Raw genomic sequence first — 144179 nt, 5'->3', positions numbered from 1 at the left:
TTTAAAATTTGTGGTCATGAGTTATCGAAAATTTTGATGAATTGCTTATGTTTGAAATCAAGTAAGATTCAGCGAGTGCACGATATGTGTCCTTACAATTCCAACAACAAAACAAAGGGAAAAAAATAAATCTCATCCTAAAAAAATCCAAGGGAATATCCTGGAGGTGTCCAAGCCTGGCGGCGCCGTCGGGCTACTTCCCTGCAGGTCAAGATGCCATGCTCCTGGGGAATCCGGTAGATAAAATCTCTCAAGTAGGCATTCAGGTCGCATATTGGGTAGCCCAGATAGTAATCATACATGGTAGAATGGAGTGAGCAAAGTCCTCAAGTCAACAAATTGGGCAAATTTGATATGATAGTTTATATTACTGAAATGTTGATAGATAAAGTTGCCATAAACTTCCAGAATACAAAGGACTTGGCTTTTTTCAATTAGTAATACATGGAAAACAAGAGCATAAAAGTTGCTGACAACTCATCTCAACCCTTAGATCTCACCATCCCAAAGTTCTATGAGGGATTTATAGGGCCCATCAACTGAAACAAACGCCATTCCTGAACATCCTCTGCACTGTGGAACCTGGCTGATCTTTAACCTCTCTTCTTCAGTCAACTCCCAATCCAGTATGTCCAGGTTCTCCTTCAACCTCTTCTCATCAAAGCTCTTGACCAGCACACAGTCTCCTTGCTCAAATACCCACCTTAGGCAGATCTATGGAAATGGTAATGAATGTCATGAGTGCAGGTACAGTGGTGAAAATTAACAATGTTACAGCAAAATAGGTTGGTTATGCTTCCGAACTTACCTGAGCCAGAGTCTTCCCTTTAGCTTCAGCAATCTCTTTCAGAACATCACACTCCATAACCCGAGCTGTGCCCCACAGAGTTCCTTTTGCTCCTAAAGGTGAGTAAGCACACATTTGAATTCCCTTGGCTGCACAAAATTGTCTCAACTTCTTTTGCTGCCATAAAGGATTCACCTCAACCTAAACCAAAAGAATTTATCCAAATCCTCATAATCCATTTGTATTAAGTTGGAAAATGAGAGTCACCCCAGCCTCACTCACTTGATTGACGGCAGGAGGAATTCTCGCAGTAGAGAGTAATGTCTCCAGCTTCTTGCAGGAGAAATTGCTGACTCCAATGGACTTTGTCAGCCCATGTCTCTTGCACTCCTCCATCTCTTCCCACACTGATTTCATATCGAATGGCATAAGGTCCTCCTTTGGTGGTGGAAACTCGTACTTTCCTGGCTTCGTGCTCATGGGCCAATGTATGAGATAAAGATCAAGGTACTCCAATTGAAGATTCCTGAACAGCGAGCAATTCATTTCTGTAAGCCTTGTTCCATCAAAATTTGTTGAGTATATTTTGAGTTTACAAGTTCTAGAAGATCTAAACTGCTTACTGCAGGAATACTAGTTCGATTATAAATCAGGTTACTCTATTCTATGTCTCTTGTAACTTGAGTGTCCTAGAGATCGGGTATATTGGGGGCTACAGAAATAGATCAATAGTTCGAACCACATAAATATTATGCACTCCTGTTATTCTCTCTATCGCAACAAAATTGGGTAGGTTATAGACCATGGCTCCAGATTAAGTAGACTCAATGGAAGGATTAAGTATATTTCCGAGGCAAGCTATCCATCAAAGGGAAAACTAATTAGAATTAAAGGAAGCACAAGAGATGGTGCATGCATGGCGTTGTGGTATTTTACCGAAGAGTTTTACGGAGTGCTGGGAGGACATGCCCACGGTGAGCATCACTGCACCATAGCTTGGAGGTAATGAAGAGCTCATCTCGGGATCTGATGAGGCCGGAGCTGAGTGCCTCAGCTATAGCCTCGCCCAGAGGCTGCTCAGATTGGTAAAGAGCGGCCGAGTCGAAGTGTCGATAGCCAAGCTCGATCGCCCGTAGAACGGCTGATCGCGTGGCATCAGATGGAGAAAAGGGGTAGACTGCAGTGCCCATGCCAATCAGAGGCATGGCTTTTGAGCCTGAGCTCAGGGCCACCTCTGGGATACCTCTCACGGCCATGCTTTCCATGGTGTTGTGATTGTTTTCTTAGCAGAGAATGTAATCTCCAAGCTTATATAGAGCGAGCTGCCGACATGGCCTCCATGCAAGCAAATGTGTGTCACATGCAAGCTGTTCATGATCTGACCCTCGGACTGAAGGTTACTTTGAACATAAAATTTGTCAGAGATATACGCGGGGATTGTTTGTGGCCCTCTTTTATTTGAGGCAAGCTATTTCATTTGTAGAGATTATTTTTGTGGTAGGTGCTTTAGTAGTTAATTTCTCTTTATGGAGGTAGGGAAAGGAGACCGCCCCATAAGGATTTTGTTCTTGTGATGGTTTTATATTCTCCTCTCTTTTGCCATGCAACTCACATGCCTTGCAGCTTTTTTATTTTTTTAAACGAAACAAACACCTAAATTACAGTTTTCTGATTTAATTAAGGAGTTAGAAAATAAGCTGTGCACCTAAATTACAGTTTTCTGAGTTTGTAGAAAATAAGGATTTTGTTTAAAACGTTCCCTCGAAAGACATGCCTATAGGCTAACTTATTCAAATGCTTTCTCCAAAGGTGGTTCACGTGCCTGCCGACCTTTTTTATTGGGGCATGACTCCCATGCCAATCTTGCAAGAACAGCCAACGCGCAAACACAGCTAGATAAGAGATTCTACAAACTCGAGTGGGGCGCCGGGCGGAGACAAAATAATAGTCTGGGAATAAGGACTTGACTAAAAAAACTGTAAATGTATTTTTCAAATAAGTGATTAGATGTGCTGAATTATTAAAATCCCGAGAAGAAAATAAAGTACAGTGGGTATTCTCCACCAGCGATCATCAAGCTTCCTTCTCTCTCTTGTTTTCCTTCAAAAACACAGCACCCCGTCACCGTGCCCGCCGAAAATCGAGGCCACAGTGCTCACCGGAGCCAATAAGAATTCGAATTCTTCTTCCCTGGCTTCTTTTTTCTTTATTGATTCATTGCTGGTCAGATTCTACCAAGGAATCGATTGAAAATCACTATAAAACCTCTCCCCTGCTCCTCTTCTTTCTCTTTTTCCGGCAATGCCCATCATCGGCGTTCATCGCCGAAGCCATCGGTCTCTTCCCTCCACTAGTCCCTAGCTAAAGCTGGACCCCCAACCACCAGCAAGCGGGCTGGGATCCGAGTACACTGAGCTAAGAAAATTTTTTTCTTGGCTCTATTTTTGGGTTGAATTTGGCTGGCTAGTTGTCGACTGCCACCTCGCCAGACCACCATATTAGCCACCAGCAACCCCCCCTTCCTTCCCTCGTTTACCAATAAGCAAAAAGAAAGAAAAGGAGGAGGAGAGAGAGAGCCATCCCTCTCTTCCTCTCTCTTGCTTTCTCCCTCTAGAAGACTTAGGAAACCCAGTATCGGGTCCTGCCGACTTGATTTATAAACCCGAGTTGACCCATGAAAAGAGGTTTGGAATTGTCTTGGTGCCCAAGCCGCCTACTGGACCAATCATCCCGGTCCTATTGAATGTCCATGAAATCCCCATTGATGAATCTTGTTGATTGATCTTAGTCTGATTGAGTTCGATCCATTGAGCAAATCGTCTAGACCTAACTTACCCGAAACCATCATATGCCCGATCAAGTCTTTTCGTATTATTTTATTACAATAATCAATTAGAGATTAATTTTATTGTTAATATTTTAAATAGGTCTAGCAGAGTCGTCGAGCAAAGTCTAACAATGTAAAACAAAAGAGGTAAGTATATCTTATAGTCCTTATTTCTTAAATGATTATATTTTTCGTGCATAAAATTTGCTTGTAGAAATATCTTGCTTTTCTTAAAATTATGGATCAGTATATATGTTATAAAAATCATGCTTTATTATGAAAAATAGTTTCGTAAATATTTTTATGAAAATAGCTTTGTTTGTGAGATATGAATCTAGTCATGCCATTTAGTATTTTTTATTTATTTATATGTATGATTTAAGAAAAAGATATAAGTTTTCTGAAGGCTCTCAAATTGCTATGACTGCCCCTAGAAATGGGAGCCAATCGACATTCTAGAGCTAGCATCCAATAAAAGCGGCCCTCTGTCAATAGGTTAAAACTGGTAACAAATACGAACTATAATATCTTATCGATTATAAAGATAGGCCTATCACGGGTTATAGTAACCATGGCACGAATATCTATAAGTAATATTTTAATCCATGATAAGATTAAATAACGTGAAGAATGATTTATGAATTTATTTGCAATATAAACTTAGAACTATGTTTATGAAAGATGGATGATTTATTCATGCATGATTTACTTCATTACTTGTTTTAATATACTGTATTATGAAATGGTTATTTTGGAATATCAGATATTTTTCTTAAATGATGCATTAATATGAAAAAACTTATACTTGATCCAGTAAGATAGTGAAATGTCTACTTACTGAGTTATGTAGCTCATATACCTCTATTTTTATTTTTCTCTCTATAAATGAATAGGGTCGACAGAAATGAAGGATGGTACATGCTTGAAGTTCGCACTAGCAAGCTCGACGATTTTGTAGAAGAATTTTAGTATTTTAAATTGATTATGAATTTGTAGTCAATGATTTTCTAAATATTGAGGATTATGAATTTTGTATTTATGTTTGGATTTAGAGGCTCTGAACCAGTATTGGTTGCATTTAATAGATAATGAAATTGAATTCCTATTTATTCTATTATATTTGAGATGGATTTGAAAGCTAAATGTAATATTGGCTTCATGTTATCGTGGGTTATACTCCTTGGTAGCACGGCCATATCATACTTTGGATCTGGAGTGTGACAAAGAGATTTTGACCCAACCCAAGTCATTGCTCCCCTTAAATCTAGAACCGTTAAAGCAACTATTATATACAATTTATATGTGGCATGGTTCGTTCATTTATATCTAGTGAACATGCTCATGCCGTTAGGTCACCTGACTTCGGTTATTCAAGCCTTGATAGGCACAAAGACCAAAATAATAATTAAAAAAAATAAAAAGGCATGCAAATATATAATTTTTAAATTATTTAATGGTATGCACCATGTGAAACGCATTTATAATCAAAGTGCTTTTTTTTCAATTATGTCCGCCGCGAGAATCCCATATTCTCAAGTCCGGCATGATAATAATTCTCTATACAATCGTCCCTTAAAAGATATCACGGATCACAATCGTAAGTACTCCAACCGAAGTTTTATACGACGATAAGAAAAGCATAGCTATGTAACACAAAATTAATGAAATAACTATGTATTTATGTATGTATTCATTCATTCATTCAAGACTAATATAGAGCACTTGAACGGGGCTTATATAAGCCTGAGGACCTCCATCCAATTCATGAGACTTTAAGGCCTGCTTAGACCATGAGATTGAGAGCTAGGTCTTTTCATCATAACTATGTATGTATATATGTATGTATTGCACAAGATTAATAGCACAACCATGCATGCATGCATGCATGTATGTATGTATGTATGTATGTATTCAAGACTAATATAGAGCACTTGAACATAGCTTGAGCCTGAGGACCTCCATCCAATTCATGGGACTTTAATGCCTACTTAGACCATGAGCTTGGGAACTAGATATTTTTATCATAACTATGTATGTATGCATGTATTTGGATCGCGGGGTAGGGAAGAAGAATCAACGAAGAATTTAGGAAAGAGCAGCGAAGGAACGTGACGAGCAAATTCTCGTCTCGAGATGTTAGAAGGTGCAAAATCAATAGGTGTCGGAGCTACTACAATTACTTCAGCTGGAGCTGCTGTCGTTATTGGAAACGTTCTCAGTTCTTCGATTCATTTCGTGGCACGAAATCCAGCTTTGATCATTCGCTTTTCTCGGGTTCCTAGCCCAAAGGTTCTAGGGTTCGAGAGAGAATTCCTACTTTTGCATAGTTTGTTTTTTAAATTCCTTTAGGTAACCAGTTCTCTGTCTTCTGTTACTGCACAAGAATGGGTACCCTAGGGGGTTCGCGGGGTGTCCCCCTGACACCTCACAGTGAGGGTTGTAACTTAGCAGTGTCTGTGAGCAGAAAAACCAGGCTTGGTTTCCAAAAAGATTGGCTGATCGCTCACATTCCTGCTGTTTTTATTTGCGGTATGGCTTCCCATGCCAATCTGGCTTCTGGCTCCCATGGCAGACAAATAATTACTGTACACATTGGTTGGTGTTCCATGGAAAGCATAAAGTTACTTTCCAAGAAACAAGTCCGCAAGCTTATAGCTCGGTGGCTTGAGACGAGTTATCTTTCAAGTACTTCGGCTTCCATTCAAGTCCATAGTGCACTAGATGACTTCAGCCTCTTTTATCTATATAAAAAGTTAAAAACAATAACTATCGAAGAAACAAGCACCTGTGTATATGTAAAAATTTTAAAATTATATGATCATATGCTCTTTTTTTCTTTTATCCCTTTCTTGCTGATTTAAGTCTTGGAATTGGATAGGATCTGTACAGTAAATTCCAGATTTTGAGGTCTATTATAGCTGCAAGTATACATGTATAAGTCTTTATTGTCATATTTTCTAAAGAAAGACGAAGATATCTGAATTGCAATTGTTAAGGTTCATACATTTAGAGACGTTTGGTGACAAAAGTCTCGAATTTTGAATCTCTAGTTGCTAGATAATAAGATTTGACTACTAAAATAACTTCTGATTCTTTTTTCTCAGCTTTTAAAGTAAAAGACAATTCCTAGCCAATCCATTGCCACCCTTAAACCTGCTTCAGTCCAGAGATTGCCTAAAAGAAGATTAGGAGGAGGACAATGACTAGTTGGTTCAAGATTTGCAGCTGGGTACCGGTCGGGTATCCAAGTCCAAAAAGTCGGAAAAGAATAATTCAAGATATGTGAATTTATGAACAAAAATATTCTGCCTGGAGTCTGCACCATATGTGACGTAACGTAATATAAGTTTTTGTTTCTCTGTACAGTATGTTATGTCTCCTACGTCAATATACTTGCAGGTCACGAGGTAAATGTCCAGTTCAGAGCTGATAACCTTATCCTCGAACAATTATTCTTGAAAAGAGGGCATGGGTCAAGAACTGTATTTTACAGTCGTCGAAATTGAACATAAATTAAATTTTTGAATCCAAGGTTGAAAATGTTCGATCTGATGTGGTTCGAACCGATTCGAACATGGCCCACGCTAGGACATCGACAAACATTGTTTTTACTTATGTGCTCTGATTTAGATTCTGTGTTTAAGAACAAGATCTTTACATTAGGATTTGAATAAAATTGTTATGGTTCGGGATAAATTCTTTTTCTTATCTTATCATAACGGAATAGGAGACAATGCCCATATTGATAGGCGAGGCGTTGTTGAACTTTGAACATTTATTTCAGTTTCTTTCTTATGAATGGACTGATAATTAAATAGAACAGGTAAACATGCAGGTTGCCATCCCTTCATCCATTAAACCTCACCATCCCATAGCTCTGCAGGGGACTTATATGGTCCATCGATTGACACAAACTCCAGGCCTGGAAATCCTTTTTGCTGTGGAATTTGGCTAATCTTGTGCCTCTCTTCTTCATTGAACTCCCAATCCAGTGTCTAGGTTCTCTTTCATCCTCTTCTCATCAAAGCTCTTCACCAGCACGCAGTCATCAAATCTCACATCGGTTATTTCATTTGGATTGATCATGAGCTGATTGTGGTATTTGTAATTGAATTTGAATAAATTTGGACTCTTAACTTAGCACAAAAACACATGCAGACACATGTTGAAGGGCAGATATATGGACCATATAAAACTCTTTTGAGAGTTGATTCTGTCCCTTTCAGCATACCCAAGTGGACCTTTAGGATACCATGTCCTATTGGTGTGCAAGTGGTCCGTCCTCTCTAACTTTGCTGAGAAAGCTCTAGGATATATCATTCTCTCTTTTACTTCAGCAAGGATGCATTAAAATCCATCCAATGCATCTAAAGTCCACATCAATGATACCCGGGCCATTGACGGGTCCGCACATGAAATGGGCCGCAAGCCCATGTGAGCAAGGGCTCACACGGCCCGTGCGTGGGAGAGGGAGAAGTCGGACTCCGAAGTCCGACCAGGAGTCCTCCTCTTCCCCGATCCCGTCGGAGGAGGAGACGGAAGGAGTCCTAATCTTTCCACGATTGAGCAGAGATCCTCTATTAAAGATAGCCCCCACCCTCATCGAGTGCCACCGCTCCTCTTTCCTCCTCTTTTCTCCCTTCAATGTCCCAGCATCCCATCACTGTGCTCGCCGGAAAACGGGGCATCGTCGGAGTCGAGGTAATGCTCTGGAATCCTTCTCCTTTCCTTCATATTCTTCCCATGACTAGGAATTACGGCCGCAGGCCGAGAAATTGGCCGGAAATTGCCCGGAAAAAAGGATCCCATGTTTTGCTCTGTTCCGCCTTCTTCTCCTTTTTCCGACCACCGCCTCCACCGGCATTCGTCGCCGAGGGCTCCGGCCCTTCCTTGTATCGTCCCCAAGCCGGATCCAGGCCCCCAGCCGCCGGAGAGGGAGCTGGGAATCCGAGGACAACCAAGCCAAAACTCCCCTGCTCGGCTCTGTTTTGAGTTGAATCCGGCAGGCCGGCCATCGCCGTCGGCTGCCCTCTGCTTCCCGCCGCCACCGCCGCCTCACCGGACCACCTAGCCAACCACCAGCCACCCCCTTTCTCTTTGGTTTAGCCAAGAAAGAAAAAAAAAGAAAAAAAGCAGAAAGAAGAAAAGAAGAAAAGAAGAAGAAGAGGAGAGAGAGCGAACCATCCCTCTCTTTCTCTCTCGCTTTATTTCTCTCTCCTCTCTCTACTTTTTCTCAACTCTGTCTTTCTAGAATATCCAAGAAATCTAATATTAGGTCATGTTGATCTTATCTACGAATCCGAGTTGACTCTTGCAAAGGATCTAATTTCACTTTGGTGCCCAGACTGTCTATTAGACCGACCATCACAACCCTGTTGAATGTCCCTAAAATACATATTAATGAACCATATTGAATTAACCTCGGCTCCGATTGAGTCCATACTTTATAATTTATTGATCAAATCGCTCAGGCTTGACCCATCCGGAACCGCTGAACGCTGACACTTGACCAACCGTATCTTTTTTTATTATTTTAATTCAAATAGAAATTAATCTCATTTTAATGTTTTTAATAGAGTTAATTGAATGGCCTAGTGAAGTTTGACGGTCTAAGATAAAAGAGATAAGTAAGCGTTGTACTCCTTACTAGTTTTCGAACTTGTAAGTATATTTTGAACTCTTTATTATTTTTCAAATGATCATGTTTTCCATGCATAATATTTGCTTGTAGAAATGTCATGATTTTCTTAAAATATGGATCAGCTCATGTGTTATAAAAATCATGATTATTATGAAAAATAATTTCATGAATAATTTGATGAAAATAACTTTGTTATAAAATATGAATCTAATCATGTCATTTAACATTTTTCATCTATTTCTATGTATATTTTACAAAAAAGATATAAGCTTTCAAAACACTCTCAGATAGCTATGTATAATCTCTTGCATTAAAAAAATCGATCCTCGGAGCTAGATCCATACGAACACTGGCCCTGCCAATGGGTATAAAGTTGACATACGAACATAAATCTATGTCAATTACGAATACTGGCCCTGTCACGGGTATAAAGTGACCATAGAATGAATATCTATGAGCAATATTTTGAACTATGATATGGCTAAATGGCAAAAGAACGATTTATATATTTATTTGCAAAATGAACTTGGAGCTATGTTTATAAAATATGAATGATTTACGTATGCATGAATGGCTTTATGACATGTTTTTAATACACCATATTATGAAATGCTTATTGTGGAATATCTGATATTTTTCTTAAATGATGAATTAACATGAAAAAACTTATGTTTGATCCGGAAAGGTAGTGAAAGTTTACTTATTGAGGTATGTCACTCATATACCTCTATTTTTATTTTTCTCTCTCCAGACGAATAGAATCGATAGAAACAAAGGATGGTCACGGCTTGTAATTCGCGCTAGCAAGCTTGGTGATCTATATAACAGAGCAGAACCTTAGTTCTTCAGTTGATTATGAAATTGTAGTGAGTGATTTTTTGAGTAGTAAGGATTATGAGTTTGATATTTATATTTAGATTTAAACGTTCTGAGTTAATATTAGTTTTTATCTAATGAATAATGAAATTGGATTCTTAATGATTTTATTATATTTGAGATGGATCTGAAAGTTAAATATAATGTTGGCTTCGTGTTATCGTGAGCTGTGCCCCTCGGTAGCATAGCTATGTCATGCTCCGGATCTAGGGCGCGACAAATTATGCTCCGAATCTGGCTCGTGACATCACTAGTCTACTTTTGGATTGTTCTTGCTTTCCTTGTTATTCTACTTGAGCATTAGTTCCTTCTCTATGCTCATCATTGGCTATTTGATGCAAGGATCATAAAATACTACACCAGTTTTTCATCAAAATTATTAATCTTCTGAGGATCTTTTCTATGCAAAAGGTCAGGTTCAGTGCTATGAATCTCATTTCTAAAGAGTGATGATTAGCATGAAGCTGGCTTCACTTGGTTTCTCCATCCTTCTACTCTTAAATATATGCATCTCATTTCTAAAGAGTGATGATTATCATGAAGCTGGCTTCACTTAATTTCTCCATCCTTCTGCACTTCTAGCTAAAAAAGGGGTAGAAATCCACTCTTTTGGTTTAAGAAAACCAAATAAGAAACAAAGAGATCCCTCCGCCCCTGCTGTGAAGGAAAGACCTTATCATTAAATCATGTATAGAAAATGTGAGCTCAAAAAACTTCAAAAGTCCACAAAAAACAAGTGCAAGAAGCTTGAGCAAGCTAACAGCTATCCATCTGGTCAAGGAGAACGGTTCAATGCAGCAAAAGTCAGGCAATCTTCAGGTGAACAAATCAGCCAAGCTAATTTGGGATGATTTTTACCTTCTTCCTACTGATACAAGATTAAACCTTTATACCAAGGCAAAAAGAAGGCCTTGTTGGATTTTGAACATTTAGTTCAGTTTCTTTCTTATGCATGGGATGATAATTAAATAGAACAGGTAAACATGCAGATTGCCATCCTTTCATCCATTAAACTTCACCATCCCATAGCTCTGCAGGGGATTTATATGGTCCATCGATTGATACAAACTCCAGGCCTGGAAATCCTTTTTGCTGTGGAATTTGGCTAATCTTGTGCCTCTCTTCTTCATTCAACTCCCAATCCAGTATGTCTAGGTTCTCTTTCATCCTCTTCTCATCAAAGCTCTTCACCAGCACGCAATCACCTTGCTCATACACCCACCTTAGGCAGACCTATGCGGATGCATGGTACTAGATGTCACTCTATCTAGCATAAAATTGTAATTACTGGATCATACAACTCCTACAGAATTCTTAAACTTGCTTAAAGGAACATTTTAGACTTCCATGGGAATCACTCCACTTCTTCAAATTTCCAATAAATTCAACAACTTACCTGGGCCAGAGTCTTTCCCTTAGCTGCAGCTATCTCTTTCAGAACATCGCATTCCATGACGCAATCAGTGCCCCATAGAGTCCCTCTTGCTCCTAAAGGCGAGTACGCGCAAATTTGAATTCCCCTGGCAGCACAAAACTCCCTCAGCTTCTTTTGCTGCCAAAGAGGATTCACTTCGACCTTACCAACGAGGTTGGCTCCCATGGTCAGAGTCCACTCGATTTCGGAGTTTAGACACAAATGCTAAGGAAAGCCAAATTCACCTGATTAACAGCAGGAGGAATCCTCGCGGTGGCAAGCAATGCTTCCAGCTTCTTGCAAGAGAAGTTGCTGACACCGATGAACTTTGTTAGCCCGAGCTTCCGACACTCCTCCATGGCCTCCCACACTGAATTCATGTCGAATGGCAGAAGCTCCTCCTTTGGAAATGGCAGCTCGTACCTTCCTGGCTTTGTGCTTGCGGGCCAATGTATGAGATAGAGATCGAGGTACTCCAACTGAAGGTGCCTGAAACAATTAGAGAATCATCCGTCAAGCCTTGCCCTGTCAAATCAGAGATCGAGTAGATTTTTACGACAAGAAAAGCATCCATGCTGATATCGAAGTAGAAAGGAAGCAGACAGAAATGGTTTTCATGTCAACATGGTATTACCGAAGAGTTGCATGCAAAGCAGGGAGGACGCGGTCATGGTGAGCGTCACTGCACCATAGCTTGGATGTGATGAAGAGCTCATCCCGGGATTTGATCACCCCGGAGCGAAGGGCCTCAGCTATGGCCTCACCAAGAGCCTGCTCGGATTGGTAGAGGGCGGCAGTATCGAAGTGTCGGTAACCAAGCTCGATCGCCCGCAACATGGCTGATCGCATGGTATCGGATGGGGCGAAGGGGTAGACTGCAGTGCCCATGCCAATGAGGGGCATGGCTTTTGAGCCTGAGCCCAGTGACGCTTCTGGGATATTGGACATATTTGGGATCGACTGGTAAGGCAGAGATCACATCCTCAAAGAGTATAAAGGGTGGGAGGAGCTTTAGATTTTCGGAATCTAACCAAAAAGATCGCACTCCTCAGTCTCACATCAAAAGCTCCTGGCCATACGCTTATGGATAGACATGGGCTGGAAAATTCAATGATACGATGGGAGTTTCTGTTGTTCCACATTCTTAGCTCACTGCTCAGCATGCCAAAGCATGCGTGTCAATCCTCTACAAGCTAAATCCTATCAAATTCCTACAATTCGGATACGAGATGGATTTTTAATGGTTATGCAACTTAGAGGTTTCATCCAATCCACATGGGAAGTTAATTTCCTCTGATTTACAGATATCCAAGCGTTGTTTTACATAGTTCAAGATATTGTTCACTATTGGCTCTGGAGCAACATTGCTGAAATACTAAGTGGGGGGTTCAAGCCATTGGCACTCTCATTAATGCATGATATTCTATTCTTACTCAGAAGAAAAAAAAAAAAAAATATATATATATATATATATATATATATATATATATATATATATATATATATATATTATCTGCATGTTTTTAAAAACAAATAGGGGATTGTTGATATATTTTATAAAAATAAAAAAAGTTGGCTGATTTTAGTTTTAAAAATGAATTTAAAAAACTTCAACCATTAAAGTAGAAATATTTCAATTTTATATCTCATCCAACGGATGGTTCAAATTTAATTTTAAAATTTCAGTCATTAAACTAGAATGCTTTTGGCTTTATATTTTTTAAATCCTAGGCCAGTTGCAAATTTGAAAATTAAAAAGAAGACATTTACATACTAAAAGTTGTTTAATTGAGATGCTCTCATTGGCTACGTCAGACAATTTCGTATATAGTACGTATCATCTTAAGAGAGCAACCTGATCCGTGTCTCAAGTCTACTACCTTTTTTAGGTAAAATTATTTTGAGACAATTTCTGTAAAATTTCAGATAATAAATCTCCATTTTTCTCCAATAGGTTTTTCGCTCAATTCACATGGCAAGGGTGATTTTACATGAGAAGATAATTTCATCTGACTTACAGATGGCCGAGTGTTGTCTTATAGCCAATCTTTAGAAATTTCGTACAACTTGGGTGGTCGACGGCTGCAATAATGTTGATATATCATTCTTCCAAATTTGCTAATGAAAGTCTGTTGATGTCTAGCACGTGCCCAAGTTGTGGAAATTTTTCTACAACCTTTTCTAGACGCAAAATTCCTACAACTTAAGTTGTAGAGAATTTGTTGCCATACACCTAGGGCATTTGGGTATTCTTCCATGTTATTAAGAAACTTACAGGATATTCTTGTGTTATGTTTCACAAAGGATACATGTAACACATCTAAACCTCTCATCAATAAATCATTTTTCCTTTGCTTATCTATTTGCTCTGCACCCCAACTAGATAAGAAGCTTCAAGAGTGATGAATTTTGCCCATTTCTTTCTGATGTTGTATTTGAGTCAGTTACTTCTTTTGTTATCTTCTTTAGATCTATTGTGAAAAGGATTTCAAAGTATATCCTAGTTGATAGCTAAATTTATGTATCAAGGATCCAGTCCATATAAAATGGCCCATTCCCACAAATTTCTCATTTATAAATTATTAAACAATAGAAGTTCTCCAATATGTGAACAAGATTCTATCTCATTAATTGCAGATAGGTTTTCCACAAGGTCAAAAATGTTATCCACACATAGGCAATGCTTTGTCCTCTCACCACCATTGTTTGATCTACTTATTTTTCTTTCAATCATTATCCTTATGGTAACTTTTCTGTCACATAGGAATGTGAGGGCCGTGCGGGCGTGTGTTTAGTCCTATATTAGTTATTCGCTAGGTAGGTCTTGGGTACTTATATATGATCAAAGAATCCAAATAATACCTTCCGGCTAGCCATTTTGGGTGAGGTCCTGGATTGTTACAAATTGTATCAGAGTGGGCCCGGCTCATAACTTATGTAAACTATAGGACACTGCAGCATGGATCTATTAGGGCTGACAAAGGGCTGATCGTGGTGCTTGTAATTAGATTTGAATGGATTTGAACCCTTAGCTTAATGAGGACGTCGAGGCTTAAGGACCTGTGCGGGCGAGTGTTTAGTCCCACATCGGTTATTCAGTAAATCTTGGATATTTATATAGAATCAAGGAACCCAAATAATACCTTCCGGCTTCCGGCTAGCCATTTTGAGTGAGGTCCTAAGTTGTTACGAGGAATAAGTTTTTCTTTCATTCATTCTCTCTTTCTTTCTTCCTTCCTTCCTTTTTCATTTTGAGCAATATAACATATTTTTCTTAAGCCCATAATAAATCTTGTAGGCGATATTAAGTAATCAATGGAGTCAAATATCTCCTTTGGATTCTCAAATAAGTGAGCAGTTTGAATCCTGAATTTATACAAAACATAATAATATGTCCTTTTTTCAGTGGTCCAACTCAGAGAAGTCACAGTCCATCATTGATGCAAAGTATTTCCCACCTCTCCATCCCAGAAATCAGCATGAGACTTACAGAAACCATTTGGATCAACTAATGCATGAACAAGAATAAGCCTTTCTTGTGACATAAGGCTCAATTTCTCCTTGTCCTCTACAGACAAACACCAATCAAAGATTTCCATGTTTTCTTTCAACCTTCCTTTGTTAAAATTCTTCGGCAAAATGCTAACCCCTTGCTCGAAAGCCCACCTTAAACAGACCTGTCCATGCAAGAAATGTATCCCGAGTACTGTTTAATGATGTGTTACAAAGAACTGAAACATCCTTAAAGCACTAATCCTATGGTTTTTGAGAAGAAAGCACTGATCCATTGTTACCACCTATTGTAGAATTAACAAATCAGGAAGTAGAATCTTGAATCAAATGAAGAACTACGTAACAGTTAACAGTATATAATTTTCAAAATATAAAGTGTGAAATAATCAAACGCAACTAAATTCCCGACAGACAAACAAGAAATGCGAAGCTTTGAATGGATACATGTAGTTACCTGAGCTCTGCTTTTTCGCATAGAATGAGCAATTCTTTTAATCTCTTCTGCTTCAAGCACTTTCTCAGCACCCCAAAAGACTCCAAACCCGCCTAGGGGAGAATAAGCACTTATGTGGAATTGTGGATACCTTTTTCTTAGCAAAATTCTTGTAATTTCAGCTGCCAAAGAGGATGCATTTCCACCTAATACAAAGAGATAGGACAAGAAAATAATCATACCCACATTTGATTTTTTTTCTACAAGAGGCCATTTTTGGTGGTATATTTAGATATTAGTCATGAAGCATTAGCCAATATATTAATTTATATTTCTGATGGCACTCACCTCCTATTACGAAAAACAAAATAAGCTTATACCTTCTTTTGAAAGAAAAGGAACATTATTTTCTTTCCCTTTCTTGTTTTCCTAGGAGTGCTCATGTTGTCATTCTTTAGTTATCAAAACCTGGGTTACCTGGGTATTGCTCAAAAAATGAAAAATGAAATTATAATTACAATTGTTAAGAGATATATTTAACTCTTATCGCATGCATTACGCCAAGCAATGCTTTCTACATTTACCAACCAATTGTCACTTGTTAAGATTAAAAAATTGATCCAGTTTCAAATTTCAACTTCACTCCCTAGTTTGCATGCTACTTTGCGATTACCTCGTAATTATAGCAGGAGCAGAAAAGAACACTAAGTTCGAAAATAATTTTGACATTGTGAGAGCTCGGTCCATTGACTGGCCCACACATGATTTGGAAGCCAGGCTGATTTCTCATGTGAGTTGCACGTGAGGGAAAGGGGGAGGAGAACTCCGGCTAGGAGTCTCCTTCCTCATCCGAACGCAATCCTTCTGATCGCAGATGCCTATCGTGCCGGAAAAATTGGCGATTCGAGGCTAATCGAATAGGAACTCTTGCCTACTTCAAATCACTCATCCTTCTCTTTAAGATCCATCGAAGAATAGGCTAGAAATCTTCTGATTCAAGCTTTTCTTTACCGAGCTTATTCCTTTGATTTTCACTGAAAATAGTCGCCAGGAAGCCTCGTTGGACTGAGGTACGAGCCCTCCATCTTCTCCTCTTCCTTCCTTTGTATTTTGGGCTTTCAATCCCATAGATTTGAGTCGACAATCGCCTAAGTCATTTCGAAACAAGGCACCTCTATTTCAGTCTTCTTCCATCGAACTCAGCTGACTGGTCGCCGCCGCCGACTGACCTCTACTACTTGCCACCTTGTTAGACCACTATGATCACAACCACCAGTTGTCCCATCTCTCTTCTATTTTACAAAGAAAAAAGAAAGAAAACAAAAGAGAGAAGAAAATAAGAAGAAAGAAGAAAAGAAGAAGAGGAGGAGAGAGAGAGCCATATCTCTCTTTCTCTCTCTTATTTCCTCTCTTCTCTCTCTAATTTCTCTCTCTAGATAATCTATGGAACCTAGAATCAGATCCTGTCGACCTAATAAATGAACCTGAGTTGACCCTTTGTAAAGGGCCCTATCTGCCCTAGTGCCCGAGTCGCCTACTAGACCAATCATCTGATCTTATCAAGTGTCCATGGAACCCACTGATGATAAATTATGTTAAACGACCTTGGTCCAGATTGAGTCTATGTCATATGATTTATTGATCAAATCGTTCAAGCCTGACCTACCCGGAATTGTCGAACACTATCATCCGGCGAATCATCCCTATTTATTTATTCGATTAAAATCATCAAATAAAAATTAATTTCGCTTTTAATGTTTTTAATAAGGTTCGTTGAATTGCCCGATGAAGTTTGACTGTCTAAGACAAAAGAAGTAGACCTTGCACTCCTTATTATTTTTCAAATGATCGTGTTTTCCGTGCTATAATTTGCTTGTAAAAATATCATATTTTTCTTAGAATTATAGATCAACATATATGTTATGAAAATCATGCTCTATTATGAAAAATAGTTTTATAAAAGTTTTAATAAAAATAGCTTTGTTATAAAATATAAATCTGATCATGTTATTTAGTATTTTTCATCTTTTTATATGTACATTTTACGAAAAAGATATAAACTTTCCAATGGCTCTTAGATAGGTATGTATGATCCCTAGAATTGAAAAAATCGACACTCGGAGCTAGCATCCATACAAACACTAGCCCGCCAATGGATATAAAGTTAATATATGAAACATGAATCTATGTCGATTACGAATAAGGGCTCTATCACGGGTATAAAGTGACTATAGTATGAATATCTGTGAGCAATGTTTGAACTACGAAATGGCTAAATAGCAGAAGAATGATTTATGTATTTATTAGCAAAATAAACTTGGAGCTATGTTTATGAATAATGAATGATTTATGCATGCATGATGACTGATTTTATTATAACGTATTATGAAATGCTTATTTTAAAATATCTGTTATTTTCTTTAAATGATGCATTGACATGAAAAAAATTACGCTTGATTCGATAAAATAGTGAAAGCTTTACTTATTGAGTTGTGTCGCTCATATACCTCTATTTTTTTCTCTCTAGAGACGAATAGGATCGATAGGAATAAAGAATGGTTCATGCTTGGAGTTCGTGCTAGCATGCTTCACGATCTATATAGCAAAGTAGAACTTTATTCCTTCAATTGATTATGAATTTGTAGTTAGTGATTTTCTGAATAATAAGGATTATAAGTTTATTATTTATGTTTGGATTTAGATGCTCTTAACCAATATTAGTTTTATTTACTGGATATTGAAATTAGACTTTTAATTCTTACATTTTGTTTGTGATGGATTTGAAAGGTAAATGTAATGTTGACTTCGTGTTATTGTGAGTTGTACCCTTCGGTAGCACAGCCATATCATGCTCCGGATCTGAGACGTGATAGACACATAGGTCAAAAATACTAATGGCCATACCTACTTATTAATTTATGATTGTATTAGACCTTTATAATTCCAATTCGAGGATTTGAGTATCAAATTTGATGTTAGAGCATAACTAAATATTATACATTGAGTCAAGAAAACTTAATTATGTCATGACATGGTAGGTTAAAAATAATTTTAGATGTATCCTGAGTGACTTTTAAAAATGTACTGAAAAACAATTACATCTGATTAATGAAAAGCACTGCAATGTTTCGTAATTTTTCTTTCATCATAGACACATTGCAGTTATTAAATATTTTCATCAACTTATACCACATTTTTAATAATATCGAAATCTGTTAGTATATTTTTTGAAACTGTAAATCATTTGGTAAAGACTTAACTGCTAATCTATAGCTTGACTAGTACACAAACATCCATCATCGGACCAGGGTTACCAACTTACCATCATGCTGCTTGGTATTTAGGTGTCCCCATCTTAATTATGTGCAATTAAGAAAAGTATTAGTTGGGCGATCAAAGGTGCACTGGGATTTTTTAAGAATAAAGGAATGACTGTTTTAAGGGATTCACGTGCTCGCATTATAAATCAAATTCCAAATACAATGGAAGACAGTAGACCACTAAAGTCCACCACTGCCGCAAGATCCGCCGCACAATATTCTAAGGTGGATACTTGGTCAATATTAGCATTATAAAAGAAATATGCCATTACCCTATATACGGGCTCTAGAATTGGAATCCCTTGTTGAAGACCAAGGAGATGATGAAACCTGCTAATTTGTTAATCCTATGGATCTCTACGTTTATATATAAATGAAAGCGAAAAATATCAAATTACCAGACAGACTGTTTTTTTTTTAATGGGGGAAAGGATAGATTTAGCATTTTATGCTCATGAATGAAATACTTCAATTTAGAGGGCATAAACAGTGAAAAACAACCTCTAGGCACAAACCAAATGCGGATTTCCCCGCCCTGGAGTCAACACTTCATCTTTAAGACCCACGAAATTCTTCAAACTTACCACAGATGTCAATCAGATCTTAGAGCAGTGAGAAACAAACTTTTACTGGCATAATGCATCCTTCGGAGATCAGAAGTATTCAATTCCATTTGATCTCATTTTCATCATTTTGGCAATCCTGTTTTTACTTAAAGCAGAAAAAAATATATCCTTATTTAACTCAGACTGGTGTCTAAATTGACAGACCCATCTATAAGATTCTCATCGAATAGCTTTGAAATGTAACTAGTAGCTAGTATATCAAACAGAACAAACCATGCAAATATAAGTTCATCACTATGTATAGAAAACCACGACTTCTATGGGGAAATGTGCAGGTACTTGTATGGATATAAACTTTCTAGCAAGATACTAGAGAGATAAGGAAGCAGGACAAAGAACTGACCAAAGGGCTATCCCACCAAAAAAAATGATTCATAGCCTCAAGTACCTATCCCTAGAAATAATGATCCTACTTAAACTGTTGCTGCTGCTGCTGCTTCCAATCTGCATGTAAATTCAGCCTTTCACACATCAAATATGCCTTTCTTTCTCAATAAGCAAAGCTTACACGACCAAAAAGAGGCATATGTATCTCATCTCAATCTGGAATTGGCTACTCGCACTTGATGGACCGGTATATGTGACGGACAAACAGCAAGGCAGCACGGAAGCCCACCATCCCAAGCATTAAGAAGAAACCATAGCAGATGCACGCCATATACCCAAAGAAGAAAGAAGTTTGCAGGAAACCTGACATATCTGAGCGAGCATGGTAGTAGTACAAGCAGTATCCGTAAATAAATAACCCAGTTGATCCTCCACAAAGGAATGACCTGCATCAGAACATGCAGAAACACATCATCATTATCGACGGAGCATCATGTACAAAAGTAAGTATAGCAGGTATATTTCTTCATATTTGAAAAAGAGATGTTTTTGTACCCCAAAACAAACAAAAAAAAGGTGTTTTAGGATAAGTCATTCAGAAAAAGATCAGCCCTATGGTAAAAGCCGGTATTTAATTCCAAAATAAATTATTAGTGTCTACTTAGTGCCACCTGCTTTAGCTTGACACCCTTCTGAATCATGTTTTTGATCAAAATTTTATGATATAAAGTAGATCGTGGATATGGAACAAGCTCAGTCCATCTGTAAATAACATGCAGCACTGAATCTAAAATCCTATGTTCACACATACATGAGGGGGACAAATGGATAAAATTAAAAACAATGAAATTAGCAAAGTATTTAAGACTTTTTCTGCCAGGATGTAACTGTTGGTCTAATCACTAGGTTACGTGCTTTCTTTGGACAAACAAGCAAGCACTTAAAAAACATGAGCCTCAAGTTATACGTCTTGACAAAAGAGGACACTGATATAAAAGACCAGTTGCTAACCCAGACAACTGTCTGTGGGCTGCATCTTAAGAAATGCAATCAAATGCTTCTGGTGAAAGACCACTTGCAGATGTTTGCAGAGATGTTATGATTCAAATATTAATCATAAAAATGTATTATATGCATATGAAACACCAAAATTACAATGAAAAAAATATAGCATGCTAACGCAAAAACCCATATCAAATAGAACTTTACTAATTAAGAATTACAATCACTTCAGATGGCTGAAGCAAAAAGAATTACAATCACTTCAGATGCAACATTAAGAACTGAACTGGGTACTAAGCATAAACTGGCAAAGCTAATGAATATCATCAAGCAACAACAAAATTTTCAGAGTGAAAAATCTAATGTCTGTAAAGCTTAGGAAGTCCCATAATGGGTTAAGCAAGCAAAATATCAATATAATTTACATATTTTTAGGAAGAAATGTACGCCCTTTTGTGTACGAAGTTTTAGCAGGCAAAACAAAATAAATGAGAAAGGTCTAATTGTATATAGTCAGATGCAACCCAATAAAAAAAAAATTAAAGGAATTACAACCATAAATGATATGACATCAAATAGACAAGTCAATGAATGCTGTATGCCTGCAATAACAAAGATATAGGATAAGAGTGATAAAGGATAAAAGCCGACAATTAGGACCCGTTGCTAATATCAAACTGTTCCATTAACAACAGAATGAGAGGAATAACTGACATGAAGCCAAGCATCTGAAGCCATTGGAATACATGAATGCCACGTTTCTCGCCTTGCTTTCAACATGAGTATCCACAATTCCACATTTATCTCCAGCAAGTCAATATTGAATTATCTATAGAAGTAAAATAAATCTTTTTTTTTTAGGGTTATATATGAACAAAAGTAAGACCAAGTGGTGGCATTTCTAAACTTAACAGAGAAAGTAAACCCTTTTGAAAGTTGGGCAGTACAATACACATGCATAGGCATACAGCCCATGAGTTATAGTTTGGGGCATTTGAATTTGCATATTCCAACTGATATGACAAACAATAGTTAAACTGGCGATACCAATTCTAATACCCTATCTTAAGTCAGCACTCAGAAGCAACGTTCACCGTCTCGATACCGGACCCCGTACCGGCGTCACACTGACAAAGTGTCGATACGGTACGAAATTTTTTTGGCGAGTATAGATACACTACCCATACCAGATACCGGTACCGAGATGGTACGGTACAGTATGCTCCGTACTGGCCGGTTCAGGCAGGTACGACATACCATCCTCAGAAGTCGGAACTTACATCTATTGCTGTGCATGAAATAAAATTTCAATGTTCCATGGCCAGCAGTGAAAACTATGTGCAACAAACAAGAATGTAAAGCCTGCATATGGTTTGAACACTTTCTTGGGTGGTGGTTCCATAACCTGATGAGCCCAAATGAACACTAATATTGCACCTTACTGTTTGAATATAGGATGAAGCAGAATAACAAATTCATAATAGACTAAATAATGCTGTAAATGTTGAGCTTTTATTCCTCAAAAAAAGAATGAAAACGAAAGAGAATTTAAAACACCATGAAAGCATCATAGAGCAAAACATACACGAGTGTGATGCTTACATTCATGAAAAAGAAAGAATAAGAGTGAAAGTTAGACATAAGGATGAGAATAAAATCTATAAATTAGCCAAAATAAGGGAGAGGAAATCTTGAGATATTGACCAACTTACATGGGTTAGAGTGAAGAAAATAGATTTTTGTGAAAGATGGGTAAAAATAAAGAAAGGTGTAAATGTTATTTTCAGAAATTGTTTACTACTGAGGACCCTACTTGTGAAACTCGTAAAGAAGAGGCAGAAATAATTGAGAAATTTGACAGGAACCAGCAGCATATGGGATCCATAAAGCTGGCACCAAAAGCTCAATGATTATGGTTATGGTTATATGCTTTAACAATCACTGCACTATCAAACAAGTAGTAAATGAGGATTTCTATTAAGACAAGTTAGTATACTAAATGTCGTCAGAAAAGTAGCATAAAGGTAGCATAGCAGTTGTGGATATGCATTCAACAGCAAACTGAGGGATAGAAATCATACACTAGCCTACAGTAAATTACATATACCACAAAACTTTCCAAAAGGCAGCTAAAATATATTAGAATTAAAAACAAAGTCAAGTTCCAAATTAATTTTTGACTGTGTAAAAAATAAACATAACTGCAGTTTTACATAACTAATTAGAATGCAAGGAAGATCAGCAGAAATAAAAAAACACATCATCTGCAGCAGGCATGAGAGGATCCTCAATTGCAAAACCCTTGCTAATCCCCTCCAAAACTCACAGAGAAAAAAGCCCGGGGGAAAGCAAAGAGGCAGGTTATAGGTGATTTTGTTAAGAAAGCAGGGATGAAACATTAGGCTTACCTCCACCACCATTCATGATCTTCAGCAGCCAACTGAAAGTAGGTCAATGCTATGGTAATGAAAGCAGTGACAATGAGGAGAATGAGGAAAACTATAAAGAGAATGCTATATATGGTGTAAATCCTGTGGCCCCACACACTGGCAAATATGTAGTAAAGTTCGATGTAGATGGCACTGAAAGGCAGAAACCCAGCCATTGCCATCTGTGGGATAGTTCCTCGATACCATGGCAAGGGTGGAATCTCTCTAGGATACTTGGTGGTACGACAAGGAGCTTGGAACTCTGTCCTGCTGTTTTTACCAGCAATTCCACCCAAAACAAGCAAAGGAGCAGTCACCAGTGTCCATATGAGAGCAATAACAACAATAGTGCCGAATGGTAATGCTGCAGTAGCACTATAAACAATGGCAACAGTATTCAGGAAGCAAAACATCAGGAAGAGAGGCCCACAGAACAGGCATCCTGTCAAAAGCAAATTCCTCACCTGCCAAACGAAAAATAAAAAAAAATTTAAAAAACATGGAGTAGCTTAAATATCATAAATGCACCTATTTATACAGGTTTTGTGTTTGTGAATGGATCTGCATGCATGTAACAATGTCATATTTTTATACATAAGCACATGTATGAAATTCTGCAAATGTACATGAAGAAAAAGATTTATATTAGGGAAAAAGAGATATAGGCACACCCAGTTTGTCCCTTCAAGCTGACAATAGAAAGAGGTAGCAGTGTAACCAGCAACGCCTGAAGTAAGTGCGTAGATGACCACCAGAGCGGTAAAAAGAGCTCCACGATTGTAGGGGTAGAATACCCCAACCAGTGCAAGAATAAAAATAAAAACCGTGCTGCAATGAAGATCAAGAAAGTAGGTGTAAGATGAATAAAAGTACGCATTTTATGACCTTAGTAAGGTTTCAACATCTTAAAATGCTGGTTAACCCACAAGACTTAATATTAGTACTCAAAAATATAGAAGCCAAAAAAGCAAAAGGTTTATAATCACAATTATGCTTATCGAGCAATCAAAATTTGAACTTACAGAGCAAATAACTGAGTGCCAGCACCAAGACAAGCAGCAAAAAGTGAATTGTTCTTTGGAAACCTAAAGACATCCCCATGGATATATTTCCACCCAGTCTCTTCTTGGTCATCAGCTGACTCCTCGTCATGAGCATACCTTCAAAACAGAATACAAAGAAAGCATAACTTGTCAGTCCAGGAAGTGTAAACATAGTCTTTGTGTACATCAAACATAATAACAGATCAAAGTCAATCTACCAATACAGAAAAGCCCCTATACTAAATGTTATACCACGTGCTGTACCATTTTTTCCTGCATGCTCAAGTGTTCTAACATACTAACTTAGAAGTAGCTCTTGAGAATCCAAACCCAAGTGCCTTACCCATACCCATATTTAAGTGTCATGGAACAGACCAGGTAAATTCCGTTAGCAGCATGCCTTAAGTGTCAGAATAAAATTGTTCAAATATTGTTCTCTGCTTTGACAAATCAACTGAAAATCTGTATCTCAAAGTCAAGAAATTTTTGAGAAATATGAGAGTTTCAGTATACCAATTTGTCTGCTGACGTATGCAAGTATCTGCCCTATCCACTGCTTAAAATAAGGTCACTGGCCTACGTTCCTGCCAATCCCTCACCACCCATATTCACATGTGCCATATCTAATCCAGGATATTACAATATACAGACTACCAGATCCAGATAAATCCATGAATTAGTACATGCAAATAGAAATCGGCATATCTAAATCTCTGTATCTATAGTAGTTGAACTACACAGCTGACAAAAGCGGCTGCGGAAGTTTTGGGTGCGATTTGTAGGCAAATTATGGGTCACACTTCTAGTTTCAAAAAAAAATTCAAGTAGATGAGAATGAAGCTGACACAAGTTGTTTCACTCCATAATGATCATAATGATCAATAATAAAGATATGTGGGAAATATCAGAATTAGACGATCGGCATAGAAAGAATATTTGACTGTCCATAAAACATCGGAGGGTTGAAATTTATAGCTTTATGAATGTCACGCCGACACCATGCTTAAAAAGTTGTTTTATCTTGGGAATTTGATGAACCAGAAGGTTCATGATCCTCATCATCTGCTACTCGGTGTCTATTAATCGAACATGCCCATACATTCAAGCTCGAACATACATTTAATAATTTACTATTTCCATTGCACACTATCCTAATAGTGAGGCTTGAAAAGGTAGCAGTTATTGCACTCTAAAGAGTAGTATATGCAGTGGTAAGTCTGCCACTAATTAATTGGAAAAATAGCAATTTACTATACATAGTTACACACTTTACATTGTAAAATATGATTTGGACTTGCCAATTGTCTATACACATTTTATTCAATAACCTTAACACGTGATTGCTACAATTTTCCTATAGGCAATTAAATCTGGTGTATAATAAAATATAGTTTAGCATATCCTATTTTCTCTTTTGACTTAGATGTTTACATATCACTTCATGACCATATTTATCAAGCAAAATTGGTGTCCTTCCCAGCAATATGAGACTTAATCGTCAGTAAAAATTATGAAACATGTTTTTGACCAAATTCACTGCATTAACCCCCTCTGCAAAGGCAGATAAAAATGCAACCGAATGAGCAAGGATTTAAAAGACTTCTTACTTGACGAAATCATTCTTCAAAACTCGCATGAGAATTGTGGCAAGAAAGCCGGTCAAGAGAAGAACTGTGACGCATGAATTTATTATTGAGAACCAATGTATCTCCAAGTGGTGTGGCTGCGAAGAGGACTGCGAGTACTTATCCATTCTCTTGCTGAAGGGTGTGGTTGTCTCTTTCCACTTCACAGAATATAGAAACTCTACATCAATGTCCCTGTCCTCCGTAACATCCACCAGTGCATTGGGATCCGTATGGACATTAATCTCGATCACACGGTCATTGTTGTAGAGAATGTCAAAGTGGATATGCTTGTAAAGGAAGTACTTGTACTCACTTGGGTCCTTTCCTTCCTTGTCAACCTTCCCAATGAATCCCCAAATAGGGAGGTCATCATAATACATCTGAAAATAGTAATCCTTCATGACTGCATTCCTGAACTTGGCTGCATCTTCCTTTGTGATATGTTTCTTGCAGACCACTTGGGAATCTTGATCCACACGAAAATCAAGTTTGTATGGGGCAACAACAAGGCGGTCCCCATTCAAAACTTCACCAAGGTCTTCTTTTTTCTCAGTTAGATGCTCTGTTCTCAATGTTTATGTACAAATCAAGAGAAAGATATATACATAAAAGAACATGATCGAAAGGGTGTCGGAGACCTTGAACCAGAAACTAACCTGGGGTGCAGAAGGGGAGATCAAAGTACCGATACGTCTCGCTGGAAAACATAAACAAATGTTATCAGGGCATTGTAAGCAAAAATACTGAAAAATGAACAACATATGATCCAACGATTAAGCTTTATTAATAAAAAGAATCATAAATTTCCAGAACTTTTAAATCCTGAATCAGCTCAAAAAAATAAAATCTTCAATTTATGTCAAAAGACCATTCCATCATTTTTAAATCTATTAAAATTTTGAGTAGTTTGTTAGTTTGTTTAATTCTTGCAAGATTCTGGTCTTCTCCATTTCTATCAATTATGGAATTCGATTTGATAACATATTATCACAATTAGCGTTCCTTCATCAAATTTCTCACTTCAAATTAAAATGGAAACAAGAAAAAATGAAATACAGCAATGTAGTAGCGACGAAATTAGTTTTATCAAAACCATCCAAAACATCAGATCAGGCCAAGAAGAATATAAACCTACAATTAAGGCCCAAGACATCCACTTAAAGCCCGGTCATGACCACAGCACCAAGAAATCAAAAATCAAATCCCCAAAAGCTTCACATTTTTTCGCAGATCTGGTACAAAGAACGCTTGATTTGAAATAATATAATCACTACACCGCAAACTTCACAGCATTTCTAGATCTCTGATCTCCAATAAAGAAAAAGAACACTTCGACTTAAAAACGAAAAAGATTTCAAGAAACACCGCTCTCTCTACTCCATAGAATCCAAAACAGCACCAAATCTTGGAGAACGGCGGCTTCTAAACCCTCGAAATCGCTCAAATCGGAAGGAAAAAGGAATAGATCTGAGGCCTTGATGGCCGAAGATGACTGAAGAAAAGAGGAGAAAAGAGACCAGCGGCTCACCTAGGGTTGTGGAAGGGGCCAACCTTGTTGGCGTAGAGAGGGACCGGATCGTCAGGCTTGTAGCGGTGGTCGGAGGCGTCCGATACGACTCCGGCGATCCCGAAACACAGCAGCAGCGCCGCCGCCACCGCCGCCGGAGCCATGGCCTTCTTTCCCATCTCTCCCTCTCTCAGCTCCTATGACGCGCAGATGTACCGCTTCTCCGCACCATAATAACGCGAGCCCATCGGTAGGAAGACCGACTCCACACGTGTGCATTTTATATTACCCTGTACTTCATGATTTATTGTGCGTGTGCTCATCTAAACGGAATCACCAAGATAATTTTAATTACTGATCATCTTCATCTTTACCTCGAAATAATCTATTCCTAATGATTTAAGTTTATCATATTTAGTCTGTTGTAATGTAGTAATTAAAGATTTCTATATATCCATAAGTAGTATTCCATAAAAATCTAATCATTCATCATATGGTACTGAAATTACTCCTAATATATTTCATAAAAATATATTTGTTAATTCTATAAATTATTAATTATATAAAATATATTAATTATTATTATAGAATTAATACTTTTATTGGAACTTATAATATATTATTTTTTAATCCTGATGATTATTTTGATTACGAAAATAAGATAAATAGAAGTAATATATTATATATTTCCATTATATAAATATAAAATATGATAATGTCTTTCTACTATAATTTAAAATTATCATTGAATAATAATATGACTAATAATATATTATAATATAATATATAAATATAACATATATAATATCAATATAATATAATATCATATATAATATTAATATATATATTAATAGTATATTGGTATACCAATTTTTTGGTTGGACTGGGAGGTATTTTTGTCCTCAGCTTTCAGCCCAAAATCGTTGTCTTGGGGTGATCTTGAATTTTCGACCTGAGAGATGGACATCCCATCACTAGGTTGGGCGATGATTTGAGAGATAGAAGTGATTTAAGATTACTCTAATGTAACCAAATGCGATGATCTTATCACCTCCACCCATATCACCTTGGATTTCGGAATGATCACCCTATACCAAAAGCCTCTGATATGTGCTCTCGCATTTGATAAATAAACTACTTTTAAAAAAGAAAATAATATATTCAATACTTAATATAAGAGCATTAATTGTATGGCCGTTTAAATGAGCTAGATCGATACTTACTACTACTATATCCTCGCGGGTGAGAGAGCAGCTTCTTTTACCTTGCCTCCCCAAAACTATATAATGATTGTAAAAATATTAAATTAGATGGGAGAGCAACATTCCATTCTTCTAATCCTGTGCATAACACGTGGTACCAAATGGAGAAAGCATGATGCATGCAAAGATCACATACAGTTGTCGTAGCTTGCCAAAAAAAAAAAAAACAGCATTTGTAGCAATATTTTTCTTGGAAATTTGTTTTGTACTTATAGTCATTAATATTTGGAGCTTATTGTTCTTAACTTGTATAGAGATGGCCACGAATTTTGTGTCTTTGTTTGAGTTGTTAAATACTTACAACTTGAATTTTGTATCTTTATGTAAGTTGTTAAATACTTACAACTTGCACCCACGCAATCTGCTACTTGGTTTAAATGGCTGATCTGTGGTTTCTCATATTTCTATGCATCTTTCTTCTACTTGATTTTCTCATCCTGCCATTTTACGAGACTACATTGACCAAATCAACATGGCACAACAATACAAAGCCATGCTTTAGTGTTTCTTTGCCAAACCATCAATCCAACACCCTTTGCAGCCCTTAAAAGCTATGGTTGGTCGTGCATGTCCAAGTCCTCCCAGGTTCCACTAAGATTTATGGCCATGCCACCCAACATCATTTGTCCATGGCTTGGTCGCCTATCACTGGGCATTATCGTGGTATTGGCATCCAAATCTACGCATCAACAAAATATTATAAATATTATTGACCATTGCATTATCATGGTACTGGCATCCAAATCGACACATCAATAAAATATAATAAATATTATGACCATCACATCCTTATGTCGCACTATCTTTTCCTCTGCATGACCATTTTTGTTCTTTGGCCCAGCTCCAAGACAAATGTGCTTCTTGGTTGATCGACTCCTATGATTCTCGCGAGACGTCATACTAAAATACTCATGAGACTTGCCTATTAGAGTAGGCCAAAACTTTGGCCAATTAGTTCCTTCTCGCTTTTATGCTCTACTGCATAAATCAAGCAGGTCCATGGCCCCGGCAACTCTCCAAAGGTAAAAAGTTATTGGAAATCCCCACCTTCAACTAATCTTTGAGCATGGTGCAGCCTTGCCCCATGGTCACGCCATGGGGGGCTTGTACCAAAGGGCCTAGGGGACTGTTTGCACCCCTCCTCGATCCATGGGAATCCTTGAGCACCCATGTATGTCCTCGTGACTGTTTCCATATCCAAAATTAATCCCCTCGAGACCTCCAAGGCTCCAACTCCATGCCATGACCCTGCTGCACTATGACTAACCATTGCCTCCTCGACCAACTAGGCATTCAGCTCTCTGTACACTGATGCATGAGATTAAATTTCAGAGGGAGAAGCATGTTATATTCTGTACCTAAGTATATGTGTTTTCCTCTTTAGAACTTTATTCTCCTGATTGATGTACTGGGTCCGGTCCACTTGACCGGCCTAGTCATTTTTGGCCCAAATAAAAAAGAAAAAAAAATTCAACACGTGTCGTGTGCCTGGAGGGAAGAGACTCCCAATCGGATTCTGGTCCCGCCAAGCCTTTTTAGAGGCCCTCTTCCACTCTTCTCTCACCCTCACCATAATCGGTCAAGCTCATTGTTGGCATTTTTCTTGATTCTTCTTTTTGAGTGTTATATGCCTTCTCACCATTGCCGCGGCCAATCCTTGCCGGAAATCAGGTAGGAACCTGGCCTCCCTTGAGCTACTCTTTTTTACCTTCTTTCGCGGTCATCAGGAGCTCTGATTAGGCTAGTGATCGCCGAATTTTTGGTGGAAAAGGGTGATACCTTATTTCGCTTGTTTCGGTAAGTTGACCCCTGCTTCTTTTTGTTTCTGGCAGGTTCCACCACCGATACTTGTCGCCGAGGCCTCCCTCTATTTCTCCACGATGGCTTATGGCCTTGGCCGGAGTTCCGGCCATGGGGACACCTTAGTTTCATGATTTAAGAGGTCAGATCCCCTATTTTTGATCAGTTGCAGCATCGCCGCCGCCTGTTGCCGCCGACAGCCTGTTGGCCAGGCATGGGTCTTATGACTCCAAGCATCACCTGCAACCACCATTTTTCTTCCTCTTCCTTGGTTAGAGAGAGAAACTTGCTTTCTCTCTCTCTTTCCTCTCTCTTCCCCATTCTTTTTCTCTTTTTTTTTTTCTCTACTGAACTTTCTCTCTTTACTCTCCCTCTAGAGATGTTGGATCTAGCATGGTACCTCTCTTCGTAATTCTAGAACAACCTTGGTGAAGGGTCCTGATCTATATTCGGTGGGTGGCATGCCAGCCCACTTTGGCCCTTCCCGAACATTGTTAGAACTGGTCACCCTGAATCTCTATCGAAACTCCTGTATCTTAGTGCAATCATGATCGAATAAATTTCACTTTGATCGGACCAGCCGGGGTGTCGGGCGCTTTCATTAGGTCGGTCCTACAAAGGTGTTAGAATTAAGATTTCTATTTTCGAAATAATCATGATAAAGTTTGATATAAATATAATTTTTAAATAGGGGCTAATACATGAGCACGTGATTCATCCTGAAGGTTATGTTGCGAGATGATGCGTGACATATTGCAAGTAGATACACAGTCCCAAAGGACTTTGTTGTAAGATGATGTGCAGCTTACTGCAAGAAGATGCACAGTGTTATGGCTCTGCCATAAAAAAGATGTGGTCATAGCTCAAGATTAACAAGATGAATTGAATAATTGAAAAAATTAGAATTCATGAATAGAAATTTAAATTTTGTTTGAAAGATTTAATTCGCAAGATAGAATTGTATATTTATTTATTTTTTACAAATTATTAACTAATTTATTTAGCTAAAGTAATTATTGTTTACTGAATTGCCTAGCTCATTATATAAATTTTTATTTCATAGATTGAAAGAACTAATCTTATCAGGGTTCAATATGTAAGAACGACTAGCAGAACTTTGGCACATATTATTTTAAATTAGAGTTTATTTAAATTGATGTATTATCTTAAAATAATATTAAAATTGTGAGATATTTAAAGTTTGAGTTAGTTAATAAAATAAAATTTTTATATTATTACTTAATTTGTTTTGACGTATGTTTATGATATCATATTGGGATCCATTGCATGCTTGTAAAAATTATATTTTATAAACATATGGTGGTTGCACCACCCGATTCGCAAGCTCGAGCCGCGGCGTGACATTCACCTTGTTCTCTACCCCTGAGATTCTAGTGTATTTATGAGCATTGAAACATTCAGGCAGACCGATTAGACCCCGGTATCCATTTAGATTATCATGTGCTTGTACTACTATAATTAGACCACATCAACACTTGTGCATGGAGGAGATGGACTGTACTTTTCCATGCACTTAAACCAAGAAACTTATGGTGTTGCTATATAATCTTACTGGGTCCTGACCGTAGTTGCAGATCGTCCTGATCAGTTTTGTTCATTTCATGTGCTCTGTTTGATTCCACTTTTTGAGCTGAAGCAATCGCTTAAAACTTGCGATGTTTTATTCTCTTTGATCAGGCTCTGTGGTCGAAGCCGGATGACCAGTTTTGTACGGAAATGCTAACATTGGCCCGGGAGGATGAATGCCGAGGCACCGACCAGAGAAGATGAATAATTTATGGTATATGTTACTACAGCCTAAGTGGATTCTCTGCTGTCGCTGTATGTATAATTGTATATGTAACAAATAAGAAAAAAAAAACATTCTGTACAATAGGCAGCAATGATCCTGTCATTATTGGTAGCTCTAATTAATCTGTAAAATTATCTCTTTTTTTTTTTATTCATATTTAAGTGAATTCATAATTTTCAGAAAGCTCCAAATTTTGTTATTAAGCTATTTCACGTAAGCGAAGACTTAAAATGATTTCCTATTTAGGAGCAATTTTGGAGACGCTAATGCGTTTGATTTGAGTAGCGATTGATGGAACATGGCGTCACTTGACTTTCGAACAAGGTGCTCTTTTAGATCATATATTCCAAGCGCAATCTATTTCTTATCAAATTTATCTTAAAATCAGTGGTTTTCCGAAGAAAGGGTACCATTTTGCATGGAGGTTTTTTTTTTTTTTTTTTTTGGGACCTTTCGCGTAACCTCCACGACTCCAATGTTTTGCTGCTGTGATGAAAAAAAATCTTATTTTAAGCAACTCGGGCTCCCATGGGTGGCTACCGAAATGAACACACGCAGTCCGCGAACTCCGTCGAGCCACTCCGCCTTCGCCCCGGATCGGCGATTGTGGGGTTGATGCCTGTGCTCAGCGTCCTCGGCCTGGCGATGCGTGAAACACGGGGCCTCCCGAACCTGCCCTTCCTGCGCCGCTACCTTGCGGATCAGGCGTACGCGGCACCGGCTGCATCCGGTACACTGCATGATTAAATACCTATGATTGACGACAAAGCCTACAAGTCTTTGGCCACGACTATTCTTGAACTCAATCCTCCCCTTTTCCATTATTTCGCTGTGCAGGCAACATCACGGTCCAAACCATCAATTAATAGTTCCCAAGCTCTGCCCCCCCCGGCTCTGAGATCCGGATAAGACCGGCTTGTACGGGTGTTTATGAGCCCCATCTTTTGCTTCTGCAAATGATCCTTTCTTATTGGCCAACAAAGTAACCGCACATATACAGCTCCAAAGCGACCTCAAGGAATTCCACTAGATGGAGACTCTGGAAGCCCGTGGTATCTGCTTTCTGAAAAGCAAGTTTTCCATCACATATGATATGCACCTACACCATATGATTCAAGACTTTAGGAACCTAAAATGACTTAACCCACAGCATATTTTTTTTCAAAAAAAAAAGAATACAAAATTACTGAATTAATTGGGATGGAGAAAACTCACTTTAGACGTCTTAACGCTCACCGCTCATTCCATGATGGTTGCAGTTATGATGTTCCACAAAAACAAATAATACCCATGATACACTTTGGGCCAATGTTCCGAAAAAAAAGGAAAAAAGAAAAAGAAAGAAAGAAAGAAACCATTAACATGACCTATATCGGTGATCTAAAGAAACAGGTCGGAACCAGGGCACAACCAACATTGCAAACGCCTCAAATAATAATCACATCATATACAACAGGGCAGTCCTATTCCAGGTGAAGGCACTGATTCCCAATTACATTCTGGCTTACAACAAACAAAACAAGTTAGCTTACAACACAGCTCCACAGCACCAAGGGGACTGTCGGCACCTACCGCCTTCTAAGCAGCGAATCCACGAGAAGATACGGCCCCAAGCTTTTTCAGAGGCTGATGCTTCTTTGATATGATTATCCAGCTCGGTAGAATCCAACGGGTCTGCAATCTTCATATGTCGCAGTTCAGCACGTGCTAATGAGGCAGGAAAAATATTCTCCAGCAGAATAAGACATTCACCAGGCACAGTTCATGACGATATTGGTTCGTAAGGATAGGAGAGCCATGGATGCTTCAATGCTTCAGATGCTGATGGACGCTTTTTTGGATTTATTTCAAGCAGATGAGCAACAAAATCAATGAAACCTTGATCACCCATAGGAAGCCGATGGCGCAGGGATGTCTTCTTTGGAATCAAATACTCTAGCCTATTGGTTTCCTGAAACGAAGGGAGGTGAAACAACTCGAAAATTAGATAATATCATAACACAGAAGGAAAAAATTTTATTCATAAAGTAAGATTCCCAATGTGACTGATATGCATACTGACAAGTGATACAGACGTCAAAACTTCTATAAAATGACAGCCACTTCCAAAAAAAAAATACACAGATGCACTACATCTCACTCAAGATGCAAATAACTTCATCAAGGATACTAGTCCATTTTAAGAACAAACTAAACAATTCCAATTTCCAGAGCCCCTAGACATACAATGTCAAGTCATAACAATTAACAGAAAAATAATAGGGAGATTGGAAGCATGGTATGCCATACTGGTCCGAACCGGACGATATGGAGCATACCGTTCCATACCAATTCGGTACCAGTATCCGGTATGGATGGCGTACCGATACTGCCAAAAAAATTACAAACCATACCGTACCGACATTGTGCTAGTGTGACACCGGTACAGGGTTTGGTACCGAGATGGCAAACCTTGGTTGGAAGAGATGCTCCTAGTATTTTGTCTTCAAAAACTACGTATACACGACACCAATGCAATAGGCTGCTTTGAAGTTTAACAATAACATATTCAGCTATTAAAACTATTAGTTTTAATGCACTCCTGCTGCAGAAATGAGATGACACTTGAAGAAAATAATTTGCAGCAGTTCACTCTTAGCACACAAACAGGTCATCTAAAAGAAAGAATTCAAACCTGATTCTTTTCATATAACATGTGGTTCTTTGTGAAATATTTGTATGTATCCCGGCCCTTCGCAAGCATTTCCTGGTCGATAGGGCCTATAATTCCTAACACACGTGCAAGTAGTGTTGCTGGAGAATCATTTTGAAAGAGAACCTGTCAAAAAATGAACAATTTCCCTTTACCTGCTGTCATAACTCATAACTAATATATAAATAGGCCTCCTAAGGGATCAAACTTAAATTGTTCTTATATGATCAATATTTCTTTTAAATAATTCTTTTGGTTGACAAATTGAGAGCATCTTCCTCGCTATAAAAGTCATTTTGCGCCTAGGAATTTCTATTCAGCTTTCAAAGAGAAATTTGAAGTGGGGATTTCTATGAAAGGTATATGATGAACAAAAGCACGCAAACAAAAGCACGCAATGAGGGAGCTGGATTGAGAAGAAGAGGGTTTTAGATGAGGTTAGTTGAAAGGACGTTCCTTTTGGACCTCCTCTTTAACAAGCAAAACTGTCAAAGTCGCCAGCATTATAACAAACATCAGAAAAAGAGGCACTCCCTCCTGAAAAGAAATGCCAGAATTTTGCATAGGCAATAGCTTCCAAGGAACACATATATACAGTATGATATGCAAATAATGATATGGTAATAGTACATGGTAAGCCACTTATAAATTCCCAGCATGAAGCACAGAGTTAGTTGTTTCAGGAGATATGCAGCAAAATTCAACTAAGTGAACCCCTGCAGAAAGTAGCGATAATATAAGACCGGCTAAAATTCCATGCATGCTGAGAAGAACGTTTTCTTCCATAGCGGGCTACATTAGAGTATGTTAAGACGTGTAAACTTTTACTCAAAGCCAATGTCTTCTTCTTAATGTCCTAGGAAAAGTTAAAGAGAGGCAACATTCATGTAATGCCTAAAATTATGAAGAAGTGATGGGACAGAACATGAAAATGGTGCATTTAAACTTACATATATTTTTTGACCTAAACAGGGCACAACCAAATAAAGTACCTGATATAGAAGAAATTTAAACTAGACAGCTCTAAAAACTTACATTTCCTGTGCAAAGTTCAGCCAGGATGCATCCAAGTGACCATATATCTATCTTTTTATCATAAGGGAGGCCTAGAATAACCTCAGGTGCACGATAGGATCGTGACTGTACATAAGAACATAAATGATCTGTTTCGAAGCAACTACTACCAAGGTCGATGACCTTTACTTCACACCTACTGTAGCTCTTTACCAATATATTCTCAGGCTTCAAGTCACAATGAATAAGACCAAGACCATGCAAAAACTGAAGTGCCTCCAAGCATTGGATAGTTATTGACTGCACATGAAATATTTTCAAGATTTAAGAAAGTGTTAAGTACATATTGAGTAAAAACTGTAAATAGTGAATCTCAAGGTTGGGGCAGTAAACTTGTGGCATACAACCTGCAATCTTGGCATTGTAAAATAAACCTCCCCTCCAGATTCTCTGTTGAACTTGTGAAACTCATATAAATTTGCCTTGAGAAGTTCACAAACTATCAGTAAGTGTTCCTGCAAAAGTCAAGAGAATCAGCTAAAAAACAAAACCAAGAAAGAAATAAAACAAATAGCACGCTGAAGTTTGATAACTTGAAGCAAAATATTGACCATTAAACTAGGATTACTTTATAGGGTTTTTAATGGAAAAGTGGAGATGGAGGCAAACACTGACCAGATAGATTGTGGGGGGGGGAGGAGATGGAGAGGGAGAGAATGACAAGAAGGGCTATGAGATCAAACATGTTAGACATCAAAGATATTCTAGACTGAATAATATGCGAAATGAAAGCACAATATTAAACAGACTTCAACAAAAAGAGTCAACAGCAAAGTAAAAGAAATATGCAACTTCACAGCTTAAAATCACCTGCTCATTCATAAAATCAGCTAATCAGACGTCAGTGTAGTGAAGCAACAGTTCAGATCAGAAAGAATGAATATCAATTTTCACAGGGTGATCATCACAGACTAGGTAGACGTGGAGTATTTAACTAGTGATGCTTACCCCGTTTGCCTAAGAACTGATTACAGAAACATCAGCAGTTAATCAAGAACCAAAATATGAAGTTTATCATAGAGTATCAAAGATGAGAAGAGTCCATTGGATCAGAAAAAAAATTCCAAAGATTATTTGCATTTAGAGACAAATTTCAGAAAGACAAAAACAAGCAACCCCTTGCCGATTTCACTTATTTTTTCAAAATAAAAAAGACCTCCCTCCGGGACCCCTATTTCGGACGAAACTGAGGAACCGAAGTGCGGAGCCCTTCCTCCGCCCCTCCCCGGCCATCCGCCATCATTCTCCCTCTCTCTCCCTGCTTTCCACCCTCTCTCTCTCCATCCGTCCCCCCCCCCCCCCCCCCAACCCTTCTCTCTTTTCTTCTCCTTCCTTCACCGGTTTCTCGATTTGAAGGCTTCTCCCTCTCCCTCCGCCATCATTCCCCCCCCTCTCTCCCTGCTTTCCACCCTCTCCCTCTCCATCCCTCAGCTCCCCCCACCCTTCTCTCTTTTCCTCTCCTTCTCCCTCTTCCCCTCCTTCACCGGTTTCTCGATTTGAAAGCAGGAATTGTCCTGGTTCGCCTTCAGTACGGCTCAGTACATCCCAAACTGGGCAGTTTGGAATGATACCGCCGACCTTGGGTCTATATGATTAAAGATGTTTACCTACCACTTTCAAACAACTTTTAATAAACCAGACTAGTATATAAAGTATCTCATCCATATGTTTTACCAGTTTGTGACAAAGGCAATGACATGACATGGTACACCTTATCATGATGCTTAGACCAATATTTACACAATCCACATATTCTAAACCTTGGCATGATTGAGGCTTTGGAGGCTGAAAATATTTCAGTCGATAATTAGATATTGTTAAGGAAATTAATATGATTTTCTTCAACTCAGAAAGCATTGCTTTTGTAAATATGAGCACCGGATAAGGCCTAGTACCCTCTTTGGTTGAACTGTCTATCTCAAAGTTATTGATCTTTGCTGGGTATTTTCATACTTGATTCTTATTCTCTCCACTAACTACAATGATAAATTATGGTAAGTACAATGTAATGAATATAACAAAAGTAAAAGCACGATATGGCAAAAAATAATGCAAGATGGTTAAATTATTTAGGGCCTGTGGGTTTGTGACACTATTGAATAAATGTCGTAATGAATTATTTCGCGATGCATTCATGTGAAAGATCATGTCTCAAGACATGATATAGAAAGGTAACATAAATAATGTAAAACTGCTGACAGTACAACAAAAGCTGATAAGCAAGGAAAATGATTATTCAGACTCAGCATAGAGGCAAATAATAATGTAGCTAAAATAAAGTTAAACTGAAGATGTGGATCACTTAAGATTCATTAACAGCAAGGATATTGCAATAATTCTAAAAACATGCATTGAACTATAAAATCAATTGACCATATCTTGCTGAATAATGCATATAATAAGCATAAGCTTGATATCTCTTGCTATCTCCCTTTAATATTGTACCAATTGATTGATTTAGACACAGTCATATATATGAAGAAATTAATCTATTTCTTTCTACCCACTTTTCATGTATTCAATAATAGATCATACCACTAAAGGTTTTAATAAAGCAAGGCACGCCTAGATGACCTCCATAAACCTAAACCTGACAGGCACCCATTAAAATGGGTTCAGCTCTAGAAATCAAAGCATGACCTATCTAATTCTCAGAGCTTTCATGATCACTTGTAGGATGATGTTAACCCTCGATGGTTGGTTGCTGAGAATTAACAGCCATGGAAACTTTAGGCAAGAGATGGATTTCCTGTGAAACATAAGACCAAATGTCCACAGCAAGATAGAAGGGAGACATGGCATTATATCAAAAGAAAATGAGTGGCCTAGAAGACCCAGGCACGGCCAGAGCCCACCATTGCCTGGTTACAGTATAAATGCACCAAGCGAGTCAGAATGACATCATTGTCCAAGAAATATAGCCTAAATTTGACAAAACGTAGAAAGAATGAAGTTATTCAAATTAACAAAAGAACATACCATGAATATTCTGAAGCATAACTAAGTATTGCATAACGAATGTAATATTGACACTGAATGACAGATAGAACTGTAGTTTCATTTGGTAAATGAGACTCATTAAGACAAAAAATTCAGTGAGAAACTGATTGAAATCTATCATTCAACTTGAACTGGAACACCATTAATAAGCACCAGAACAAATAAAAAAACACTCACCCGGTAATAGAAGTAATCATATAAGCGCAAGATATGATACTTGTCAGCAGGATCATTCTTGTTAACAAATTTCAGAAGCTTGATTTCATCAAGGCTCTGATCGAAAAAATCTTTGTTATTCTTTATAATTTTCATGCAAACATCCATGCCTGTGTGCAAGTCATGCGCCTGAATAGCTTTGCTGAATGCTGCTGATCCTAAGAATTCAGTAACATGATAACGTCCAGCAATTACTGAATTTAAAACGACATGGAAATTTTTATCCTCTTCAAAGCCAGTTCTGGTAAATTGTAGACAAGCAGGAGGAAAACAACATTAGACCAAAAAAAAAAAATGCAAACTAAATAACAGTAAGCTATTTTTTGAATATAAGAGGAAAAAGTGAAGATAATAGGTTGTTCTCTGAACAACTTCAAGATATGTTAGCATCAGAGGCCTGTTTGGATGGCTAACCAGCTTGTGATATCTTGGGAGGTCCAAAGAAAGGCAGGAGAATGATTTTCTTTTTTATTTTCTTTATTTTCTTGGGGTGGGTATGGGGTTCGTAGAAGCCCACTGATCCAGTAATCCTGAGTATTATGGGATACCAAAATCATCTTCTTAGATGGATTCCAGTATCCCGAGAAACTCAGGATTGTGGGAGCAACTGCCTACTCTTCCTGCAGCTCTCTTCTTTTCTTCTATCTACTTTGGCAATTTTCACTTATACAAAATATATCCCGTAGAGAGAATGGTAAGGCATCCAAAACAGGCCATGAAGCAAACTAACATACATGAAAACAACAAATACATAAATCTTTAATCAAGTCAGAGTATGGTGTCTAGTCAGAATATGAAGTTAAACATGCCTGTTTTTCCTATGCACGATCTTAAGATTGAAAGTCTCAAATTCCTCCTCCTGAGCTTGTATCTGTCTTACTTGCTCCTGCAATGCAGCTGCTTCTTCATCCTCGAGTGTTGTCCCAGGGTCTTCTTCTCTTGCATCATTTGCTTTGTACTCTCGTCCTTTCTCGAGGTCCTCTCTTTCAGCATAAGCATAGTTTGAGGTAGATGATGCAGTTGAATTTCTTGATGATCTAACAGCATCAGAAGTTTTCTCATCTCTAAGGCTCCTAACAGGAGAAGAGTCGCTACTTTTTCGCCTCCAAGTGGCACAAATATCCTCCGTAACCATGCCATTTGCACATTCATCAGCATCATCACCAACAATCGCATTACCCCTGCTTGACCATAAAGACTTACCAGAATCAGCCTTCAACATATCTCCAGTTCTTGCTGGGGGTGGAAAAGAAAATCCACCATCAATATAACTCATATCTGGTGGACAACTACCATTTTCAGAAGCCAAAATAAAGTTATCTGGATCCTGCTCGGTTCCCCTTATTTTATCCTTCTTTGAACTATTCAACCGGCTCTGGTTTGTATCATGTTGAGAATGCCGTCCGCTACTTATACGAATATCATGATCATGAAAGTATTCTATGTCCCCCTCACTGCTCCCTCCAACCAAGCTTTCACGGACTTCACTCCCAATGTCAGCAGCATCACTGTTTACACCCACGCCAATTGACCTGACTGAACCATGCTGATCATTTTCTGCGAAAGGATCAACAGGTTGACCTTGTTCACACTCATGGAGGATTTTCTCGTTCCCTAACCTAACTAGTTTATTGCCCTGGGTAACGAAGCCCCGCCAAACAGGTTCTGCCCGCATCAAATTTAGCTCTTCAATATCCATCAATTGTTCATCATACTGAGCCATCAAATCATTTTCATCCGCTCTATACTTTTCAGACATTCTAAGTTCCATCAGCCCCTCCGAACCAGCAACTTGTTTAATGTTTTTTGAATGAAAATACTGCTCGCCTGACAAGTACAAGTCCTCTTCAGCAAAAGAATGTTCGTCATCTTCATCCTTTCTTGGAACCCGCTCCTCGTGAAAAGGAACACTCCCATGACCTGTTCCCTTTTCATTGTCACTTGGATAGTCAATCTCATGCGCTAGAAACCAGGTTTCATCTTCGATAGGCTGTCGCATGTACCCAACATCATCATCGTCATCATATTCATCAGAATCCCAGTACTCATTTGGGTAATCAATTGAGTCATCACCAACAGTAGCAAAACCAGATACCAAATCAGAAGTATCCTCAGCAATTCCTTGACTTACAGATAGCCAGCTGCTTCCAATTGTTCGTTTCCCACCTGTTGTCACACTATGATTTTGTGAGCATGAAGCAAAAAAACAAATAAATGCTTAAACAGATGATTTGCCAGAAAGAAATGTGACAATAACAGACATAGAACCACTCATGCTTTCACTAAAGATCAACACAAAAAAGTTTTTTCTTTAGGAAAGATCAACAAAGAAAAGCTTGAAAATATTCTAGAGTCTAGACAGTGTAGAATGGGCATATATTCTAGTTGAGCACACAATAATACAGGCTCAAACACCAAATTAAATGGAATATCTAATCATAAGCAAAGGAGACATAAAGAAGCAAACCCTACCAGACTTCTTGAGAAATCAACACCAAGAGAAGGTCAAAAAAAAGGCAGGATCATCTATCAGGATTTGGAGTCAAAAATATGAAGGGGAAAAAAGAAGAGAGGAGAGTGGGTCTTCCTTTGGAGGGTGAAAAAAGAGAACCAGTGAAAAGTTAAAAAAAAAAAAAAAACGGACTAAAAACCTTGATATGGCTAACTCAAACAAGGATGGCTACTGCCTCAAAATACAAAATAAAGGGTTCGCTTCTGGCATAAATCCATCCAGTTCATAGGAGAAATCGGCCATTTCTTAATTATCCAATGAACAATAGAACAACTAAAATTCACAACATCTCTGAAAATGTCTATCAGAAGTCAAATGACCTAAATAACTCAAAAGATAACCTGAGTTCCAAAACTAAAAATGGTATAAGAATATGTAAGAACATGCAGCATGGATATCCAGAATAGCCTTCTAAATGGCTAGTTGCACCGATAAAAGAGATGTGGATAGAAGATTAATGGTCTTTCCATGATCAAAATTATCAGGGAAAAAAAAGATTATCATCGCTGGATATATCCATAGAACAATGCAAATCAATCCGCTGCAAATGTGAGGCTAGGGGTACAAATCAGTGGAGCCAAGCTGAGTACCAGGCTGCTTGGTCTCAACTCAGCTTCTTAACAAGCTGCACAAGCTTGGCTCCAACTCAAGTTGAGCTCAACAAAACTTGCTCAACCTTAGCTCAGCTAAGCTTTGAGTCGAGCTTTAGACAAGCCAAGCGAAGCTTTTCCACTATATAAGAATTGGACAGCTATTCAGGCTCAGCTTATTTATGAGCAGAATGTTTGAGCTCAGCTCGTTTCCTAGTCGAGCCAAGCTCAAGTAAGCTCTTAGCGAGCCGAGCTCAAGCTGCTCATGAGAAACTCGATTTGTTTGCACCCCTACCTTAGGCCAATACTTTATTTATCCAATCTGATTTGCTAATCCTCTACTTTAAAGGGCTATAGAGGCTTGCTTCATCTCGCACTGAAAGAAAATACCATCACTCTCAACCCTAATTCTCGTACTGAGAGAGCATTAACACCAATTTAGGATGAGCTTTCTTCAAAGGAATAGGGTTGTAAGCAGGTTGGAATTGGCCAGATTCATGTTGCATCCGCATCCGAACTTGATAAGGAAAATCAAGTTTGGATTTGGATTCTGCTGCATCAAAATGAATAAGCTCCAAACCCGCATCCAAACTCGATTGATAATCAGATCTGAGTTCAGGTTTGATTTTTTTTTTTTTTTTTGAGATTCAATTTAGCACATGATTTTAGTGAGCCAACTAGACAAGGATTAACAATTTCCAAAATTAAAAAAACTCTTATCACTATTGTTTGTGGGAGAATGCAATATGAAAACAGCATGATATGGAAAGTGAATGATTGGTTTTGAAAGTGAACTAATTACTTTTGAAACAAATTTAAATTTCTATTTATATTTAGTTTAATTGAAACATAATCAAAATATAAAAGTCAGTTGGAATTTTGGAACTCAAATGAAGAACATGCATGAGAAAAAGGTGTAAACCCAAATATGAAGAAAAGGAATTAACACAAATGATGTAGCCAATTCTCTTCATATTCCTATATTTACATATACCGCATATATAATTTGTTTTTCAGTATTTGGGTTATTGGCTTTTCAGATTTGAACATAACTAAATCCAAGTTCGAGACAATAAGAAATCATATCCTATATATAGAATCCAATTCAATCCAATAAGGTTATCGAAAACTTAATTTCGATATATTCACAATTTTTATAAAATAGTCTGGTCAGGTTATCGAGTTTTCAGGGATCCTTTACACCCGAGAAAGCAACAACTTTTACAAACAGTTGGGGTGCTTAATTAATAAGCAAAGGTGTATAAAACTTCCTTTCCACTTCTCTCTATACCATAAAAATGAGGAGGGAGAATAAATGGTCTAATTTTTAATAAAAAATTACAACGATTGGGGGCTATAGAATTCTCCAAATGGGAGATACTACCACATCAAAACCATGACTCAACACACTTAATTATAAACACCTGTTTGTCTCTCTTTCCTGTGACTATTTGAATGCATTGAAGGTTTCAAGAAAAAGGATTCCCATAGGTTTCGAGGCCTAATTGGATGCATTATAGGTCCATAGACTAATAGATGATTTGATCGTGCAATGAGTCGTCATCCTACTTTCTAAAGAATAAACTAGAAAAAATAAGACAATTCCTTTTCCTCTATTTTGTACATTCCTTCTGGGGGAAAAGGGGGAAGGGAAGAATGATTCTAGATGACTTGTATTATATTTCTGTTATAACATAACATAAGGAGAGATCTACATTATTAATGAAAGCCAACATGAAAACAATAATGACATAATAAGCCAATAGTCACCTTAAGAAGCCATATGGGAACTCATATGACTCACTGTCAAGCTGCTTCTAAACATGATTTGCACAATTACAATCCGATAAAAAGTACCTAGACAAGGCTTGGAGTCCTAGAGTTTTAAGCAATCTGGCTGAACCAAGTTTCCATATGTTCAATCACATTTATAGGTACACAACTTAAAAGGTTACTGTGAGTCAAATGCCATACCATCCCTTTCTCTTTTTTAGATCCCAGAAATCATTCTAGAACGCAAAAATTCTCCTAATTGACTTGGCTTTGATCCTGGCTCCCTTTTGACCATTAGTTACATCCAAAAAACATTTTATTTTGCTTTTTGCTGTAGCTATGCTGATCATACCATGATCCAAAGCCAGAGGAAAAAAATATTATCTGCCATCAGTAGATATTAATAAGCCATTCCCCAAATTTGTGAGCATTGAAGAATGCAAATTGATTAGATTCTTCCTGATTTGGATCTAGGACTCACCAGCTAATTTAGAATCTTTTCTAATGTGATAAATTGGTCCTTTAATTTGATCAGGTGATCAACTGTTGCACCTAAGGGGAATGTTGTACTCATATGACAATTAAAAATTTGCAAATCAAATAACAAGGTTTTTAAGAATACTTCCATGGTGATTATGATGCAGCTTGGTTCTTCATGCAAAGACTGAGGTCTATATATCTGTTTAATATGAGAAACAACAATTCAATAGCAAAATCCAAGAAACAATAGCAAAGTGTCTGCTCATGCATCTATAGTGAAGCATGTAAGAGACGGCGATCATGCGGAACTCCTTATCTATGAAAAATAAAAAAAGAGAAACAACATAATTTTTTAGAGATGCTAAGCATGAAAATCCAAAGATTAAAAATAAGGGGATGGGAAGAGAAAAATGAAAGACCTCTGACATGAGAAGAAAAGCACCCAAAAAATCTTCTAAAGTTATAGCACTTTCGGTGAGATTTAGCTACATGTAGAGTATACTAAAAAAGAGATTCAACAATTCAACTATCTAGTGATATCCGGTTGCTCTTGGAGGATCCAATTCTTCCAAGGAGGAAAACTCGTATTTCTGAGATGGACATCTATCATAGATGTGTTTTGTTTTAGAACATAATATGCTTAACATGTAATTCATCTACTTCATGATTATGGACTTAAAACTTCCCATTTAAATTTTTAGTAACTAAAAATCCACCAGATTACCTACTCCACCAGTCGTTTCAACATGAGTCCACATTGACCCTCGCCCTAACTTGATGAACCTTGCATTGGCTGGCTGGTCTAATTCATTAACTTTTGTAGGTTCAATTAGAGCAGATATTGGATTTTAAGTGCTTCAGACTTCTGGTAGGAATTTAAGAAGCTTTTAGCTATGACTTAAAAGGGGTCACTTTTCCTTGTTTTCTTAGTGACATCAAAACCTAGATCTAGCATCATCTTCAATTTCTAGAATAGGAAGAGGAGAAGAATAGTGTTAAATATGTCAATAGTATATCTAGGAGTGCAATCGAGCCAAGCCTAGTCAAGTAGCTAAAGGTTCGAACTCGACTCGATTCAACATACTCAGCCTAGAAACTCGACTCGAGATCGATCGAGCCTCAATATCCAGGTTCGAACTCGACTCAACAAAAAAAAATAATACTCGAGATCGGCTTGACTCGACTCGACTTAGATATCAATTGAGCCATACTCGAGCTTGAATTCGAACCTTGGTCATAATTAAAAATATGATGAAAATAAAATATAACATAATATTAAATTTTAAAATAATTAATTAATAATATATTATAAATAAAATATGATATCAATAAAAATATATATACTTGACTAAGCTCGGATCCCAGTATATTGCTGCTTGAGTTTGACTCAAAAAACCATTCAAGCTAGTCGAGCTTCGAACCGAGTCGAGCTTGAGCAGTTCGCGAGCTGCTTAGCTCATTTGCACCCCTAAATATATCAAACATGAGACTATTAAAGATTTTTGTCTCCTTTCTATCTGAATATACAACTGTCCTTAATTGCCGACCTAACTTTTGAGCTATAACACCTTCTCCAAGTCAAAGAAATGCTAAAAATTCTGATCAGATTCAATCAACAACTTAATTATTGCCCAGAAAATTAACCATCATGAGATCATTCCTTGATTCACTAACCTGATCCTAAACCTCCACTATGCTCTTGTTCCTAGAGCATGAACCCAAAATAGCCTCTTTTGTCGTTATATTGCCATATTTAAAAGGAGGGCATCTAACATGAGTCATTAGCAAGTAATTTTAATCAAATATTCTAAATCAATACTTAATGAAATGCTTTGCAATGTAATAATCCATCCGGTGGGTCCTCATATGACACAGCTTGTGTTTGATATGCTGGGGATAGAGAAAAGCATCAAATAAGAAGCACCAAAGTTCTTGGGGAAGTTGGAATTGGGGGACTTTCTATATAGGTTCTGAAGCGTGGAATACATTTTTTTGCTTGGAATCAACTATTGAAAGAGCAGAAGATCAAGTTTTCCCACACAAAGTTAAGGGAAGCTGCAAATATGTGATGGAGCTGAACCCAAGATTCACCTCATTATGCTTCTACCAAATTAGATACAAGCTCCAACAAATCATCTTCCATAGAGAAATTAAATGTGGTCTAAAATGCATGATGTGTTCATGAATGTTGCATTCATTGCTGAAATATACAGCATCTATAGTTTGAGAGTACAAAGTGGCATAAGTGCAAGGCGGTGTACATAACAATAAAATTAGTTTTATTGTTGCATAGAGAAAAGAATAACTAAGAAAAGAGGGAGTCACGAGAATCAAGTGGATAGTCATTATACCCTTTTAAGTGCCACAATAAAATAAGATAGATCATGATATATATAGAGAGAGAGCTGAACTTGGCTACACTTGAGTAGATTTCCACTTAGATCCGATCAAGTTTAGATTGGACGATGGAGGTCCCATATTGTTGATCCGAGCTATTGGATGTGATCTACTACCTCTAAATTACTTACATGCCCAAAATTATGTGATATGGGAACCTCTAGCCTATGTATCAAGTGATCATATATATATATATATATATATATAATTTAATGGTAGTTAGATTGTCCAATTTTTTGACCATTTGATGCATAGCCTAGGAGTCTCTAAATCACATGATTTTCGTATGCAAGCAATCTAGAAGTAGTAGATCACATCTAACGACTCGAATCATCAATGTAGAATTCTTATCGTTCAATCTAGACATCACCAAATCTAAGTGGAGATCCACTCAAGTATAGCAAAGTCTCTCTCCCTCCCTCTCTATATATATGTATACATGTATGTACGTAATGAATCAACTTTAGCTGCTTGATGGCTTAACTACTACTTACCTGAAGAATTGATATCTTGTCCAATAGGAACATCAAGAAAAGACCCAATCATAAAGATGTTGTCGTGACCTGAAAGCTTCATTCCAGATGCCTGGCGATCAACCTTTTCCTCCCAATGAAGATTGACTAGCTTGTCTTCCGACTTAAGCCTTACAGGGGGCAACCTTGGTAACTCTTCCCTGTTGTTCTCACGAATATGTGGCAAATCAAAGCTTGTGGTGTTTCTTTGCTCTATACTTTCTGGAGACTTCCCTGAGAAGCAAGGCCTGCCCACATCATCAAGCTGTTCCTTTGTGACTTCTCTATTATCGTTGGTTTTGCTTTTCTTGTTAGGCTCTTTCCTACCATCACCAAGACCTGAAGCACCATCATAACTAGATGAGGCATTGTCCACAGGAAGTGGAAAAACTGCCGTCATGGAGCACCCCTTGGACGGCTCCTCACTTTTCAACCACAGGCTCTCTAGCAAATGGGCTTTGGCATAAGCATTGTCAGCCATAGAACCACTAATCTGATTGGCATCGGGCTTCGCTTCAATCTCAGTTTTACTTTTGCTGCTGATAGAAGAAATCCTTCGCTCTGCAGATGGGTCAGAATCAGTTTCAACAGCAGAATCCCTCCTCTCTAATGCCGACAAACAACAGCGATGCATTGGTTCCTTAGATATCGAGAGCTCAGCAAAGTTGCTGGCAATGGCACCAGTTTCCGTTAAATTTGAATTGGCAGCACTATTAGCCGGACCAAAATTCCAAGGGCACAGATCCGTCCAGCCACTCTCTTGGCCCTGTTTAGAACCAAAACCCTTCTTGCTTTCAGACCCATTACCACTGCCACCGACTTCAATCTCCTTGACAATAAACTCCTTGGACATCTCTCTGCTCCATGTGCCCGCACCTTGCTGTCTCGAATTAGTAGCTCCTCCAAATCCAATATCTTCTCTCACTTTTTCTCTCTCATCGGAAAGGTGTCTCTGGAGGGACCCATTCAAATCAGGCCGGCAATTAAGCTCCCCTAGCAGAGCAGCCTCAGCCTTCGTGAACTGGTTCTTCCTCAAGAACTCCAACACCACATCCACCGAGTCCGCCATATCCCAAGAATCCACCCAAGTGCTAGAAAAAGAAGGCAGAATCACCTGCAAATCAAGCAAAAAACGATCTTTTTCTTGCTCTCCAATTCTTTCTTCTTGGATCAACTTAAAACCTTAAAAAAAGGGGAAAAGAATTCGGGGAATCGAAGGAACAGGCCTAATCCGAGCATCAAAAACCGGACTTCCCTCGGAAAGAAACCCTAGAACCGGTGATTCTGGAACCCGAGGGCAGCAAATCGAGCTCCCATTCCGCCTCGAGATCGTGGCCTCGAGCAAGCCCTAGGAGCCTGTCCGAAACCCTAGCGAAGGGGATCGAGATCGAGAAAGAAACGCAAACGAAAAGAGAGGGCGTGGAACGGAGAGAATGAGGAGGAGATGGAGGTGCTTACGGATCGAAGGAGGTGGGTTTCCTTCAGGGCGGAGACGGGGGGAGGCTCGGCGACCTTCGGGCGCGGCGGCGGAGCTGATCACGCGGCCGTGGGCGGCGGAGGCCGGCGCCATTAGCGACGGAGGCGGGGGAGGGGAGGGGCGGTGCGGCGAGAGCAGGATGTCATTTTCCCTTTTCTATTTTTTCCCCCTCTTGCAGAATTTAGGAATTATTTAGGACCAGCGCTTTTCGGACCCAAGCACCGCAGCGCGATGTTAGCGCCCAAGTTATTGAATTGGGGAATTTTAAATTACACGCGTAATTTTTTTTTTTGCGTTTGCGCATACATTTGGGAAAAAACAAGAATTTTTTTTTTATCATCATTTTTTTTACATCGGCGGCCCGCCCATAGGTATGGATGGTGCCTAAAGAGTCAAAAAGTAAAAGAGACTACAGAAGAGACAGATAGAAATATGGTCCACCTAAACAAAAACAATTAAATGATGAGCTACATAATAGGTCACATTATCTACTGCACTGTTGACCTTTCTATAAACATGAGCAGCCCTATGGAAAGCATATTCGCCTAACAGACGGTGAATGTCATGTTGCAATCGCATCCCTCTACTAGCACTTCTAGACCCTTGGATCTTCTCGATCATAGTGGTGAAGTCCTCCTCTGAAATGATACGACCTGCTCCCAGTATCCGTCTCATATAGGACCACAGCAAGAATATGATGCACGGGAGACCCCAGCAAAACCCTATCGCCAGTAGGCGTGTGGGGATTTTAGAGTGGGACAGGATGGGAACCGTCCATGGTCCGATATATGACGATTCTTAATACATCTCGGACTTCATGTGTCCATAAGATACTTGTAGCCACGGTGTTGCCGATAGGTTTGAGGCCATCTCCGACATGCATCAATTTGCGGATCAAGTACTTTTGGCCCATGCTCACAGAAATATAGAGATCTCAAAACACTTGGGAAGAAGAAAGAATACTGTAAAAGAGAGGACCAACAAGAAAGAAACACATCTACTATGAACTTTACATAGATTTGTGTTACCAAAGCATTTCTCAAATGCTTCTCCATTATCTATGTAGAATGATGTCGCCTATATAAGACAAGATAAAACTTTTATCCAACAGTATGAAAACATAAAAGAAAAGTTTTTGAAGTTTAGCTTTCGAAGGGTTGTGGTTTGGTGAAACTTGCAAGGCAGAGATATTCTTTTGTATGACTTCAACTGCAGGCAAGTAAATTTAAAAAATAAAGTACTTTGAGGCTGCAATCTTAAAATATGGTAGGACTGTAGTTAAGTTATGTATATATAAATACATGTATACATGTCTCTCTTTGCCTCTCTTTCAACCTCCGGCCACTCTTTAGCCTTTAACATGTTAGAAACATATAATAGTAAACTATTTCTCTAATTTGTAAGAATGTTGATGGCCAGACAGAGTGTGATATGATTCATCAAACTGAAGTTAAATTAGCATAATATGAATGATTTATTTACTTAATATGTAGGATCTGTTTGGATGTTTGCATCCAATATGCATAGATAAGTTAACATCCGACTAAGTAGGATATTACCTAATTTGGAAAGATAAAGCTTATCTAGTCCCTAAAATTTTAGGGATTAGGTAGCTCACCTATGAGGAGAAGTACAATATTCTTAATGATTAGATTTGTTCGTGGGCCAAGCCAAGTAGTTCTCAGCTAAGTTTTGTCCAAAGGTCCACAAAACTTTCTTAGATTGGAGCCTGGCTCTTGCTCGAGGCCAAGCCTCATACTTCATAATCATTTTTATTTTTAAAAAAAATACTTAAAAATATTTTACAAAATGCTAACTATAAATACTTACATTAATATGTCTATTGTCCTACTAAGTTCATTTATCAACATAATTATCAATTAAGTCTACAAACACATCAAACATAAATAAATAATATGAGCAAATTAAGAAAATCGAGCCATGCCACATTTGGATTGGGCTTTAATCCTCAACCCGAGCCCAGCCCATTTATTAAACGAGCCTACTTTCCAAGCCAGGTCCAGCTAGATGAGCCAACCTTCTCAGCGGATGCAAGGGATCCATAAAGAGTGGATGCAAAGTATCCAATTCAGCCCCTCAGATTAAGATTCCTTTTATTACAGGGTAGTTATTCTTATTATGTGGCTGGATTCGTTGAATAGAATCCAACTTGGCAGACTCCTCCAAGTTAGTTTTGGAAAACAAAAACTCTGTTCAAACCTCTCCTAAGGATACTCATTCAAGACCAGTCATTATATTATAGCTTAAGTACTGAGATCAGAATTCGTTGTCTTAGAGCAAAGAGAAGAGGGGATAAGCGGTCGCCTAGAAGGATGCCTGGAATCATGACCACAAAGATATTTGGTTAAGATTGATTTGGAAATGGACAGAGTATGCTCTGATAACCTAGTGTATCCATCTACCTGACAGTTCATTGTTTGAAGCATTGCATATCTAAACTCAGCTGTGTTTGGAATGGGGAGTAAGTGTGGGATTATGCCTTCTTTCTTTCCTTATCTTGCGAAATGGCATTTTGGATGAATGGAACAGGCTTATTCTTTCTATATGATGCCTTCGGGGATATCTCTCCTGCTTTCATCATAAACCAATTCCATGAGGAACGGTAGAATAAACTTATTCCCTCCCATGATGTAGCCCAATTACCATATCCTATCCATTTTCTCAAAGGCACAAAAAGGTGAGAGAGTTAACTTCTCTTATGATAAAATTCAAATCATTACAAAATTCAATGCATATCAAATACACTCTATTCCCTCTCCTTATCCCCTCCTATTTATTCCTCCAAACATATATCAAAAGATGCTTATCTCGTGGAATAAGCTCATCCCTTCTATAGTATCCAGACAACTTTTTCCTATAATTCTGTATCATGTAACATTCTTGAATTTGATAGAGCTACCAAGAACAAGAGATGCTTGTTCCGATTCAACTACTCAAATATTACATCTGAATTAGACTGATCTAGAAAAAGAATTTTTTTGTGCTTTCTGTCATTAGTTGGAGACAACTTAAGCAGGAGGAAATCCACTTTCTTGCTATTCCCATTGCCTCATACCAGGGCTGTACATGGGCCGGGCTCACACCACGCAAATCAAAAATTGTGGACCAAAGTAAATTATGTCCAGATGAAGAGAAATGAACCCTGGCCCAATTCTTGGTCAGTTATTGTTAGCTTCTAATAACCTGGCAAATAGCTAGCTACTAATATAAAAGCTATGCTAAAAAGCTTAGGAGGAGGAATAATCTCATGTTAGTGATTTCTTTTTGTTTTTTTTTTGTTAAAGGTCTCATGTTGCTGGTTGGTGGCACTGTAAGCTCATGTTTCTTGTAATAATTCAGGCGGCAAGGCCTGAGCTTTCCAGTAAATGCCAAGCTTTCCAGCTGTGATGATTCAACTCAGTATTAAACAATTATATATGCTAGTGAATATATTTAGATCCCCTAGATGGTGGTTCATGACATTTCTAAAATGCATAGAAGTTAATTCATAATCAATTGGGTTTACAGGGCTATTATATTATCAATTTGATTGATAAGAAGTGGTTGCTTCTTGGAATTTTCTTAGTTGACAATGATCTATGCTAGTGGTTTGAAAGTGTTGCCAAGGCTGAAATTATGGGAGAGTATCTTCTATATAATGCAGAGCAGCATTTCTTATAAAATCCTCGATCGAGTTTCTTTGACTGCTTCCGCTTTCTCCTCTCCTCTCCCTTTCACTTCTTAATTGAACCATAAAATTTGTTATATTTCTTTCTCCTCATGTACAGAGATACTAGTTATATAACTGCAGTGATCAAGCATAAAAGCCTCAAGCCTCCCCCCAATAGTTTTAAACAAATCAGTACATATTAAAAATGGCATTTGTTATTTGCCACGTATAAATATAATAAGTATCATTTGAGCTCTTACTTTTCATAGTAGTAGTAGTAGTAGTAGTAGTTGGTATGGTCTATTGGCGAAAGGAAGGAACCCGACACCGCTGCTTCAGTGTATAGAATTTTATCCTTTGAATTCTTGACTTTCTTATTTAAAGTGCAGTATTGTTTAACAGGACAGGTTGATTAATAACTAAAATGTAAAAGTCAAAATTTGTAAAAATGACTTGAAGTGATGTCACACATAGAAAATGTTCAGAGGACTTGATATATATATATATATATATATATATATATATATATATATATATATATATGTATGTATGTATGTATGTATGTATGTTAGAAGCAAGTTGATCCAGAAACTTAAGCTTATCAGTTTCATGATCATTTTCAATCTCTTCATTTTCCCTTTCTATCCATTGTGGAACTATTTGAAAAACACAGGTTCCCAACCATCTCCCTCCCATGTTCAACTACAAATCTCTACTCTAAGATTTTTGTCATGCATCCTTCCAAGTTCCCATTGTGTACATCGCATGCTTCGATTTTACCATTTTTGGAGCCATGAAAACCATTGAATACTTAAGATTGTTATCACTGGCTCTGATAGCACTACGAGGGCGACGTGAAGTCGAAATCAACGAGACTTTGACATACATGCTGAAATCCAATTTGATCGAAAAATTCAAGCTATTGAATTCTAAGCCCGGCAACTATATCAACCTCTTCATCTTTCTTTCATTATCTACTGCGAGACCCGTTCATAGGTGGATTCCCAGTAGGCTGTGACATAACTATAATCTATCAGGTGCAACTTAAACTTGATGTAGTCTCTAGGCCATTTCTTGTTGTAAGGGATTCTCTTCATTTCAGTCTAACAGACCTTGATTACACCTTAAAACTAAAGTTTTGCATGCTGATCTGGAAAGCAAGGTAGGATATGTGGTTATATGTTGTGTAAGGTCAGATTATAGTGCCTCGGATGAAGAACATATGTACTAGCCCGAAGTTAAGAAAATTGACATATTTGCTGACATAAAATTAGTTTGCGCATCTGCATAAAATTATTTTTTTTCGGCATATGTTGAAGGCAAGGTACACTATCTCGATACCGATCAAACTCTAAACATGTGTCACATGAGCACAGTGTTGGTACGATACAGTATAATAGTAGGGTTTTTTTTGTCAACTACTCCTATGGAAGAAGCTACCTTGATTTCCTATGGAATATGCACATTGCTCTGGATATTTACTCATAGCTCCACCCTTTTTGAGATTGGGAGGTGAGACTCATCCTAAACATAAAATAGTCATTAATAATTAGTGTGGAAAACATTTATTCTTGTGCTGCGGTGTTCTTTCTAAACATAAGATATGAGTTATAATTCTTTAAAAATGAATAGAGCACTATCATCCATCTTTGTACGTGATGCCATCCATAAGAGGTGCTAGAGATAAGAAATCAACAAATGACCTCAGATGCGACGAACTTAGTTTCCAATTATATAATTGAAAAATAATTTGAATTATTTAATTTGTTAAGCTTACTTGTTTGGGTGCATACACGCATGCTGATGGAAACAAGATAATGATGGATACCCTCTTGTAATTTTGTCCTGTTGATTGTTTTTTATAAATAGTTCAACTTAGGGGATATGCTTTTCGAGAGGGCTAACGACGGTGGCATACATTATCCTACAAATAAATACAACTTAGCCTTGCTTGTTGAAATGCTTATGTGTTCAGCATTGAAAAGGTTCGAAGAATAAATAAGTTTTAGCCTTCACCATCTCATTCTCATCCAACTATTAGATTATGCGAGATAGCCATATATATGAAAAAATGACGCGATTACACTTTGATCAACTTTGTAAATAGATTGTATAACTTTGTAGATACAATCTTTAGTGTCTTTACCAGCTAAAGCAATTGGCAACCATGACACAGGTTGCACTTTGGCTACACTTCTGATCAAATTGTGAAGTATCCTTATTCAGGAATTACATAGCTAATATTTTCGAAATTGCAAATCATTTAGTTAAAAGGTGTGTGGGGAGGAGATAGACATCAGACATTAGATGAACTCAAATAAAAAGCAATTTAGATTCTCAGTGTGGAGTACTCTTAGATAATTCGATTTTTTGCCGATATGACAAGACGAACATACTTATAGTTAAAAGAAGGGGACAATGCATGGGACATGAAAACTGATCTGATCTTTGGAGGAAAAGCATTGGGTTGCCATGATACAAGGTCCATCGTTACGTATGACAAAAGGCGATTGAAGCAAATAACATCATTATTTATTGGTATTGGTTATTTTCAAACGTAATTACGAATAGCAACCATAGAATATTTATTATTTCATTTTTTTAGCATTTTCAATTCAACAGATTTTGATAAATATCATGTCACCTTTTCCATTCAAATGTGATGCATACAAATAGAGATATGAAAGTGGTGATGGATGTACTTTCCTATGGCAAATGCACTCATCTTTATTTGCTCCATAACTGTTATCTCCCTTTGCTAAACCAGAGTTGAATTAATTAAGAAGTTGTTTAACTACCTCGAAATGAATAATTTTAGATTACAAGCAAAAACCAGCAGTAGACATATGAGAACCATGAGTAGCTGTTCTTACATTGTCCAACCATGGTTTTAAATAATGATAATAATGGCTATTATAATTATCTAGACCACCTCTCATTATATTATTGAAATAAATAACATGAAAATAACCATCATTATTTTCTGTATCTTCCATAATTTTCTGTTATAATGGACTATTTATAATATAAATAATGGCAGTTATTTTCATTTATACTTCCTTTTGAATAAAATAGTATTTTTTAAAATAAAAAATCTTTACCCACCAAAGCTATTTTCCATGGAGTAGAGGATCGATCGATCAATTTTCTTAGCCAAGAAAGCAACCACTTGTGCGAACTTTTGCTCCAAGGCAGCCACTTCCTTGTCGACGGCTCGAGAGGTCTCCCATCGGAAACGATGAGGTCCTTGCACCATCTAGGACCACCACTTGGCCATCTTAGAGGTACTACTACCAGCTAAGAGGGAAGAACCCAAAACACACGGAATAGTCGCCCATTGCACCTTCATATCTTGCCATAGAGATAGACCCAGTGAGGAAGCCATCTCCAAATCCGACCGATCGAGGTCCATATCAGCCGGTTTGTCCTTCAACAAGGGGGTAGTCGAAACCCTAGCCGTCGCTTTATCCTTGTCGGAAATCGAGAAACTCTATTGCCAACACAAAACCCTTATTATTATTATTTTTATTTGGTCCATAACCCTTATCTCTCTTCACTAAACAAGAGTTGAATGGGACGCCGTTTAATTAGCTTAAAATGAATAATTTTAGATGACAAGCGAAAACCAGTGGTACACACACGAGAACCATGAGATGGCTTTTCTTAACATCGTCCAATCACGTTTTTTAATAATGATAATAATGGCTATTATAACGGTTTAGATAACCTCTCATTATATTATTGAAATAAATAACATGAAAATAAATATCCTTATATTATTCTAAGATGCACCACTCTCCTCTCTTCCGAGCACCAACCTCATGCGGCAGTTGAAGAACGGTGCTATATGCGCTAAATGCACTGCTCAAGGGATGGGAAGGTGCAATGAGACTATTTCTATAACATTTACGTGTAAAATGAGCAAGTACGTATGCATCCGCTTGAAGCCTTCACCAACGCATCCTAATAAAAAGGCATAACCTAACCTTATCAAGTCAAGAAGCATTGGCTGATCAAAACATAAACAAACTTTAAAGATGTACATGTCCAATTGGCTGCAGCAAGCGATGAAGCAGGTGATCCGGAAACTACTTTACCAACTTTCCCCATGAGATCGTGTGATCTCATTTAATAGTCCTACTTTAGTTGTCTCTTTTATTATTGTGTATCTTTCACCCGCGGCGGCACATTTTTGAACCTTGTAAACTACTTGCGGTGTCCTAGGAAAGCTCCTCAGTGCGCAAAATAAAAAGGGCAGCTAATCTGAGGCGAGTTTCCACCGTCCCATTGGTCAAAGATTGCATACGATTCCACTCCAAAAAGGTCTTAACTCTTTAGCACCCATAGCCTCTTTTTTTTTTTTTGTACACCGGCAGCTCATACTAATCTCGTGTGAACATTGCCTACTGAGTCAAAGAATAAAATACTCTATAGTGGTGGAGAGATAGGTACACACCATCTCTAAAAGAAGGGCAAAATAAGGACCTTTTTGCTCTTGCCATCCATATTATTTAAGACCAATATCAAAATCAAAATAATTATATTTTTCAGCTTATTTTGTTCATAACTAAAATCAAAATTGGAATCACAATATGATTTGAATATTATGTGAAAGTTCGAATTAAATTTTGGAAGATCGGAGCATTCTTAATTTTTTTAAAAAATTGGAAGGAGAATAAAACACTTTCCAGCCAAACCAAACAGATGGAACGTGAATTAGTCATTTCTAATTTTATTTCAGAGTTCAACATCTTTCAACCAAACATGCCTTTAGATCGATGGGAATATTCTATTGAGGATTTTGATAGAGACTTCTAAGATTTTGCAGTTGCCTAACGTCACCGCACTCGTGCTACTCCAAAAAGGAGGAGGACAAGGGGTTCCTACCACCAACGAATGAAAGCTGCTCTAGTACTTGGCTGCTGTAGATGGATGAGAACGCAAATAGCAATAGATTTAAGTCCACTCAAAGCCAAGGAAAGTTTACCGGCGAATAGTAGATAAAGCTGCAGATGCTATCTTCCACTTACGTGCGTACAGATTTCTAAGTGGACTTTGCACCTATCATTCTTGTTGCACTCATTATATATATATATATATATATATATATATATAAACTTTGTGTGATGTAATAAGATTATTTTTTGTATTGTTCTTTATTTTTTTGATTTATATGCAAAAAAAAATTGCAACTTTACTCAGCCCGACCCATCCAAGGCAACTTTACTTGACCCATTCCCATCTCTAACAAAAAAATTATTTTTTTGTATATTAAAAATATTATTTTGGAAAAACTAATTTTCATCAATAATTTTATTTATTTGTTCCAGTGGAGAATTGAAAAATCACCAAACCTTGTCAACACGTTTATGAATGGCTTTTCCTTCACATGTAAAATTTTATTTTCCTTTTTCAATACATTTTTTGCAATTTAACAGATCATTGATTCACTGTATAAAGAAAATATCAATCTTATTCATCTAAATAGAATAATGTTTTAAATTCAAAGCTCCATCACTCTAACACCATAGAGGTGATTTAAGCATACAAGATAGAAGTTTGTATAATTATCATCTGTTATCTTTTATTCTAGTGACAAATAATGACGTTAATAAGAGTAGTACTTCATATGTCCTCTTAGCATACACGAAGTGAGCACCAAATTGGTTTTTTGTTCACCATACGCAAAGTAAGTGGTTCATGAAGGGTTTTATTATCTATTTTACCCCAAGTAGATGGCAAAAAATGGATTGCATAATGCCAAAGGTGCCTAAGGCATTTTCCCCTTAATACTATAAGTTTATTTACTAAATTTTCTTGTTCGGATGGAGGGGACTAAATGACCATAGTTATTTGGGATGATAGCCATGATATCATGATTATCAAGGAGGTTTGGAGGTTTGTTATTGTTGGTGTGGTCCCTCCTCATGTGAGACCTACGTCATTTGAATTTTTTTAAACAAAATGGCAGTGTTTTTGTTTCCAAATACAACTTGGCCTGGTAGGATGGTAACCCTGGGAAACAGGGTAATGGTGACCGTGGAAACAGAAAAGAAAACAAGAAGAAAATGGAGAAGAAGAAGAGAAAAAAAAAGAGTATTATTTTGTCAGATGATCATATAGTTGATCTTACCTAGATTTGACTGAAATTTCAGTATATTATTCTCGGCATTGAAAGCTATAGGTTGAATGGTTTGGATATTTGAAAAGCCTTCTCCATTAATGATTTCAAGTATCAACACTTTATGAGATTTATCCTCTATTTTATTATTTATTGTTGAAATCTGCCTTATTGACGATGAATGTTCTCCTTATGAAAGCTAAGAATCAATCTTGACGATGTTTATATAGCCTCTAGTTAAACTAAACAAACCTTCTATAATCCTATTATTTTAAATATTGAAAGATTTTGTTTGGACAAGGTCCCGTTGTTTTTCTCTTCGTATCGAAGGATTATTTTTCATGTTAAAAAATTATATTGCCTCTTGTTCATGGATTACTTGATTATTTTGCTTAATAATTGCTTGTGTAGAAATTATTGTTGCGGTGAGTGATATTCAATTTAATTATTAAAAAAATGTGGTACTATTATTTTTTGATTATATTTTTCCAACAGTTATTTGAGATCAAGTGATCCACATGGAGCTCATTAAGACTTTCTTTTGATTTGGTGCATGCCATAATTTTTGTGGAGCGGAGAAGCATATGCCCCAGTGGCTATGTTACCTCGCCGGGCGCGGGAATCTTGGCGTGGTCCCCACCGCGCGACCTTTGTTTGGCCGGCCGGCTGTAGCTTTTGGGGTTTATAACGTCTACGTAATAACTGATGATTGGTTCTCTTTTTTCTAGTTAGAAGAAGAATCCGGCTTCGAGAGGACCTCATTAGTATAAATAGAGGGTATATATGATGGTTTTGAAAAAAAGAAATATAAGGAGCGAAAACAAAGAGCAGGAACTTTACTTTCCATATGTAATCCGTACCATAATTTGTGGGCTATGAAAATTAATGAAAGTAAATGGCTTTCTAAAATTTTTACTATTTATTATTTTATTTGATAGATTTGAGTTGAATAGATTGAAGAAAATCTTTTCTTTTCTTTGATCCAATCACTGATTGGTCGGATCCCAAGTTTAGAGGCTCGAATCCCTACTTTGGCAAGGCTTGCCTGGAGGCCTCAAGCCACCATTGAGGAGCTTATTGTCACAGACGGAAACATGGAATTGCGGGATGGAATTTCATTCATCTTCTCGATCTGGATGAGCTTCAAAGCTGGAGCAAGATATATCAAAATGCAGAGTTTTGAGGTTTGATACAAAAGGTACCTTCTTAGAGTTTCTACGAGTTATTGAATTGTAAAGGGATATCATTCCCTTATGCTAAGCATCCTGGGGTGAATTGTAAAGGGATCCCATTCCCTTATGCCAAGCATCAGGGATCTCATTCCCTTATGCCAAGCATCCAGGGGAGGAGGGATGCTTGGGAAGAGGGATCTCATTCCCTTATGCCAAGCATTTCCCTTTGAGGAAGATCAGAGATTGTAACAACCCAGGACCTCACCCAAAATGGCTAGCCGGAAGTTATTATTTGGGTTCCTTGATCCTGTATAAGTACACAAGATCTACCCAGCGAATAACCGATGTGAGACTAAACACACGCCCGCACGGATCCTTACATACTCCCTCTGTTCAAGCCCTGGCGTTTTCATCAGGCTAAGAGTTCAAATCTATTCAAATCTAATCACAAACACTACGATTGGCTCGCGGTCAGCCCCAATGGATTCGTGCTGCTGTGTCCCTTTGTCCACATAGATTATGAACCGGGTCCGCTTTGATACTATTTGTAACAACCCAGGATCTCACCCAAAATGGCTAGCCGGAAGTTATTATTTGAGTTCCTTGATCCTGTATAAGTACCCAATATCTACCCAGCGAATAACCGATATGGGATTAAACACACGCCCGCACGAGTCCTCACAGAGATGTTCCAAAAAGACTAGCTGGAAGATATTTTTTTGAATTTTTTGATCTTATATAAGTACTCAAGATCTCTTCGGTGAATAACCGATGTTGAACTAAATACACACTAGCACGAGTCCTTATATACTTCACTCGTTCAAGTTTTGATATCCTCGTTAGGCTAAGGGTTCAAATCTATTCAAATCTAATTACAAGCATCACGATCGGTCTGTAGTCAGCCTTCATGAACCCATACTGCAGTGTTTCCTAGTCCACATAGGCTATGGGCCGAATTTGCTCTGTTACCATTTGTAACAACCTAGGACCTCATCAAAAAAGGCTAGTCGAAAGGTATTTTTTGGATTCCTTGGTCCTGTATAAATATTCAAAATTTTTTTGATGAATAACTGATGTGAGACTAAATACACACCTGCATGGATCCTCTCATATGATTTTTAACAGTATGTGGTTGGCACTGCAAGGAACCTAGGTCATTTAGGCTGAAGATCTAAAATTTTTAATTTTCACCTAGTCATATGCTTCGCATAGTTTGTGAAAATTTCTTGTACACATAATTGATGTTAATAAAGTGATATATGGAGTTAAATGTTCCACCACACGCTCGAATATTTTGTGGTACGGTCCAATACCAAGGAGTTTATCGAACTTTGTGGTTCAAATGTGATGCGTTCTCGTCATCCAAGTTCGAATTTATCTTGGTACATAGTTAAATAAGGTTTGAACACAATTAATATAGCCTGGGAGACAGTTAAATACCCTGACACATATTTTGGTCATACTGGCACACAATTAAGTAAGCTTGAAATATAGTTAATATAACCTGGCATACAGTGAAGTCACCCTGGTACACAGATTAGTATGTCTGGCATACAGTTAAACAAGGTTTGAACACAGTTAAAAACCCCATTCACTCGCCAATCATCTCTATATTTTGAAGTCCATGGTCCTGCTTATGTTTCTATGCACCCTGTCAATTTCTATTTATCTCTCTCTGATCCTATCTTCTCTGGATGTATTGTTTTTGTGCAATAAGATGAATAATTGTGTTTTCTCTCTTGTTGTTGATGCAGGCAGCAAGCCACGACCATCCATACCTTCACAGGATCATAATTCTGTTTGATGTGGATTTCTGTCTGCAAATGTTCTTGTCTATACCTTTGGACCACACTTAAGAAGATTGCATTGACTTTCTAATAAATTCTCTAGATAGGTAATAAAATTGGTTAAATAATTTCTAAATTTCCAAATGATAATCTGTTTAGCATTAACTATATACACATAGTTAAATAAGATTTGAACTCAGTTAATATAGCTTGGCACATAGTTATGGCTTCCTGGCACACGGTTAAGTAAGCTTGATACACAGTTATATAAGGTTTGAACATAGTTAATTTGGACTGGTACATACTTATCCTGTCACACAGTTAATCAAGATTTGCACACAGTTAATATCCCTAGTCACTTTGCCAATCATCTCTAAAAGCTGAAGCCCATGACATGCTGCTTATGATTCCATGTATCCTCTCAATTTTCATTTATCTCTCTAACAAATTTTCTAGTTAGTTAATAAAATTAGTTAATAAATTTATAGATGAAAATCACACAGATGAGAAACTGTTTAGCATATACTATGTATACATAGTTAAATAAGATTTGGAATATACTTCGCATGGCACATAATTAAGTCTTCCTAGCACACAGTTAAGTAAGCTTGGAACATAGTTAATATAGCCTGGCCCCTGGCACATAGTTAAGTCTTCCTGACACACAATTAAGTCTTTCTATCACACATTTAAGTAAGTTTGGAACACAGTTATATAAGGTATTTTTTATTAAGGGCATAATAGGTATTTTATATAACTTTTTCAGAAAACTAGATGTTCATCCAAATATAAATAATTTTAAAATGTGCTTTTTTTTTTATAGTCAACTAAATATGTAAAAAATCATTTTTTCAGGCATCATATAATTTTTTTTAAAATATTTTAGTGAATAATTTTTTTTTTATGAGCTAAATGGGTCAAGACAAAAATTCTCAATAAACTAGCTTCCATAACGGTATCATGAACCAAAAAAAAAAAAGAAGAAAAAAATAGTATGGACGCATAGCACGAGGATTGGAGCTCGATACCATGATCTGTGGAGGGATCATACTAATCTCACTGATTTGTACCAATTCGCTCCACCATTTTGTGAAGCAGATTTTTTTTCCGCTCTACACTCTACAGCCCCGGCTCCCGAGTCCCGAATAAGCTAGCTTGTATTATTGTATAAAAATAATCATTATCTAGTTATGATCTCAACGGGCCAGTCTCGCGATTGAAGGACAGGAACCGACACTGGCTTAACTTTGGGCTTTTATTAGGCTTGTAGTAGCCCAGAATCAAACCCGGGAGTGTACTATTTTACCACTGCAGTACTGGTGCCCAGATCGCGGTGCAATTTAAGTCTTGACCACTCCCAGCATTTCAGGTTTTATCAACTCTCTTGTTCGTAGGCTTAGCGCTTAGCTGAGAGGCCGGTGCTCCACCAATTTTTTTTTTAAAGAGTTCGAGTTTCACTTCACCATTCATATTCATAGGAAGACAAATTACCTTTTTTGCTGCGTCTTATTTTGGATGAATCATATATTTGTTTATCAATTTTTTAATTTTATTGGCCGATTGATGTGGGCCGTTGGAGTTAAAAAAAAAAAAAAAAAAGCCCTTGGCTCGCATGCTTTCGTGGAGGGATCAGAGGCATCTAACTTAAATAACAGTCATTGTCATCAAAGAACCGGAAAAAAACTCAACAAGCCGCCGAAGCAAAATTAATGACAATCATTGTAGTCAAAGAATAGGAAAAAAACAAATTAAGCTGCCGAAGCAAAGAGCAAAACAATAATATTTAATTATATCAATTGTTTAATATCGATAAATTATATTAATTAATCAATCTGTCATTATCTAGGGCAAAGTGAGCGCGAACATCTGGATCCATAAAGGACGGGGGTTGTATCTTTGGCAAGAAAGAAGGATTCACCTTCCTTTGCGCGAGTCCACCGTTAGATCTCGCACCAGACGCTTTGAGATATGTGTAAAAGAAGTTCGGAGTGCTTTGAGAGCCGTGCATGGAGCAATCCAACGGTCTAAGATCAATCATCCTTTCGCACGAAAGATACAACAGGAACCCATCGCTGTAAGGATGGCTTTGTTACCCTCTCAGGCCAGTCGATTTAACCATCCATCTCTCTGAATGGAAACTCATGCACGGCTCCTGCACCCAGAAGGGAGCCTGACATCTGTCTCCAATTTCTTCTTCTTGTTCTTGTTGTTCTTCTTCTTCTCTCCTTAGGCGGTTTCTTGCCGACGGATCATAGCCCCCGCGCTCGGTTTTTCTCGCAACCCTCTCCCGCTCCGGCCGTATAAAGAGAGCAGAGCGCTCTCTCGGTCTTTCTCTCGGCGGTGGACTGCCGCCGGGCGAGCTATTTGCCGGAACTGCTAGAGTTGGGATTTGGGGCCGCGTGTCGCGCTGGCGAGGGGAATGGCGTCGGTGGCGGAGGTGCCGCTTCCCTACAAGGCGGTCGGAGAGGGGGACAGCGTGCCGGAGCCGGACGACGCGGTGGTGTTCGTTGGGGTCTCCTTGGTGCTCGGGATCGCTTCGAGGCATCTCCTTCGTGGCACCAGAGTTCCTTACACCGTCGCCCTTCTCGTTCTTGGCATCGGTCTCGGATCTCTCGGTTCGTATCTCTGTTTTGAGATTTCTTTTTGACTTGTATCTTTATTTTGACTTCCACTCGCTTTAACGGGCGTTAGTGAGGTGCCCATGATTTCTTGATCTTTGGGTTGCTTGGATTTCTCTGTGAATCTGGGGTTCTTTGGATTTTTGCTGGACCCGTGGCCAAATATAACCATTTTGAGTCATTAGATGGGCGAGCATATGATTTCGTGAATTTTTGGATTATGAATTACGTGGATTTCTTAGTGAATCAGGGAGCCTTTAGATTCTTGATGGACCGGTACTGATTATTTTTCTTGATTTTGGGAGACATCCTTTTTTATGTCCGTGCGATGAGTACTGGCAAACAATAAAAGCTTGAAACTTTCAAGAAGTCGGATTTTATGTAATTTTCAGAAGTTACTCGATCAAGGAGAAATAATAGCTAGTGGAATGAAATGAGACATTTAAGAAGTCCGATTTTCATGCTATTTCAGTATCACAGAATTCACAGATCTTGTTTTATGGCATTGACTCTTAATTTAGATGGGCAGCTGTGTATTTCTACACAAATAGGATTTATTGGGTTGTAGTCACACCAGTAAGAGTCCAGTTGGACTTTCTATCTCCTCTCTCCCTCTGTTTTGACGCACACAGAAATAAACCATCATTTTGCAAGGCTGATAAGACATGAATGTTGACTGGTAGTTCTCAAAACAAATACTTAATTACGAAAAATGAAACACTTAATGGATCAATGAGAAACTTTTGAACAGGGTTCCGCTGCATGACACATGTATGCACATGGTATGCCAGAACTGCTACGTGAGCAGAATTAACTTTGCTTGTTGTGCACGTGTAATAGCTGTTTCTTGTTCCCAACTGAAAGGACTTAAGTTTCTGAGTGTACTTACAATGAATAGAGTATTGCAGGAAATTTTTAATATCTACTAAGCCAACTTTCACCTATAAATCACCTGGAAAAATGAGGGGAGGTTAAGCAATTTGGGCCGTATTTACTTGAATCATGAATTTACACACACTTGTACCATGCAGAGTATCTTATGTTATCCAGTCAGGGTTATGGCCTATGACAAAATGTATATGATTGGGATATCAACATTCTAGTCTTATTCTCATGCTCTATCGAATGATAACAAGAGAAAAAAAAAAAACTTACTATATATCAGAATTTAAATGTGCATGAGAAAAATGTTCAAAACCATAAAAAAGAAAAACAATATGAAGTTAGCTAGATTTGATAGGATTGTGAACCACTCCAATGGAGGAGGTTATGGGTTTGAATGCACTTTACATTTGAATTACTCTCTTCTCTCCCCTTCCCTCAAAAACGGAAAAAAAAGAGAGAAAAACTAGAGTTGGTAGATTTTTGATGTCTCAGTGGATGCTATTGGTGAAGACATATAGAGGCAGGTTTAGGTGCCATTGTTGCATCCATATTAGGGTTCTAGCGACAATTGTCCAATCTGTCACATACATGATCCCCTTGCTTCAAGAACATTTATATTTGACAAGCCATTCAGAATGTTGTTAACTTGCAATCTGCAACCCCTATCAAATGCTCTTTCATTTATAGCATACAATTTACATCACTGCTCTTAAACATGGATTTTTAGCAGGTCCAAACAAGAAGATCATTTCTACATCATCTTTCACTAGCTTAATATAAGCCCAAATTAAATTAAACTCTAATGATTCCAACCATAAGATTAGTTGTTCCAGTCAGTCAAAGCAAGCTTTTTTGCATTTCCAGATTGCCTTTCATTTTATTATGTGATGTTACATATTGTACCAATCATTTGTTTATGTGTTTCGTTTTTTATGGTTTATTGTCTTTTTTCCTTCAAAACTGGTATACAAAATTTGAACTTTTATCATTTGAATTCAGAATATGGGACAAACGATGGATTAGGAAAACTGGGAGCTGGCATTCGCCTATGTAAGTCTAAATTCAATTGTTAACAAATATAAAGCTTTGAGCACATAATGGTTAATGTTAGCAGTGTGACAACATGCTGGATATTCAATTTTTTTATAATACAATTGATCATGCCACAATACAGGGGCAAATATTGATCCTGTTCTTCTATTATCTGTCTTTCTTCCTGCTCTTCTTTTTGAGAGCTCCTTTGCCATGGAAGTGCACCAAATAAAGGTATATTTCATCTTAACCTAACAATGATGTGTAGAAGTTCATCTCTCCATGTATGTTTTACTTTGGGACTTGAGAATCATGATTTAATATTATAATGGCTGATCGTGCAGGAACATGGTGATTTTTATGCTTGTTTTTTCAGTTGATTTTATTTTGATCATCATCTTGATGAATAGTTTAGAGAGAATGGAGAGTGCATGCCATTATATGTTGAGCATTTCAAAATATCCTGATTGAAGAGCTATGAAGATTGATAGAGAATCCATTTGATTTACAGAAAGTAAAATGGGTTGACTCGACCGAATTTGCATAGCTGATTATGGATATTGTGACCATGAAATATTGAGTCAATATCACATGGCGATGCTGGAAATATGATCACAAATTAATATACTTTGTTTGGGTCCTGTGGCATATACTACTTGAATGTTATTTCACTTGGAAAAATTCTAAACAGTTCATGACAGGTGTATATGAGATAATACCTCACTGACAATTCTCGTTCCGATATAACGTCATTTTTCTGATACATAATGGTGAAAATATAATCCCCTGGCTTATGCGCATTAGATAATCTCCCTTTTCCCAGTTGTTGTTTTGATACTTCTTTTTCAGTGTTGAAATCAGTATTCCCATAAAACTTGATTTCATAATTTCTACTGCCTTTCTTATCTAACACTTGATTGTTATATTTACTACACATCATACATAGGTATAATATAACTTACTAAGATACCATAAAACTTTGTAGATGCTTCATATGATCTCTTGACCATTTATAAGCAACTGAGTAAAATGGAATGTCCTGACAATTGTTGTAACTCAAACTGACATTAGATGCCTGTTGATACAGAGATGCATGGCACAAATGCTACTACTTGCTGGACCTGGTGTGCTCATATCGACCTTTTGCCTTGGAACTTTAATTAAGGTATGCATGAGAAAATGAATGTTTGAAAGAGGGTATATAGTTAGAGATTTTACATGGACACAGGCTACTCTTATGCCCCCATTGTTCCAATGACGACCTTATTTTGCGAGCTTCTTATACTTGACATTGATAAAATTGAATCTACTTCTGCTCTGCCCTTGCAAAACTATGCTGCAGATCACTTTTCCATATCACTGGAATTGGAAGACATCGTTGTTGCTGGGAGGGCTTCTTAGTGCTACAGATCCTGTTGCTGTTGTGGCTTTACTGAAAGAACTTGGAGCAAGTAAAAAGCTGAGCACAATAATTGAAGGAGAATCCTTAATGAATGATGGGTATATTCTTTTTTTCGATATATATCTTCTTGGGACTCAAAGTCCATTTTGGTACTTTTCTGAGTTTTGCTTTGTCTGAAGTTGCTCTATTTGGATCGCAGTTTTTTTTTTTTTTTTTGATTGATGATTAAGGCATGCTTAATTTAGCAATATTCTGTTGAGGAGATGCGGAATTGCAGTTTCCATCAGTGGGAGCAAGAATCCATATATACATTTAGAATAGACTTGCCCACATTATTGAGCAAAGAAACATAGACGATTACCATTGTTATCAGTTATATTGTATCCTCAACTCACTGTACTATAAGCATAATGAAATGTATAAAATAAAACAACATATGATTTAGTTATTGAAGGAAGCAGAAAGGAGATGAAAAAATTGGGAAAAACAGGAAAGACTGAAATGTATAAAATAAAACAACATATGATTTGATTATTGGAGAGGCTTAGTTGAGTTGAGTTGAGTTGTGTATGATCTAATTATTGGAGAAGGAAGCAAGAAGGAGATGAAAAAAAGAAGGGAAAAAAGAAAGAAAGAGTGAAATGCTTGAAGGTTGCTCATTATCTCTTATTTGTTCAGATCCTCTTCTTTTAATGACTTACTGTATTCTTATAACTTATATAGATTGACATTTTACATCCATTTGATGCAAGCAATTTTCAATGACACATTGTTCTGATTGTTCCACTGATTGCATGTAAATACTTTAGTTTATTTCCACCCCTCTAGATGGTGATCGATTATCAGGCTTTTAGTTTTTCTACGTATCAATAGTGTAAAGATCAAGATTCGTAGTCTCGGTACCAGACCTCGTACCAGTAGCATGCTAGTATAGCGTCAGTACGCCCTGTACAAGGTCAATTTGGTCTATCAAGACTTGGTACTCCCCTTGTACTGAGTCTTTGTTTGGAACTGATACACAGTACGATATGCCATGTACGGGATGGTATATATCAATACGGTGAGGTTAAAGATAACAATATATCATGACTCGAGCCTTTTCTCATTAATATAAGGTCGTATTGAACACACTTTTGAGTCAAGAAGACTTCTTGGGAAAATTGAGCAGATTTATTATTTGCTTTGACCTTGATGGCCTCTGTATAAGAAATTTTATGAACTTCATTGCTAAGGCAACTTTAGCTCTGCTAAAATAATGAAGCCAGATGGCAAATTAAAAGACCTTCCTTATTGGTTGCACTTGTATCTTACATAACCAAGAAGTAATCGTCTGATTATCTAGTGAAGTTTGATAAAATCTAGATGAAGAGGGAAGATGACAATGTTCGACATGGACCGTAGATTTCAAACAAACATAAGCCTTGAACATTGCCCAATCATTAAAAAAGATTTAAGCCTCAGAATATATTACTGGTGCCAGATGTGCCTGTACCATACTGACACATGGTATTTTTCCTCTTTTATTATGCCGGCACCAAAAGATGTACCATATCAGTACTGTTCTATATTGTACCATAGAAGTAAGGTACAAGTACTTGTATAGATACTTCAACCCTTGCTAAGGTCTAAAAGAGGGTAAATAAATATGCTTGGATAATTGTTTTAGGAAAAAATCATGCATGCCACGAATCTAAAAGTAAAGAGATATAGGTGAATAGCCAACAAGAATTATGAAAAATATTGTGTTATGAAGTCTTCAAGTTAGGTTACAAACATGATACAAGTAGGGGAGGGGGCTACTAAGGAGCTTTGGATGATGAAATTTATTTATAGAAGATGCTAGTAAGCTGGAAACAATGCATTTCATAGTGAAATTGTAAATGTTATTATAGTTTGATTCTATGAAAAGACTGCTGCTTTGGTCACTTCATGCATGCTGATCATAAGGCTCGTATGTTCATAATATTCCTTCAAGGAGAAATTGTGAGAAGGGTTGGTTGAATGAAAGGTACGAACTTTGGTTGGAAGAATTAACTTTTGTGGTTATTAAACTATATGACTAAGATGTGGTTACATATCATTCTCTTTAGAATTAACTTTTGTGAGGTAACTTTGATTCAAGAATCTCACATACAAATTGCCATATAATTTTGGGAAAATGCTAAACAGTTTATCTGTAATATGAAGGACTATGTGATAGAGTCGTTAAGAAAAGAAATAGGGAGGTTATGCACATTGAAAAGAGTAGAAGCAAGTCCTGTGGCAGTGTCCATGTAATTAAGAGAGGACAACTGGGCTTATAATCAGAGATGTGATGGCTGACCATCACTATATTGGATTTTACTATCAAATATATTAAGGTTAATGAGTTCTTATCATGAATTAATTTATCAAATAATCTAGTAAATTTAGTAAGATACACCTAAAAGATAAAAGAAACACTGCAAATACTGACTAATCATCTATTATGTATGCCATGTACATGATTCCTTTTAATATTTGATATACAAAAAGAATCATGCACCAGCAATCTCCAAGAAACATCAGTTCTCTCACCTTTACCTCATTTAACTGTAGTACCCTGATTTTTCCAGAACTGCGATTGTTGTATTTCAGCTGTTCTACCGAATGGTCCTTGGCCAGACCTTCAATGTGGGAGACATCATAAAATTCTTATCACAAGTTTCACTTGGAGCGTAAGTATTCGTTTGTTGTCTGATACATGTTTCCCACCAAAATGTGGTGATGATTATTGTTTATATTTTTTTATCCAGAGTAGCTATGGGTCTAGCTTTCGGAGTAGCATCTGTACTGTGGCTGGGCTTTATTTTCAATGACACAGTTATAGAGATTACATTGACTCTTGCTGTCAGCTACCTTGCTTTCTTCACTGTAAGATACACCTGTCTGTGATTTCCAGTACATTTATTATTTACAGTGAATGGGACACTTTTCTAGGAAGCCTTATAGCAAGATGCTTATCTCTTATTTTTGAGATCCAAATGCTTCCCTCATGTTTACTTTAATATCTTCATTTGAAAATTAAGTTATTTATCAGCATAATTAAGGGCTGACCTACAAATGGGATTTATGCGTACAATATTTTTTGACGGGAAATGGTTAGGGAAATTGATTGTTAGAAAGTTGTTACATCATTTACAGTCAGTTCTATTTGAACAATGGGATCTTCCATCCAGACCAGCATGTCATTGACATTGTTCATCTAAGAGCTAATGCATCTGCTATATTTGATGTAGTTCCTATTTCTTTTTAAAGGGCGATATTGGTGTTTTCCAGGAAAAACACTACTTGGGCTCACGTGCTCATACTAATTAACCCTTCATTTATCTAGAAAATTCGTTGTATTATATTTATGCTATAAGGATAGCTTGTTCTGAATTTTCAGTCCTTGACACTTGCATGACTTTCGTCTTTTACTTGCCAGGCTCAAGATGGGGCAGATGTTTCAGGTGTCTTGACAGTAATGACTCTAGGAATGTAAGTAAAATCTGTTTTTCCAATATGTTTTCTCTGGATTTATGTATATTTTACTTATGACTTCATGTTGTGTAGGCAGGTTCTATGCAGCTGTTGCAAGAACAGCTTTTAAGGGTGATGGCCAGCAAAGTTTGCATCATTTCTGGTATAATATATATCTTGTTGTTTTTTTCTTCTATAGTACAATGAACATCAAATGAAGCTTTTTCTAGAATATAAGATTCTGTATCACAATCTTCCCCTTTTCAAAGTGATTAGCTTGAGGTAAGTCACAGACAGATTCGGTGCATCCTTGCACCTAGAATGACATTCATAGCTGTTCAGGTGGCTAGGAATTGTACTCCAGGATCAAATGATACTAGTGTGGTTATTACTCTAGCCATTAAAACAAGATTGCTTGAACTTACACATGTTTGAACTTCCATCGAGTGATTGCCTGAAACATTCACCTCAAAATGCAATATGCTTAAAGGGAAGTGTTTTGTTATCCATCAATGAAGTTATAGTGGCTCAACCGCACCATGTATGGAGCTAACTTGGTTAGGGGGGGTTTACTAGTTAGCTTAGGTTGTTTGATGACAAATTCAATTACTTGAATTTATCCCTACTAGAGTAGAAATTTGATCATACATCAAAAATTGCAATAAGGTGGTTTATCAAAATTATGTGGTTTTGTAATTGCACAAATACATGAGTGTGTAATGCAAGGTATGCCGTACTGGCCCAAATCGGGCGGTACGAGGCTGAACCGGTACCCAATATGGGTGGCGTACTGATACTCGGTACGTCAAAAATTTTTTTACTGTACCGTACTGACACTATGCTAGTGTGGCACCTGTATGGGGTCCGGTATCGAGACGGCGAATCTTAGTGCAGTGTATATATATTTGCATATATACATATTTGTATGATTCGATTGGGGAGAAGGAAGGTTTTCTTCAACCTGCTTAACTCATACCTCTTAAAAAAAAAATAGAAGATGGAGGAATCTCAAAAGTAGGGCTTTAAGTCCCCTTTTCTTTCATTATAAAAAAAAAACGAGGTACATAGTCTCTATTTATAATGCGAGGTCCGCTCTTACGCAATTTAGGTCATATTTCTCTTTCTCATCCTAGTAGGACTCTTTTTTCTAAAATAGACATTTCTAGTAGAAAAAAGCTAAAAATCTCGAGGAGGTAGATCTCAACTTTTACATCAACTCTACCTTCTGTCGCTCTGCTTGATTATTCTCGGATAGAAAGCTACGCCCAGTCAAAGTCTTATCCGAAAAGGAAAATTTTGGTTTGACCAGCCTGTTTTGAGATCTAAATGATGGAATTTTTGCCTAATTCAAGCTCCTAGGAGGTTGGCCCAAAGTTGTAGATCTCGAAAAGATACCTAATTTCAAAAAATAGATTAGCTCAATTGAGCATCGTATGACCATATTATGGCCTTCGGAAGTTTGGCTTGCGACTCGGCTTCCTGATCTGGCGGATCTTGCTCTTGGAACAAAGTAGTCCACATCGAGTTTGGTGATCCTCCTGGATTAGGGCTCTCTCTCTATTTAGGAAATTTAGCTCCCGCTAAATCAAAACTGAAGGTGGAAAAATGCCTGCTTTTTCGTCTCGCAGTTGAACCATCTAGCTTTGCTTGGAGGTGGTTTCTGGCATAGCTCTTCTTCGCTCTTGAATCTCAACAAACCACTTATTCTGCTCCTGCATCTGTACTTCATGGTAGGGACTCTCCTTTCTGTCCTTCTTCGTCGATGATGACTACGATGACTCCTCGATTTTGATCTCAGTAGATCGGTCAATGAAACTAAAGAATGAGAGCTTGGCTTCTTATAAGTAGTATTAGATTTTCGTACCATCATCACAAACTTGTTGCAAGCATTAACAAGTCGCTTTGCTTAGGCTGCAATTGCAAGGTCAATGTTACCTTGTGTTTAGGAGGCATTGATCGTAAACTCCTTTCCATCCTTCACGAATTGATACTTCTTTAGACACCAGTAGAAGACTGCATCTCGATCCCAAAGGTATGGGATCCCAACGATAATCTAGCAAACATCTAAAGGAACTACTTCAGAAGTTACCTCGTCGACATAGCTCTTAGGTTATAGCGAATTTGAAGGTACACTACTTCGTGATCTTTAATTTGATGTCCTATTGAATTCAACCAAGAGAGTGGGATGTGGATGAGGCTTAGTCTGCAACTTCAGCGTTTGAACTAGATTTTCAAATATGAGGTTCTTCTGTCTTACAGAATCTACAATTGCCTCAATCAAGGTTCGCCGAACTGATACCGGAATCCGTACCGGTCGGCGCCCAGTACGGTTCGGTACCATACCGAACAAGTACGGGTTGGATGTGCCGGTTCATGGACTGGCACGCCCAATTGTTTTTAGACTTTTTGAAAAAAATTAATTGGTAATCACTCTTTTTGAACTTTTTCAATGAATTTAAGTCTAATTTGATTTTTTTTGATTTTTTTATGTTTCTTTGATGTTTTTCGATGTTTATATGATTTCGATTTAACCTAGATGCATCTTATTGCTTTAAAATAATACAAATCATAAAATGAACAATATAAAATATCCTCAAATCAAGTAGTGACGTGAAAATTAAAAAAATAATACAATCAATTACATACATTAAGTCTAACATACATACCGATATCTAAAATCGGATCGAGCGGCGATGCCTCTTGTAAATATCCGGATCATCAGCATAGTCAGGAGGCACATCAGCCCATCCCTTTAACAAAGTGGCGTAATCTTGTATGTTTATCCCATAAGGAACGCCCACCAGCTTATAAGTGCTCTCGGATCCTTTGCTGAAGCTATGGCTCAGAGGTATCCTCGGCTGATAATACGGGTGTGGTGGGATCCATCCGAATATGCTGGCAGCAAAATCCGACTCGTAAGATGCTCTGGGTTGTGCAGGATAGTCACCGGAAGATGCCTCAAACGCACCATATCCATATCCGTATCCGTATAGGTCATAGGTTGTATGTGGCTGCGGGTAATAAGATCCACTATACTACTCGAAATCTGATACGTCTATGGATCCTACTTTACATACGAGGTTATCTGCAGCTGCATCGTGCCTCCTAAATGGCCTTAAGGAGCTCATCTCCTATACGCAATTATATCCTTGTGGGCTCTACCAGATCGTGCACCATGGTCCCTATCTTTTTTTTTTGCTTTGACGGGGTTCCTATCCTGTGTAGTATGCATAAACTAGGACTCACTAGTGAATCGAAGACTATCCTGCGGCTGTCTCATAAACAGTGGTCTTCTGTCCTCTATTCCCTGGCCGACAGATTCATGATCACTAGAACTATCATCGCTGCTGCTTCTAGTTTTTGAATTTGAGTGTACTGACTCATCCTCAACACTCCATTAGGGCTGTAGGTGCCTTTTGTTTTTGTTTTTGGTGTGTTAGGCAGCTGTCTTCTTACTCTTCGTCTCCCTCTTTGCCTGGTTATGCTGCGAGGATGTATATCGCCCTCCTGATCAAGTCGACCGGGTAGCGTAGTGGTCTCGTCTAAGCATCTCTCGATCATATCTCTGAGAGGATGTCTCGAACAAGAAGTCATGGGGTGACTGGCTCTTCTGTGGCTGTGGCTGATCAATTAGAAGAACTCGTAGAATATTGCGCTCAGCCCATTGCCCTGCATCGACTCTAGCCTCACTGGTTACAAAACTGGCCAGTCGTGGAGGCGATCCTCGCTCATTAAGCTCTGGCTACTGCTGCTGGCCCCCAAGACAACTGATCATAGGATCATCTTCATCATCAATGAAAGTACTATGGATTGGATCTATATATTTGAGCTCCACTTCCTCTTGAATGCACTTTAGTCTCAACCTCAGATTGTAATGAACATATACAGGGTCATTGAGGCGCTTCTGTGTCAGACGGTTTTTCTGCTTGCTGTGGATGAGGGCCAAGGTGGACTAATTGCGCTCACAGCCACTCAAGGAGACCGTCTGGGAAAGGATCCGAATAGCTAGCTGCTTAAGATTTTTTGCGGACAGCCCAAAATTAATCCACTCTCCTACTTGATCAATTATCTCCTCCATCAGTTTGAGGATGTATGCGACGTCATGCACCTGATCAGAAGCGTCAACCGACTTGTGGAAGAAAGTCTTCTTATCACAGTATATCAAAATGTTGATGCTGTCTGGTAGGACCGGTCCAACCATCACAAATCATAGTCAGTCCATATGTGGGCCACTTGCTCTTGTAGGAGGCAGTCTATTTTCCTAGCTTCTTATTACTATCAAGAAGCTCACCGTAAATGTCCTTTGAGCCTAGAGGATCTATACTGGAACCGGCAATCTGTATGGTAGAAACGACAGACCTGTTGTACGTATTGTTTGCCACATTCGCTGGGATGTAGCTGAAGTGGAACCAGGGTCCAATAGCTCGCCACATATCTTTTTTCTTATCCTTATTTAGCATTGAGTTAACCCTCTGCTGCTTCGAATCTTTGTTGAAGAAGGCATGTCGATCTAAATCATGGATTGCTGCTGCTGGTGGAATCTTTGGATGACTTTTTTCTGCTACCAAAAGTCCCTTAACATAGACGCAATCCGACCACCGTCTCTGCTGACGGTCTTCCTGATTGAGGTGGTCTTCTGAACTCTAGATCTGGCCTGCTGCTCGTAGAATCAGAGCCCAATTTGTAGTACGAGGGCCCAAATCGAGCCCTATGTTTGGCCACCTCATCATGCTGCCACTGATTATCCAGGCTTGCCTGCATGGCAGCCTGGATTTGTGCCTTGTCATTTGGAGCAGACACCTTCTCTGACTCCCTGGAGTGACAGGAAGATGGCTCTACTGCTCGACGGTCCACCTTCGCCTTTTTCTTGGCAACCTTCTCCTTCGCTGCTTTGAAATCAGCGAAGTGCTTCTTCATCTGCTGCCGAACCTTATGTGGATATTTTCGGCACATAAATACGTCAGAGTAACCACCAGCTAAGTGCTGCTTCAATCTGATTACCCCTCTTAAACTATGTTGCATCAGTTGCACTTCCAATAGTGCCGGCTCGAGAGTATTTGCCCATGATTCCAGCCAATATCACGCTTTGGATCTTTTTTCCTTAATGGCTTTATTCTTGCACGTTTATCAAGTATGCTAGTTTATCAATTATTTAAAAATAACAAAATTAATTTACGATGAAATTTTTTTCTCAAAAAATGCACCGGATTTATCTAATACATAACACTAATTTTTCTTACTTTTTAAAATATTTATATATTTTTAATAATTTTTAAATTTAAAAATATGTTTAAATATTATAAATTCAAAAAAATATGATTTCCACCTCAGAAATCACTTCTGAATTATGTAATATGTGCTACTAATTTTTCATAATTTTTGGTATTATTTATATATTTTTAATTATTTTTTGAATTTAAAAATAATTTTTAAATATTAATATTTTGAAAAATTAATTTCAACTCAGATTCATGTAGAATCCAATAATGGATGCTACATATATTCTTTTAGGCCATCGAGAATGCATCAAAAGCTACTTATTTTTTATTTTTTTTCAAATTTAGGCCTAGGCCACTGTGCGCATGATCGCATCAAAATTTGAATAATGGACACCAAATTTTTATGGAAAGTAGCTTGCATGCCTCTAAATACATTTCTAATTTTACAGTTTTTTCAATTTTTATTTATTTTATTAATTTTATTTTTAATACAAAAATATATTTTTAATTTTTAAAAATTATATATAATACAAAAGTTAAAATTTTTTATGTCAACGTGTAGATTGTCTATAGATCTACAACATATAAAAAAATCAAGCCCAAATCAAAAATTTTGGCATGATCTTTTTTTATTTTGTAATTTTTGAGCTATTTTTTCAAGCCTCCTCTAAAAAAAGAAGAAAATGAGGTAGAAAAGAGAAAGCACATTTTATTTAGCCTTGGATGTTTCTTCTGATAGCCTGAATTAGTATTATTTTTGGAGTATTTAGGAAGAAAAAGCATTGGAGCTGCCTTCAAATGTTGTTAGGAGGCCTTGAAGCATCAGGTGGCAATAATTTAAGGAATAGCGTCCATCCGGTTCGGAATTGGGTTGACTTGGTGCGAACCTTCTAGTTCGCATCGAGTTTGCACCGAACCGACCGGTTCCGGCCGGTTCGTACACTTATTGACTGGTTCTGATCGATAAGAGACCGGTTCTGATCGGTTCTGTAGGAGTTCTGGTCGGTTTTGTAGGAGTTCCGGCTTCTATGAAGTCAGAACTGAAAATAATAACTGAACCGACTTGGTTTCGCACTGAGTTGGCCCGGCACTGCTCGAACCGACCCGGTCACTGCCCGAACTGAGTGGCCCAGTTTGGCAGTTCTTGGCCTCAATGATGCTCTGCTTCAACTGAGGCAAAAGAGTTCCTCACGCACTTCTAAATCTGCCTCTATTGCTGTCTTGAGTTTTCTCGCCATCAGGCTCAATTTGGGTTTGCTTGCTCAAGCTCGTACAACTCCTCAACTTCTACAACATTGAGAACTGCCTTTCCCTTCTTGGAATCCTCTTCTCTCTATGTCTTTCTTTTCAGCTGCAGCTTAGGGTGAATTTTCCAACACTTCTCCTTGGTGTGTCCACGAAGGTTACAATGATCACAATAAATTTTTTGAGTCGTGTTGGTGTGCTTCTTTTCTTGCTCCCTCTCTTGACATGGATTTTCATCGTTTTTTTTTTTTACCTTCTCTAAGCCGGTTTCTCTTCTTAATCCCTAGGGCCTTCATGCTGGCTTTGCTGATGTCTTCAACTTTGAAGAGTTTCGGCTCCTTTCGAATGTTCTTGTGGAGACCTCCGATGTACTTCATAAAAACTGCATAATCGTCGATGGAGATTTCGAGTGAGATTGCTTGTGGAACTCGGTAGTGTAGTCCTGGATAGATTGATCATACTTATGTCGTAGATATTTCCACTTGATTCACCGATGCTCCTCGTGGCCGATTGGGTAGAACTGCTTTTTAATTCAGCTTTTGAATTTGTTCTATGTCAGATTTGAAAAATCGTTGTTCCTCATATACAAATTCCACCAGGTAAGCATGGCTAGAAAACTTAAGACGGGCAAAAGCTACCTTCTGGATACTAGAATATCCATAAATAGTAAAATATGTTTCTAACTGGTCTAGCCAGTTATCTAGTTTTTTCGCATCAACCCCATCATATACAAGGATCCCGATTCGAGCCTCAACTTTAAACAGTTGAAGAGAGAGATTTCTCATGCCCGTAGGTCACTCATCCTCATCCTTCTTGCTGGATGGTGGATCTTCATCTCGAGCTGTGGGAGATGCTTCGCAACAGGAGTTGCTGATGCTTGTGATGAAGATATTGCCAATCTCGAGACAATCTCAGTGAGTTGGGCAATCTTCTCCTCTAGTTGTATGAGAAGCCCCTTTATCTCATCATCACCCATCGAGGATGAACTAGCATCCATACTCGCCTATCCTTCGATGTACTTGAAGCATGGATAGTCCTTCTCCTGATTGTTTGTATTGCTTACGTGTCTACAGAAGCCCCTACAGATATAGAGGACTGGAGCTTTGATACCAACTTGATCCGATTGGGGAGAAGGAAGATTTTCTTTAACCCGCTCAACTTATATATCTTATAAAAAAACTAGAAGAAGATGGAGGAATCTCAAAAGTAGGGCTTTAAGTCCCATTTTCTTTTATTATTTTTTTAAAAAATGAGGTACATAGCCTCTATTTATAATATGAGGTCCGCCCTAACACAATTTGGGTCGGATTTCTCTTTCTAATCCTAGTAGAACTCTTTTTTCTAAAATAGACATCTCTAGTAAAAAAAGCTAAAAATCTCGAGGAGGTAGATCTTGACTTTTACATCAACTCTACCTTCTGTCGCTCTGCTTGATTCTTCTCAAATAGAAAGCTACGCCCAATCAAAGTCTTATCCGAAAAAGAAACTTTCGATTTGACCAGCCCGTTTCGAGGTCTAAATAATGGATTTTTGGCATGATTCAACCTCCTAGGAGATTGGCCCATAGTTGTAGATCCTGAAAAGATACCCAATTTCAAAAAAAAATCATCTCAATCGGGCATCGCATGACCAAATTATGGCCTTCGGAAGTTTTGGCCTACAACTCGGCTTCCCGATGTGGCGGATCTTGCTCTTGGACTCTGTCCAGCTCTGCTCGTAGTAGCCAAAGTGATCCACATCGAGTCTGGTGATCCTCCTGGATCATTGTACATATATGTGTGCATGCTTGAAAGGTCATGATCTACTTAAGAGTGTCAAATTTTTGGTGTTTGATTAAATCAAGGGTTTCTTTAGAGGTGTAAATGAGCTGATTGCAAGCAAGTGGAAGCCAACTTGATCTTAGCAAGAGTCAGGAAGGCCTAGCTAGAGCTCGGCTGTGTTCAACTTGAGTTGGCTTGAGCTCGACTGGTTAAGGGTGTGGTGGTCAGACCATTCTAAAGGGGTGATAGAAAGGATATACAGCATGCTTAGGGAATGGAAGAGCTTGATGTGGAGGATTTGTGATGCTAGAAGCATAGCCATTAGGTAGTTCAAGGAGAAGATTGGATGTGGCAGAGCTGAATATAAAAATGATGGGCCTGCAATAAGTAAACTTTGAGTGGACATTAAGATTGTCCACTTGAAATTGGCAGAGTTGGGTGGATCATTTGCTATCTAGTTATTGCTGCTCTTGAAACATGAGAGAGAGGAGAGAGGTGTGGACCGTGTGGTAGTTTATTTCTCAGTGCGGTAACAGTGCTAACTGGGTTAGACAAAGTTGATATGGAGTATGTCATGCATGGAAAACCAATCGTTATTGACCTGCTATTGTTAGCTTGGAATGCTTGCTTTTCCAAGTGGATCTTATAATATATTAAGGAATTACAAGTGTAATAATGACAAAACTCACACCTATTTCAAGCACATACTAGCTGTTTAAAACAGGAGAATGTAACCCTGATACATGCTCACAAAATCTTATTCTGCCAAGCATTACTATGTTTTATTAGCAACAGTTTTTGGAATTTTCCTTAACTTGATTTTGTGGCTTTGAAGTGAATCAAAATAGGCAGTTATATAATTCTTAACTGTAATATAGCAATCTGCCACTGCTATTTCAGATTTGGATGTTTCGGTTACACAATGCCACTTACAGATGCTTGGAACGTACCACACAGGATTTTTGTTTTTTTCCCAATTTGTGGTCAATATCTCTGATCTACGCTACAAATTTGAAAACTATATCCCAAATCAACTTTTTTGTGAAAATTCTGCATCTCCTGTGATCCTTTATGAGATTGAGAAATGAGAGAATTGACAGACATGAGACAGAAGGCAACAGAGTAGCATTTAAAGTTCTGCATTTACACGAAGAAATTCTTTTATTTTATTATATACTGGATATGCTGAGATTCTTGTTTAGAAGATGGGCATTCTTGTGGCAGGCCCTGTAGAATTATAATATGCATCAAAGCTAGTAATTTCTTAGTCACTTGTAGTAGTTTGCTCAAGGAACTATATGTATATTTTTTCGTGTTTATATGCATCTTATCTAATGTATGCATAACTTTATTTGTGTCTTTGGAGTTTTTGAATAGGGATTTATTATTTACATTTCTGCATATCTTTTTCAGGGAAATGGTAGCCTACATTGCAAATACTCTAATTTTTATCTTGAGGTATTACTAGATGCTTTGACATTTCATATTGCAGTAATTGTTTTAATGCTTATTACTTTTATCAACTACATAATCTTCCTCCATGTAAACAAAGAGGCTCTTTGTGTGTAAAATTGATAATTCTATCTTTGGTTTATTAGTGAAATTACATGCAAAATAATTATGACCAAGATTCGCCGAACCGGTACTAGGGATTGTACCACTTGGCTATTGATTCAGTCTTGGTAACATTATGTATCATACCAACCCAGGCCATACTGGAAATAGGGGGAGGGAGAGCAAGGGAGGGGGGAGGGGGGGAGGGGGGGGGGGGGGGGGGGGCAGGTGGAGAGGGAGGGACAGGCATGCCTCTGACCTTCAACCTACAATCTCCAGCCTCAATACCCATCATCGTCGTCTACAGTGGCCGTGGTCTTCATTGTTATCTTTGTCATCTTCATCATTGTTGTCATGGTGAGAGAGAAGAGAAAGAGATCATTGTTGTTATCGTCAGCGGCAGTAATGGTACCCTAACTCTAGCAGGGAAACCATGAGGAGCAAGGAGGATCTGGGTAAAGGCGAGGATTATAAAGGCCTGAACTCAACTTGGTTCTGAATAGCCTGTAAATACTTGAAACTAGGTGGAACCTAAAGGTTTGGTCCTGGCAAGTGGACCTGGGACCGAATCAAGTGGCCGAACCATTCAGGTTCCTAGTCGGTTTGGTTTGGTGTGCTGTGTATTGCCTAGTTTAGAATGGTTTAACAGACCTTGGTTATGACTAATATCTAGGCAAACCGGATAATGACTAATGTCAAGGCAAACTGGATAATGACTATCTGGGATTTCAAATGTTCATCTTTGCTATTTGTAAGTTCGAGAATTTTCATGCTCTGTGCAATTTTCCTTTAATGTAGAAAAAGAAATTCATCTAAAATGTGTCATGAGAAGATTCAAGGAAACTTATCTAAAATGTTCAAAGGGATGGTATGGTTAATGGAAGATAAGAAGGCAACAAGAGATCGTATTGAAAAAATAAAATTAATATAACAACTACTTGCAAGTAAATATAATGTATAACTTGTCCAAAAAATTTGAAGAGATGATAAGGTTAGTGGAAGACTAAAACTAAGCAGAGACCAGATTTTTTTTTTTGTTAAATCAAATTTATGTAACAGCTCCTCACAAGCACATTTCCTTACATGGAATGAATGCCTCCTTTAAGCATTGACACATGTTGTCTTAAAGTATGTACTTCTAGTATATTTATTCTTCTCATTATAGATTTTCCACCTTATTGGATTTATAAAAGATCTCCATGAGAACTTGTTTTATCATTGCCAAAAAATTTCCATGCTAGAATGCTAGACACCTAGTCACTGGGCTTGGAAATTTTGCCACACTAATAAGACAATAATTGACATGCCAAGTAAATTTTGTGGTGGTGCTAAAAGGATCGATTGTCTCATTTTCCAGATGATCTAAGATGTTTTTTCACAAACGTTGATGCCCATTATCATCATAATTAAGGTTGAATTATTATGTTCCTAGTCCAAATAACCAATCATACATCATCTGAAAGAAAGCTGGAGAAAACTCCATGTTGAGGAGATATTTACTCTTCCATCTTCATTTTTTTTGTTGTCCTATTGTCTATTCTAAGTTGCTTTTTATCTTCCTTCTCTCTCACATAATTCTCAATTAGTGCAAGTGAGCAAGTCGTATTCCTCTTCATACTTGTAGCTCACCTTATTCTTCTTAGCTCTACCACCTTTATGTGAACCAAAATAGGGAGAGATAACAACAGTAGGTGACAATAACATGACTAAACTAATACAGCAGAGCAGCACAAATATTTAGCTAACACAAGTAGACATTAGCCAGATTTAGACAATGATGTAGACTATGATCAGCAATGTGGAGTAATGGCGAACAATGTTAGTGGCTTTAGGTACCACGCCATCTTTTTCAAGCATTGATCATACTCTTTGGTGATAAAAACCGACACAGGTCAAAGATAGGGACAATATTGACCAAAGAGGGATGATATTAAGGGGACTACAATGTTTAACTTTACATTGATGGCTTGAAATTAGTATTGGTGCTGCCTTAGTGTAAGCATCATATCATAGTTATATATGTAGCCTCCTGGCACCCAAACCCTACTCCAAAACAAAGAATTCTGGGTAAATCAAGCTGAAGATTATGCACTTATTCAATTTTGGGCAGCATTCTTTAGTTCCATTTAAGACTTGTGTTTACACCATGTTTACGCCCCATCTCAATGATTTTGCTGGCGGTTATAAGTGAGCGCCAAGTAGATAAAGTTAGATGGAGCAAGAACCGATGAAAGTCACATGACTTTTGCTAAATTGGATAGAGTTCGTTTGTAAATCACATGGTGTGGAGACGCAGGCTGAAACGGTAGCATTTGACATGATGTGGATAGGCAGGCCAAAAAATGGAACTTGGCCATGATTAACCATGATGCATTGGTACGAGTTACAGGTTGAGGGATGTTGAATAGTGATGTAGTTCATTGTACACTTGAGATCATGGGAGCGAATCATCAAAATCTTTGAAGATCGTGATGACGTAGGCAGTTACAAGTGTGAAGATCCGTGTGGGCGTGTGTTTAATGCCACATTGGTTATTCGTTGGGTAGATCTTGGATACTTATATAGGATTAAAGAACCTAAATAATACCTTCTGGCTAGTCTTTTTGGGTGAGATCTTGGGTTGTGACAAATGGTATCAGAGCAGACCCAACCCATAACCTATGTGGACTAGGGGATACTGCAACATGGATCTATTAGGGCACTAGGGGATACTGCAACATGGATCTATTAGGGCCGATCACGGGCTGATCGTAATGCTTGTGATTAGATTTGAATGGATTTAAACCCTTAGCCTAATGAGGACGTCAAGGCTTAAACGGAGAAAGTATTTGAAGATCCGTGCGGGTGTGTGTTTAGTCCCACATCGGTTATTCGCTGGGTAGATCTTGGGTACTTATATAGGATCAAGAAATCTAAATAATACTTTCCGGCTAGTCTTTTTGGGTGAGGTCTTGGGTTGTGACAACAAGGATCAGCGATTATGTTTAGTTATTTGTTTTTGAGTATAATTAATGTAATTGTACTCTATAAGTGACCCTTCAACAATTCAAATCAATGCATCGTTATATTATCTTAGTTTATCCGTAGCTTTCTTAAAAGTAGTGTTAACTTAGATCTCTACTATCGTAGCCCAGACTACATCTCTATCCTATCCAAATCCATCTTCTTTGAACAGTGGTGTGATAGTGGCGAAAGTCCTTAAAAGTCAAAGCATCTAGACCCAAGGTCCGCTGTACCGGTACCGGTCGGCGTACCGGTGGCGGCCCGGACCGGTATGAAACCGGTCCCGTACCGGTCCGTACCGGTCCGTACCGGTGGCGTACCGGGCCGTACCGGTGGCGTACCGGGCCGTACCGGTCCCGAACCGGTCCGAACCGATGGCGTACCGGTCCGTACCGGTGGCGTACCGGTCTTTCAACAATAAATTACCGGTACCGGATTTTACGCTGATCCGATACCGGTCCCAGGCCGGACCGGTACGTACCGGCCCGTACCGGCCGGTACGGACCGGTACGGCAGACCAAGGTCCGCCGTACCGGTACCGGTCGGCGTACCGGTGGCTGGCCGGACCGGTACGGTACCGGTCCGGTCCGGTACGTACCGGCTGGTACCGGTCCTGTACCGGCCGGTACGCGGTGGTTTCAAAAACCACAGCGCGCGGCGCTGTGGTTCTAAAAAAAAAAAAAAAAATCGTACCGGCCGGTACGGGCGGCGTACCGGCCGGTACGGGCGTCGAACCGGCCGGTACGGGCGTCGAACCGGCCGGTACGGGCCCGAACCGGCCGGTACGGGCCCGAACCGGCCGGTACGGGCCCGAACCGGCCGGTACGGGCCCGAACCGGCCGGTACGCACCCGTACCGGCCGGTTCGGATAAAAAACCGGGAAATACCGGTTTTTTATCCGTTCCGGTACCGGTCCACGGCCGGACCGGTACGTACCGGCCCGTACCGGCCGGTACGGACCGGTACGGCATTCCATGCGGCAGACCATGTCTAGACCCATGCTACTCCCATATCCTCCTTGCGATCACCATCTTACTAGTGCATACTGTGGCAGAATTAGCCAATCATTTCTTTACGGCGTACAAATTGACACATTAATCTTTGTATGGAAATGTCGGGGGCTTTGAGGAACCTGACTTTGAGATCTCATCCTATCAAAAGAAAGAGGCCGGACCTTATCTTGTGGAGTCCTTGGAATCTTTAGATCAAGACAATGAGGAAGAGATCCTGTAGGTGAATGCAGGAGTAAATCAGACCGAATAGGCAATCAAAGATTCTTCGGACAACATTAAATCAATATTCGAGCCTGAGATGGGCTTCGACCATCTTGGTTTGTAGATGGTTGCTAAGGAAATGTCGGTGGAATCATGTTGACACATGGCATTGCCATTGGAACTAGTCCTCTTGGACTAATGGATGGGGGACAACAATTCAAACTACCTATAGTGCAGCTTATCCTTACCTCGAGGGTTGGGGGGTAACCATCCTAGTGGATACTATCACCTCCTCATCGTCAGTAGCTATCTATGCCAAATCTATATGCTAGAGAGCAATCTGTTAAACAGATAGAGGTCTATATTCGTCTAAGAGCTAGGAACATTAGTCATATTATTGGGCATGTTCCCGTATAAATCAGCTGTATCCGCCATACTGACAAGTTGGAGGGCAAGCATGGCATTGAATCTTACCTCCACCAATTTCTCCATGGTTTCTACATGCTGCTCAAGTTTGAATCTCACCTCCATCAAATCTTCCATGGTCTGTATCTGTTGCTTAAATTCATTTTTCCTAAAAGGTGAACCTATCAACCTCTTTGGTGACACAAGTGATTGGTGGGCTTGCAAGATCTCAATTATCTTTTCCTTCAAAGGGGCCAATTTGGTTGACTGTCAAGTCCAAAGTCAGGCTGATGGATGTGCCAGATACATTACATCATCTTCCTGGCCGTCGATTGATAGCATGTGGAGGGTATCGTTTACGCCATGTTTACATCCCATCTCAATGATCTAGATGGTGGCCGTGAACGAGGCCGCATGGATCAAGTTAGACGGAGCCAGAACAGATGAAAGTCATGTGACTCTTGCTGAAATGGATAGAGTTCGGTCATAAATCACACGATCTGGATCCGCAGGTCGAAGAGGTAGAATTCAGCCATGACGTGGATAAACAAGATGAAAGATTGGAACCTGGTCTGATTAACTATGATGCATCGGTACAAGCTACAGGCAAAGGGATGTTGCATAGTGATGTGGTTCACGATTACACTTGAGATCATGGGAGCAAATCATTGAAACCACTGAAGATCGTGACGACATTGGCAGTTCCAGGGATTAGCAGTTATTTTAGTTCTTTTGCTCCTTAGGATAAATTAGTGTAATTGTGCTTTGTAAGTGATCCTTCGACAATCCAAATGAATGCATCTTTATCTTATCTTAGTTTACTAGTAGCTTTTTTAGGAGTAGTGTTAACGTAGATTTCTATCACTGTAGCCCAAGCTACACCCTTATCCCTATCTAGATCCATCTCCTTGGAACAACAGTGTGACGGCAGCGAAAGCCCTTAAAAAGGATAAGGCAATTGAACCCATGCTACTCTCATGTCCTTTCTTTGATCACCATCTTTCTTGTTGTTCTAATGCTAGTAGCACATCCACACACATATCTAGCCCTCACCATTTGAATTGTCACCCTTTCCGTGTGCTAATAAGTTTTTAGGCACACTCGGACGGGACAAAAAGGGCCAAAACAACTTGATTTGGACAAAAATTATTGAAGTTCGTTTGGAATTTGAGAGCAGTCATTCTATTGCTGATATATATGAAGATGGCCACGCTAAGACCTTTTCATAATGTATGCGAGGATGCAGCACACTGAAAAGAAAATGGACAAAATATAATGATGAAGATTTGAAGTGATGAACTATCAGCAAGGTTGCAAGAGGTTTGTGTTTACAAGGATGGGCAACTTTCAGCAGATTACTCAAACTGTAGAATGATTGGATTTAGTTGAATGTGAAACCTCTCTCTCTCTCTCTCTCTCTGAGATAAGATACATTCATTTATGAACCAGTCGTTTCATGTAATTTTCTAGTTTTCCTATAGTACTAATTTCATTTTTGTTGTTTATAAAATCTTAGAAGGTCTATAGGCTTCCATTTTGTCTTTACTTCACATAGACTAATTTCATTCACCAGCAACTATCAAATGTGGAGTTTTTAGTATTCTTCAGCCCATGTTACTTTGATGGTTATATCAGTATATAGAATACAAGTGTGAATTGCTATATTTGTACTGGGCTGCAAAAGATTTTGGTACAATTGTTGAGCAGAGTATTTGATGACCTGATGAGCTGGAAGGAAAATGGGTTGCTTGAACTTGGGATGGCAAAACATGGATGCATCATTCTTCTCTTTTTGAATAAAATCCATGCTATAGATTTTTCATAGGTGAAGGCTTAAACTTTAAAGACTCTATGCTTCACTTGCATGTTCAAGAGCTTTATTGAAGTTAATTAAGTCACTCAGTTTGTACCACAAACATCTTTGGTGTTGCAATGTTTAAGACATATTTTTCCCCTATTAGTTGAATGCACATCTTGATCTTCTCTTGTATCAAGTACATAGGATCCAAGCATTGAATGCGAAGTAATAGTGCGATGGAATTAGTTACTAGCGGCAATAATCAATTATCCAATCTGCATGACTATGCCCCTCGCTTAGTGCGTGAGTAATTTTGCGTACATGCCTAATATAATAAAATTAGTATATTGAATTCTCTAATTTGAATCGGGGTCATCCATATTTTGCACAAGTATTAACATTTTAAAAGCTTGTTCGATGAGTTCTCGTGAACTTTGTGACTTGCTTGATAGATTGAATATAGCAGAATGATTAAGTAGCTGGATTAATTGTTAGACAAGGTGGTATTAACTCCTAAACTTCATCCATGCACGTAAAACTAGGTAGCCAGCAACACGGTCACCAAATCGTTTATCATTGTGTGATAATGCCATAATAATGGTGTATAGGAATGAAGCTGAAGAACATGTGTATCAGTGATGATGCATTATATGATACTTGACCATGACATTGGAGCTGGAAAAGATGTCTAGGTTTCTAATCTTCTGGTGAATGAAGAATTCTCTAGGAGTAGATCAAAGGGTTTTTATATATGGAAATTCTAATGCGTATGTCTTAAACCATATATTCATCCACTTTTTTCAGTTAGCCATTTTGTGCTGGCTGATTGGATTAATTCTGATTCATTCATATTCCTTGATATTTTATTTATATTTGGCGAGGCTCTGGTGGATCCTGCCAAAAAGACAGTCATATTGGTAAAGATGCCTAGGTCGTGTTTTGCCCATGTGCATGCATGGGTTAATGCATTGGCGTTGTTGCATATCTGCCTTTTGATAATACTAGATATATTTTTGTAATGCTAAGAGTCAAAGTTTATGATAATATATGGCTCTTCACTTTCTATTAATTGCCTAATGATATATTCTTAATCTTTTATTCTTGGTTTGTCAGTGGGGTTGTTATTGCTGAAGGTGTACTGCACAATGATAACCACTTCGAAAGACATGGTATCTTTTGCAACATATACTTCCTCTTTTCATTATCGGCATATCATATCTTTAGCTTATTAGTATTAAATCACATTGCTTATAAGGAAAATTTCAAAGGATGATAAGTTACTAAAAATTTACTTCGGATTGCATGTGCAACATTTAACATAATGGCAAAGATACTTATTCAATCAAAGATGAGTTAAGCTCAAGTGTTTTTCCTTCTTAATTTCTAAATCATTTTTTGTCGGTTTCTATATTATTATTAAGTTTTGACCAGTTTGTTTACTTCATACAATTCTGTTGTGTAATTATGTAATTAAATCATTCATGCGAGATTTCCAGAGAATCATTATTTTGTATGATTCCGTCATTCATTTTCTTGTCACACTAATCTAGTAGTAGAAGGAAGAGGGAACAAACAAAAAGGAAAAGAGGGGACTTTACCTGGACGTCCATATTTCTACAAATATAGAACTTCATGACATGTAAATCATAGACCAACAAGCCTTATGAACTTAAAAGAAGCATTGAGTGCAAGAGCATATTTCATTTATTTGGACATTGGCTTTCATATATACAATTGTACAAGCCTACAAGGATTGTCATCACTAACTTGCTAAGGATATCACTTTGACAATAGTAAGTTAAACCATGAATCATTTATGGAAGTCACATGCAAAATAACATATGATACTTATGTCTAATGTAATTCTGCCCTTCCCTGCTGCCCCTCCTTTTGTATTTCTCATTCTTAAACTCATATTCCATCAGCATTGCAAGTATGCTAAAAAGGCGAAAGATCAACGGTTAAGCAACTTTGTGTGGAAGCTTCAGTTTGGAACTCTGAAGAAAAATATGGGGATGCGAAGAACTAAATATTGTAGTGATAACAAACAAAGTGGTAAATGTTCTTGATTTATTCAGTTAGCATGTGAGAGATCGGACTAGCAATTTGTTCAACAATCTGGTTATTAGAGTAAAGGTGTCTATGTGAGACAATGATTATACCCATCGTAAATGGAAGTTATGAAAACCAAACAAGTTCACAAGTAGCATCTAACCGAGCACAACTTGGCTTTAGCTGAGCAGTTAGAGATGTAATATCCTATTACTTGGTTTGCCAAGAGCTAAGATGGTCCCAAAAAATACGTTATAGCCAGTATGTGAATGAGGATCCACAATGCCACTATCCTATTCGGCATAAGGATTGGGATATTACCATAAAAAATGAAAAATTTGGAAAAGAGAGTTTGAGATAATCTAAATTGTAGTCTTGTTATGTACCTATCTTCAACATTGACATGCCTCTTTATGCTATCTGTGATATATTTAATAAATATATAGGTCTATATTCATATGTTTAGACTTGTACATATGCACCCTTGTGGCATGGTTTCTTGATCATACCTATACTTCTGGCATGTTTATGTAATTTTATTTGTATTACATGCAAGGTTTCAAATACTAGTAGGATGGCGTGGGTATCTCGGTGTCCCCCGTGTCAAGATGGGGTGAGTAAGAAAATAGGCTAGGGTCCCAAGAGTAGTAGGTGGGGCATCTTGTTCTATGGAAAAATTAGAACGGTCCTGTCCCATGGTATTTAGAACCTTGATTCCATACCATTCTTAGATTTTCCTTGGGTTAGTTCGACAAGTGCTTGTAGTTCATTCGTATTAGAGCCCAAACCTCTTTTTGGAACTTGTATGTCAATATTGTAATGCATTTCCAATATTTGGAGCATTTCATCAGCATACCTTGTCAACTTGTCTAAATTGTTTCTATATGTGGTGTCCTGTTCATCGGCAGTGGCCCTGCCTAGCTTGTGGCATTAAAATTACCTTAGGCTTTCTTGAAATCATATGCACATTTTCTATCTCCATTGTTGTTTTTGTTTGAGGTGCTTTAGGTATTTCTCTCCATTTTCCTCCAATTTAGGCCATTCTTGGTTGGATAGTCGTTGTACACCAAAGGGATTCTATGTGCCCTTCCTTTTGACTAGTTACTATTAGACCCTCTTTTGCTCTTATTGTGTCCCTAGTACAATCATTTTTGCTCTTCTGAACAGTTTTCGCTAAGGTTTTTAGCATTTCCCCCCTAGCTTATGGTTTCGTTTGGAGTATGGATGGCTTTTTCGAGACAAGGAAAAATTAAACTGGGTAGCTTAGATTTTACTAGGTTTTTTGGGGATAATCCTTTTTTATTGTTTGTAATAAAATTCTATTATCTCAAGTAATGATTGCACTTTTTTGTTCATCCATTTGGATGCTGATTGAGGATAGCAAATGCTGTTAAGTTATTGGGGATAAATGGAGAAAAAGGTGAATTCTTATGGACTTAGACAAGTTTGCCCTTCCAATTTCTATTACTCTATAGTATAATATCATATAATGTTACAATAAGATGAAAGTATTATGTGATATGTTACATTATATCATTGTAAAATACTGTAATATGTTATACTATATCATATATTATATATGAGATCGTCTAATGATAGTATATATTATTAGTATTATATAAAGGTTGGCTAAATTGGTCATTTCTCCTCACAGTGGTTGGGATATGGGAGGGGGTTGAAACCGAGTTAAGCCTGGGCTTAAACTTATACACTGGTACCTTAGGTGCAGCTTAAAGTTGGTTTATATATGGGATCCTTGGTGTTGACTACATTGTCAGGTATAACTTAGTTTGGTCTCCAAAGTGTTTAGCAAGAGATATTGAATAAAGTGGGAATAATCATTCTTTTTCTGGGTTCTAAATTAAGCCTAAGGTTACATCTGGATTGGGGATATCAGGGAGTTTATCCCTAGAATATGCGGCAAAGGCAGCAAGTTGTCGGGCGGATAAGTTTAGCCCATTTATCCGATCAGGTTCTTTTGATCACACTTATTCCAAGTATAATTTATACTTGGGGTCCCCTTGTACAAGTTTAATCCTGGTTTAACTTGGTTTAAATGCTCTCCCTTATCCTGTCCATTATCAGAGAAAATGACCAATTACGCCTCCCCAAATATTAATATAATATTACATCATATAATATTAAATATAATTATGATCTTATTATACAACATAATACTATATAATATCATGATATCATATTAATGTTATGGTATAATATATAATGTAATTTATAGTATAATATTCTAATATTTAATATATTGTATAATATTATTATCATATTGTTATGTTATATAATGTATTATTGTGTTACAGAATAATAGGGCTTGGGAGATCAAACTTGTCCATTTCATAAAAATTCATCGTTTTGATCCTGTTATCCCCAAGTAATATCCAATTAGCATTTCTTATCCCCCATCAACATCCAAACACATAAAGAGAACAATTGTAATCATTACTTGGTATATCACCATGTTTCCCAAGCAAAATTTAAGGTTTATATTCATTTATGCTGGTATTAATGTCAACCCCAAAAAAGTCATACCTGATCCAAACATAGCCTAAGTGTATGTGACCTTTGATTGGGCCACCTCTAGCATCAAGGTTTATTTTGCATCTCAGTGCACAACGTTGATATGCAATGACCATATTTGCCTTTTCATATTTTTGTTTTTTAATTTATTATAGTTGGTTTTGCTTTAATCTCCATGGGTAGGACTTGGAAGTGGGCTTATGTTGGCTTGAGGCATGTTGGGTTGGGCCTAGGTCGAGGCACCTGGGTGGGCCCTGTATCAGGGATCCAAATGAATTGAAGCTAGGCTGGGGCTGATCCCTTGGTCCAAAGAAGGCCGAACAAAAACCAAAACTATGTTATATCATAATTTTATATATACATGTTTGTTTATTAATTAACTTATGACTTAATTTACTAACACTAACCCTATTCTTGTTTTCCTTCTCTCTCCTCTTCTCTTGCCTTCTCTCTATTGGCTCCACCATTACTCACCACCAATGCTGTTACCTCCATCAATGTAAATTATTGCTTGATACCAGCATGCCCTCCACCATTGTTACTATGATACCGACCTCACTGCCTAACTTACTGTTGACATAAACCTTATTGCACTGTTGATCTTGTTGGAAGTTATCATCAATATTCTATGATTTTCAGTTATATTGGATTCAAAAATTTATTCTGAGTTTTTTTAAAAAATCTATATTCAGGTGCTTCATGGGGCTACCTCATTTTGCTTTATGTTTTTGTTCAATGCTCTCGAATCATAGTTGTTGGGCTGCTATATCCATTTTTGCGGTACTTTGGCTACGGTTTGGACTGGAAAGAAGCAATTATTCTTATGTGGTCAGGATTGCGAGGGGCTGTGGCTCTGTCGCTATCACTGTCTGTCAAAGTAAGTTGATTGTCTTTTCCGATTCTCTTGGCTCATATTCATCCGTGTATATTGACTGCCTTTAACCTCTAGGTCATTTTTCTATGTCAAGTGACTGCTGATTTTATTATTGATTTTTCTAGCTGAGCAAGGGAAACTTTTGTCATAGCTGCAAGTTTTTGTTGATTTACTGCTCTGCAAAAGTCATGAGTCGATAAAAAAATTTGAAAAATTGATAAGACTAGATAAGTCTTACATTACGAGCCCTCGATTCAAAACTAGAAATTCTTATATATTGAATAACCATGGATGAATTTTGATCAACTTATGTCCTCGTTATGACCTTCCAGCGAGCAAATGCTTTTTTTTTAATTAGATCGTCTGCAAGTACCTAATTATTTATATGATTAGAAATTTTTTTGATAAGGAAGGAATCAGTAATTTTTTCCATTTTTAGGGGAAACCTTTGTCATTGGATTTCCTTTGAAAGGAGAGGTACTTAATTAATTTGGCATAATTTTTACAAGTTATATAGAATGAAATTTGCTTAATTGTTACAAATTTTTGGCCAAGGCTTGCAATTAGAAATCATTGCTCTATATTTGTTTTATTAATTCACAATTGCATGTTATTATAATATGGAAATTTTAATGCAATTGTGGACAAAGCCTCAACGTATCCTGTATGTGTAGATATGCTTGTGGCGAAAGTGCACCTTGTATTACAATTTTACAAGTTTCCCTTAGCAGAATCTACTCAAGACCCATTAATTTGATCTGAGTGATGTTGGCGATAAATGTTTAGCAGATGGGGAGGCTTTATAGCTTCTAAGGAGAATTTGAACATCATGATTATTTTGGGAAATTATTATGATATTTTGGTGGGACTGGATCATATATTCAATTAAAATAGGCTTTAAAAAAGAAAGATATGATTCTATTTTTTGGCTACAACTGTAAAAGTTTTTCCTCAGTTTTGTTGTTTCCTTGAGATGGTTGTATGTAAATTGTGGTTTGCAGAATTGGGCCGAACTGCCCAAAATAATCATGATATTTTGGTGGGACTGGATCATATATTCAATTCAAATAAGCTTTAAAAAAAAGATATAATTCTACTTTTCTGGCTGCAACTATAAAAGTTTTCCTTCTGTTTTGTTGTTTCCTTGAGAAGCCATATGTAAATCATGGTGTGCCGAATCGGGCGGTTCGACCCATATTGAGCTGACCTGGCGGGGGACTGGATTCAAACCGATCGAAACCGGCCCCGAACCGATCGAAACCGATTGGAACCGGTCTCAAACCGCACAGACTCGGTCCTAACCGGCCGGTTCTGTGCGGAACCGGTCCGACTCGGTGCGGCAGGTTCCGAACCACATGGACTCGGTCCTATCCGGCCAGTTCCGCATGGAACCGATCGGTTCGCGCTAAGTCGGACTGGCTTGGGGAATTGGCTGGTTCGCATCGAGTCGGACCAGTTCCAAACCGGTCCTCCCTATTTTCTTTCGGTTTTAAAACAGAGTTGGGAAGGCTCGAGAAGTTTCTTGGGCCTGTCCGACATTTTCTTTCAAACACCCCACCGCAGCCAAAAGCATGCGATTCAACATAATTCAAGGAGGATTCAACCCAAAATAAGGTATGCTTCTTCTCTTCTACCTTCTTTTCTTTTTTTTGTAATGTTGAAAAATGCCCTGAAATTTGCAAAATAAGGGGAGCTCATGCCAAAAATTTTGATTTTGGCATGATGTCATGATATGTTGTAGATCTATGGATGATCTACACAATCCCATAATTTTTTTTAATTTTTGGATTATATATAATTTTAAATTAAAAAAATATTTTTGGATTAAAATATAAAAATAAAAAATAATATAATAAATAGACTGTAAAATGAGAAGGATATTTAGGGGCATGTAAGTTACTTTTCAGCTAAATTTAGTGTCTATTTTTTTTTCAAATTTTGATGCAATTATACGTGTAATAGCTCTGGCCAAAATTTTTAAAAATTGAAAAGTTGCCTTTGATGCATGCGCACGGGTCTAGAAAAATATATGTAGCATCCATGGTAGGGTTCTGCATGGATCTGAGCTCAAATTAATCTTTTAAAATATTTGTATTTAAAATTTATTTTTAATTTTAAAAATAATTAAAAATATATAATTAAAACTAAAAATTATAAAAAAAATTTAGTATGTATTACATATTTCAGAAGTATTTTTTGAAGTAAAAAATATATTTTTCTGAATTTATGGTATTTAAACATTTTTTAAATTTAAAAATATTAAAAATATGTAAATAAATAAAAAATATGAAAATTTAGTACTATATATTAGATAAGTTAGATATATTTTTTGAAGCAAAAAATATTTTTTTAATCATAATAAAATTTTGCTATTTTTTAAATAATTGATAAACTGAAGTACTTGATAAACCTACATGAATGAAACCATTAAGATAAAAGGAGTCAAAAATGTGATTGATTGGGATCATGGGCAAATGCTCTCGGGTTGGCACCACTGAAAGTGCAATTGGTGCAACACAGAGTTCAAGAAAGAGGTAACCAGGTTGAAGCAACACCTAACTGGTAGTTATTTCGACGTAACTATGTGCCGAAAATGTCCATAGAAGGTCCAACAATTGATGGAACACTTTGCTGATTTTAGAGTAGCGGAGAGTTGTCAAGAAGGTGAAGGTGGACCGTCGAATGGCAATGCCACATTTCTATCACTCCAAAAAGTCAGAGAAGGCGTCCGCTCCAAATGACAAGGAGGCAGATCCAGGCCACCATTAAGGCGAGCCTAGATGATTAGTGGCAGTAGGATGAGGTAGCCGGGCATAAAGCTCAATTTGGGCTCTCACACTATGAGTCATGCTCTAGTTCTGTGAGCAACAGGACGGATTTAGAGCTCAGGAGGACCTCAGTTATGGAGGCCGTTAGTAGAGGCGGTAGCCGTATTGCATCTATACTGAGGGCTTTTGATAGCAAAAAGTGCTCCAGAGATTCCATTAGGAGTCTCTATCTATGATTTAGATCTACATGCCTTCTCTAGCAAGGATTCGAAGCAGTAGAGGATTGACAATGCTAAAGAAGGATAAGAAGAATATGTGGTGAGCAACTGAATTCTGGTTTCACTTCAACCATATTCTATCTAATGCAACAGACAATAAGTACTATAGGTCTGAGATGGACTCTTTGAGGTAATTCAGGAGGACGCGATGCAGCTGTAGAGGACTTTGCACGTGGAGAAAGATTCATAGATGTATCAGGTTTCGAGTCGTATACTAGATCCCATTATCCGCAGTTACAGACAACCTATGACACATACGGATACAAATATAAATATGATGCATTCGAGACATTGTCTTCTGGTGGCTACTATCTTACGTAGTTCGGAGCATCTTATGGGTCGGATTTTGCTGCTGGTATATTTGGATGGGCCCCTCCACAACCGTATTATTAGCTATAAGACATCTCTTAGAGCCAAAGCTTTAGCAAGAGATCCGAAAGTGCTTATAACCTAGAGCGCATTCATTATGGGATAAGCGTATAGGACTATAACGCCGCTTGGTTAGAGGGGTGAGCTAATATGCCTTCCGACTATGCTAATGATTCAGATATCTACGAGAGGCATTGCCACTCGACGAGATTGTAGATATCGGTGTATGTTGTACTTTAAATATATGTAATTGATTGTATTATTTTATATTGTCCATCTCACTAGTTGATTTTAGGATATTTCATGTTTCTTCTTGTAGTATGCAACATCTCACTAATCATTTTATGTTTTGTATCACTTTAAAACAACAAAATGCATCATTTAGATTATATCAGAATCATAGAAACATCAGAAAATATTAAGAAACATCAAATTATACTTAAAATTATTGAAAAAAATTGATTACCAATAGAGCAAACCTAAAAGCTTAAAAAAAATGGGCGTGTCGGTTCCAAACCAGCATGCCCAAGCATACCGTATGCTGATCGGTATGAGTTCCGGTACGGGTTTGGCGGACCTTGCTGTAAATTTTTGTTGAAGAACAGAGTGGTGAGTGGTGACAACAAACTATGAAAAAAGAAAAAGAATTTTGAATAGTGATCTTCCAAGATCATCCATTAAATCATGTGGTGTCCTAGCTGAAAATTCTTGCTACTTTGAGAACTGGAAAAGAACAGTTATTAAATTATGTGGTTTTTCAGCTGAAAAATGCTTTGGCACAAAGAGAATAATTGTAGAGAACCAAAGAAAGGATAGTGATCTTTTGGTAGTTTGGTCGTCAACCTAATTTGGCTAGTTCCGAATTTGAAAATTTAAAATGAGATTAAAAGTATCTAAATGCTTTTATTTGGGAACAGGAACCGTCTATTTTGCTAACTTCATGATCCTCAACTAGTTTTTGATAAAGCAGCTACCTCCGGCGTATGTGCAGTTCATCAATGTGCAGTGTGTGGGTTATGATTTTGACTCCTGACACAGGTGTCCCGTATTTTGCATAGTTGTCATGCATGTGTTAGTTAACATCTGTACAGGTGTCCCCATACCGACATAGTACCAGTATGGTACTAGTACGAGGTCTGGTACTGAGACGGCAAACCTTGGTCTATACAATGTTTCTATCTTTCAGTTTTTCACTTAAGCCTTCTTCACATTTCAATGCTACTTAGGCTGATAACACCACGAATTGCAGTTTTCTTGCTGAAGCTTTGGCCTTTGAGTGCCTTTTCAATGGCTACTGTGTTTTTTAGTAACTTTTTTATCCCTTTCTTTTTTTGGTTTTTTGTTTGCCGTGAGAGAGAAGTGGGAGGGGGGGGTGGGGGATAGGAGAGCCATATAAGTAGTGGGCTGCCACTTGCCAGTATCCTGTTTAAATGCTTTCAGTGCCCTACCTTTCTTTCAGGTTATAGAATTGCAGACTTTAGAAAGTACTTCCATATCTCTCATTACATCTCCCTTAGCAAATTCATGGTGCGTGAGTCCAAGGGGTGGGCTAGAGGGTCGGATCAACATGTGAATAATTTTTTTATAGTTTTTGTATTTATTTTTTCCTTTATCGTATCCTCTTCTGATATCTTGCTATGTTGGTGAGCACACCTTGTGTACAGTTGAATGTATATTTTTAATTGGTCCCCTAATGACGTGCTTTTTATTTCCATATTACTAAACTCATTGTATAGATTTTTTTTTTTAATGCAAATACATTTTCTCTTCTCTACTGTATAGTGTAGTTAGACATGTATCTACTGATTGAATGCATTTCCCTTTATGCTTCATTATTTTTTAATTATTTATTTTGATATTTTTCTTAGCGTGCTAGCGATAACTTGGACCAAACTCATCTCAAACCAGAAGTTGGAACATTGGTATGTTTTTGTGTTAGAGTTACAAAAATTTTCTTGTTATTTTTTGATTATGGTCTCCTCAGATATGATGATGCATGTTGCAGTTTGTATTCTTCACTGGTGGGATTGTTTTCCTGACGCTGACTATCAATGGATCAACTACTCAGTTCTTCTTGCATCTTCTTAAAATGGATAAACTCTCAGCGACAAAGGTTATTTTATTGTTTTTTTGTCTTTTCTATTTCCTTGCATATTATATTGTTCTAATGTTTCTTTTTCTTTCTTTTCTTTCTCTCTCTCTCTCTCTCTCAATGTTGGGGTGGATTTTGGGGGGTGGGGGGGCAATGATATTTGCAAGGTTTCAAATTTGTATGTTGGACGATGGTGTGACTATGGGTAGATGATACATCTCAATTATGCATTGTTCCTTTCTGAAATTATCTAGATGTAATTATTCTTGAGTTTGTGAAATTGGGGACGATAGATAGTTACGTAGAATCACATTGCAGTTTTATATTTGTATCTGCTTGTAATTGCAGATTCGTATATTGAACTATACGAGGTATGAAATGTTAAACAAGGCCTTGGAGGCATTTGGCGATCTTGGGGATGATGAGGAACTAGGGCCTGCTGATTGGCCCACTGTGCAGAGATATATCACTTGCTTAAGTAACTTGGATGAAGGACAGGTACATCCTCACACTGTTACTGAAAGTGAGTATCATCTGCAGTCTATGAATTTGAGAGACATTCGGGTACGCCTTCTAAATGGTAAGCTGTCTCACATTTTCATGTTCCTGTTGTATTCATAGTGTGAGGACATGGTGCGGATGTGTGTTTAATCCCGCATCAGTTGTGCACCGAAAAGAATATATGCGCACACGCATGCACACATGTTCGGTTAGCTAAGTTCTGGCATATATAGTTGTCTTCTTTTATGATGCCATCCAACAACTATCATAGACGCTTATTTCTTTATATTTTGCATACATTGGACAATCTTCCTATCACTCCAGTTGCTTAGTTATCTTTTTAAATTGTTGAAGATTATATTGTGCTGGTGGTTGCTCCATTATGATCTTTTTTGTTCCCTATTTCTATCTCTACTCTCTTCATTTATAGTTTAGTCATCTCATTGCATGTATGTGGGAGGCCCTATTTTCGTTTAGCCAAGGTTTGTTAAACTGGTATCGGGGCTTGTACTGGTTGGTGACTGGTTCAGCATGATACAGGTTTGTATTGTACCGTGCTCGACCGTACCGAAACAAGGAGAGGGAGGGAGAGAGGGAGGAGGAGAGAGGGAGGGAAAGGAGAAGAAAGGAGGGAAAGGAGAGTAGGAAGGAGAGGAAGGGGGGAGAGAGAGGGAGGGAGAGGCCAAGGCCTTCGGGGAGCTCCGAGAGCTTCGGGAACTCCGGATCCGGCGATGGGGACCAAGAGAGAGAGGGAGGGAGGGAGGAAGAGAGAGATAAGGTTAGCCGAATCGGTACCGGACCCTGTGCCGGTAAGCTACCGGTTTAGTACGAGGTGAACCAGACGATTCACCCTGGTTCGATAGACTATTTTCAAGCCTTTTGAGATATTGAGGGGGGGGGGTGGCGAACCAGTTCCGCTCTGAATCGTCCGACTTGGAGCAGTTCACGCTATTTTCTAAAAATAACACCGAACCGTGCCAATTCCGCACCAGTTTGGTTCGGTACAGGGTGAACCGAATAGTTCGGTCCGATTCGACAAACCATGATGAGAGAGACTCACCTGGATGTTTCTTCCACCACCCTTGTGACAGGGATCAAGGGCTTTGAAGGGGAATGAAGCATCAAACAAAGTTTCGAATAGGACTAAGGCTTTTATAACCCATTTCGACTAGTTGAACCTTGCTGGCAACCGATTCAGTATGCCCTGAACCGGCCGGTTCAGCACCGTTATTCTTTCCTTGCTTTCAACATCATGCGGCGGGGAGTTTGGGAGGAAAGAAACCATTCCATGATGAAAATTAGTTATGAGTTGGTAGTCTCCAGAATTGCTTTTTCGCCTAAGGAATTTAGGATGTTGTTATTTTCATGGAATTTTTCCTTGGCTTGTCTGTTTAACAGACTTTGTAGTGGCTTTGCTCCTACACCTTTTTGTTTTCTTCTATTTTTCTCTTCTCTTTCTGGACCTTTCACACTTGCTTCTCTTCCTGTCTTTCTGGCTTCCAGATGTCTGGGTTCAAATTTTAGCAATGAAATGTGATTAGTTCTGATCTGGGGGCTTTAATAAAGAGAGGTAGTTTAGTTTTTGTTGATAGATGTAGTAAAAGGAAGGAAATCCTAAGGTTACATTGATGAAAGTTGTGATGGAGGATCTTAAAAAGCTTGAAATAACATGAAAGCTGTAAACAAGAATGCTTGGGGAATTAGTATTCATAAAACGGAAAACAAATAGCTAGGATAAGACTTTAACAATAGCTAGGATTAGTATTTATACAATTTTAACACTTTAAGAGTTGGTATATTGTGCATATTAATATATGCACATCTATTGCTAGCATGTGTTCATGCCATTGGCTTCAATTTTATATAGAAGTGTATATGTTAAGCTATGTCACCCACTAATAGTTGATGTCATCTATCTCTTTTTCCATGAGTTACACGGCACCAGATTACTGATCTTTTATTGGGACTTGCCCCCAAACTATACACCATCATAGATTGGAGGTCAATAGAGAGATCAAGAACCTCTAGTGCATGACTATTATTGACTGAAGGTTTATTTGTTTTTTAATTTGATATATGACTATTATTGACTATTTTTTAATTTTTAATTTGCATGACTATTATTGACTAAAGGTTTATTTGACATTCTATCTATGATCTTAATTAACTTGACTATGGACATCAACCTTTAGAATGTTGGCATAAATATGATTTTTACACATCAAATCAGTCTCACTGGAAACAATTTAAACATTACTTATTTTCTTGCTCCCATTGGGTCTTTAGTTTCATGCTCCAAAACAAGAAATTGATTCGAAGGCTTTCATGGATAGCATAAAATAGTGCAATATTGCATGAGTGGATGTCTGTACAAGCTGATTATGTGAGGTTGAGAGCTCATCTCAATGATTGCTTGGCATACAATGCTTTCTTAAAATCTCAATGGTCTTGACCTTGAAATTTGGTGATCGATTTTCACAATTGCTAATATTATTTGAAGATGGTACCGGAACTCTACCAGTCATTCTCTTCATTGTAGATTTGATGTTTTAGTATATAGGCTGTGTTGTGTTTGTATTTCACTCAAGGTCTGCCAAATCGATGCTGAGTGTTGTATCGGTTGGTGACCAATACTATATGGTATCAATTCGGTACGATACAATGCATGGTATGGTATAGCATACCGATCATCTGACCAATACACCATGTTTCTTTTTTTCTTTTTTTCTTTTGCCCTTTTTTTATTTTCAGTCACTATTTTAATCATTGTGATTGTTTCATTTAATATTTTGTTGTTTTGATGTCCTTTTTATCGTCAAATGGATTTGAAGTATAATTAATGTAATTGTAACATAACTGAATAGACAGTACAAAATGCATATGAACATCCAAAATTTTGTGGAGTGTATGTTCTTCATAGACATCGGATTGCATCCGGCTTGGGATGTTACTCCAACTTTCTAACCATAATACTGATCCTCTATCTGATACTAGACTGGCTATCGAAACCCCATAAGCTGCCTAAGGTTGTGGAGGATAGTAGCCACTTGAATATGATGCCTCAGATGATGGATATCTATGCAGGTCATAGCCTGGCTGTGTGGAATTGGGTTCGGAATGCAACTCAGATCCAGATATGTGCAAGGATCCTACTCCATATGCAAGGTTATTTGTTGCAGCAGCTTTACTTTCTGAACGATCTCGAGAGGCTCCGTCTCTTATATGCTATGGTATCCTTGTGGGCTCTACTAGGTTGTGTATTGAAAGGAACCCTTGCGGGTTGCATGCATGATTTTAAATTTTTTCTAGAAATCAGCGGAAGCAATTAAAAATTAAACTCTTTAATTTTCATGCATGCTTGAGATCTTATCTCTACCATAAAAATAAAAACTAAGATTTAAATATTTATATAAAACATGAAACTTTGATTGTATGTCTAACATACAATCCTGAAATTTCAACAACCATGTTAAGATCTAATCTTAATTTATAATGAGATCAAATCTCATACCTGATTCGCTAGAGGTCTTTGATGACTCCTTGATCACGCTCTGTAGCCGTACATGCGTCCAGCCTCTATAGATCGTCCACGTGAAGCTCCAGGAAGATCGATATCTGCGGAAGTGCTAGCTCGCGCAGAGGTGCTGCAATGGCTGAACCTTTTCTCTTTCGAAGTACTCAACCTTTGATTATTCTTTGAGAGGATGAAGGATGGAGATGAAGGAGAGGAAGGAGAAGAGGACGGCCCAATCTCAAAATTTTCAGAATTCTTTTGAAAATCCAAAGGAGCATCTCATGAACCCTAGGCGTGGAGGTCCTTTTATAGCCTTGGACCCCCCCACGCCACACCTCTATTTTGCCAACTTATTTGGCTGATAAAATCTCCAAAAATCCTGAAAAATACGGCAGCTAAGAGGAGAATAATCCCTCTTAATTTCGTGGAACACTCCTCTAAGAAAGATTACCAAGGGGATAAGGATGAGGTATCAATTTTCTCCAAAAGATAAAGTTAGACTCCTAAAATTTAGGAATTCTTCTCTTTATCTAATTCTGAATTTTTGAACTCATAATCCTTATCAAATAAGGACTTCTAATTGACTTGGGTCAAGTCCAATCTAATTGGGTCAAGTTCCATCAATTGGGTCAAGCTCAATCTACTTGGGTCGAACCCAATCCAATTAGGTCAAACCCTAATGTAGCCCAAATTGAATCCTATTCAATTTGGCTCAACCTAAGCCCAATTACTCAATCAAATTGAGTTCATTAGCAATCTAATTGCTAATTAATCCTCCAATAATTCAATAATTATTTTACTGCAACTTTTGCTTAGGATAATTTGTCAATCGAATTGACCAAATTACTTCTGAATGATTCTTAATCATCAATCAGCCATTTGATCAATCTAGAACCTTCTATGCGTGTGACCCCATAGGTTCGAATCTAAGCCGGTAGCGCAAGAACAACTTTCTGTACTAATCGAAATGATTATCTAGCAATCGTACCCGACGTCTGGATAGGCCGAATGATTGCAAAGCTATATTCATGAACCCTTGGACTATGGTTACCGTATAATTCATCTCTATGACTCCAAATGCTTAGGATGACTTCAGAGTTCACTGTCAACTCTTTAATCAGTTCATCCAATATGTGTTTCAACTTTACAAATCCTGTGACTCCTCACAAGGATTACCTTGGCCAAGGTTTTGCTAAATTGAACATAAGGGCATTATCTTCTATCACCAGGAGGGGTCAATTCTATCTTGACTCACACACCGACTTTGCAAGTACTTGACTGCATCTAGTAATCTTCTGATACTGAATTAGAAACTCAGATAGTCCGGTACCAAAGTACAGTGAGTTGCTTACTAGTCACCGTGGTGATCTCAGATCGGAGGGACACATATACTCATATCCACTCCGAACATCTTTTGACAGCAGAGCGTTCTGGAACTGGTCACGTTCAGTGAAATGCACTCCTACACTTCACCTGTGTGGCATATCAGTATCTCTACACTCCTTGGTTAAGAGGACAACCAGCGATATAGCACACAATGACCTATTCTTGATAATGCTATTGTCCTAATAATAGCATATCGTTTGATCGCGAACAAGTTTAAGGACTCATAGACAAATCCTCCTTTATCTTTAAAAAGAATTCTAAGGACTTCATCACATTACAAGAGTTCAAGAAGATGTACAAAATATAGAAGATGTACAAAATATATATGATGAATAATGCCAAATAACATTTTATTAATTTATTAATTTATATACAATTCAATCATCAACAGGCTGACGATTGACTTTTAGGACACAATTCCTAACATGTATCTAGTCCTTATCTTATATGGCATGATTGAGTTGAGACTTGTCGATGAATCAAAGATCCTGGGGCTGAGTCATATTCAGTCATGCCATGTCCATCGTTGTTTTTGGCTACCAGATGCACTGTCGCTCGAACTATCATTGTCATCATTGCTGGTATTGCGAGATGATCTGGGCAACCAATTATCCAAGGGTATACTAGTCTTTGAATTAAAGTAAACAGACTCTTCATCCACTCTCTTCAATGGAACTACAGTTTTCTTTCTTTCCTTTCTTGCTGACTATGAGGAACTGCATTCCTTCCTTGGATGCCCCTGCTCTCCTTGCTCTATTAGGCAATTCGAGTGCACTTGTCACCCTGCCTGACTAGAGTGGGTACCATGGTGGCCTCTTTTTAGCATTTCTCTATCAAATCTCTGGGTAAGATATGTCATACATGGAGCCTTGTGATGATGATTGACTCCCCTTGACCTCTATTGCTGCTCGGCTAGATGTGACCGTGGCATATGTTGTTTTGCCCATTGTTCTACATCCACCCCAGCCTTCCTTGATATGAAATTGGCTGGTCGAGGAGACGATTTTGGTTCGTCAAGCTTTGGCTTTTGCTGGCCCTCAAGCCAAACCAATCATCCGTTCCTTCTTATCATATATGAAATCATTGCGAAGTGATTGTCATATTTCAACTCTACTTCCTTTTCATTACACTTAATTGAGCCTTAGATTGTAATAAACATAAACCAAGTCATTCAAATGCTTTCATGTAAGGTGGTTCCTCTGTTTGCCGTGGATCAAGATGAAGGTAGACCAGTTGCACTCGCAACCATTGTAGGAGCATCTGTAAGAGGATCTAGATCGTTGACCTTCTTAGGATTTTAGATGATTGCCCAAAAATTATGATTTTAGCTGCATTATGTAGATAATTTGTAGATCCACAACATATTATAAAATCATGCCAAAAATCCAAAATTTAGCATGATGTACCTTATTTTTTCCATTTTGGCTCATTTTTAGCATGAAAAAGAAAAAAGGGAAGAGGGAAGGGGAGAGGGCCCTTTACTTGATTTTGGATTTGACTTGTGCGGAAATTTGCAAATATCCCTTCGTTTTCCACTTTTTTTGAGTGAAGAAAAAATAGAGAGAGAGAGAGAGCCAGAGAAGGCGTGGGAGCCTTCTCTGCCTCCCTCTCAATCATTTGAGGCGGAATAGGGCTTGAACTACCTTGAACTAAGTAGAATAAACAAGTCTTCTTGGTACGGGTCGAAACTACCCAATTCAGGCTTTGTTCCATGTCGAAATGCCAAACCACCCTGGTTCAGGGGTTGTACGGTTTGGTACGCCCCGATTTAGACAATTCATGGCGGTATGGCAGACCATGATTTTTCTTATTCTGGTTCCAATTTAATTTGTAACAAGATTTAACAACACTGCAACTTTTGAATTGGATGGCACTAAATCCATAACTTAGTTAAAATACAAAAAAATAAAACATTAAGATTTAGGTCTCTAACCCTTATTGGCCATAAAAAATTAAAAAAAAACTTACAAATAATGCATTCAACTTATCATATGATGATATCTCATGGTCCTTACAATTATCTTTACTTCTCTTTTTGGAAGAAGATGTCATTTTAACCTGCTCTGCCTTGCTAGGTTTGTCTGATGTCTTAAACTATCCTTTTGTGCTTTTACAAACTATGGTTTAAGATGGAAATTTGTTTAGTTGTAAATACTGGATATGCTTATTGGAACAATTGAGACCAAGGTCTGCCAAGTCGATTTTGGAGCTTGTATTGGCCGGTGAATGGTTCAGTACGTTATGGATTTGTACCATGCCATTTCGAGGTGTACCAAATTGGGAGAGAGAGAGAGGGGGAGGGGGAGGGGGAGGGAGAGAGAGGAAGGGAGGGAGGGAGAAGGGAGAGTAGGGAAGCTTACTGGTGACAATGTCACGGCGTTGAAGAGGGGGGGAGCGAGCGGCATCCGATGGAGAGACAGAGAGAGAGAATGGGTTGTTTCGAATCAAGCAAAGGAGAAATCTCCCTTATTCTGGCTGGCTAGGAGCATGGATGCCATGCACGGTGGCAAATCCCCTCAAATTGATCGGGATTTGGTGGGATGACTTTGATCGGGGGGCACCAGGGGTTTGGGGACCATGGAAGAGGGCCAATGTTTGCTGGGGGAGGGCTCGTACCCTTGGAGAAGGGTTGTTGTGAATGCAGGAGGGGGGAGGCTTATGGGTGATGGTTGGCATCAAAGGAGGGGGGGAGCGAGTAGCATCCAACAGTGAAGCAAAGAAGAGAGCCTCAAAGGCTCTCGAACCATCAAACAGGAGGGGGGAATGGATTTTATAATCGAACTGATTGGATCTACTGAGCCATTCCGACTTGGCACCGGTTTGGTTCGGTACAGGCCAAACTGCCTGGTTGGGTCGATTTGGAGATCATTGCTTGAGACAACTCTTTCTAGATTTATCCGATCTTAGTTATATTTATTACTTTTTGGGGAAAGTGTTGCTCTGTTTTGAATTATCTTATTGCTTGGTGAATGGTGTTTTCTCCATATCATGCTTGCTCCATCTCATCTTGCACAGATTGTGGTGTGATACATGCAGTTACATTCATGTTACAAACTGATTGCCTGGTTCTCCTATAACTGCAGTATTTGAGCTGCTATTGATTTTAATGGAAATTCATATATGGGTTCTGCCCATTCCCTTTGTATCAATTTCTTTGTTATTGTCAAATGATCTGCATTTGGTGGGACCACATTTACCACTGAGCATGCCATTTCTGTGCAAAATATGGATTGAATTGAACAAAACTATTTTTATACATCTGAAATTATTTCCTGTTCAGGTGTGCAGGCTGCTTATTGGGGAATGCTTGAAGAGGGAAGGATAAGCCAGACTACTGCGATTCTTCTGATGCGATCTGTTGATGAGGCTATGGATGTGGTATCTAGTGAGCCTCTATGTGATTGGAAGGGTTTAAAGTCAAATGTCCATTTTCCAAGCTATTATAGATTCCTCCAAATGAGCAGACTCCCTCGAAGGCTGATCACATATTTCACAGTAGAAAGGTTGGAGTCAGCATGTTATATTTGCGCTGCATTTCTTCGTGCTCACAGAATAGCTACGAGGCAACTTCATGATTTTATTGGTAAGTAAATTCCTTTTCTTTTCCTTTTCTCTCAGTTATTAGATGTTTCCGGTGCCTGTCCTGTTAAGAAACATAAATCTAAAGGCAAATTTTACAATTATTGTATATTACATACAGTGGTAAATGTTTCTATATGTATGTGATTCAGTAATTTTTACAGTATGTCACAGATACTAGCAAATCATTTCCACGAATTCCAGTGATTTGAGACACCTTGTTGTCTTGAGATGGTTTTGTGCATGTTTTCTCAGCACAATGAAAAGCTAGTTTGAGTTACTTGCCAGGAAGGTAATATATCCACAAGAGAGTAAAATGAAACTGGATAGATAATATGAAATTCTGGTGAAAGTAAGATAGGACTGGTTAGATCAAACTGCTCATGGACAGAATGATTTTATTATTTTATCATTATTTTTCAATTATGGGTATACTATCTGTTATGTTCGTTCTTAAATATCGCTGACATCTCATGTAATAGTAGGAATATTTGAATTGTCCTTGATTATCTGCACGTAGTGCAATCCTAAAGGTTTGCTATTGTTATGCTAGGTGACAGTGAAATTGCTACTACTGTCATTAATGAAAGCAACGCTGAGGGGGAGGAAGCTAGAAAGTTCTTGGAAGATGTTCGTGTCACATTCCCTCAGGTATGCAAATCTTATTGTTTGCACCAACATCATTAGCTACTAAAAAATTGTTTGGAATTGTTTCTATGAAATCAGTAAGCTTCATGGTCACATTCCAACATCATTTTAGTAAGCATATTTGTTTCATTTTAGTATGTTATAGTAGAGCTTGTCAGCAATGATTTTTATATAAACATATTTGGAATAATTTCAGGTTCTTCGTGCTGTGAAAACAAGACAAGTAACATATTCAATATTGAAACATCTGAGTGAATATGTGCAAAATCTTGAGAAGGTTGGATTACTAGAACAAAAGGAGATGTATCATCTAGATGATATTGTGCAGGTAGCTGGTGCTTTTAATGCATGCTCGTTAGTTATGCTGTTAGTCCAATCAATTTTCTAACATTCTTCTGTTACTAAGAGCACAACATTTCATCTGACATTGCAGACTGACTTAAAAAAGCTTCTAAGAAATCCACCTTTGGTGAAAATGCCAAAAATAAGTGATCTATTAAGTGCACATCCTTTATTGGGTGCACTGCCTTCTGCAGTCCGTGAACCAATTGAAGTATCTACTAAAGAAATAATGAAAATGCGTGGTGTGACCCTGTATAAGGAGGGTTCCAGACCAAATGGGATGTGGCTCATATCAGTAGGAGTGGTTAAGGTTAGTTTTAACACCAAAATAATAATTAATATCATCAAGTCCTACTATTTGGCACTTGTTACTATGAGGTAGTAAATCTTTATTTTCCACCTGCAGTGGACAAGTAAGAGTCTGAGCAACAAACATTCATTACATCCAACTTTTTCACATGGAACCACCTTGGGCCTATATGAAGTGCTAACTGGAAAGCCTTATATTTGCGATATGATCACTGACTCAGTAGTACATTGTTTCTTCATCGAAACTGAAAAGATACTGTCCTTACTTGGATCAGGCCCTGTTGTTGAAGATTTTCTATGGCAGGTATTTATGTCTTATCTCATGTTTATGTTAATATCTATTATATTTGCATTCCATGTTTGTAACATGCACACACAACTTCTACTATAGCTACAGATTTAAGCTGCAGCAATCAGGGCTACTGTGCAAAAATTACACATCATAGTTTCTGGTTTTTACATTTAAATATTTTCAATATTCAGTTTCTTTTATCTAATTGTTCAGCATTATATTAGGTTTAAGCTTTTATTACCGTGAACTTTTCTTTTACATCCCACCTCATATTATAGGTATGTTTAAACAAACAAAACAACTTTTAACTCATGGAAATCTAGGATCATAACTTCTAGATCTTTGTTCTGATTGCAGTCTGAACATGTTCTTATCATAAGTTAAAGTGATTTTTCACATTCATATAGCATGATTATTTAACAGGGATGTGTTTCCACATTACCAACATATTGTAAGTGTTACAAAGATACTGCCAGTACAGTAGGGTATGGATGAGTTTCAGAATGCAATCTGACCAGGGTAGCTGATGATTCAACAAGTCTTGGAATGATGCGGTAGAAAATCTGAAGGCTCTATGAGATAGGTAAATGCTTGGAGAAAGTGCTAAAGGGCAACATATATCTTATGAGTCATTAAAAAGGAGAAGGAAGATATGAAAAACTAGATAAAGATGTGCTTTAATTTTTATTAGTGAATGGAAGCTGAAATTGGCAATGATGGAATAATAGCATATGAAAAAAAGATATCTCAGTAGGATAAGTGATTCTTTTTCAAATAAAAAAGGGTACTCACAAAAATCGCTCGGAGATGAAGGATGATGTATGGAGACACTTCGAGAGAATTATTTCTAGCCCTATGTTAGTTTGGTGATTTGGAAAGACCATGAGACACATATGGCGCTGTTAATTAGTTAATGTAGGTATGATCAAGTTTGTTTAAAAAGTTTGGTGTGTCAAATCATAGGATGGGATGAGGTGGGAAGAGCTCAAGATGTTAGGAAGTTCTTCTTTGTCCAATCTACTTCCAGTCAAGGTTCGAAATAACATGGTGTGGGGTTTATACTAGTCATCTATCTGTACAGTATGTACCGTATTATGCTCTTGTATGAACTCATGGTTGCCAATACAGGGCAATACAGCATGGTCCATACTGTAGGGCTCAGTACGGGTGACCTGGCATTGTGCATATGGTGGTATGCCTGGTTGTTAGAACCTTAATTCCCGTGATTTCCTGATAATAATTTGGCCACATGTGTCCTAATTTTGCAATATTCTTGCGGGAGACATTGTCTAGGCGTCTCAAGGATCACCCTGCCTCAATCCAACAGTAACTATTGCAAACGGCTTGAAGCTCCTAGGATGGTGATCTTGAGCTCTAAATTTTTGTATAAATTCAGTAAGTGCTGGAGCACATGCCAGATGTCTTTAGGGAATAATCATAACCACAATATAGGGTGCATGGTAAAACCAAGTAGCATATTTTCGGATATGAGTACTTATATGCATGACTGCAAATTTCTTTCGCATTAGATAATTGTGTGAAAGTCTTTTATTTGTTTATTTTGCAATTAAAGTTTCTGGAGTATGTGTACTGTTAGTTGCAACTAAATTTATTTGAGGCAAGATATATTTTGAATGTGTGAAGCATGATGTGCACTTTCAAATTTTAAAGTTCTTATAGTTACGATTTGCACATTTGATTTGCAGGAAAGTGCTATGGTGATAGCCAAACTCTTACTTCCCCAGATGTTTGAAAAAATGACAATGCAAGAGCTGAGAGGTCTTGTTGCTGAAAGAACAAATATGAACATTTATATAAGAGGAGAGGTTATAGAAATAAGACACAATTCCATTGGCATTTTGTTGGAAGGATTTATAAAGACCCAAGATGGTCAACAAGACTTGATTACACCTCCTGCAGCTTTGTTACCGTCACACAGTGATCTAAGCTTTCTTGGTCTGGAATCTTCAGGTTATTGAGAGTTAATTTTATTTATTTATTTCATCAATAACTTATTTTTTGTAGAGCAAATTAAACATTAGTTTTACTCTGATAGTATGGCCAATAAACAGTCTTACGTGCGTTCATATTTTTGGACTTACAAAGCAGCGAATCATGGCATATTATAATAAAGTAGAGGAATATTGAAGGAAATTTTTCACATTATATTTTATTATCTTCAATGTACTTTACAAGTTGCCAGCCCCTCCAAAAAAAAATCTGCTTCCCTACTACTGAATCTCTAATAACCAAGTCAAGTTAATTTGGTCATTACCAGAAGCAAGTACACACACTAACAATGTGATCCCGTAGCTATAGTCTTATCCACAGGAAGCCAGTTGAATGTAATACCAATAATTATAAAAAAGGTATGGGAGAAGGCAAAATGAAATGAAAAAACTAATGTACTTTGGAATGTAAAATGACTTACCTAATAGCCAAAACAAAAACAAGTACTTCATTGCGATGAATTAATTCAAGACATACTTTGGATTCCTGAGCTGATAATAAGATGAGCTTTTATTGATTAATTTTGCGGATGCTGATGTAAGTTTTGGTTTTTTTTTTTTTGACAATCTAAATGTTTTAGATCTTGATCCGTAGTGTGGACTGTTGCTTCGTCAATTCGTTATGCGCTCATATCTAATAGGATTTGGGTTCGATTTCCTAGTAGGATTATGGCCCAGATCTTTGTAGATTCTGTTCTATCAGTAAATACTATCTGGGTATAATGTACTCTCTTCTCTTCGTTTTAGCAAAATTAGTCATGTTGCTAATTAAAACAAATACACTTTAATCCTTCATGTAGTGATAACCTTAATCAAAACAAATACACTTAATCCTTAATGTAGTGATAACTTTACTTAATGACTCTTTGTCATGAATTTTATTCGGACAATACTTGCACCTTACAATTTTATCACTATAAGCTAACAATTGTAATTGGAGGATGTATTCTAACTGATGGTGGTCTCTCAATCTCAGTTGTTCTATCCTCAAATTAAACTGCAGTAAACTTGCAGGTTTGAACAACGTAAGCTTCTGTCACATGGGTACCTGGTATCAGGTTGAAACAAGAGCCAGGGTGATCTTTTTCGACATAGGTACAGTTGAGGCTGAAGGTGCTCTACAGAAGAGGTCTGCATCGTGGGTCTCGCAAGCTGGCATTGAACTTCCACGAAACCTAAGTAGAGAACATGGAGGTTTGCTTAGCTGGCCTGAAAATTTATACAAAGGAAGAGGATGTAATCAGAGTCCTGATGAATCTGACAAGCAACCGATTAGTTTGTCAGCCAAAGCAATGGAGTTGAGCATCTATGGAAGCATGGTATGTAGACCAATGATTTGCTTGGCTTTCTTCAATTGCAATTTTGGACTTGACACAATGGTTGCAATGGAACAATGAACTACAGGTGAATAACATGTATAGGCACTACAGAAGCTTCAGGAGGACTTCTCGAGCTAATCTTACGCGCAGCTTGTCATACCCTAGAGTTCCACCAAGGACGGTCCATGCTCGGCCTCTCCTCTCCATCCAATCTGAAGGAGGCAGCGTCAACCGGAGGCTGTGCTCAACGGACTCCAGCAAATTGAATTCAGTCACGCCACTGCCAGTCAGAAGAAGAAAAACAAAGGTTGTTGAAGGCAATTCAAGTGATGAATCTGGGGGTGAAGAGGTTATTGTGAGGATTGATTCTCCGAGTACACTTTCTTTCCATCAGGCTTCAGGAGGTTTTTTACCTCCACAATAAACAATACTGCAAAAATCTGCCACTGTGTTTGCGTGTATTCTGAGGGTGAGTCTGGGCATGGCGGTAAAAGTTGTTTCACTGTGATTCAGAGGTCACGGATTTGAAACACCGAAGCAGCTTTTTTCTATACGGGAAAAAGGTTGCGTGCATCTGACTGTAGAAGCTTTGTGCATTAGGCCGTCCTTTTGTATTAGGCCATCTTTTGTATCTTTATGTATTTTGCTATATCTAACCAAAAGAATATAAGTTTTATATTTAATTTGGCTTTCCTATTTTATTTTACTGTTTACATGAAAATGGTATCTCATATATTCTCCCTAATATAAGAATAATGGGAGATCAGAGATCCAAAAGCATGTCTAGACACCAAGTGGTTTGATCTTTTAGTGGATTGGGGAAGTATCTTTAATTCTCCTAAGATCAAGGCTTTTAACCAATGATTGCATTTCTTTTCATACTTCCAATTTTGTGCTCAACTCTTTGTTTTAGTGGTCATGGATGTAGAATTGTGAAATTCACTCGTCCCAGCAACGCTAAGATAGTAATCCATTCACATTGTCCAGTGATTCTGATGAATCTATGTTGAAGATATATTGGATTGGTTTAATTTTTAGGACTCGTTTGGTCCATGGAAAAGAATTTTTCTCATCGAAATATTTTTTTTGAAAAAATAATTTTTAGAAATATGATGCCTACGGAAATGGTTCATATTTGGTTGACCATGAAAAAGTGACATATTCTAGGATGGTTTATATTTGGTTGAGCATTTGGTTTTCTAAAGAAGTTGTATAAAATATGTATTATATTCATAATAAAGGAAAAGATTTTATCTATGTATTTTGAGGGCTTAAGGGTACTTTTGAAAAAAAAAAGATATGATACCAGTCGAGTACAAAAACGTAGCAACAATTGCTTGTAATTGGCCGTTTTCCTTCATTGACAAGATACGTTTCCAGCGTGAGAACAGGCTTAGATGGGAGCAGAGCCGAAAGGAGATTTATATGTTGATCCAATCAAAGAACTAGAGGATTCCAAATAAGAGTTAGATTTGTTTGTCTTTTAATTTTCAATAGGCAGAAAAATATATTTTTTAATATTTTTTATAGATTTTTTTTCTATGAAACATAGAAATTTTATTTTCATAGAAATACTATTTTTTATTTCTTTTTTTAAAAAAATTCAATCAAACAAGGGAAATTTTTTTATTTTTTTGTTGACCATACTTTTTCTTCTTTTTCTGCGAAGTAAACTAGTTCTTTAATGTCTACTGGCATAATTAAAAGAACTTTTTTTGGAATATAAGCTTTTACCCAACTGTGGGTGTTCAATAGGGGTGGCCAAGGTTTAAATTCTCAAAAGGTTATTCACAATACTGTTTTGTCTGCAAGTTTTAGCTTCCAGTGTTTGACATTTGAACATTCTACATACATTTCAAAACTCTAATTCCCATTAATGTGCATCGGTGTTTTAGGATTTTCAACAAAAATATCTTGATATATTTTGGAATTTCACGTTGTTTGGAACTATAGGATATGATACTATATTGTGCTTGGCAATGAGTGTGATTGGGAACTTTATTAAAGCCGTAGCAAATCGTGAAATTGTAATTTCCAACATTGGGTATAATCTTGCAAATTCACGCTTCTCTCTGTCATCCTATAATTCTTTTCATTTGCGAACCTTTTTTCCCTTTTTTTATAACAATCAAACAACTATTTAAAGTTAACTTTAATCATTTAAGAAACAGAAAACGTTAACATTTTCCTTTGCCAAACGGAGTTATCTGAACGAGAAAGCAGAAATGCACCCGATTATCTTTTCACATAAGTAGGAATTGGGAAAGGAAAAAAAAAAAGAGGTGGAATATTAAAGAAAATCCTTTCGTTCATATTTGCCCGAATCGATTTGCACTTCCAAATCCAATCGCCTCATGGCAGCCTGAAATCCATGGCTTCGTTAAGTCGGGCATGGTCCACATTTTTTTTTTTTTGGCATTGTATGATTGAAATCCTTCGTTCACTATATGTTGGAACCCTGTCCAAATGATATCCAGTATAAAGGTCCCTCCATCATAAGACAAGCGAGAAGCAATACCCAGTTCGGCGGCGAGAAGTTTTCAGCGGCGGAGCTCACAAGAAATCTGATGCCTGCACGGAAACTCCACGCATGGAATTGTATCAAATGGAAGTTTTAAGTTTGAACCTTTTTCTGCAATTGTTTCTGAAAGTTAATTATGTTATGTTTGATTTTGATTTTGCTACCTGATGGTTAGGTCTGCGTACGGTTTTGGTCAGCCATCTGGCTTGACTTAGATCCTGTGTAATTGGAATTCAGGTCTTAATTTGGGACCTACGCCCAGTCATGAGGTTTTCTATTTTTAATCTTTATTTTCTTGAAAGAACAGTCCATGAGTCTTTAACTTTTAGTATGGCTCAGATTTAATCATTTAACTTAAATTATGTCCAACTTTAACCTGGGTGTAGCTGATCAACTCGCCCCCCTCCTCAAGAAGAATTTCGCTGCCAAAACATCAATCATGCTCGAATGTTATAAATGTCCTCATCATCTAAGCTTGCCATTGTAATGACAAATGATGTTTTAAAGAAGTGATGATGTGGAATATGCGGTCAGTTAGGCACAGAGAGAGAAAGAGAGAGAGAGAGAGAGAGTTGCGCAAACTATTGCTCATGATCCAATTAATGCATCATTTGCGTTTAAGGATGGGTGATGCCTGTTCCACGCATGCATCATAGGCTTATAGTTCCCACAAATATGACCACATTTATCTTTATATATTGGTGAATGAACGCTAGTACGTCTGCATGCTCCATAATGGTCATAAACATCCTCACGATTCATGCAAAATTCTTCTCCTCCTCTTCTTTTTTTTTCTTTCCATGCACCTATTCAAGGCTACCCATTTTACGTGAATTCATGCCAATGTTGCTGCTTGTGCAAGTTCTCCATACCCGACGTTATGTCATCGAGACCACCACGTACGTCTTTGCACATGAAACCTGCCATGTCATCCGGGACCTAGAAGACCGTGATGTATATCTATTCTTATATCAAAATGCTACTTTTCTTACGCCAAAGGCCTAAAATACTAACAGGTGATAGGGTTGCTACCATTTGTGATGTAACGTCTAAAGCATGCATGAATGCTTATGCGAGCTCTTTGGGTTGAGCTTAGTGTTATAAGTACTGTCATAATCCAAATATACCAGGGTTTTCTTCGTCCATCCATTAAAGCTCGATTGCTGCAAAGTGGAAAAAAAGAGTTCCTGGCCTTCTCGGTGTTTAACACACACACGCGTCCCTCGATGTACGCGCACTGCATCATTTTATGTATAACATATTTATTTATGTATTGTCTGATATCCTTGCTAAAATATGCCTCTTTGCTCCCTTAACCGTCATTTTCTGAGCTCTGTGAGAAGGGTTATCTTATTGGCAGAGATAGACTTACTACTAGCTAGTTTTGTTGGGCGTCTGAGTCTTTTTAATTTCTTGTTCATCCGTTCAATGAAATATGAAGTGGTTTTCAATTGTTCTCTCTCTCTCTCTCTCTCTCTCTCTCTCTCTCTCTCTCGCACACACACACAATGACAAAATAGAACTCTTATACCTTCATCCACCATCATTTTTCACACACACACACACACACACACATACATACATACATATATATATATATATATATTAATTTATACCTGTTGGGGGACAGATGGGGGATCCGGGACTTTAGTCTCATATTGGAAGAGTAGCGGAAAGAATTGTGCTTTATAAGGAGGGGTCACCCCTTTCCTTCCAGAGGGCCTTTTTAAGGAGGACGAAGCCGTGCCGGGAATATTGCCCATCAAAAGCAGCGCACGATGTAAAGCACGTGCGTACTTTCCAAAAACGGACAATACCTCTAATCGGGACACAGTCACTTTTCGCTCCAACAGTTGGCCCTAGAGGAAAGGCTCCGCCAAAATTTTTCCGTACAAATCCTTCTCGCTGGGGGGTAGTGTTGGGGGGGGGATGGGGGACTCGGGACTTTAGTCCCATATTGGAAGAGTAGCGGAAAGGATTAATTGTGCCTTATAAGGAGGGACCACCCCTTTCCTTCTAGAGAGCCCTTTTAAGAGGAAAAAAGTCGTGAGGGGAATATTGCCCATCAAGAGATACGCACGATGTAAAGCACGTGCGTACTTCCCCAATGCGGACAATACCTTTGATCGAGGCACAGTCACTTCCCCGCTCCAACAATACCAATTTTATTTTTTTAATAGGACCCCAATGTTTCTAGGCGGCTATATACATCCTCAGAATTTTCATGGTAATTTCAAGTTGTAAACTTAAACCCCATGGCTGCCTCACAATTGCGTAGGCATGCACGAAGATAAATAAGGATGGAGTTTTCTCCACGCTTGTACATTGATACATTGCAGTGAGCATGGATGCATGATTTCTTCCAAGGAATGATATTTTATGTAGCTTGGTTGTTCTGTATTCAGTATTTATTGGTTTTGCGTAGGTTTCTTTTATGTTAACAAAGGGGTCTCGCAAACCTCCATCCCCTCTTGATGTTTTCAATTAGAAAAAGGAAAAAATGAAAGGAAGTAAAAAAGAAAATGGCTCCACAGACCAATGGAATCATTGAAGTCATGATAAAGAATTTTGCTTGCCCTAAGATCTCTTGATCTTCTTTGTGAGACTCGTGTTTTAATCTTTAATGGCTTCACCTAATTTGGATGTCACGCATAAATTGCTGTTTGGCATAAAATAATCTTCACCAAGTGGATTTCACATAATAAATTTGCCGTCAATATCCAACCACAGTACCCATCTTGAAGTTTAAGCCCCTTGTGAAAACCTTTTTCATTGGATAAATCTTCAAATAAGTGTTCATTTTATTCTTAATATATTAATGAAATCTCCAAAGCATATATATATATATATATATATATATATATATATATATATATATATATATATATATATATATATATATATATATATATATATATCAAACTCATGGACTTCTACAAATTATTTCGGCACAGTCATTAACAAACTTCTAAATTGCTATTAGTAAATTTTTTTGATAAAAAGCCGCCTAATTATCAGTGATCTTTACAGAAGCTACTTCATTTACTAGAAAGGGTTGAAGCTCTTGGCCATATATCAAATAGAGGCAAGGGTCAAACCAAGATCTCCCTCTCTCTCTCTCTCTCTCTCTCTCTCTCTCTCTCTCTGTGTGTCTCTGTGTGTGTGTGTGTGTGTGTGTGTGTGTGTCTGGAAAGATGACATAGGTCTCTTTCATCAACACAACTTGGCCAGTTGGCATAGCTTCTTCATAAAGGTTGATTGTGATAAATCTTCAATATTCTTCTCTTGCCAGTGCAGTATCTAATGCAATGATTAGAGTTCTTGAGAATGACCATGAAAGCATGAGTAGTTAAGAGGATTTCATATATTTAATACTCCACTGATAAAAGAAATTTGTAATTATTGAAGAAATTCTTGCAGGTTGAAAACAAAACCTTGGCAAAGCACATAAACTGGAGAGATTGAATACTATTGACCTAAACAATTATGCAGCTATTAAAACATGGACTAATACATCCTATCTCAGAGAATTGCACATCAAGTTGCTAATGATTGTCTGATATATAGTTCAGTAGGCAAAGAGTATTTGGTATGGTGTTACAAGATTATACAGATGAGTTAAGATTTCAGAACTCACATATTCATTGTTGTTACAAATGAATAAACGGCAGAATTTACCCGAGATGTGATTATGTTTGTGAATGATCCATTGAAGGCATTTCAAAAGGTGACCATCATAGCTAATGGAAGAGTAAATGAATATTCCCAATGGTAGTGGCGATTTAGTGCTACTAATGTGGAGATAACTAGCTGAGGTTGTTAGATGTCTTATCATGACATTTTGCTTCATTATTATTAACTCAGTTAAAGTCTCAAATGATAAGAGACCGTAATGCTTAATAAACCTTAAGGCTTTACAAGAAAGATGGAACATTCCAATTGTTCAGAGGATTAGTCTTAACTACCGCTCAACATACGATCTTTTCTGTTGTGCTTATCACCTAATGGAGTATTAGTCTTTAGCCTCCATGACACTAAGGTGGACAATGAAAGAAGTTTCTTTTGATGTGGAACTCGACATCATGCTTATCAAGAATCTCCACAACGAAAAACAAGTGCCAATAACTGTAGAAGACAACAACCAATTTGGACATTGCATAATTGCTTGCGCACTGAGTGACCACATATCGAGCAATCAACAGAACAATCACTATCAAAAGAAAAGTGTCGACCATGACTAAGGCCTTGATTAGAATTGCTGTTGGTAGTAGAGCTTTTGGAGCTTTTGAAATCAACACAGATAAGATTGTTTCAGAGAAATTAGTTACAACAAGGATTAGATGATGGGATCCGATCAAGTATAGCTCCACTCAGATCCAGTTAGATCGTGATTGAATGATGGGATCCAATATTAGTGATCTGAGTCATCTACTATCTCTAAATTGCTCATATATGAAAAATAATATGATTTCTAGATTCTTAACCTATGCATCAAGTGGTCAAAAATTGGATAATTTAGATAAATAAGAAAGAATATATATATTTTTGACCACTTGATGCATAGTTTAAGAGGTTTTTAAATTATATAATTTTTAGTCTGTAAGCAATTTAGAAGCAGTAGATTACATCTAATGGCTCAGATCATTGATGTTGAACCCATGTATGATTTGACGAGATCTGAATTGAGATATACTTGAGTGTAGCCTAATTCACACAAACACATATATCATTCTCATGAGTTATTACAAGAAAAAAGAGAATGGAGTTCAACTGGTTTTTATTGCAACTACTCGGCGACATCAGCTACAAGTCCATCGCAGATGAGACTTAAACTTAAGATGCAAATAATGCATGCTTTACATTCTGCATGATATTCTTCTCAAAAGAAAAGAAAAAGGAATTCATAAAGGTATATATATATGAACCACAACATAATGGTGCATATGGAAATACTCTTCATTTAAGGCATATTAAAATTACTAGAATATATACTTTCATGAATCCTTATATCCACACGAATACATGGTTGAATTGATTGGCAACCTCACCACCATTTGACAAGAAGACCAAATATAAGGGAGTGGATCCTCATTTACTTTAAGAGAATCTTTCTTTCACTCACCACTAGATGCAATATAAATAAGTCCCCCTATATTAAGCAGCATTTACATATTTATAGTGAGTTCTACGATGTTAGGGTTTATGTGCTCTAAAACTATACATATCAAATGTGTCTACTTGTCTTTACCAATACCCATCTTTAAGAGGAACTTCCAACTGCCAAGAAATCTATGAAAGGAACACCAGCCTTGCTGCAACTCTCCTTGGTCTCCTCTTGTTCCTCTATGCTCGAGCAACACTTAGTATCAATAGAATCAGTGTTTACTTGGAGAAAATCATAGAATTCGATTGAGTTTTCTCTTTCCCTATCTCCATCTGCAATGATATTAGCATACCAACCCAGTATAAGAATTATGTTTTAGTGAATTCACCATGCAATAAAACCAAACTTCAGAAATTTAATTACCTGCAACCATGTGGGGATAATAACCATGGATCTGAGAATAAAACTCTTTTTGATCCTGATGGTTATTAGCTACGGAGTCGCCGCATCCTCTATAATATTTCTCAATCAGTGCAACGATATTTCTAGACTCGGATTTCCTCTCTTTCCCTTGTTTGGGTTTCTCATCTTTGATTGCAGAGCGATAAGACCTCTTTGAGTAAAGTCTCGACCTCTCTCTACACCTTCGTGCCATGATCACATGCCAATGATTCTTGACTGCGTTGTCAGTACGACCTGGGAAGAGCCTTGCGATGATGGCCCATCGGTTCCCATGAATTCGGTGAGAAGCAAGGAGTCGTTCTTCTTCCTCTGGGGTGAAGGGGCTGCGATTGATCCTTGGGTCCAACTGATTGAACCATCTCAGCCTACAGCTCTTTCCTGGTTTAGGTTTTACTCAACATGTTACTAACTTTTAAAAGCTAACTCAAAACTTTGAACATGTGCGAAGACAAAAAAATTCTTCAAGTTCACACAATATGTTCTTAATTCCTTTTTTCAAAAATAAATATAAGCCTCCCTTTATCATCAAGAAAAAAAAAATACAGGAAGCAAAATATGTTAGAGGAATAACTCTCTCTCTCTCTCTCTCTCTCTCTCTCTCTTAAAATAATAAGAATAATAATAATAACAATAATCGATGAATCAAGTTGCACCTGATCTCCCTTGAAGCTTCTCAGCAATCGCGTTCCAGTTATGAGGGCCATATCGGGCGACCAACTCCCTGAGCTTCTCATCCTCTTCAGGCCTCCAATGGCCTCTGGTGCACATCTGATTTGAAGAATATAAGAAGCCTCTCCCTTTAGTTTTGATAGATTTTTCCTAGCGAACGAAGGGCCAAGAGAGACCGAGATGCTGAAGGAGAAGTTTATTATAACAGGTGGTGGGAGTTCTTTTTGTTAGCAGCTCTTAAGAGTCTCTATTCTCTATCAGTGAAGATATTGACATAGATATAGCTTGGTCTAGGTAATATATATTAAGAGGAAGAAGACAAAGGCATAAGCAGAATGGAGATATGTGAGGAGATATATAAAGAGCTTTAATTTCTCGTTAGTAAGAGAGAAGGCAGAGAGTTAGGAGATAGTTACACCAGAGGATGATGGTACGTTTGGGCTAACAAATACTATTTTATTATACATATGGAAGCGAGAGAGAGAGAGAGAGAGAGGTGGGGTGTGGTTGCTTGGTGGGGTGAATTCCGTTCCGCTTTCAACATCTCTCTAATGTTTCCAACCTACAACCTCTACTTAAAACCAACCCATCTCTCTCCATCCTCATACATACACACATAAAATAATATACACATTTAAGGAACCACATGCAAGTCTGATACACCAATGCTGGTCTATATGTAAGTCATCTTGTAATATTAATCCACCAGGCAATTTAGAGTGATCGGATGATCCGGAAGGGCTCATGCTTTATTTACCTACCATTAAACCATCATATTTAAGCTAAAATGGATTCTCTGGATGGGTTATATAACTTATGCATCTATATTGGCGCTATGGGTATATATACATACAATAGTTGCTTTAGCTGTAGACAATAATAGTACAGCAGACGTTTTCTAGTTTTGTTGGGCTTTAGGCCTAACTGAAACCAACAGTTGCCCTAGAACATCTGCTGCTCGTGGAATCTTGGAGCCAATATGTGGTCTAGGGTCAAGTTTAAGGTGACTTGTTGCTGTCGTGGGTGTACTCTTGTGGGAAGTTTTTTGTTGCTTAAGGTTACAAAGCACCCAATGTTTGTGGTCTCATTATCTAATGGCATTTTGATGGATGCATGCAATAAAGAAATCCTTCTGATGTTTCTTAATTTATTGTCAAGGCCATCTAGAATTCTCTCTACATCCACTTTGCCAGGACTGAATCTAACTGTGTATTCGGGTGATTGTAGGTCCTAAGATGACAATAAATATACTCTCTGAAAAGAAAGCAGGTCGATTAGGGTTAGGAGTATCGCCGGTGAAGGAAAATTTAGATTGCTGTCTAAGTTGGTGCATGCGCAAGTAAGCTACATGCCACTTGGTATGAAACAGGTTAGCTTGATTCACTATATAAAGGTTTCTTTTTTTGGAGGTGCGGTATTAAAGGTTTCCACTAGTCATGGATGCCATATAAAGCTACCTTGAGATATGTGCTGGCTCCTTTCAACAAAGATGGACAATGTATGCATATTAGACTGGAAGCTTTTTGAAGTAAAACGTATCTATAAAGAGGCTAACAGTGCTGCAAATTGGAAGCAATATGCATAGCTAATTACACTGGATCAATTTTGTGGATGGTTGTGGTGGATATTCTTTCTAATTAAGCTTCTAGGTTTTTTTTTTTTTTTTTTTCTGATACATACGGATGTATTTAGTCTAGATTTGTTTAATAAATTCGGTTTATCAAAAAAATAAAGTTGGCCTTTCATCTCAAAAGAATTCGAATTTGAATGGTGAAGGACCAAAAGTAGTCTCTTAGATATTTTCCCCCTCTACCAAGGGATCGAAATATCGGCAGTATAAGTTCGAAAGTATATAGTAAGGCCAACACTATTTAGGTCAGGCTGGCACTTTTCACCGGCATGGTCGGGTTCCCAAATCCTAACCTAGCTAGATGGTGCATTCGCACCGAGATGGAGATGGTGGTGGTAGTTGTGGTGAGAGCAGAAAAGCACTTCTATGTTTTATAGAATTTGGTTTCAAATACGTAATCTTTGAGCTTGCATTTAATTTGGTTTTTGGCTTATCATCAGAGTGAACATCTAATTTCCATTTGTTTATAGGATAGCCTGATACGCCTGGCAATAGAACTGCAACTATGGCTCTGTCCTCTATTCCTCAAAATATTAATTGTTAAGCTTCAGTCGTTCTAGATTTATGGTCAACAAGAAAGAACTGCTTCTAGGTTAAGTGGTGAAGGGTACAAAGTCTACTTTAACCGTTGGCCTAACACCCTCCTGCAAGGTAGGAAATAAATTCTTGTGAACAAAGCAATGTACAGTTAGCTTCCTTCCGCGTGTCCAATGAGAAGGGAGGTACATGAGACTTGTAACCATCGCCATACATTGTTTTCAAACAGGTGGAAAATAGATCGCACACACAAATATTAATTTAAGGTGTTCTTTCTAGTGTACCTTTATGGGAATGGAAAAACAAGTGAGCTCAAGAAAGGATTAGTTTTCATTGCTAAAGTAAAAGACGAAATATTGCATCGATAGCTCTTATCTATTATTGTTTCTCTTCGTTGTTGGTGAGCTCGTTAAGCTCCAGCTACATGCACATTCTTGTACTAATTAGATATGGTTATTAATCATGGGACTCAACCGGAAGGTAATACCAGAAAACCAGTCAAGCCTCTTTGATTTGGCCACAAGCATTAGTTCTGATCCATATCGTAGTCTATGATAAAATAGTTTCTCTCTCTCTCGCGCGCGCGCGCGCGCGCACTCTATCTTAGGAGATATTTGGTTGGATCATGGTCTCTTATTCATCCGGAAGTGACTGAACTAGCCTTTTTTTTCTTAAAAACCCCCCGTGAGGTTGGTAACAGTACACCCACTACCAGAAAACACGCGTATAGTGACGGAGATTTCCGTCACTATACCGTGTTTCCGGTTACTAATATGGAATTTGTGACCGGAGCTCCCGTCACTGACTTCGTTACAAAAACACGCGTCGCTAAATTCTCCGTGACGGCGGCGATTCCCGTCACTAACCTCCGTGACAGAACCGCCGTCACTAAGCCGTTACAAATTCAAGAATTAAATATTTAAGAAATTATGTATTTCCCGTCACTATCCAGTTGCGGAGTTAGTGACGAAGGCAACTTCGTCACTGATTTTGTCACAGAATGCGGTCACAAGTTTGGTCACTAATCTGTCACGACCTTTAGTGACAGATTTAGTCGTCACAGACATGGTCACACATTTTGTCACTACATTTGTCATTAATCCCGTCACTGACCTAGTGATAAGTTTACGGTCACTAATTGGTTACAAACGCGCTGAGCAAAATCAATTTTTATTGACCAAAATCCGTCACAATACTTGGTAAACAATTTAGTAACCAAAATTTGGTCACCGATCACAATCTAATAACCTGGTACATTTGGTACATTGATTGGCACATAATAATAATAATAGTAATATCATTAATAGCAAAGGCATTCAACATTACGCAAAAGTCATTTTAAATGTCATTCAAAATTGGCATCAACATGTCCTGAATCCATCAAAATCAAAGTCTAAAAATATGTCATAAAGATCAACAGAGATTTCATTCCTCCTAGGAATGCAAAGACCTATCATCTAAGGCAAAAACAATTATAATGAAGCATGATCAGCAGAATCAGAATCACCATTACTCCCCCGATCTGCATGCCTTGGTCCAAAGCCAATCTCTTCTCTCATCTTTTGAAGAACCTCCTCTTGCCATTTTTTCTTTTCCTGCTCAAGAATACGTAGAAGGTCTTCATGAGTGTACAGCTCTGGAGCTTGACCTGTAGAGGTGGAAGCAGATGATGATTGCCCAATAATTCCAGTGAGATCCTCTAGGGGACTAAAGCCATAGACATGGCCATGAGTTGGGACATCAGTTGCGTCAAACCACAAGTCATAATCACGTGGAGGAGCATCTGAGGTGGAGGCATCACCATATTTTTTGGAGTATTCAGCTGAATACTTTGCCTGCAAGTTGATTTAAAAGAAGAGAAAAACATTATGGTGGATCAAACAAGAGATAAACATGAGCAAGCTCAATAATATTTATGAATTATAAAAAAATTATACTTACCATGACAACTTCACTTCTCTTATGAGTGAAAGCATTCAAAATGGAATTGCTAACTAGGGGAATGAGCAAAACTTTGGACCCGTTGTACGACCAATATTTCACCTTTGCCCATCAAAATTGTTTTCCTAATTCAACCTTTCTCATAAGCCGGATCGTATTGTGCAGGATAGAATCCAATATTCCAGACACCTGAAAGCCAATAAGGTCAAATTTTTCATACGCATTTGGCAGTACAAAACCGAAGATATCATTTAAAGAGATCGAGTGCAAACCGTAAAAATGCCTCCAATGATAGCACATACATTTGTAATGAAGTGCGAGAAGGATTTTGGAACTTCAGTTACCAAGACCTGAAATTCAAAATAACGATGAGCTCACAGATTTTGAATTTGGTAAATGTGTATCCAAGTGTCAGAAACCAGCCTGCATAGGAGAGGGCTCAAAATGGAATTTGGCAGCAGGAATATGCAGACTGTGCACCAAACTACTGTGGGCTGTATACTCATACTCCTCTAGCAATTTAAACTCCCGAGAAGATTTTCTTGATGCTATCTCAGTCTTTACCAATTGAAGGTAATGCTCAATCTGCAAATCCAAAGAGGGTACATTTAGATCTCTCTTCACAGCCTCTGTTTCATAATCGGCATGGTACAAATAGGTAACTCCTGTTCATTGCTATCTGACAGGTGATTAACATTAGAAACATCAAAACAGTGTAAATATAGGAAGTCAATATTTCACTTCCTGTCCAATTCCTCGAAAATAAGTTATGGCTTGGTGTTCGTGCTGCTAATGCTAAACTAAGCGTCAACTACTGATATCATGATGGAGCATCAAACAGTAACAAGGTATCTGATCAATCAAAAAATTTTAAGTACATAGAAATGGTTCCGAGACTTACAGTAACATTTGCATTAACATCATAGAAGATTCTGCAAACTCAAAATGGTGAATGAATTCAATGCAGAAGCTTATTTTACCTTTTTGACAAGCACAAAACCTTCTATTCTACACCCACTAGTCAATGGCGCAGGCCGTTTTGCTGTACCGATAGTTTGACCAGATTTGTCATCCAATGCTAGTTTATGGAACTCTCTTGGAACAGGTGCAACCAGAGTTTCCATTGCCTAAAATTAAGAACTCCAAACAAGCAGTTAAACCAGTTAACAGGGCTAACAAATAAAGTGACAATGCATATGCCTAACTCTTATGATAGACGAGTACACTATAAGGCAATGATGTGCAATGACAGTGCCAATGATTAATTACTGCACATCAAATTTAAATCGAAACAATAAGCATACCACAACTAAACTTTCTGTGTCCCGTTCTCCATAATAAGATTCATGTTCATGGTGGCCATGATTTTCCCTGTGGCAGATGATATAGTAATCACAGTTATTTAACTAAACAGCAAATAAGATATAACAACATGACCATTAACATTCTAAAAGACTACTTGCTAGCCCAGGAAAATGGAAGACAGCAGAAGTTAATTGACAACATCAACAAAAGCTAATTCAGCCTCGTAGAAAATGTAGTACTTGAAATTTTATAAGCATGAACGACAACAATTAAAAGCAACTAAGACAATTTTAAACATATCAAAAGTACATAAAACAAATTTGCAGGCAAATTTTACTTATGCACGAAGCTCAGAGGACTAGGTTGCCCGTAACATCAAGTATTTACTCAGTGCTCACTTGTTTCTTCCTTCATTAATAGGATTTTTAAATATCTATGTTGCATAAGGCTCACATAGAGGAATTTTAGCACAATTTCTTTTCAAACAATAGGAGTTCTAGAAGCAGAGGTGAGGCATATTAAAAAATAAAAATATCTCAGGCTAAATATTCCTCCATTTAAGGGATCAAAATAGATGGTCGTGCTAAAGGAGGGTTGAAAAGAAACATATAGAATTTGAGCATGCTTAAGATAATTCAATGTATGACTAAAACTAAATAATATTCTCTCCCTGATACCTGTTACATTGAACCCTTATTTTTGGGAGACCTACTGTTCCGAGCTCTCTCGCTGCCCCACCACCTCTCTCTCTCTCTCTCTTTCTCTCTCCGGGCTTGGGCAAAATCTACCGGGATCGAGCTTGAAGAGGAGGAGGAGGAGGAGAAAACTCTTACCGGTGACTGTGAGTCGGTGACCGGAGCCGCGGAGGTTGCCGTCCGGGGGAGAAGGACGCGAAGAGCCGCCGGCCGGTCGTTGAAGAGGCGACGACACCGAGAGGAGGCGGCTATCAGGCTCTCAGCGAGGGAAAAGGGGGGGCGGGGGCGGCGGCGGCGGCGGCTCTCAGCGAGGGAGGGGGGCCGGCGGCGGTGGCTCTCAGCGAGGGAGGGGAGGCAGCGGCGGCTCTCAGCGAGGGAGGGGAGGCGCGGCGGCGGCTCTCAGCGAGGGAGGGGAGGTGCGGCGGCGGCTCTCAGCGAGGGAGGGGGGGTGCGGCGGCGGCTCTCAGCGAGGGAGGGGGGGCGAGGGAGTGGGGGGGGGGGGGGGGTGGGTGCCGCGGCGGCGGCTCTCAGCGAGGGAGGGGAAGGGAAGGGAAGGGAAAGGTTAGGGTTTTTGTTAAGTCGGTTTGCAAGCCAAATTGTATATCTAAGGCTGATTTGGGCTAAATCGGTTTGCAAGCCAAATTTCATATCAAATTACTTTTTATTTATAAGGCTGATTGGACGGGACTTGCAAGGCAAAAATATTTTTGAACTATAAAGCATGATTTCCGCGAGATTTTGTATTTTGATCTTATTGGGTGTATTCATACCCGTACTGTATGAAGCACCCGTTCTCAGCAAAAAAAAAAAAAAAGAAAAAAAAAGAACTATAAAGCATGATAAAAAAATTCTATAAAGCAGAAAACTTGCAATAGGAGTGCAAATGGGTCATGGCCGACACCATGAGATTTTAAAATGAGAAGAAGAAATTTGAGTTTTATAGAGAGTGATTGGAATTTGGATTATCGAAGAAATTTGGGCGGAACGGCGGGCACACTTAGTTTCATTTTGGATATTTCTCTTTTTATCTTTTCTTTTAATTTAGGTTTACTCAAAAATAATATTTTTAATATTTTTGGAATTAAAAATTAAATTTGGTGACAGAAATTTTTGTCAATAATCTGTTACTGCCAAAAATAATCTTTTAAAAATTTTTAAATACTAGGGTTACTATATTTGTGACGGCTGCATTTGTCACTGTCTGGTTGCAATTTTGGTTATCATATTGCTGACAGATACCTCGTCACTATGATGGTCACTAAGATTTGGCGCCCATCCTACCCGCGCATTCTGTGACCGGTCTGTCACTAAACGGTCACTAAGTTTACACCACGGTGACCAAATTTCTGTCGGTCACTAATCCGTCACAAATAGTAACTGATAACGGTCCGTCACTAATTTCCCGTCACTATACGCGTGTTTTCTGGTAGTGACCCTCATCAGAAGTTCTGTTAGCTGAGATTGCCCTCCAGAATGGCTGATAATACCACTTAAGGGCGGATAGACCGTCCACCCAGTGCCGGTACCCACTTCTACTAAGGCTGGACCCATTTATCTATGGCACTGATGGATTAGAATTTATTATCGCTGGAGTAGTTCCCCGCCAGGTCTAGGGCCCTAGACTAGCCGAGAAAGTCTTACTAGTATTAGTCTCAGGATTTCCCGTACAATCTCTCTGTTCTGTGTGTGAATGCCGATTGGGGAATTCGAATGAAACATCCTCCGTTGACGATGATTTCCGTTCTCTTTTGTCTTGTTCTACATAGATGAACCTTCTATCTTCTAAAATGAAGAAATCTGTTGGGTTGTTTATCTACTTTAGGATGACAGAAACAGGAAACAGCAGAGATGTTCTTGGGTCATGGATTTCCTCTCCTACATAAAATGAAGGCCTTTTATTATTGCTTATAATGAAAATATGTATCAGGCTTGGCCTTGTTCTTCCCATCTACAAGACCTAAAGTGGCATAGACTTGGAAAGTTATGTTAAGAGTCTTATCTACATTGCATAGGCAATGATTTATGACAAAAACATCTGTTTTAAGGGCGAATTAGTTCAAATGTAGACCACCAAATCAGTTTCCTTGGCTTATGATAGAACCTAGTGTTCCTACACACCTTGTTTGGGAACAGTAAGCTAAAAGTCAAGTCCATTTGGACATATAGGCATCTGAATTCCTAATCAACACATGCATGCGTCGCACTTATATATAATGGTGGGACAATATGCCAAATACTAGTTTCCAAGTTCATGCTGTATACCGCATGAAGTACATTCTAAAGAATGCAAATACCTGAACTTATGGCTTGGAGATTAATATTGGTTGTGCATTAAAGCCTATTGAAATGAAATGATTAATTACCATAATTTCAAGACTTCAATCTTCTCAAAAAAAAAAAAAACCCTAATTTCAGGACTTAAAATGTGGCTACTTTCCTTTTTGTTCAAACTCTATGGTCCAGGATATTTTGCTTTTCTGATAAAGATAGCTCTGAGGCCAATCTCTAGGATTTAAGGCTACGATTAGGGTTAGGGTGGGGGTTTCTGGATGTAGAAGTTATATTAAGCTTTCAACCTGATGAACAATGTGAGGCCTACGTTGGACCCACTGAAATCAACATATTCCTGAGTTCATTCCAACAGAATACCTACCATACCTAACCACATACTTTCGTTCACCTATGTTTTGCCTCTCGAACCATTTCTTTAAGGAAAAGGGTCCCATATGAAGGCGCTGATGTTGGGAAGCATCTTGGAATTATATTAATCTAAGCTAAGACCATTAATCATTTCCTACCGTCAGAAAGACTCCCTGAAATTCGTTACAATTGAATTTCCATAAAACTAATCATATTTATCCAATTTGATAAATGGAATCGGGTGACAACTGGTATTAATTAGTTAGGTTTTGTCAAAAAAAAAAAAAAGGGACCTATGCAAATGTAGGCAAAAAAAGGCTATGAAACATTCTGCATCGAAATGTTAATGAAAGAAAGATCTCTTTATTTCCTTACCAAGGGTTAAAAGCCTAAAATAAATAAATAGGTGGTATCCCAATTCCACATTCTATGTGGAGACTAAAGAGTAGGAAGTTTTTGGCACTAATTTTATTTCTCTATGCTATAGAAATAGAAAATGAATGGTTGATTTCCTTAGGAGACATTTCTATGCTATAGAAATCAAACCTGTTTGATTTTTTGATTTTTTTAACCTTTCAACAGTTATGCATCTCCCCTAGTTGTTTTTTGGTATTAGGTACAGAGAAAGGAGGTGAAAGGGATACATGCTTTCAAATTCATTCTATACTAAGATTGATGGAATCTGACACCTTTATCCAACTAATTTTACCATTATCTTTTGTTTGACAAGTTGCAAACAGTGGTGTCTATTTTAGCAATTGCCACATCTAGTTTGGCATTCTATCCACATCAAATATCGAGAGTTGTTTGCATAAGATTATATTAATTTGACTAAGCTTTTCAACCAATTGTTATGATCACAAGGAGATAATGGTTAGGGCCAACATATATAGGTGTTTTTGACTACATCATGTTAAAGGCATCCAAAACAAAATAATTCATACTAAACCACAATATCAGAACCCTTTTGCAATCAATGTTGATCTAGAATTGGAGAAAAGATGCCCTTACTGATGTTTATGGATGTTATGCAATTAAACATTGGAAAGCAATCCATTTCATACAGCAGAAGTGCTGATAAACACAATGGAAGTCAAGAAGTAAAGGTGATTAGAACAACTGGTCACAATCTCACTGAAAACGACAAGTATAGACTGATTATAGTCTTCGCTTGAGAAAACATTGGGGAAGAAAGAATGAATACTTGCAGACTACTCAATAAAGCAACATGCGGCAAAAGTTAGTGGATGATGATGCCTATCACACCAATTCAGAATCCAATTCCATGGAAAACAATGAATCATGGGGATTTTAGAAATAAGGTATGCGTGAAATCAAAGGAACATCCATATGGAAGAAACACAAAAAAGCCAATGATCCGCTAGCCAAAAGACAATGATACTAAGAAACAAATTGAGGTGACTGTGCTGTGAGTTATGTGGAATGATCAACCTTGATATGCATTACACGTGGCAAGGATGATATGCTAAATGATAGTGATTAATCCAGGTGTCGATATTTCAGATATTGAATTGTTAAGTCTTACTGGCTGTGAACATTGATGCCAATTCTAAATATCAAATGTATCAGTTTTCTTTTTTTTTTGACTATAAAGTGGAGGAAATAAGAAACTTCCTTTTATTGCATAGAGTAAAATGTGCAAAATAAAGATAATTAAGAAGAAGTTCCAAGGGACTAGAGACCAAATATTTGCAGCAATGAACAAAGGGAGTAATCAGAGCTTGATGGCTTTTCTTTGTTTTTCCACGGCACAAACTTCTCTAGCTTTGAAAGGTATACAATGTTTCGGAGTGGGTTGTATTAATAGAAGATTTTCTACCAAGAAAGATTCTAAAGCTCCTCTCCAACCAAATATGCCAAGCCATGATAAGTTGATCCCATGCTCTTCTCAACTTGGATTTGATCTTCCTTCAATGCTAATAAGTCCAAAGATCATGGATATTAGAAGGCCACCTTTAAATATTAAGTTGCATCTTCAAGGTGAACCAGAGGTTTTTGACAAAGGGGCACTTTAGGAATAGGTGCGCGACCATTTCAGCATTATTGCCACACAGAGCAACCAGAAGAGGAACCCCACCCTTTTTATGCCAAAATCTCTCCCGTGTGCGACCTATTTTTCAAAGCTAGCAGCATAAAAACTTTGATCTTCTCAAGAAGAGCCACCCTTTGAATAGCCTTATAAAAGGGTTATAAGAGATAGATTTGTTCTTGAGGAGATACATCTTGATTTTTACATCAACCATACTTTCTGTCGCTCCGTCTAATTCTTCTCGGATAGAGAAATATACTTGGTCAAAGTCTTATTCCAAAAAAAAATTTCAATTTGACTAGTCCGTTTCGGAGCCTAAACAATGGAATTTCGGCCCGATTCAAGCTCCTAGAGGTTTGCCCAAAGTTGTAGATCTAGAAAAGATATCTAATTTCAAAAAAAAAAAAAGATCATCTCAATCAAGCATCGTATGATCAGGTTATGGCCTCCGGAAGTTTGGTCTATGACTCGGCTTCTCGATGTGGTGGATCTCACTCCTGAATCCCTGTCCAGTCCCACTTTTAGTGGTCAAAGAATTCCACATCAAGTTTAATGATCTTCTTGAATACTCGTAGTGGCCAAAATGATCCACATCAAGTCTGGTAATCCTCCTGAACATTTGTAGCAGCCAAAATGGACCACATCGAGTCTGGTGATCCTTCTAAATACTCGTAGTGGCCAAAATATTACATATCGAGTTTGGTAATCCTCCTGAATACTTGTAGTGGTCAAAGTATTGCACATCAAGTTTGGTAATCCTCTTGAATACTCGTAGTGGCCAAAGTGATCCACATTGAGTTTGGTGATCATTCTAAATACTTGTAGTGGCTAAAGTATTATGCATCGAGTCTGGTTATCCTCCTAAATACTCATAGTGGCCAAAGTGTTCCACATCAAGTTTGGCGATCTCTTTAGATACTCTTAATGGCCATAGTAATCCACATCAAATTTGGTGATCCTTCTAAATACTCGTAGTGGCCAAAGTAGTCTACATCGAGTTCAATAATCCTCCTGAATCAGAGTTTTTTTATTTAGGAGATTTAGCTCCTACTAAATCAAAACTGAAGATGGAAAAATGCTTGCTTTTTAGCTTCGTGGTTGAACCACTTGATTTTGCTTGAAGATAGAGTTGTTGGTGTTCATGTTGAAGGCATCGCCAATTGAGACATAATTTCTGTGAGTTGGGCTATCTTCTTCTCTAGTTGTGTGAGATGTTTCATTATCTCATCATCTATCAAGGTTGAACTAGCAACCATACTCATTTTTATCCTTCAATATATTTCAAGCATGAATAGCCCTCCTTCTGACTGCTTGTACTGTTCGCGCACCTTGAGCATGCACTAAGGCTCCCATAGGTGCAGAGAGCTAAAGCTTTGATACCAATCTGATCCGATTGGGGAGAAGGAAGAACTTTTTCGACTCGCTCAACTTGAATCTCTTAGAAAATAACTAGAAGAAGATAAAAGAATTTCAAAAGTATAGGGCTTTAAGTCTCATATTCTTTTATTAATGATTAAAAATGAGGTACATAGCCTCTATTTATAATGTGAGGTCCGTCCTAACACAATTTGGGTTGGATTCTTCTTTCTAAATCTAGTAGGACTCTCTTTCCTAAAATAGATATTACTAGTAGAAATATTCTAAAAAAGCTAAAAATTTTGAGGAGGTAGATATTGACTTCTACGTCAACTATGTATCTGCCGTTCTGCCTGATTCTTTTTAGATAGAGAGCTACACCCGGTCAAAGTCTACTTGAAAAAAAACTTTTGGTTTGACTAGTCCATTTTGGAGCCTAAATAATAGAATTTAGGCTTGATTCAACCTCCAAGAAAGTTGGCCCAAAGTTGTAGATCTCGAAAAGATATCCAATTTCAAAAATAGATCATCTCAATCGGACATCGTATGACTAAGTTATGGCATCTGGAAGTTTGGCCTGCACTCGATTTTCCGATGTAGCGGATCTCACTCCTAAACCCTATTCAGCCCCACTCATAGTGGTCAAAATATTCAATATCATGTCTAGTGATCTTTCTGAATACTCGTAGTAGCCAAAATGATCTACATCGAGTCTGGTGATCCTTCAAGACATCCATAATGGCTAAAGTAGTGCACATCGAGTCTAGTGATTCTTTTGAATACTCGTAGTAGCCAAAATATATCATATTGAGTCTAGTGATCCTTCTGAATACTCGTAGTGGCCAAAGTATTCCACATCGAGTTTGGTGATCCCCTTAAATACTCATAGTGGCCAAAGTGATCTATATCGAGTTTGGTGATCCTCCTGAATACTCGTAGTGGCTAAAGTATTCTACATCGAGTTTAGTAATTTTTTTAAATATTTATAGTGGCCAAAGTGTTCCGCATCGAGTTTGATAATCTTTTTGGATACTCATAATGGCCAAAGTGATCTACATCGAGTTTGGTGTGTTCAAATCGCCATTTTTCCTAAAAGCTTAAGCTCATAGGATAAGGTAGATTTATTTATATATTTTATATTTTATATTTTCTAATACTCCCCCTCACATGTGGGCCGAATTTTTCTTAATAGGCGAGCCCAACATGTGAAATTTTTTAATAATGGGGTTAAAGAGTGCGGAGACAGGGTTCGAACTCAGAACCTCTACTCCGATACCATGTTCAAATCACCATTTTTCCTAAAATATCACCATTTTTCCTAAAAGCTTAAGCTCATAGGATGAGGTAGATTTATTTATATATTTTATATTTTCTAACATGGTGATCCTCCTAAATACTCATAATGGTCAAAGTGGTCCACATCGAGTCTGGTGATCCTTCTGGATCAGATGAAGAGTTTCAAGAGATTAGAGGACTTCTAAACAACTCAAAGAACTAGAAACAACAACAATCAAGCACTTTACAAGAGGACTGGCACCAAAATATACTCTATCATCTCCTTTTATGGATTCATTTTTTTTTTTTTTTTTTTTTTTGGTGAAAACGGCTACTCATTTCATATAGTTCGAATTTGAGTACAGCCCTCCAAGTCACAAGAAAGTAAAAAGTACAACTGTGGGGGGACATCTGCACGAGACGTCCACAAAAAACCACCTGAGTGCCGAGCGACAAAGGAGGCGACCCAATCTACTGCCCGGTTCGCCTCCCTAAACACGTGCGCTGCCCGAAAGTCAGCCATCAACTGAGCCATCCTACGGGACTCTCGGATGAGGGGATGGCCATCCCCAAACCGATCCACACCCCGAATCCAATCAATCACCACCGAAGAATCACCCTCGAGGTACACCCGCACAGCCCCGTATACCTGCCTCACATAGGATATACCCTCCCAGGCTGCCTGCAGCTCTGCTCCAACCACTGTAGATCCAGGCGTGCTCCGTCTTCCTGCTGCTATCATCCTGCCAAGATGGTCCCTGATCACAAATCCGACCCCTCCAAACAAACCATCTGCCGACCTGCTGCCATCAAAGTTCACCTTGAGATAGCCAGGGGGTGGGGGTGCCCAAGAGACATACGCAAACCGTGGCGCTGAGACAGCGTGATGAGCACCCCAGATATCCCTGACCAGCCCAGAGGTGACTACCGAAGTCGCCCCGATAACCTCCCTCGCAAGCCTCGCCGCCCGATCCACCACCATCCTCGGAGTCGCCCTCCTCCCCTCAAAAATGCCAGTGTTCCTGTCCAACCATATATGGTAGGACAGGTAGGCCACATGAATCCCCACCTCAACAGATCTAGGGCGTCGCATAGAACCTCTCAGCCACTGGATCAGATCCTGCGCTGACACCACCGAAGCCGATAACGATATCGGAGAGCGACTCCATATATCGCGAGCCCTAGGGCACTGCAGCAGGACGTGCTCCACAGTCTCCTCAATATCTGCACATACCTCACAACACTGAGAGATCCTCATGCCACGTCGAGCTAACATACTCCTGGTCGGAAGGCAGCCCCACGCCACCTTCCATATGAAAAGTGCCACTCGTGGGTGGACCCGCATCCTCCATATCCACCGCCCCTCAATCTGCCGTACTGGCTCCCTGCTGATCACTGTATGAAGGTCCCTAGCTCGCACCCGTGAACGCCCTGACGGTATCCATACTAACCTATCCGCCTCCCCCCCCCTCGGGGTCGCTCGGGCTAGGACCAGCTCTGCCAACTGCTCCCCAAACACCTCCCGCACCAGCTCCTCCCTCCATCGTCCTCCCTCAGCATCCAATAGGTCACTGACCCTCCACCCAACTACTCTCGTCGAGTCCACCATGGTCGGCATACGACTAAGCGGTACCTCGGTCACCCATCTATCCTCCATCACATCAATAGACTGACCGTCACCCTTTTATGGATTCATCAATTATGTCGATAACACCTGGAATCTAGAAAGCTATTGCACCAAATAAGCTCAAGATAGTTGTGCGGTTAGCTATCAAACATAACCTAAACACAGGGGAAGTTTGGAACGAGAAAGGCTGGCATGCTATGTTTTATGGTCCTTTCTGCAAAGCAAACACTGAAAACATCAGCCACCTACTTATTAGCTGCTCCTACTCTAACTCAATTTGAAGGAAGATCAGTGGAGCTGTGGGAAGGCACCGATCAAGCAGGATGACCATCAGAGAACTATGGACAAAATGGTGATCCTCCTTTCACCTCAAGAGCTACAGGCATGCTTGGGATAATTTGGTGCTAGCGGTCACATGGAACATCTGGTTGAAGTGGAAGAGTTTTCTTAGCAGTGACACATATTTGAATTTGGTAATAAGGACGAGTCTTCTTGATCGACTCATGGCAAGATATCATTCCTTGCAATCAGCATCAAGGATTTAACAATGTCTTCAATGACCTGTAACAAGACAAGGTCTGTAATTTTGCTTTCATTTGTCTTTGTTTCCGCTCTCCTGGCCTTTATTGGAGAATTTTGTAGTTTTCCTTCATTTCCTTAATGAAGCTAGTTAGGGCTTGGAAACATGGGAGCTTCTTGACTGTAGACAGAACTGCGTTTCGGATTCTTCCTTGGGTTTCTTATATGACCATTCAATTCTCCAGCTCTCTGTTTCCTTTGCTTCTATCAACCCTCTATTTCTTTCCTGGAGTTTGGAAAAATCGTAGCTTCTTAACTATAGATAGAACTGTGACCTAGGCATTGTTCCCTCTCTCTGATACTTCTTTTTGGCATTCTCTTTTCTATTTGTTTTATTTTTCTATGATCGTGTGCGTTGGATCCTTCTTTTGTTTCGCAGTTATCTTTTGGAATGCCTCTGGTTGTTTCTCCCAACGTATTGTGTTTTCTGGGTTATGTCTAGGTAATCCAATTCCATTTTCGAAAAAAAAAAAAAGATCGAGTAATTGGTGTAGAAACAATTCTTAGAATGGGAATATGAGGACATTTTTGTATCAAAAATATAGTAAGGATATGAAGACTTTAGTCTTTACCTCCTGAACTTCTTCCATACTGTTTGGGTGAATTTGTGACCGGCCGATAGTAGATCAAGATTCCTACTAGATTTATTAGGAATAGTGATAAGTTTTGCTCAGGTACAGGAGTGGTTTAGTTCTGCTCCTCAGTCAAGACTCAAAACTTCATTTCCACTAAGTTTGAGTGCAATTTACCAGATTTTGTAATTTAGATTATGTGGCTCCAGGATCAATTTTCAGTGAATAAATTATTTCATGAAGTGGAGTTAAGTTTACTTAAACTAAACATGGAAGCAAAAGCTTGTGATAGACAATGTCTGCAAATGCTTTTGGTAGTTGAATGAAACCAAGTCATCATAACCTCCACTAAAGAAAAATAATTAGAAGAAGAAGCAGCAAACCGTGCCGAGATGTTATATCAACTAAAATCTGAAGGTTGGTCTACAGAGGCTGTTTTACGGGCTGTTTGAAGTTATGTAGTTAAAGTTGCACTGCAACTTGAATAGTATTGCAGTAGTTGACTGTAAGGAAGCTCGCTTACTGTATTTGGAGAAAAGTTTAGGGAAAGAAGAGGCTCTGTAATGGGCATTCCATCAAACAACTTACAAGTAGATGCTAGATCAAGATGCTCGATGTACAACGAAATGAAGGTATCTTGGACGAAAAGGTCTATGTTGAAGCTGTTGTTGATAGGATCAGGGCATGAATCCGGGCATCCATATAGGGATGGAGAGGATAATAGTGTAAGCCTTGAGTAGGGTGGAGAAGATGAAAGAGAGGGGTGGAGGTGGAGGAGGCAGAGGTAGGGCCGGCCCAAGCGCAGAAAAGGTCTCAAAGAAAACAGAAAGAAAAAAGGCCTATTTTAGTAAGTTCGCTTTAGGCCCCAAAATGCATTGGGTGGCTCCTGGGCAGAGGTGGAGGAGGTGGTTGTAGCCACTTAGAGGTGACTAGAGTGGGTGGTGACATCAAGAGCGGCGACAAGGAAGGCCTTGATAGCAGAGCGAGCAAGGATAGAGAAAGGGAAGAAAGAGGAGAGGCCTTATATATGATAAAGTTTGAGGTGGAGGAGATGGTCATGGGCCTCCCAGATGTAGTGGAGATTGGCTACAACACGAGGGTGGTGGCGATGATGGACTCGAGAGTGAAGGCTGAGGAGGAATAGGAGAAGAAAAGGAGGAGAGATCATCTTTTTTAATTAGGATACCTACTTAAGCGGTTCTAGGACTATTCTCACCTTATACAAACCCATCTGCAACTTGAATTGCATGCAGCTCCAATTACAAGACACCGAACAACCTCTTAAGTCTTTTGCTTTTCACCAGCTTAGCTCAAGTTGAAGGCTTCAAGCAGATTTGACCTGATCCAAACTGTACTCTGTCACCCAGGGCAAAGCATGATATATTGGCTAGGTCTGCTCAAGTTCACCAGATGGTTTTCAGTTTGCTTAAGAGATGGGCATCAAATCCACACTTTCTGGGGGCTAGTTTCATTTTCCCCTCATGATGATGCACCATAACTCCCGTTGTAGAGCTGGAGAGACTGCTCACTTCTGTTGGCTCAAAAAAAAAAAAGACCTCTCATTTCTGGCCCCATCTTTACTTATTTGTGGGCAAAAAAAAAACATCCAACAGAGGCATAAGACAACTCTGTAGCAGAAGCCGCAGGCTTTGTCTTGCCCACTGTAACACCAATACAGGTCGATAAAAATCTCTAAATCATATAGTTGACAAGGCGGGGAAACGACAGTATCAAATCAGTCTGATAACATTAAGATACTTCTAGCAAACGCCATTGGTCTTTTTGGCCATGACAAACTTCTTCCATGCATCCGCGACAGACCTCTGCGTCTCAAGCATATGCTTCTTGATCGCGGTTCCGTTCTCTTTCGTCCCATTGATCCCTGCTGGCGTTAGCAGCTTGGAAGGCAGCGCATCGAGCTCACGCAGCACCTTCACGACGTCGAGCACGAGTCGCTCCGCCAGCGTTCGGCTGAAGTCCTCCCTGATGACAACGCGCAGCACAGTAATATGCTGTGCATCAGGTGGCATCGTGTATGCCGGCACGATCCATCCAAACCTCCGCAGGTAGTCCGACACCTCGAACTCATCATGCCGGCTTCGGTCTTTCAGCGAGAATGCCACCAGAGGCACGCCATTGTCCTTTGAGATGATGTCGAACTTGCCGGTGTTCTCAAGGCCTCTCTTGAGCACCATGGCATTCTCCTGACAGTTCTCCATTATATTCTTGTATCCCTACAGCAATGCAGTGAAGGAATGGTCAGCCAACATTGCACATTAAACTCCAGCATTACTGGCAGCTAATATTCTTGTTATCATATTTGATGCATACAAGCAATGGAATCTTACCTCGAATCCCAAGCGAATTAGCTGATAGTATTGCGCAATGACTTGGCTAGAGCCTAGAAATAGTAAGAGAAGATAATTCTTTAGCAACATAGCAAATGAACTTGCGTAGTGGAATAGACAGAGAAGGTGGAGTTAGTACCTTTGGAAAAGTTTAGGGTGAATGTTGGTTGATCAGCTCCGAGATAGTTGATGTGGAAGATGAGTTCCTCGGGCAAGTCCTCCTTGCTCCTCCAGATGACCCATCCAATGCCAGCATACACGAGACCGTATTTGTGCCCGCTGACGTTAATGCTCTTCACCAGTGGTAGCCTAAAGTCCCATTCAAGGTCAGGGTACAAGAATGGGGCAATGAATCCACCGCTCGCAGCATCTACATGGATAGGTGTATCCCAACTGCAATTTATCACTGGCTTTGAGTCATAACAACCACAGCACAACAAATATTACACTAAGAAATGATGATAATAAACCAATGTCCACAAAAATTATAGGAAGAAGGACTTCCTATGAGCTATCAAGCATGTTCATGAAGTTCTACTGCATAATTTTGGTGAGTGCAGTTCGCTATTCAGAGATCTTATTTTAAGCGTTTGTGCAATTGCTCGTGCATGCAATAGGTAGTGGTATGAGCATTAGGAATGATTAGAAAGAAACTGGAAAAATTAAAAACTTGAGTGAGCCTTAATAAATATGGAACTGAGTATGATTACCCTGTTTGCTTGTTCTTCTTTGCTAGGAGGTCATTCAGGAGCCTGACATCCTCGAATTCTCCATTGAGCGTTGAACCGAGGATTGCAGCGACACAAATGGTGTTCTCATCTACCAATTCCACAGCCTTCTCAGGGTCCATGACATAGTAGCCATCCCTCAGCTTCACTTCCTTCAGTTCCACTTCAAAGTACCTAGCGAATTTCTCCCAGCAAACCTATTTAATCCATAATTAGTGCATAAAAACGTTAGATATTATAGATTGTAGGAGAAACAGGATCGATAAGATCAGTTGGTGAATGGTTCGCTTACTTGAACATTGGCGCCAGTGACAATGTTGGGCTTGTCATATGGTTTTCCCTCAGCCTTCCTCTTGTTCTGCCATCTCCTCTTGAAGGCTAATCCAGCGAGCATTATGGCTTCGGAGGAGCCCACAGTTCCGACTCCTACTGCCGTCTCGGACTCGCCAAGAGGAGCATTGAAGAGGTGGGCAATCATATTCACACACCGGTTCTGCATGAGCCAGTGCAAACATTAAAATTACTGCTATTCTTTTTGAAGTAAAACATCAGCAACCAATGTTACTAGGTATATAGTAGCCAATGTAGCCAAACTCTTCATACTGCAAACTTCGCAGCTTATTGGCTGCTAATGCCTTGACTACATGGGCTACAAATGCATTCATTCTCTGGGAATTTTATGACATCTAAATGTTAAAATCCAGGAAATTTGGACATGGTTTATAAACTAAGGAAACAACTGCCATATAGTAATGAAATTCAAATATGACACAGTTGTTCTATCATGATATGATCACACTACCTAAACTCATGGGAATTCTCTGACACCTAAAAGCAAGGAAGACAAAATCATCAAAACAAATTTTAGATACAATTGTATTGTTATAACTCATACATGTTGACTCTAGTTTAGAAATGGTATCGTTGATCTCAGCCCAAACCCAAACCTTAGCTTTGGGCCAGCTTCACCTAGATCAGTACAAGGCCCAACAAACCAGCTTCTAGTTTAATGAAACCAGAAGGCAATTTTTTTGAAAAATCTAGCAGGCATACTTGTGTCACCTGACAAGAACGATTTGGATGGGCCCCAAACAGCTATGTTAGGTTCAATTCTTCTATACCTGACTCTATCGGGGCTAGCCGGTTCACTTGCACCTCCGATCCTGGTCTGAAAATAACTATGTTTTCACTTCGGATCCACACTTTTTGAGATTCAGAAATGGCATCGCATGTCACAAATGTATTGAAAATTTGTGAGCAAGTCATTTCTTTATTTTGAAGGAAATCCAATCATTTTTTGTTTGATCGAAAAATAATCAAAATCTAAGAGCTAACTAGAATTTGGAGCTGACATGGCATTGGCAGGAGTTAAAATGAACAAATATAAAGAAAAAGAATGAATACAAGTTATACAGCTAATCTTTTTATATTTCTATACGTATGTGTATGTATGTATCCAAGTTATAGGGCTTGAGAATTTGAACATAAGTAAATCTGCGTTTGATCTGGTAAGACTATCAAAGATTTAAATTAAATTCATATATCATTATATAAAATAATTGGATTGGATTATTGATTTTTCAAATATCATTTACACCTCTTGTTAGAATAATATGTCTTTCGTTGTCTCATGTTTTTGAAGAGAAATCCAACCCGACACCATTTATCGAGTTGCACACGAGCATCTCTAATTATAGGCTCTCTAATTACAAACTTATCTTAATTTCCTATAAAAAAAATCTTATCTTGACATAATATTTCTTTTGGTACAGTTTAGTTCATTTTTTTTAATTATTTTTTTGTTCCTTCACAGTTGTCAATGGAAGCAATTAATCCGTTCCACCCACTTCCAAACCACTGCGAGACGCTCAGACCAAGACGCCATCACATGGCTGCCTGCCAAGTGGGCCCCGTATTGTTTTGACCCTTCCGCGGAGGTCCCAACCTTCTTTGTCTTTTGTCAAAACCTCTCTTTTTTTATTATTATTATCTGTGTTTTGTCAAAATCTACCAACATAACTACTATTATTATCATGATTAGAGATTTAAATACACCACGCATGCCCAACACTAATCTTAAGTATATACAGTACCTTATTTATTTATAAGAATTAAAACAAGTTCTTAACATCAGCGTCTTTTTAATATATCTAATCCATTAATTTTAATACAAAATTTTTTGGACGTAATTTTAGAGATGAGCTTTTGTGAGGGTTTGCCCATTTTCCAATCAAAAAGCAAGTTGTTCTGGCCGACACTGCGGTCCTCACCTTGCACGGGTCCACCAAAATTAATTAGATGGGGACTCCTTGACTTATTCCATACGATCTTGACGATCGAGCAACTTGCTCGCCACCTGGAAGAAAACCGCCCAAGAACAAACAAATAATGGAAGCAGCAGAACTATTGAGATCCAATTTTATGAGTATGTAGGAGAGATCCAATTCCTTATTCAGAGACTTGAAAGGTCAAAATAGATAGTCTTGATTTATCCCGCCGTTAGCCGGGTTTGGGCGTTTTTAGAGCGTGGAATAAGTGAGACTTTTGAAAGCTAAAAATAGATGGTCTTGATTTATCCCGCAGTAAGCCGGGTTTGGGCGTTTTTAGAGAGGGGAATAAGTGCAGGAATAAGAAATTCTTGCCTGGAGCTCGGTGGTGACCGGATACTCGTCCATATCGACGTAATTCTTGTTGATGGCAGCCATCATGAGCTTGTCGCACTCCGGCTCCATCCATGTGGTCACGAACGATGCGAGGTTGAGCCGGGGGTTTCCGTCGAGCATCAGCTCATCGTTGATGATCTGATACGCGGCCTCCTTGGGTATCGAGTTCTCCGGCATTCGAAACCTACAGCAAACTCACCATCAAACACCCCGTACGCATGCAACAAAGAGAAGAGTGGATGGATGGGAGAATTCACTTCACCTTGGAAGGGCCGTTCGGACATAGCGAGAGCCGAAGGTGGAGTGGACCGAGTCGTCCGACTCCGACGAAGTCTTGGAGAGCACCATGGTTTACTTCTTTGTAGAAGGGGAGAGACAAACGGAGATTGGAAATGGGCTTTGGCTTGGAGATGGAAAACAGGGGGAATCAAGGCTTTATATAGGGGAAATGGGGAGAGGCAGTGAGATTTGCTTAGTTACCGTGGCCACCTTTTTAAGATAATAGTGGGGAAATGGTCTTTGCTCGCACTGGGGCAGGAAGGCTGGCGTGGTTTAGAGGACTCGGTATCATATTCTGGAGTGGGAAACTTCAGACCACAGTGGTATTTGTCAACCGCGAGTTTGGGAAAGTTCGTGGGCCGAAGCGGCGTGGAACGACGAAAACCGAGGGTAGGAGGTTCGTCGGGAACCCTCCTACCTTGGTTATACCCGGAATTTTAGTAATCTGGAAAGCACCGTTCTTTCTTGAAAAAGAAGTGTAAATGCGTGAGATTTTACGAGTGGAGTGCCCTCACGGCAGACAAGAACGAAGGCACACGTAGCGACGGGAAACATGGAAAAAAAAGATTAGAACTTGGCATACGGCGAAGAATTCTTGACATTTCGCTGGCTTGAGTTCACACGGGAAGCTTCGGGCACGTTTTCTTGGAATCTTTGAATGTATTAAAAATCAAGTATTCTGTCGGAATGTCAAGCCTCCGCAATGTTTCAGGTGGTTTACGGTGCCAAAATATCATGTTACAAGTTACCTTGAGGAAAGCTGCACCATGAAACCTCCTATATTATTCATACACGTTATGTATGATACTTTTACTTTAGCACACCAAAAAAAAAAACTTCCTACATTTGGAAGGGTGTGATAGCTGGATTCGTTGTTGTGCAATTTAGTGAAATGCACTGTTTACTATTTTTCGAAACTAAAAAACTAAAGGCAAAGATAAAATATATGTGAAAAAAATATAGAGAAAATTATCCAGAAAAAAAAGACTTATGTTGGC

General features: G+C 38.3%; 8 protein-coding genes across 15 annotated transcripts; 1 reads left to right on the top strand and 7 right to left on the bottom strand.

The window, feature by feature from the left end:
• Window positions 1–339: 339 nt before the first annotated feature.
• On the bottom strand, window positions 340–2079 carry LOC103713121 (deoxymugineic acid synthase 1-D-like). The gene is made up of 4 exons (XM_008799936.6): window positions 1724–2079; window positions 1070–1313; window positions 809–988; window positions 340–714 (listed from the first exon to the last, which is right to left on the bottom strand). Exons 1-4 carry the CDS (start codon window positions 2050–2052, stop codon window positions 490–492), a joined length of 978 nt encoding a protein of 325 aa, XP_008798158.4. The 5' UTR covers window positions 2053–2079; the 3' UTR covers window positions 340–489.
• Window positions 2080–10786: 8707 nt separating this feature from the next.
• Window positions 10787–12553, bottom strand: LOC103713115 (deoxymugineic acid synthase 1-B-like). Of its 2 annotated transcripts, none has more exons than XM_088701782.2 (4): window positions 12234–12553; window positions 11791–12034; window positions 11528–11707; window positions 10787–11364 (listed from the first exon to the last, which is right to left on the bottom strand). In XM_088701782.2, exons 1-4 carry the CDS (start codon window positions 12491–12493, stop codon window positions 11140–11142), a joined length of 909 nt encoding a protein of 302 aa, XP_088557908.2. In that variant the 5' UTR covers window positions 12494–12553; the 3' UTR covers window positions 10787–11139. The 2 variants fall into 2 exon arrangements, with proteins under 2 accessions (XP_088557908.2, XP_088557907.2); XM_088701781.2 differs by having other exon boundaries at window positions 12180–12551.
• A 6963-nt stretch (window positions 12554–19516) lies between these two features.
• Window positions 19517–27650, bottom strand: LOC103713108 (transmembrane 9 superfamily member 3-like). Its single transcript, XM_088701779.2, has 7 exons — window positions 27395–27650; window positions 26523–26563; window positions 25846–26428; window positions 24218–24355; window positions 23867–24023; window positions 23175–23659; window positions 19517–20210 (listed from the first exon to the last, which is right to left on the bottom strand). The coding sequence occupies exons 1-7, from the start codon at window positions 27550–27552 to the stop codon at window positions 19991–19993; spliced, it is 1782 nt and encodes a 593-aa protein (XP_088557905.2). The 5' UTR covers window positions 27553–27650; the 3' UTR covers window positions 19517–19990.
• Window positions 27651–33664: 6014 nt separating this feature from the next.
• Window positions 33665–49204, bottom strand: LOC103713099 (uncharacterized). 2 transcript variants are annotated; one of them, XM_008799900.5, is made up of 8 exons: window positions 48953–49204; window positions 47477–48608; window positions 40040–41396; window positions 39192–39471; window positions 36362–36469; window positions 35976–36254; window positions 34923–35066; window positions 33665–34199 (listed from the first exon to the last, which is right to left on the bottom strand). In XM_008799900.5, exons 2-8 carry the CDS (start codon window positions 48561–48563, stop codon window positions 34011–34013), a joined length of 3444 nt encoding a protein of 1147 aa, XP_008798122.4. In that variant the 5' UTR covers window positions 48564–48608; window positions 48953–49204; the 3' UTR covers window positions 33665–34010. The 2 variants fall into 2 exon arrangements, with proteins under 2 accessions (XP_008798122.4, XP_088557904.2); XM_088701778.2 differs by lacking the exons at window positions 33665–34199; window positions 34923–35066 and having other exon boundaries at window positions 36028–36254; window positions 36362–36453; window positions 48953–49191.
• Window positions 49205–63797: 14593 nt separating this feature from the next.
• Window positions 63798–112901, top strand: SOS1 (sodium proton exchanger, putative (NHX7) (SOS1)). Of its 5 annotated transcripts, none has more exons than XM_088701773.2 (24): window positions 63798–64336; window positions 66224–66274; window positions 66399–66490; window positions 67344–67421; window positions 67599–67756; window positions 70253–70354; window positions 70433–70550; window positions 71104–71156; window positions 71236–71301; window positions 80776–80820; window positions 88450–88505; window positions 92613–92797; window positions 98078–98131; window positions 98215–98322; window positions 98650–98881; window positions 101887–101967; window positions 106983–107285; window positions 107835–107932; window positions 108126–108257; window positions 108363–108581; window positions 108678–108884; window positions 110579–110843; window positions 111896–112200; window positions 112286–112901. In XM_088701773.2, exons 1-24 carry the CDS (start codon window positions 64141–64143, stop codon window positions 112622–112624), a joined length of 3543 nt encoding a protein of 1180 aa, XP_088557899.1. In that variant the 5' UTR covers window positions 63798–64140; the 3' UTR covers window positions 112625–112901. The 5 variants fall into 5 exon arrangements, with proteins under 5 accessions (XP_088557899.1, XP_008798100.2, XP_088557900.1 ...); XM_088701774.2 differs by having other exon boundaries at window positions 63863–64336; window positions 70275–70354; XM_008799878.6 differs by lacking the exon at window positions 101887–101967.
• A 6775-nt stretch (window positions 112902–119676) lies between these two features.
• Window positions 119677–121288, bottom strand: LOC103713740 (transcription factor MYB52-like). The gene is made up of 3 exons (XM_039127109.2): window positions 120941–121288; window positions 120249–120665; window positions 119677–120157 (listed from the first exon to the last, which is right to left on the bottom strand). The coding sequence occupies exons 1-3, from the start codon at window positions 121053–121055 to the stop codon at window positions 119982–119984; spliced, it is 708 nt and encodes a 235-aa protein (XP_038983037.1). The 5' UTR covers window positions 121056–121288; the 3' UTR covers window positions 119677–119981.
• A 3157-nt stretch (window positions 121289–124445) lies between these two features.
• Window positions 124446–127403, bottom strand: LOC120111887 (protein disulfide isomerase-like 5-4). 2 transcript variants are annotated; one of them, XM_039130027.3, is made up of 7 exons: window positions 127203–127403; window positions 126369–126435; window positions 126045–126191; window positions 125488–125649; window positions 125367–125414; window positions 125065–125253; window positions 124446–124958 (listed from the first exon to the last, which is right to left on the bottom strand). In XM_039130027.3, the coding sequence occupies exons 3-6, from the start codon at window positions 126186–126188 to the stop codon at window positions 125176–125178; spliced, it is 432 nt and encodes a 143-aa protein (XP_038985955.2). In that variant the 5' UTR covers window positions 126189–126191; window positions 126369–126435; window positions 127203–127403; the 3' UTR covers window positions 124446–124958; window positions 125065–125175. The 2 variants fall into 2 exon arrangements, with proteins under 2 accessions (XP_038985955.2, XP_038985954.2); XM_039130026.3 differs by having other exon boundaries at window positions 125337–125414; window positions 127203–127402.
• Window positions 127404–138709: 11306 nt separating this feature from the next.
• LOC103713089 (glutamate decarboxylase 1-like) lies at window positions 138710–143843 on the bottom strand. The gene is made up of 7 exons (XM_008799863.6): window positions 143165–143843; window positions 142882–143086; window positions 140532–140732; window positions 140222–140436; window positions 139651–139904; window positions 139512–139564; window positions 138710–139397 (listed from the first exon to the last, which is right to left on the bottom strand). Exons 1-7 carry the CDS (start codon window positions 143248–143250, stop codon window positions 138924–138926), a joined length of 1488 nt encoding a protein of 495 aa, XP_008798085.1. The 5' UTR covers window positions 143251–143843; the 3' UTR covers window positions 138710–138923.
• Between the last annotated feature and the right edge of the window lie 336 nt (window positions 143844–144179).

Source organism: Phoenix dactylifera, chromosome 7, assembly GCF_051530095.1.
Source record: "Phoenix dactylifera cultivar Ajwa chromosome 7, Ajwa_hap1_PhDact_Kaust_v1.1, whole genome shotgun sequence".
Lineage (NCBI taxonomy): Eukaryota > Viridiplantae > Streptophyta > Magnoliopsida > Arecales > Arecaceae > Phoenix > Phoenix dactylifera.
The sequence above is the reverse complement of the archived record's forward strand: the minus strand, read 5'-3'. Positions and strand labels throughout refer to the sequence as shown.

Bases quoted from the DNA above. Each gene is read 5' to 3' on its own strand.
- LOC103713121 (XM_008799936.6), bottom strand. From the start codon at position 2,052: ATGGAAAGCATGGCCGTGAGAGGTATCCCAGAGGTGGCCCTGAGCTCA. The intron at 989-1,069 runs GTGAGTGAGGCT...CTTTTGGTTTAG, and splicing joins TTCCTCCTGCCGTCAATCAA to GTTGAGGTGAATCCTTTATG. The intron at 715-808 runs GTAAGTTCGGAA...CCATTTCCATAG, and splicing joins AAGGGAAGACTCTGGCTCAG to ATCTGCCTAAGGTGGGTATT.
- LOC103713115 (XM_088701781.2), bottom strand. From the start codon at position 12,493: ATGTCCAATATCCCAGAAGCGTCACTGGGCTCAGGCTCAAAAGCCATG. The intron at 12,035-12,179 runs GTAATACCATGT...TAATTGTTTCAG, and splicing joins GCTTTGCATGCAACTCTTCG to GCACCTTCAGTTGGAGTACC. The intron at 11,365-11,527 runs GTAAGTTGTTGA...GCATCCGCATAG, and splicing joins AGGGAAAGACTCTGGCCCAG to GTCTGCCTAAGGTGGGTGTA.
- LOC103713108 (XM_088701779.2), bottom strand. From the start codon at position 27,552: ATGGGAAAGAAGGCCATGGCTCCGGCGGCGGTGGCGGCGGCGCTGCTG. The intron at 26,429-26,522 runs GTTAGTTTCTGG...CATTGAGAACAG, and splicing joins TCTCCCCTTCTGCACCCCAG to AGCATCTAACTGAGAAAAAA. The intron at 20,211-23,174 runs GTAAGCCTAATG...GTTCTGATGCAG, and splicing joins GATCATGAATGGTGGTGGAG to GTCATTCCTTTGTGGAGGAT.
- LOC103713099 (XM_008799900.5), bottom strand. From the start codon at position 48,563: ATGGCGGACTCGGTGGATGTGGTGTTGGAGTTCTTGAGGAAGAACCAG. The intron at 41,397-47,476 runs GTAAGTAGTAGT...GTGTGACAACAG, and splicing joins ACAAGATATCAATTCTTCAG to GTGGGAAACGAACAATTGGA. The intron at 34,200-34,922 runs GTTTGAATTCTT...CCTTCGTTTCAG, and splicing joins TGTTATATGAAAAGAATCAG to GAAACCAATAGGCTAGAGTA.
- SOS1 (XM_088701773.2), top strand. From the start codon at position 64,141: ATGGCGTCGGTGGCGGAGGTGCCGCTTCCCTACAAGGCGGTCGGAGAG. The intron at 66,491-67,343 runs GTATATTTCATC...CTGTTGATACAG, and splicing joins TGGAAGTGCACCAAATAAAG to AGATGCATGGCACAAATGCT. The intron at 108,582-108,677 runs GTTAGTTTTAAC...TTCCACCTGCAG, and splicing joins TATCAGTAGGAGTGGTTAAG to TGGACAAGTAAGAGTCTGAG.
- LOC103713740 (XM_039127109.2), bottom strand. From the start codon at position 121,055: ATGTGCACCAGAGGCCATTGGAGGCCTGAAGAGGATGAGAAGCTCAGG. The intron at 120,666-120,940 runs GTGCAACTTGAT...AACCTAAACCAG, and splicing joins GAAGCTTCAAGGGAGATCAG to GAAAGAGCTGTAGGCTGAGA. The intron at 120,158-120,248 runs GTAATTAAATTT...ATATCATTGCAG, and splicing joins TTATCCCCACATGGTTGCAG to ATGGAGATAGGGAAAGAGAA.
- LOC120111887 (XM_039130026.3), bottom strand. From the start codon at position 126,188: ATGGAAACTCTGGTTGCACCTGTTCCAAGAGAGTTCCATAAACTAGCA. The intron at 125,650-126,044 runs GTAAAATAAGCT...TTGGATTTGCAG, and splicing joins GTTTTGTGCTTGTCAAAAAG to ATTGAGCATTACCTTCAATT. The intron at 125,415-125,487 runs GCTGGTTTCTGA...TTTGAATTTCAG, and splicing joins TTGAGCCCTCTCCTATGCAG to GTCTTGGTAACTGAAGTTCC.
- LOC103713089 (XM_008799863.6), bottom strand. From the start codon at position 143,250: ATGGTGCTCTCCAAGACTTCGTCGGAGTCGGACGACTCGGTCCACTCC. The intron at 140,437-140,531 runs GTAAGCGAACCA...TGGATTAAATAG, and splicing joins TCACTGGCGCCAATGTTCAA to GTTTGCTGGGAGAAATTCGC. The intron at 139,398-139,511 runs GTAAGATTCCAT...GCATTGCTGTAG, and splicing joins TAATTCGCTTGGGATTCGAG to GGATACAAGAATATAATGGA.